Source organism: Carassius carassius, chromosome 43 (assembly GCF_963082965.1).
Source record: "Carassius carassius chromosome 43, fCarCar2.1, whole genome shotgun sequence".
Classification (NCBI taxonomy): domain Eukaryota; kingdom Metazoa; phylum Chordata; class Actinopteri; order Cypriniformes; family Cyprinidae; genus Carassius; species Carassius carassius.
The window spans coordinates 18,349,214-18,493,392 of NC_081797.1; the positions used below are offsets into that span (position 1 = coordinate 18,349,214).

Genomic DNA, 144,179 nt, shown 5'->3' on the forward strand with positions numbered 1-144,179 from the left:
TTCTAATTATATTCGAATTTAAAATGCATAATTGCAGTTAGGGTGAAGAGAAGCTTTTTGCTTCTATCCTGATGCCACAAGAGGGCGCATCGAGCAAAGTATTACTAATGCACGTTTAATAAATGCATTAGAATACATGACTATTAAGTGAATAATATAAAAAAAAATAAAAAAATTATAAACCAATTATAAATAAGTTGCTTAAACAAGTATAAACAAAACAGCATCATGTATATGCATAGTTTAATACAGAGCGCGGAAAGCCAATCACAGAGTCCATTTTACATTTAAAAACATGAGATGCAGTGGGATGGAAAAAAACCACCATAAATTTTTAAAAAGCTAATTTTAATTTTACATGGCTTTGTAAATATCCGGCTCTCTTGTGAGAGACGCGAGTGTGCGAAATGCACTCTATCTTAACAGCTTGATTTAGGTTTTGATGTAAACAACGTCTTCTCCACATTGTTGTTCTTTTTTTTCCGCAATATTTTGAAAGAACGTCGCTGCAGCACTGCATCTAGTGGCTTTAACTGGAAAGGCTAAAAAGAAAATTATAATGCAATGAAACTTAGGCTACATTGTCATCGCATCTCGAGCTGCACTGATAAAGGCCAAAATATACTTCTTGATGTCATTTTCATCATCAAGAGGGCTCGCGGACAGCTGCACACCCTGCCCGCATGCAGGCAATTTATGAGACGTACAACAGTGCATGCACGAGGTGAATGATGAGACAGAAGTGGTACTGCGTGTGGAGCTCATCCGCCTTCGGAAAGCTTGGAATGTGAAGTATACCCGGGCAGGGCCTTAAAGCAGCCTCCTTAACGCACACCTAAAAATGTGGATTTTTATTTAAAATTTGACGAATATTCGAAAAGCTTTTTTTTTTTTTTTTGGACAGCCCTAACCTTAGGCTAGGCATGCCCAGATACTGTTTTTTATGATAAAGTTGTGTAAAATAACTGCTCAGTGCTGCTGCAGCAAACAGCTCTGCTAATGCCAACTTAATTCTATATAAACTACAGTATATAACCGCAAAGGCCTATTAGTTACTAGCCTAAAATGGATGGAGACAAGAAGCGCCCTGTAACTCACTGACCTGCCAGCATTCACAATTCACACGGTTCAGATGGGAGGGAGAACGGCTGACTACACAGTTTATGGGAATAAATTGTGTATTTCCCTCACAATTGTCACAAAAAAAACTAACTAAACTGTCTGTCTGGTCTCTCTGCGAGTTGCTTTGCGAGATCATGCGGCGCAATTTTTTTCCTCACTGCTGCACGAGTCTGCGTGAGAATATGGGGGTGTGGCGTGAGAGCGTGAGAATTGGGTCAATTGAGTGAGTCTCACGCTGAATGCGTGAGAGTTGGCAGCAATGCTAAACTGGATTAAACCAATTGTAATAAGGCTTAGGACTCAGCGAGTCTGGTGTCAAAGCTCCCATTATCATGTAGAATATGAAGATAAGAATGTGACGACTGAAAACACCTCCATCAAAATAAATGGTCTGACTCCTGGAGCACAGAACATATTCAAAGTGTTTGCAGTTGCAGCTGATCATGTGACCTAGGGAAGAGCCAATCAGATTTCAGTGTATACCAGTAAGAGCTCTGATTGAATGTTTAATCTGAGAGAATCTGCTGAAACTTCATCCATTTCATATGTACCTGCATTGAGCAGTAAACTGTACAGCAACTTATTAAGACATCAGACTCGCTGAGTCCTAAGCCTTATTACAATTGTTTTATCTATTAATAATTGCATCATTCATATTTTCTCATATTTACAGTCATACTTCATTTAATTCCCCTTTCATCAACATGTATGAATTGCTCTTCTCTCCCCACACAGAGCCAGGTGTGATCAGGAGTCTCAGAATGATCACATATCTGTTCTCTTCCTCTTTGTGCAAATCTTTTACAAAACTCCCACAGTAACTTTAAATATAATATTGTGACTATCAATGTTACCTCCATCACAAAATTACATAAAACTTGTGTTTTTTTAAGGATAATCTATCGCATCTCAGTATACTAGCATATCATCTTTTTGATTAAGTGATTTGGATAATATAATTATTTAGTTTTATTCTGATAAAAACTTTGAATACATTACTGCTTTTTCTTTATCTGGAATGTGCTTAATAATGTAATAATAACACTTATCAAATTCTCATGTAGATTCCCCTCAGACTGACACTCCAATGATTGTTGGCGTAGTTTTGGGAGTTATCTGTTTTCTCTTCATCATCACTCTCATTCTCTTCTTCTATTCAAGGCGGTGAGTTGCCAGTGTCATCAGAGAAGTACATACTGGATATATTTCAAGATACAAAAGTCTTTCAGATTCATTTTAGTAAAAAATTTTTTATTACTCTCTGTTACAGACAAACCAAAAAACAATGTCCCGACATCCCTATACAAACCATTAGGTAACTTTGATATATTTATAGTGAAATATTTATTTGACAAAACTTAAAATTGTAAATGAATTAATTTTTCCTTCTATTTCCAGAAATAAAGTGTAAGTAACTGTTTTATTATTAATCTATTCATTTTTAATGTTGAAACATGATTCTTTACACATTATTGTATATTTTATACGTTTTTATTATGGTACACAGTAATATTGGTTTGAGGATAGAAGATTATGAAGAGTACTTTAAGCAGAAACACAAGGATTCCAACTGTGGTTTTGCAGAAGAGTATGAGGTACACATAAGAAACACAAATATGTATTTATTTTATTTACACACTTCTTCCAATGACAATATTATCAAATATTTTTACTCTGGACTTGTCACAGAAATTCATTAAGAAATTAGCATTTTCTAAACCTAGATCTAAAGTGTTGCTGTGTTGTTGCAGGAGTTGAAAACTGTTGGAACGGCACAGTCAAAAAACATTGCCCTGGCTGTTGAAAACAAGCCAAAGAACCGTTACAGCAATGTGCTACCTTGTGAGTAAACTGACTGTTGGATGTTGTACTAAAATGTTTGCATGAGTTTTCCCAAATCACAGGCTTCAATCTCTAACGGGATTGTACCCAGACTATTCACACTGAAGTCACATTGCACAAAGTCTGATACATTTTCAGTTCATTTCCTGAGGCGATGAGCCAAAGCACAACTAAAACAATGTTCTCCTGCAAGATGCATAGTTTATTTTGTTAACTGCTAGATAGCCAAAATTTGCATGCTGTAGATTTAAAGAAATACACAAAAATGAAGAATAGAGAATGCTTTTGATGTAGACTCGGGATTATGATTATCTAAACTAGACACAGGTAATAATCATAAATCAATAAAAATAAGAAATGAAAGAACAAGAAATGTATACAGACAATATGTGACAAAAATTATAATGGAACATGATGGGTATTGTAGCCGCACTGGGTTGTACATAATAATTAACTCAAATGATATATAGGGAATTTGGGTAATTAATCAGGAATATGATTAATATATATATATCATATTACAGTTGCATTAAAATTATTGAAGATGAAAAATAGGTCAATTGTATATATTAATAACTCATCACAAGGCACTCATTAATATTTCAATATTCTATTCTTCATATCAATTATTGTGATATCTTTTACTAGAAATTAATGTAAATCAAACGTGGTTCGTCCAGCAAACGGCCGTAAGATTTGTTTTATTAATTCTCAGTAACGCTATCACTTCTTATAATTCCAGGATGAATAGTTTCTGGCCATGAAACCATTCTCCTGTCCTTATAAAATTTATATTAAGTAACAAATGAGCTTTGTAGCTAAGATCAGCATTTCATTGACTTCGTAACATGAGCAACTTAGACAGACAATCTGGAGTATATGGAATTTAATAACTGAACTAATAATACATCAACTACGATTTATACAGAGTAAATACGCGTACGACAATATAGACAGTAAACTTTGTACAAGACATAACGCAATCCAAATGAGGGAGAGGGAGAGAAAGAGAATGAGAGAAAATAAATGAGAGAACACAGTTATGTAAACCAACAGACATTAACCCTTGAGAGACAACATAGAACTCAGATTATAGACAACTTAAGCAGCATTTAAAATCTCCATAATGATACTTGCATGTTCTCTTTGTGTATGCGAAAGCAGCGTGGGCGTGTAGCGTGCGTCAATCTGGGCTTGTCCTCTCTGTGTCCGGGCTGCTGCGGAATCGCACGATGTTTGAAAGTTCGAAGAAAGCAATGTTTCAGAGTTCGTCTTCCTCTTGTGGAGAGGCGAATAGGTGAATAAACTTAGTAAAGAAAATAAACAAAACAACGAAGATGAAAGCTTCCGAAGGAGTCATGAGAATGGCTGTCCTCTCAGCCCCTGTGCTGAGGGGGACGGCGATAGGAGCGCGTACGGGAAGAGCGAGGACCAGAAGAGAGCGCGGACCAGCGAAGAGAGAGAAAGAGACCTTCCGGGGTCAGCTCTTATGGCTTGAAATGGTTCACGCCTCTGTTCGCGTGAACAACCAATGAACGTCCGTGATCTGAAGCGGGAAAAAGTTCCTTTTTCCCTGTGGAAACACCCACCCTAATAAATTAGGGTTTATCAGATTTCAACAGTGATATACTTGCCAGTTCGTAATTCAAGATTAAATACATTTTTCATTAATTTGCTTTAGATAAATGAGTTCGTCAAAGCATGACGATTAAACAGACATCAAGAGTGACATATATAGATGATAAAAACCTGAAGTTATGTTTTAAATGCAGAATTACACACATTTAAAATTTGATTAACACATGATACAATTGCAGATACTCCAATTTGATATGGGGAGACATCTAAGCACAAAAAGCGATATATTTTATACCCTTAAAAAGGTGCTTTTCTCTTTCCTTATAAAAATTCCAGCGAGAGCTGGCTTCCCTGTTTCTCACAGATGCAGTCGTAAAGTTTACGACTCGGAAGGAGTTGGGTTACAGCTCATGATTCTATTTGAGAAAGTTAAAATGAGGAGAAACATTTCCTATTTACAAGTCATACTTATAATCCTCACATCACAGGATTAACCATTTTTATGCAATACACAAACCTATTCAAAATACACATTATTAAGGATTTACATGATGAGTGTAAGATAAAACATTTGTGGGTGTTTGTGTGCGTGGGTGTGTGTGTGTAAGTTGAAAGGAGAGTTAATTTCTCCTTTGAGGTTGCTCACGTGACTTTGGAATGTCTCATCCTGTGTCGTAAATAAGGCTTTTAGTGTAAAAAGCTTTCATTTTATATGCCTAAATTTAAAATCTGAAAGTGTTAGGTTTGCATTGTTTTAGATTCAACGAACCGTGATTCATTAGTTCAGAACCCATGAATCGATGACCTGCATATCCATTACAGCATTGGTTCCCAACCTGGGGTCCGCGCCCCCCTCAGGGGTGCGCCAGAGTTCACAGGGGGGCGCGGGAGCGGATATGCTTTGAGGTGAATAAAGATGAATAAAATGGTCTACTAATAATATTATATAAAAATATTTTTTCAAAGTTTTTAAAAAATCATATGCTAATAATGCCGATTTCAATTACAATTTCGTTATTTCAAATGTAGGCCCGCTGCGCGTGGCAAGCGCGCTCATAATGTAAGAGATGCCGGCGCGACCACAACAGTGCCCAACATCAAATGGCAAACATAATCCTTGTGTGGTTGACGGACCGTTTATCAGTTTGGACCAGTGCAGCGCGAGCCGATCGTTATCATGCGACGCTGTTACTACACAGCGCTAATAAGAGATCCAGTAAAGAAAGCATTTGAATTTGCCACAGAAGTAATAACATCGCTGCGAGATCTAGAGAGAAACATTCACATTTCACAGCGCATGGAAACCAGGAAGAAACATTGTGCCGTGAATGAACTATCCAGTGTCCAGATCTGCAACATTCACCATGGATTTACTGTAGTAACACTAACTGCAACCATGAAAATTTGGCAGGAATAGTAGGCTAGAATACCTTCAAGTAACATTACGTCGGTTTTATTTTGACATTATGAATACAATTGCTGCCCTCAAATGTTAAGCTGAAATAAAATAAACCTTGGTTTATAACTACTACAATATTAAATTTTTTCCAAAAAGCTGTTTGTTTTATATGCTCGTAAGAAGAATCAATTATAGCTCCAGAATTACTCAAAGTAAAAAATATCACACTTTATTATGTTAGTTTTAATATAAAAAAAAAGAAATCAGGGAAATTTCTCTGGCATTTCTTTCTTTTTGCTGTATCAAAAACGTACACAAGTGTATCGTATCGAACCAAACCGTGAATTTTGTGAACCGTTACACCCCTTATATATATATATATATATATATATTGGTGCTGGGAAAAAAAATTATCGCATCCAAAATAAAAGTTTGTGTTTGTATAATATGTGTGAACTGTTTTAATTATTTTGTATATAAATACACGCATATGCATGTATTAATTTAAAATGTTTTGCATGTATATACTGTATATACATTTATACATAATTGATATTATATATAAATATAAATAATTTATATATAAATAAATAAAAATATTAAATATATACATGCATATGTGTGTATTTATATATACAAAATAATTATACACAGTACACACATATATATTATGCAAACACACACTTTTATTTTGGATGCGATTAATTTTTTCCCAGCACTAATATATATATATATATATATATATGGAGGGGGGGGGGTCTCGGATTGTTAAATATGTACATGGGGGGGCCCCAAGGAAAAAGGTTGGGAACCACTGCATTACAGTATGATGGTCAGTGTTGGGAAGGTTATTTTGGAAATGTAATAAATTACAGATTACAATTTACCCTATTTAAAATGTAATAAGTAATAACTATTTCAGTTTACTTTATCTTTATTAAAGTAATGTAACTGATTACATTTGATTACTTTTGAAAATTTCTGTTAACTACTGTTAATCATTTTCAAATATATAAACTAAACAGGAATAACCTACACTAGTACTCAACACTGTCAGACTTTCCAAACACTTCAACACTTAAATTAAAATTATAATAATTAAATTTTAAGCACAGCCACCACAAAATCAGACTTTAACAACTCTTTTCTCTTTGTGATCATTCCACGGTTAAATACAGATTTAAAATCATAACAAGAAATAGTTTAATAGCTATTATATTGTTTTTGAAATCAGATCTTTCCATAGTCATGACAGGAAACACTGGCATCTAACAATGCTTTGGGGGGGCAGTTAATAGGAAATAAAACAGTTATCGAATGAGCATCTGTCGTATTCTGTGTCCTAAACACCTAAAAATATTGTCTCATATTTTAGAGCTGTCGATGTGGCACAAGAAATGTGTGTATGTGAAAAAAAATCAAATGTAACCTCTTTTGTAATTGTTAAAAATTTTCTAAGTAACTGTAATTTAATTACACTTTTTTTTCTCAGTAACTGTAAGTGATTATAATTACATATATTTTGTAATTGTTTAGTTGTCAAATAAGCAGTAAAAATGCTTTTTTTGTAAAATACTTTTCTGAAAAAAATGCATATATGTGTGAAGACTGATATTTGAGAAGATATAAAGCTTTACTATATTCGTCCATTCTTTTATTGTTTCTTTTTTTTCCTATGGTGTGACATAGCAAAAAAATAAAAACAACAACAACAGCAAAAACTCTTAATAATACAAAAATAGCATGAGAGAGATATATTTTCATTGTTAGATGCTTATTTCCATATAGTGCTATTTACTGAATATGAAATTACAATTTCAAGACAAACTGAAAAACAAGATAAACTTTGCTATTATTGTTTAAAACTGCTAAAAATGATACCATTTTAATTTGAGTGATAAACGTATCTCCCCTATTGCAATACTCAACTGTATATTGAGATAAAAAAAAAACAAATCTGTGGTTTCCTATCTGTTGGTCACTACAAGTTATTTCAAATGACATATGGAGTTTCACTTGGGAGGCCAATCATATCTGAGTTTAAGAGAAAACGCCAATGAAAATTTGCTTATAGATTTTGCATGCTGAGCCACTCCCTGTGCCTATGGGTATATAAGGCAACAGAGTGAATCCACTCATTCAGATTTTTGCTTTGGAGCCGAGTGGTTGTATGAAAGCTGATATACTCTACAAAGCCATTCATCAGCTGTGTGTCGGGAAGCTGTTCTGGTTGGCAGTATGGTGCGAATGGCGGTCTCTCTTTCAGCGATTCCCCTGGGCGCTTTAACTAAAAGAGCAGATTTCCTAAAAAAGCAAAAAGACAATTTGCGTCTATTTAAAGATGCAATTTCATCCGTGTCCTGTCGGTTGTGTCCTGTCCTCTGACAATGGCCACAAGGGTTGTCTTTCATGTCTGGGCATTCATCTTGCTGAAGACGCGTCCGTGGATGGTTCAATGCTTGCCCGACCATGGCAACGCTGCGATCGAGTCCAAGCGTGTCTCTTCTTTCTTAAAGGGAAAGGAGCAGACCCCTCTGCCCCTTCCCATTCTAGTTTCTCTGCAACAAGCAGATGACCGCCGGCTAATGCTCTGGGAGATTTGAGGGTGACAGTGAAAGTTTCTCCACCGGGCCATGCCCCACGGACCTCTCACCCCTTCTGCAGCGCTTGTCCTGTGCGGCTGCTGGGTGATTCTGCTGGGCTGTCTTACGGCAGTCCCAGCAGGTCATTTGGTTTGCCGCCGGGGGATCAGATGTCGATTGCAGCATCGGGGGATGGGCTATTGACCTCTATGGATGAGGATTCGGCGGGGCTGCCCTCTCGGGTGTAGTCGCCACTGCCGAATCGGACCCAGAGTTGACAGCCGTGCTTGTCTGGCAGCTTTAACTAAAAGAGCAGATTTCCTAAAAAAGCAAAAGTACGGACAATTCGCGACTTTTTAAAGATGCCGTTTCATCTGTGTCCTTATGGATGCAGTTGTGTCCTGTCTTCTGAAAATGGCCACAAGGGTTGTCTTTCGTGTCTGGGCATTCAGCGTGCTGAAGACGCATCTGTGGATGGTTCATGCCCTCACTGCATGCACGACCATGGCAACACTGTAATCGAGTCCAAGCGTCTCTTTTCTTAAAGGGAAAGGAGCAGACCCCTCTGCCCCTTCCCATTCTGGTTTCTCTGCCACAAGCAGATGACCTCCGGCTAGTGCTCTGGGAGATTTGAGGGTGACAGTGAAAGTTTCTCCGCCGGGCCATCCCCCTCGGACCTCTCAGCCCTTCTGCAGCGTTTGTCCTGTGCGGCTGCTGGGTGATTCTGCTGGGCAGTCTTACGGCAGTCCCAGCAGGTCATTCGGTTTACCGCCGGGGTATCAGATGTCGATTGCAGCATCGGGGGATGGGCTATTGACCTCTATGGATGATGATTCAGCGGGGCTGCCCCCTCGGGTGTAGTCGCCACTGCCGAATCAGACCCAGAGTTGACAGCCGTGCTTGCCTGGGCAGCTGTAAGCATCAGGTTGGAGGTGAATACACAGCCCAGTCCTAAGTGCTCACAGCTGGTCAGTTGGTTCTCGATGTAGAGAGCGGATTCCGAATGTGCATGGGGAAGTGAAGATGCATTAAGAGTTGGCACTAGTGTCAAAAGTATTCACATTCATTACTCAAGTAGAAGTATAGATACTAGGGTTTAAAAATAATTTAGTAGAAGTCGAAGTATCAACACAAACTTTTTACTCAAGTAAAAGTTTAAAAGTACTGTACTGGTTTCAAAACTACTTAAAGTATAAAAGTAAAAGTAATGTAAGGGGAAAAAATGCCATTAAGAACAAAAGCTTAGGCCACGCCACAGGGGCCTATTGTGCACCACCCCACCTCCTCAAAAAATGTTGAAAAATTTGGGATGCACTAGGCTATCTGTTTCAGCCGCATATATGCCTATTGAAAATGAACGCATTTTAGTACAATGCAAATGCATTAAAGAACTAGAGATATGATGACTAGTTGCCTATAGTCACCTTTATTTATATAGCGCTTTAAACAAAATACATGGCGTCAAAGCAACTGAACAATATTCATTAGGAAAAAAGTGTGTCAATAAGTATTACAATAAGTATTGTAATGGTGTAAAAAGTCTTCAGAGTCAAGTCAAGTCACCTTTATTTATATAGCGATTTAAACAAAATACATTGTATCAAAGCAACTGAACAACATTCATTAGGAAAAAAGTGTGTCAATAATGCAAAATGGAAGTTAAAGCCAGTTCATCATTGAGTTCAGGGATGACATCTCTGTTCAGTTTAAATAGTGTCTGTGCATTTATTTGCAATCAAGTCAGTGATATCGCTGTAGATGAAGTGACCCCAACTAAGCAAGCCAGAGGCAACGAGGGCAAGGAAACGAAACTCCCATTGGTGACAGAATGGAGAAAAAACCTTGGGAGAAACCAGGCTCAGTTGGGGGGCCAGTTCTCCTCTGGCCAGACAAAACCAGCAGTTCAATTCCAGGCTGCAGCAAAGTCAGATTGTGCAGAAGAATCATCTGTTTCTTGTGGTCTTGTCCTGGTGGTCGTCTGAGACAAGGTCTTTACAGGGGATCTGTATCTGGGGCTCTAGTTGTCCTGCTGTCCGCTGTCTTTCAGGGGTGTAGAGGTCCTTTCTGTCACGGTTGGTAAACCGTGATCTCTGGGTTTTGCACTTTGTGGTGAAGTCTGTGTGTTCCGCGTCTGCACTGATAAGTTTGTGGGTGTCTCCGTTAATTGTCATTATGCGGTCTTGTGTTTGTGAGATCTTTGTTTAATGTCGTTACCCTGTTTGTTTGGCTTCAGTGTTGTCTGCGTTTTGGATGTTCGTGTTTTCCCGGAACCTCATCCACTCTACGCAGTTCCATTTAGCCACCATTACTTACCTTCGGCTCTATTCCCCGCAGTTCCTGTGCCATCCTCTCCTGCTGCCTTCTCACCGCCATCATCCGGATTCCTCACCACCTCACCACCATCTTGGATTGGCGTCTTCCCAGCATCATTGTCTGTTTCCTATTTGTTTGTTTATTTTCATTAAATCGTCGAATTCGCTATTGTTTCCAGTCCTTCCTTCACCCCACTGACACAGAACGATCTCACCCATATGGAAGCAGCGAGCACCAACACCCTCACGAACTTTATGCACCACAGTGTGAAACGAATGGATCAGCAGCAGGAGAGCATCTCGAACACCGGACGCGCTGTCCAAGCGCTGGTGGCACAGGTGTCCAAGCTCACCCAGCAGATCCATCAGCTCACCTCTCCCACTGCGCACAGGGAGGCCGCTCATCAGCTCTCAGAACTTCGGCAAGGCACATCATCTGTCACGGATTATTCCATAGAGTTCCGCATCCTGGCGGCCACAGTGGGATCGATTCCTGCATGGGTTATCCGACCATGTTAAAAAGGAGATCTACCTCCTCGAGCTGCCCCCCACACTTAACGGATTAATCGACTTGGCCTTACGAGTTGATGCACGGATTAACCGCCTGGGTCGCCAGCCTAGTCCGACGCGTCATACCATCTCTCCAGCTAGGGGGCGCTCGAGTCGAGATAATGCGGTCGGTCCCGTCGACGACCACGAGCCCATGCAGGTGGATAGAGCTCGGCTGACCCAGAGGGAGAGGGAACGGCGGAGATCCCAAGGACTATGTTTATACTGTGGAGGCTCAGAACACCACATCTACTCATGCCCGGTAAAAGAGCCAGCCTGGTAGTAAACTTGAGGCTACTATCGGGTGGGATCTTTCCAGTGAAATCGGGTGGGATCCTTCCAGTGAAACTGCAGTGGAAGAATCACTCTCATGAATGTCACGCCCTTCTGGACTCAGGAGCCGAAGGTAATTTCATTGATTCTTCCCTTCCACATCACCTGAACATTCCTGTCTTACCTGTGTCTCTCCCCATCCATGTCACCGCACTCAACGGCCAGGAACTGACTCATGTCACACATCACACAGAACCCATCACACTACTCACTTCTGGAAATCATCGCGAAACCATATCCTTTTTTCTCATGGACTCCCCTGTTGCTCCCATTGTGTTAGGTCACCCCTGGTTAACTAAACATAATCCACGAGTGGAATGGGGTTCCAACACAGTCACATTGTGGAGTGAAAGTTGTCATGAGTCTTGTCTGGTTTCTGCTTGTCCTGTTGTCCCTGTTTCTGTCTTTCAGAAGGAGAACATGGTTTTGCCAAACGTGCCCAGTATCTGGACCTGAAGGAAGTGTTCAGTAAGTCCTGTGCTGCTTCTCTTCCTCCGCATTGTCCCAACGACTGTGCCATAGATTTAGTGTCAGGTAAGTCTTCGCCTAAGGGCAAGTTATACTCTCTTTCGATTCCTGAGAGGGAGGCCATGGAGAAATACATTTCTGATTCCTTAGCATCTGGGTTCATCCGTCCTTCCTCTTCTCCAACGGGGGCGGGATTCTTTTTTGTGGGTAAAAAGGATGGTTCTCTGCGACCTTGCATTGATTACCAAGAGCTGAACAACATCATGATAAAGAACACCTATCCTTTACCACTCATTTCTTCAGCTTTCGAGAGGTTGCAGGGAGCATCCGTATTCACAAAATTGAATGGAAAACCCGCTTTTAATACCCCTAGAGGGCATTTTGAATACTTGGTGATGCCGTTCGGGCTCTCCAACTCGCCCGGGGTTTTCCAAGCACTCGTTAATGATGTGTTGAGAGATATGGTAGATCAGTTTATTTATGTTTACCTGGATGACATACTGATTTTTTCTTCATCTCTCCAGGAACACGTTCAACATGTCAGACGAGTGCTCCAGAGGTTACTTGAGAATGGGCTTTTTGTCAAGGCGGAGAAATGCGTATTCCATGCACAGTCTGTCCCCTTCCTAGGATATATCGTCTTGTCCGAGGGAATACGTATGGACCCTGACAAGGTTAAGGCTGTGATAGATTGGCCATCTGCAGATTCCCGTAAGGCCCTACAGCGGTTTCTGGGGTTCGCCAATTTCTATCTGCGTTTCATTCGCAATTTCAGCCAACTAGCCTCACCTCTGACAGCCTTGACCTCTCCCAGTACTCCGTTCAGGTGGTCGGACGCAGATGAGGCTGCGTTCACTAACCTCAAAAGCCGCTTCGTTTCGGCTCCCATCCTTGTGGCCCCTGATCTCACACGGCAGTTCGTGGTGGAGGTCAACGCGTCAGAGGTGGGGGTAGGAGCAGTGTTGTCCTAACGTGCTGCTTCGGACTATAAGGTACATCCTTGCGCGTTTTTCTCTCATCGATTATCTCCTGGAGAACGTAATTATGACATTGGCAAAAGAGAGTTGTTGGCCGTCAAATTAGCGTTAGAGGAGTGCCGTCACTGACTGGAAGGTTCAGGGGTACTTTTTATTGTTTGGACCGATCATAAGAATTTAGAGTACATTAGAACTGCCAAAAGACTCAATTCCAGGCAGGCTCGGTGGGCACTTTTTTCGGTCACTTTGAGTTTACTTTATCGTACCGCCCGGGTTCCAAAAATGTCAAATCCGACTCTTTATCAAGTCTTTTTGATCCCTCCGCCCGCCCAGTGACTCCCGAGTGTATTTTACCTGAGAAGTTAGTGGTCTCAGCACTCGTATGGGAGGTCGAGTCGAAGGTCAGGACGGCCTTACAAGGGGTAACGCCTCCGTCCGGTTGTCCACCAAACCATTTCTTTGTGCCAGAGGAGTTAAGGTCCGAGGTTGTCCAGTGGGGTCATTGTTCTAATGTAGCTTGTCACCCAGGGATAAGTAGAACTAATGGGTTGGTTAAACAACGATTCTGGTGGCCACGTATGGCTCGTGACGTCCGCGATTTTGTTTTGGCTTGCTCAGTTTGCGCCAGTGGTAAGTCATCTAACAGGCCTCCTGATGGGCTTCTTCAGCCGCTGTCTGTCCCTTCGAGACCCTGGTCCCACATCGCACTAGATTTTGTTACTTAGATTTTGTGCATGACGGCAGTTTTGACTGTAGTGGACCGATTCTCGAAGGGGGGACATTTCATTCCCTTGCCCAAGTTACCTACAGCCAAGGAGACAGCGGTCACTGTCCTTGATCACCTCTTTCGGCTTCATGGCCTTCCGGTAGACGTGGTTTCTGACAGGGGATCTCAATTCATATCCAAATTTTGGAAAGAGTTTTGTAAATTGCTAGGAGCGTCTGTTAGCTTGTCTTCGGGTTATCATCCCCAAAGTAACGGACAATCTGAGCGAGCCAACCAAGATTTAGAGAGGACGTTGGGATGTTTGGTCTCCAAGAATCCTTCTTCCTGGAATCAACAACTTTCTATGGTGGAGTACGCCCACAATTCGTTGCCAGTGTCAGCTACGGGCCTTTCAGTGCAGTTTAGCTTACCAGACACCAGTTTATCCCAGTTTGGAATCTGAAGTCGCGGTCCCCTCCGCTCACGTGTTTGTCCAGAGGTGCCACCGCACCTGGACAAGAGCCCGCGAGACTCTGCTCCGGGTGAGGGAGCGCACTAAGGCCAAGGCCGATCGCCACTGGTCAAAGCCTCCCGTTTACGTCGTGGGTCAAAAGGTGTGGCTTTCTACCAGTAACATTCCTCTGCGTTCCGTCTCTAATAAATTAGCTCCCAAATTTATTGGCCCGTTTGCTATCACCAAGATCATTAGTCCGGTGACAGTCCGCCTCAAACTACCTCCAGCGTATAGGAGGATACACCCCGCCTTTCAGGTGTCCAAAATTAAACCCGTGATTTATGCACGTATTAATCCGCCTACTCCGGTTCCCCCGCCTGCCGCATCTCGTAGATGAGGAACCGACTTATTCGGTTAATCGTATTCTGGACTCGAGACGGAGGGGATGAGGATTTTGGCTTTTGTCAAGAATACAATGTATACGTGACTAACATAGACTTTAGGCCACTTGGAAGTTGGAATAAAGAAATAAAATAAGTCCTCTGTAACATCGTAACATCTCAGCACTCTAAATAGGCATAGGCTCATTTAGCCTATAAATAGGCCAACGCACAAATAAACCATTTCTTTCTTAACAAATTAAATTAAGATTCTTAATTCTAAATTAAGATGGGTATTTGGCAATAACGAAATTAAGATAAAGGCTCCGCTGGATTTGCTTCGCCACTAGCAGCTGACATAAAAGAATAATGCCAACATTAGCCTACTCTGTCTACATTATGCATTTAAGACTCAATTAATATTTTGTTATGATTTTTAAAACCTTTACTCACCAGATTTGGCTAGGCCTACATGTTTTTGTGGAGGAAAATTACTGCATCCACTGTAGATGGCTTCAGTGCGTTCCTGCCCTTTTATTGAGGTGATGTGGGGAAAATAGCCAACGTGAAGGGTTTCCGGTGCTCAGTGCTCAGCCTTCTCTTCCTCCTTTGGTGCGCAGTGCGGTCTGGGTCCGTGAGGTCCATGAGGTCCGTGTCCTTAGCGGGCTGGCGGTCACACGTTGCTGTCTGGAGGGGAAACACAGAGAATTGTTAGCTGAGTCTTCTGGAGACATCTCTCACCTCTGTGTTCGACGACGCTGCTTATAATGCCCGCTTCTGATGGGCTGCAGGTGTGGCCGCTCAGCCCGTAATGAGCAGGTGCAGGTGTGTCTGCTCTGTTTCCAGGGCGATGCTGATGAGAGCTCGGGCCACGCGTCACAGTATCCACCAGAGGCAAGCCTCCGTTTCACCTACTCCGCATACATTTTCGCATTTGTTTCTTGCGGTAATCGAAACACACCACATGACCGCTTATTTACCAAACCGGAGAACAAGCCAGAGCACGGCCCGAGCCCGTGTAAAATTATATAAATTAAACCCGAACTGGACTGAACTCGTCGGGTCCCTCCAGGTTCGGGCAAAGATCTTCAGCTCTAGTAACGAGTTACAAAGTTGGTATAGCCTACTTATCACAACATTGTCAATCGCGTTGTAAATCGCACTGGATTGAGCGTCTGGATGCAAACTCTTGATGGTTTGGAGGTTCGGTGGTGTAGGAGTGGCGATCACATTCTTCTGGTTTTGAAGAGTGATGAATTCCAAAGGTGTCCTGACTCGATGGTGATTGGGAATTTCTTCCAAGTGGAAAGTGAATAGGACTAAGAGAAACATCAGCTGAGATCCTGAGATTTGGTGAATGCAAAAATCAAGGTGCAAGGCCTGGTCCAGACTTGGGGGTCCAAGAGAGTTCTAGCTCACATACTCTTAGCAGAAGAAAGGGTAGCAGGTTGAAGAGAGGTCAAGAGAGATCAAGAGATAGGGTTGGATCTGGTATGAACCTTTTTAAAGACTAAGACAGTTCACACTTTTTAGGAAGGGCTTGTCCAATGAGAAAGGCTGAAATTCCAAGTGGGAGTTTGGAAATACTGGGGAGTTTTATTTGCATTTTTCTCTTTTTCATTTTTCTGCATTTGCTCTTAACGAAGGCAGTCACATTTTTTCTCCCTCTCCTCTTCCTTACCTTCCCTGCTTTGCTCCTCTCATCTCGTCTATTGTCTTATACTTTGAGAGACTATCTCTGCACTGCTCTCCAAACTAAAAAATAAAAAAAATCATGGATTTGATCAACTGGTCTCTCAACGCAATTGACACCATCTTCTCGACAAGAAGCTTAGGTTCAGGGGAACCTGACTGCCCTGCCGGCACGTTGGCTGCTGGCTACACGATGGACACGTAGGAGAGGTGGCGGGTCATGTGTCTGGCAGCTCTTTCCGTAGAGGACATTGAAGATATCTACCTATTCGGAACCATGATAACAGGTCTTCTGCTGATTGGATTAGGCATTGCCCTGGTTTATCGAGGAATTCAGAAAATGGTAACAGCTTGTCAGGGTGCATGAAGAGAGAGGACTCAAATGCAGAGGATAAGTGCAACAGTTTATTAGGTAAAAGAAAATCCAAAAATAATCCAACGTGGCAATGATTGGCAAACCCCAGAAATCGCTGGACCGCTCTTTGACTATCTGGGGTGGGCCTATCAGCAACTGCTTTTACCTTGGCAGGATCCATTCAGATTCCTTCGGGTGAAAGAATAAATCCCAGGAACGGAACCGACCACGTGTGAAACTCGCACTTTTCCACCTTGGCGAATAAACGAATCTCAAGCAGCCGCTGGAGCACTCGCCTGATGTGTTGGACATGGTCACGCTTGTTCTGGGAGAAGATCAGGATGTCGTCGAGATAAACAAATAAAAACCGGTCGACCATGTCTCTATGCACATCATTGACGAAAAGGGCATGACCAAATACTCAAAGTGCCCCATGGGGGTGTTAAAGGAGGTCTTCCATTCATCCCCCTCCCTAATCCGAACTTGAACCGAAGGTGATAAGCATTGCGAAGGTCCAACTTTGTAAAGATGGTCACCCCCTGCAAGAGCTCGAAGGCCGATGACATCAACGGCAAGGGATAACAATTCTTGACCGTGATGTCATTCAACCCCCGACAATCTATACAGGGATGGAGCGATCCATCCTTCTTCCACACGAGGAAGAATCCCGCCCCAGCCGAGAGAAAGAGGGCCGGATGATGCCAGCTGCCTGAGAATCATTGATGTACTTCTCCATGGCCTCCCTCTCAGTCCCAAAAAGAGAGTAAAGGCGCCCCCTAGGTGAAGAAGTGCCAGGCAACAGATCTATCGCACAGTCGTACGGGTGGTGCGGAGGAAAAGATAAAGCTTGGGACTTACTGAAAACCGCTCTCAAGTCATGGTAAGCCTCCGGTACATTCGCCAGGCTCACCGGCTCCTCCTGTAACACAGAACAAGACATAACAGGGGAAAACGAAGGACCCAAACATTGAGATAAACAAAAGGAGCTCCATGCCAGAACAGAATTAAGACCAGTCAATGTGCAGGTTATGTTTATGTACCCGAGAGGGTGAGAGTAATAAACCTGGTGGAGTGGGTAATTCTGGTGAGATGGGTGCCGCACAGAGTCCTGGTTGAAATGGGCATGACCAGCGGAACTGATGGAACACCTAATCAGGCAGCCAGCTCAGTGTCCATTAAATCACCCTCTGCCCCAGAATCGATCAAAGCTGACACCTGGTGAAGAGTTTTATTAAATTGTAATGAAGCCTGGAGGACGGAACGACCACAAGAGGGCAGCAATGTATTAGTGATGCTCATCGTACGCCCCCACGAGGCCGCCACATGCCCCTTCTAAATCTACGGACAATAAGGGACAGACACAGCAGGGAATATAAGGGAAAATGGGAACAAGCGACAGGTGAGGGCAATCAGCTCGTGATCTGCACACACCAGCACCGATGTATCAGCGCTGATTGCCCAGGTCACGAGCTGCAGACAATGACAGGACACAGACAACAGGGAAGCCGATGAAGCACCCTGAACCATGACACAGCTGTCCAAAGCCTCAGAACGCTGCACGTCAGGATTGAAGCAGTGTGCAGAGTGGTCAGCACTTAGACTGGGACTATTAACCGCAATATGGATAACATCACGGAGAAGCTCACAGCTTTGTGAAAGCAAATGGATCGATTCGGAGACCAGAATGGACTAAGAGAGTAGTCGTGTAAATTGGAATGCAGATACTCGCCCCTAAACCAAACAATCCCGATCTTACCTGCTTTCGGCTCCCCTCAATCAGCACTGACCTCAGCCAAGGCCGCTGTTGGAACAACAACTGGAAGAGCACTGCAGTGAGAAGCTCTTGCATTCCTCCCCCACGTCCACAGACACCTGCAGATTGTTGACTCTGTCTGGGACCTGATCAAGGCTGTCTCCATGGCAACTTTCTGTGTATCGCTATGTCAATCCTGTGAACTACGGGACCTAGATTTGATGCAAGGAGTAGCGACTCTCCAGGCCTACACATACAAGAACTTTTACATATATACAAACACACATACGCACATATATAATAGATATGCATTCACCCCCCGCCCCCATCCCTCACCGCTTTGTACCACCAGTCTGAAAAGCAGGTCTGTGACCAGTGACGAGAATGGCTGCAGGACCAGATGGCTGCTTACCTGTGCTGGGTTACCTCCACCCCCCACTCCCTTCCCCTGTTGCAAGTCATGTAGTTTTTATGCTGTACTGATTATGTGCTTATGTTGCCAAGATGTTTTTTCAAGTTCCCACACTGTACTTCCCACAGGAGCATAGTCTGGTGGTTGTTTTTTTTTTCTCCTCCCCTCCCACATATTATGCTGTATTTCTTCCTTAACCCCCTGTCTTCCTGTCCTGTCTACCCCCTTGTTATATTGTATGTATGGACAGGTTGATGGCTAATTTCGCTGTTACCTGTGACCAGTGATAATAAAGGGCTACTATTACTAATGAAGTTGATATACAAACTAGTAAGGATTCTTAAAACACTACTAGGTTGCATAGGTATAAACATATAATATACACTCTCGTTTAGATCATCAGAAGACGAATTCATAGATACTAAACATGGTAAGATTACATATAGGTAAAATTAAATGAATGAAAAGTTCTATCACAAGCATGCATAAAACAGGATACAAGACAAAAAGATAGTATACAAAAACATTAACAACATACTGTACACAATGACCTAAAGTATATGTATGTCCATTCAAAGAAAGCTTTTTTAAGAATTAATTATAGAAAAGTACATTTTCTATGTTTGTTTTTTGTTATGTATGTTTCCAAAAGAACTCAGCAGGAGCAAGATCCTCTCCACATATTTACAGGTCGTAAACATTTTGCTGAGGGGTTGTGGTTGCCAGGGGTCTGGAGTCATTCGCAGACATCTTGGCACTTAGTATGTTTATTTGCTGAAGGGTCTGTGATCATTTGTTGATCTAATTAATGACCTTTTTCTGTCAATTAATGACCTTGCTTTTCTGAGCTAACCTCTTATTAGCGCTAAGCAAGACACATTTGCATAACTTTTGTGTTAATATATATATTGTATATATATATATATATATATATATATATATATATATATATATATATATATATATATATATATATATACAGTACAGACCAAAAGTTTGGACACATTCAAAGTTTTCTTTATTTTCATGACTATGAAAATTGTAGATTCACACTGAAGGCATCAAAACTATGAATTAACATATGTGGAATTATATATGGAATTATATATATAACAAAAAAGTGTGAAACAACTGAAAATATGTCATATTCTAGGTTCTTCAAAGTAGCCACCTTTTGCTTTGATTACTGCTTTGCACACTCTTGGCATTCTCTTGATGAGCTTCAAGAGGTAGTCACCTGAAATGGTCTTCCAACAGTCTTGAAGGAGTTCCCCGAGAGATGCTTAGCACTTGTTGGCCCTTTTGCCTTCTGTCTGCGGTCCAGCTCACCCCTAAACCATCTCGATTGGGTTCAGGTCCGGTGACTGTGGAGGCCAGGTCATCTGGCGCAGCACCCCATCACTCTCCTTCTTGGTCAAATAGCCCTTGATGCCTTCAGTGTGACTCTACAATATATATATATATATATATATATATATTGTATGTATGTATATATATATATATATATATATATATATATAGAGAGAGAGAGAGAGAGAGAGAGAGAGAGAAGGTATATATATATATATATATATATATACAGACCAAAAGTTTGGAAACATTACTATTTTTAATGTTTTTGAAAGAAGTTTCTTCTGCTCATCAAGCCTGCATTTATTTGATCAAGAATACAGAAAAAAAAATTATATTGTGATATATTATTGCAATTTAGAATAATTGTTTTTTAAATTTATTATACTTTAAATTATCATTTATTTCTGTGATGCAATGCTGAATTTTTAGGATCATTATCACATGATCCTTTAGAAATTTTTCTAATATGATGATTCATTATCAAAGTTGGAAACAGTTCTTCTGCTTAATTTTTTTCAGAACATGTGATACTTTTTTAGGATACTTTGATGAATAAAAAGAAGAAAAAAAAAGGAAGCTATGTTTTTAAAATATAAATATTTTGTAATAACAATATACACTACTGGTCAGTAATTTGGGGTCAGTAATTTTTTTTTCTTTTTTAAAAATAAAATCAATACTTTTATTCAGCAAGGATGTGTTAAATTGATAAAAAGTGATAGTAAAGAAAATATATTATTAGAATATATATTATTAGAATTTTTTTTTTTATATAAATGCAGTTCTTTTTAACCTTTTATTCATCAAATATATTAGACAGCAGAGCTGTTTCCAACACTCATAATAAATCAGAATATTAGAATGATTTCTAAATGATCATGTGACAGACTGGATGTTACATGTGACACTGAAGGCTGGAGTAATGATGCTGAAAATTCAGCTTTGCATCACAGGAATAAATAAATTTTTTTTTAAAGTATATTCAAATAAAAAACTATTATTTTAAGTTGTAATAATATCTCACAATATTACAGTTTTTTCTGTATTTTTGATCAAATAAATGCAGGCTTGATGAGCAGAAGAAACTTCTTTCAAAAACATTAAAAATAGTAATGTTTCCAAACTTTTGGCCTGTACTGTATATATATATATATATATATATATATATATATAGGGGTGTCACACCAAAGGACATCAAAACTTACAATTTTTGTAGTGGTTTCCAAAAAGTTAAATATTTGCACAATGACGAGACAAAAATTTACCATGTGCACATGTCACAGGTTTAAAAACAAAAATTCAGAAATGTATGGATGAAAGAAATTATTGCCGTTTACTAAAATAGACACCTGTACAATTGCGCCAGAGGTATTTATATATATAAAAAACTGCTTTTCTTTTTCATTTATAACAGCTGTAATTTATTGAACCATGCTTGAAACAGTCACACTACAGGGCTGCGTTTCCCAAAAGCATCGTAAGCCTAAATTGATCGTAAAAACGATCGTACGATTGATCTTAACATTACGGTCTGTTTCCCAAAAGCATCGTAGCTTAAGTAGCACTTGAAAATCTTCGTAGATCTACAATTGCTCTGGAGTAATCGTACATCCCCAAGTGCATCGTAAGAAGACAGATTTATGAGGACACCTGCAGGACAACCGGCAGATTACACTTTTATCTAGATTTAACACACTGCAACGCGAGTAATATAATAATATTTTGATTGTACTTTATTGTACACTTTATTGTACTACTCGTTTTTTGTTTACATGAATTTATAAATGAAATAAATAAAAAGGGGAAAACAAGATAAAAAAACATCTAAATTAAATGAATGAACAAAAAAAATCATAAAAGAAGTAATGTGGGAAATTTGCTTCAAAGACTGGGCAAAATAGGAATGAATTAAAAAAATCTGTCAATGACTTGCTGACGTGCACAAAAACCAGCCATGTATTGGGCATTTCTTGGTTGGCCATGTGGTCCCATGCCATCTTCGTCCTCCACATCCTCCTCCTCCTCCACCTCTTCATCTTCCTCCCTGTTAAGTAAGGGCACTCTCATCTGCACTGCAATGTTGTGCAGCATAGCTGTTACTATTATTACTGCACAGCACTTTTGTGGAGCAAACAAAAGACCACCGCTGGACTGGTGAATTGCCCGAAAGCGCATCTTCCACCTCTCTATTGTGCGTTCCACATTACTACGTGCAACACGGTGTGCCTCGTTGAAATTTGTCTCCCTATTATTCATAGGATTAGCCGCAGGCGTGAAGAAATATGGCCTCAGTGGGTAACCACTGTCCCCAAGCAGCCTCCACTGTCCCTGTAAGTTTTGTGCCTCCTGACCAACAGATGAATTGGTGAACATGAAGGAGTCGTGTGTGCTTCTGGGCCACCTTGCCACAATGTCTGTAATCAAACCTGTGACGAGTGGGGCGGGGCCGAGGGACATGGGAGCGAGGCCGGGGGAGTGATTGGAGATGAACTACACCTGTTCGTCCCACCGGTCTCGAGGCCCATGGAGGAGATGGAAGGATATAAACCTTCATATTCATCCGGAAGAAGGAGGCGGGAACCGGCGGACAATCAAAAACATTTTAATAACAAAATAAACACAAAACAGCGCACCAGCCCCTCACGGACGACTGGTGCGCATAAAATAAAAACCAAAACACAACTAAAAGCCCAGGCCTGGTCCTCTCTCGTCCTTCACTGTCGTCGCTCCAGTTTTATATCCTTCCATCTCCTCCATGGGCCTCGAGACCGGTGGGACGAACAGGTGTAGTTCATCTCCAATCACTCCCCCGGCCTCGCTCCCATGTCCCTCGGCCCCGCCCCACTCGTCACAAAACCCTTATGGTCACAGATCACCTGGCAGTTGATAGCTGCATAGCCTTTGCGGCATATATATACATGGCCATCCACAGATGGTGTAAGGATCGGGATCAAGGTACCATCGATCACTCCAATGACCTGTGGAATGTGATGATGTGTTAAAAAATACTGTTGTATTTCTGTGATGTCCTGTCTTGATGCTGGAAATTGAATGTGTTCCACAGCAAGTGGAAGTAATGCATTGGTGACCGCTTGAACAGCTCTTGAAACTGATGCCTTACTTAGTCCAAGCCCATCACCAAGTACCTGGAGAAAACTGCCTGTTGCATAAAATCTCAAGGCTGATAGGAGTTGGATTTCAGGGGACAAGGCAAAATTTCTCCTGGTGGCACGCATCAGCTGAGGTCCAATGCTATTAAGCAATTGGGCTATTTGTCCTCTGGGCAGACGGTATTGCCTTATTATAGCCATGTCATCAAGGATATCCAAGGGGTTTTGATGCTGTCTGATGAAGGCATTTAAAGTCACCAGTCTACTTCATGGTCGTCTCTGTCTTTGTCTTTCTCTGACCCTCAATTGAAGAACACGCTGTAGTGCAGCCATGATTTCCTCTGCAAGTCTAGTGAGGTGTAAACTCTATACTAATCCTAGCTTAATTGAAGAAACCATGTCAAGGTCATCAGGCTGTGATAATGTTCACATATCCCACTGCCTATCATCAATTTCAGTAATGACATTAGGCCCTACCTTGAAGAAAGTGAAGGTGTGGCATGCTTAGAAACTGTATAGATTACATATTATATTCCTTTAATCTATCCTCTGTTCATAATGATGAAAAGTTGTGCTTATTATAAAAATGTATACATAGAACAGTACTGGTAAAAAATGTTGTTGATTTTTTTGTCTATACCTGTAGAAATGTATTGGCTAGATGAAGTACTGTATACATATTTGTGTTATCTGTCATGCCAAATATATGGACTTTATATTAATAATATTGAAACTTAAATGCTTATGTCTGAAAATAATCATCAACCATTAGCCATTTACTTCAGAAACATTTGGAAGAACTCATAACAATTATTATATTATTTCATATGGTCTTAGGCATCGTGTGCATGGTTCAACAAACACATGGACATCAAAAACACTGCATATAGCTTTATTAATAAAAAACATTGCATAGTTTTATTAATTTGGGTTATTCAGTTCCCCACAACCTGAAAAATACATTGTACAGTGAGATGAGTCATAACTACATATAGAAAACATTTCACATTGCACAAATTACTGAAACAATAAATCATATTACCGGTGTCTTCAGGCAAGATAATTGGCACAGAAATTGAGGGCCTTGCAAAACTCATCTCCTCTAGTGCAAGCCCCCTCTCTTCTAAGGCCAGTTTGGCCTTCTTGAGCTCAATGAGCTGCTGTTGGAAGTTGTTGTCTCTCTCGTTGGCTTCTTGAAGGCATTGCCTAATGTCTTTCAAGACATCTAGTTTCTCTCTCTCCAGCTGCACTAGGTCCTGACTACAGCTACAGACATTCTCAAACTGCTGAGTTGTTGTGGCTGCAGTCTGGACCACTGAAGATGGAGGCTGTGGCCTGGGAGGGTTTTTTGGAGGACTAGGAGATGGTAGGTGCTCGGAGATGGCAGATGAAACTGATGGTTCCTCTGAGCATGAAGGACCTGACTCAGGTTCAGGCTCAGGTTCAGGTTGAGTTATCCCTACTCCTCCATGGATGTCAATACCACCACTAATTCCATCTGAAGCACTTGTGCCAAGTATTGACAAGGCCTTTTCTTCCTCGGCTGTAAGAAGGGGGCACTCATTGGTCCCACCACCTGTTTTTTTTAATTGCAGTCCTCTGCAGTGCCCTCTTCCTTTTTGCCAGGCTTGCAAAATCCTGCCACTTCTTGCGGACCTCCTTCCCTGACCTTTGAACACCCCTGGTTGCAGTTAGTTTGGTAGCAATGTCCTCCCACATTTTTTGTTTTGTTTTTCTTTATTAGTATGGTGTCCTTTAAATCTGGTAAAAATCACATCTTTGTTTTTCTCTATCTCCTCTAAGAGGACATTAATTTCATCCTTTTGAAAGGTATCTTTTCTTGTTTTTTTTTTTTGTTCAGCCATTTTGTCAGTGTCTCCGCCTGTATGTAGGTGCTTTATATAGACTTGATTGTCTTGATTGGTAATCCAAAACAGATGACAATTATTAGGTTAAACGTTCAGAATACGATTCCATATAAGGTTAAATTTCAGCCCTTCGCGAATGGACAGCGACTCGTAAGTAGCACGTAGAGCGCGTTCTCGCGCGTTCATGTTAAGTGCATTTTTGGGAAACGCTCGTGGAATTGCTGCGAGCGTTCGTAAGTTTGCACGTAGAAAACGCTCTTAAGAGCCCAGGACAGTTCTGAGATTTTTTTGCTCAAAAATGTAAAAAAAATCTAACACTTTTATGACTACAAGTCCATTTAGGACAAATAAATGTTTATTTATTTATTTATTAATTTTAAATAACGAAAATATTAATTAAATTCATTTTTATCTAGTGGGACAGTGATAATGCCATGTCACGTCTAGAACCCATTTTTGTCATTTATTTGTAACTAGTTACTTCCCAACACTGATGACGCTACAGTGTAACTTTAAACCTTATATAAAATCAGATGCATAATTTTGAGTTCTTAATTAATAACTACTTTCTGATACTAACTGTATGTTTTTTTTTATCAGATGATGCTTCAAGAGTGAAGTTATCAGTGTGTGGCAGTCCCTTTGATGATTACATCAACGCCAACTACATCCCAGTGAGTATATACAGTAAACGGAAGTGAACATTTCTGAAGTGTTTTTTTTTAAGCATGTTTTCACTCTTCTTTCTTTCCTAATTTTTTTTTCTTTGAACAGGGCTATAATTCAAGAAAAGAGTTTATAGCAGCTCAGGGTCCACTGCCCGTAACAGTGAATGAATTCTGGAGAATGGTCTGGGAGAAGAATGTCTTCACCATAGTGATGCTGACCAGATGCAACGAGATGGGACGAGTAAGTTTTGATTTTGAAATATTATTACTTGCCAGGACAGTAGTTAGACAGGACTCGAACTCGGGATGCCCAAAGCACAATGACGCTACATGTCGCTATGCTGCCTATATGAGGCTATGGTCGCCAACGATTGTGACATATTATTAGTCACATTAAAAAGTGTTAAAATGTGAAAATGTAAATTCAGAGTAAAGATACACTAAGTAGACATCCAAAAGGCCCTTTTTACCGCCGACCTTTGACCGCTGAGTGGCGCTTTAACCACAAGTTATCAAACAAGCGCATCAAAACACATTATCGCTAATAGACGTCAGTTTTGCCTCACTGATGTGTTAGATTTGATGGCTTCAGTCAGGGAAAATTAAAGAAAAACACTGTAGTTAAAATATTTAATATTTAATATCCACAGACGAAAGTTTGGTACTTATGAAGTTATGTGCATTTCTTAGAACAAATTCAAGCAGGATAAATGTCAAGCCTGTAGGCTACCTGAACCTGTGATTATATTTTCTCTAATCTACATGGTATTAAACCATATTTTAGATTTGACACATTTAAAAGGTGTGCAGTATTATTTATATTATATTATGCGTTATATTTTTCAAAAGTAATTGTGGTTTACTTTGCATCGGAGCATTAAAAGTGGTAGCCTATTTTAGGGGGGTTGGCTACATGGATTAATATGCAAAATGTCAATATTTTCATATATTATGCCTATATTTTAATTTATATTTTCAATATAAATATATTTTGTTGTTTTCATAAGGATTACTTTATCACAGAATATCTGTTTTCGGAGGCACTTGTTTAGTTTAAAAGTAGACATGTCAAGCTTTCTATAGATATCTCTCTCATGTATTTTCGTTGAGTATTCACGGAGTTACAGTTCATTTTAATGACGTGTTTGTAAATGAAGATCAGCGCAGACAAAGGCTGCAGACAGCACAGCTTGTTTGTTTATTTTTATTTAATAAGTGCACAAAGTTTTGTTGTTATTATGTCTGTATCCAAAAAAAGTAGACCCTTTACAGATTCGATTGATGTATTGCTCTTATCTGTATGATTAAAACTGAAAGTTTAATTTAAGTTCTTTTCGGGGTTATCAGGAGAAAATGACTCATAACGCGTATCCGCGTTAATCGACTCCAGAGGGTTAATAAAACAACATGCATTTTTGTTATTCATTACCTGTCCTTTAACTTATTGGGGAAAAAAACATTTGTCTGTAAACTGATTAAGAAATTGTTGCATGTTTAAACATGAAGCACTGTATAATTTCGTTCCCATTATTTAGGCCTAATTAGCCTAAAACAAGAAACGAATAAAATTAAACCTGCACGATTAAATCTTTGAAAAAAATAAATGGACAGATTAATAAACTGTCCTCACGATTAAACTCAAGTTCTCTCATTATAATCAACAAAATACACACGATGTAAAAAAGAGCTTCATTAACTGACAACACAAGTGATTTAAAGGGAGCATTCTTTACTTGCTTTTAGTGCTGAGCGATAGCATATGGCCTAAAAAAATAAATAAATCCGATTTATGATTTAAATCGATTTTAAAAATCAATATTCAAATGACAAAGAAATTTTTCAAAACAAGTTTTAATATAGTTATAACTTATAACTGAGACAAGATGATAAAACAACTGTGATGTTATTACCTTAATGATGGAAAGACCTTTATTTTATTATTATTATTTATTATATATTATTTTTTTATTATTATTTATTTTTTGTTAATACTAGCCCATCAGCTGTGCAAATTGTGTTTGTGAGGAAAATAACAGTACATTATTGTCAGTTATTTTATCTAAACAGGGGTGCGTTTCCCGAAAGCATCGTTAGCCAACTATGGTCGCATGTTCCGTCGTTACCAACGTAGTTCATCGATTTGGTGTTTCCCGAAACCATAGTTCAAACGAACATTCGCAAATTGCATCACAAACTTGTGTCGTTGGAACGACAGCTCTCCACCTGTGGTTAGAAGCATAGTTCGTCGTAGTTTGCTCTGTCGACGTCGTTGATTGCGCCGCAACTGGGCTATGTTCTATTCAGAGTTATCGACCCTATGCCCTAATTCCTTTAGACGATTTCACCATCCACTTTTAATGATTTAAAAGACTTAAAGTTGTGGTTAAAGTTTATTACCCAATTCGCTTTCTCTATTTTTATTACAAATGCAGTTTGAAACTATATAGCAACGCGGCCCTCGCAATTATTCTCCCTTAGAAGTGCCCTCTGAAAGCATTAATCTTGCCGATTGGAACACAGCCGCATCGTTTCGTTTGTGCGAAGAAACGGTGAGTTTGTCGAGTGAGTTACCTTTGTAAAAACATTCCAAAAGACATATTTGTCATATAACAATATTGGTAAAACAGTGTGTTAGAGGTTTTCACTTATATAAAATGTTAACACTCAAATCAGAAAGTAATTTTATAGTAAATGAATGTACCAAAATAAAGTAACAAAAATGTATAAATATGTGAGAGATTTTGTTGTTTTTACAGAATTATAAAATAGAATACTCTCTACAAATGTGTTTGTGTATGTACGTATATATATATATATATATATATATATATATATATATATATATACACACATACATATATATACATATATATATAGAGAGAGAGAGAGAGAGAGAGACAGACAGACAGACAGACAGACACACAGGATAGACACTGTTTGCAAAATTATTTTTTGTGCGTGTTTTTAAGTGTTCATTTAATGCATATCAGCAAATAAACCACATATTTAACAGATGTTATGTCAGATTAAATAAATGATTTAAACTGCAGTGGTGGCTGGATGCTGCACATGTCACGTACGGTGATACAAGAAACACAGGAGAGATCCAATTGCAGGTGTGAGATTTATTACAAGGGCAAATCCAAAGGGGTAAACAGTCCAGCCAGGGTCAAAACCAGAAAATCCAAAACACATAGAAACAAAACAAGAACACATGGGAAGAGCAGACTCTGGGAAGTATCAGTCATACAACAAGGACTCTGTGACAAAGACTCAGACAGACCAGGTATAAATACACAAAAAGGTTATGGGGAAACAGGAGACAGGTGGGGAACAATCAATTAACTAAACAAGGAGGAAGGTGACCAAATAAGGAAACAGGAAGTGATAATGTGACAGACACCGTGGGAACAGAGGACACCTAGTGGACACCCAGGGAACACAACCCAGACACTGTGACAGAACCCCCCCTCTACGGAGCGGCTTCCAGACGCACCACGATAGACAAAACAGAAATCAGGAGGGAGGTGGACAGGCGGAGGCTCAGGGGGAGGGACGGAGGGTCAGAAAAGAAAAACAAGGGGAACAGGCACCAGAATGTAACACAAAACAGGGAGACCAGGAGGGAGGAGGACCGGAGAAGGAGGTTCAGGGGGAGGGACGGAGGCCCAGACTAACAGAAAGGAACAGGGACAGAAATTAACACAAAAAAGGCAAAAACAACAACATGAAGCCCCCCAGGGCGGAGCAGAAGACCACCACATCCTTGTGGTCGACGCCAGAGTCCTCCAGGGCGGAGCGGAAGACCACCACAACTGTGTAGTCAGGGCAAGCGCCCCCCAGGGTGGAGCAGAAGACCACCATGTCCGTGTGGTCAGAGCGGAAGCCCCCCAGGGCGGAGCAGAAGACCACCACGTCCGTGTGGTCAGAGCGGAAGCCCCCCAGGGCGGAGCAGAAGACCACCACATCCGTGTGGTCAGAGCGGAAGCCCCCCAGGGCGGAGCAGAAGACCACCACGTCCGTGTGGTCAGAGCGGAAGCCCCCCAGGGCGGAGCAGAGGACCACCACGTCCCTGTGGTCGATGCCGGAGTCCAACAGGGCGGAGCAGCAGACCACCCAGTGACTTGACTTGACTCTGAAAGTTCAACGGTGACCCGCCTTGTCTCTGGAAGGTCCCTGGTGACTGGCCCTGACTCTGGCGGGTCAGCGGTGACTGGCCCTGACTCTGGAGGGTCAGCGGTGACTGTCCCCTTACTCGACTCTGGAGGGTCCACTGGGACCTGACTCGACTCTGGAGGGTCACCACCTCGGCCTCCGGAACGGCATTGGGCACCGCCTCGGCCTCCGGAACAGCATCGGTCACCGCCTTGGGGACGGCGACGGCCTGCTCGGGAACGTCCTCCTGGACGGCAGCGGCCCACTCGGGAACGTCCTCCTGGACGGCAGCGGCCCGCTCGGGAACGTTCTCCGGACCTTGAGGAACGGTAGACGCCTGTCTCCTCCTCCTCCTCCTCCTTCGCCCTCTATGGAGACTCAGGTGTGGTTGCTGCATCCCACTTAGCACGATGGCGCAGGTAATGGGTAAACCCCCAAAAGTCCAGGATCTCCAACCCCTTCATCTCCCATTGAGGCAAAGGGTCATCCAGGCAATTATTAAATAAGTCTTTCAGTGCCGCGTCATTATACCCTAATCCGACTGCTGTCCAAAACAATTGTGCCAGGCCACCCACCTCACTCCCCATTTGACGAAGGGTGGTCAAGTTTAGGAATCTGCCCCTCCGTTCCTCCATGGTGGCTGGGGAACAGATTCGAAATCCCACACCGCTGGATCTAGGCATGACGGAGTCCTTCTGTCACGAACGGTGATACAAGAAACACAGGAGTGATCCAATTGCAGGTGTGAGATTTATTACAAGGGCAAATCCAAAGGGTTAAACAGTCCAGGCAGGGTCAAAACCAGAAAATCCAAAACACATAGAAACAAAACAAGAACACATGGGAAGAGCAGACTCTGGGAAGTATCAGTCATACAACAAGGACTCCGTGACAAAGACTCAGACAGACCAGGTATAAATACACAAAAGGATAATGGGGAAACAGGAGACAGGTGGGGAACAATCAGTTAACTAAACAATGAGGAAGGTGACCAAATAAGGAAACAGGAAGTGATAATGTGACAGACACCGTGGGAACAGAGGACACCTAGTGGACACCCAGGGAACACAACCCAGACACTGTGACGGAACAGGTGACAGGAGGTATGGGTGAAGAAGATATCCTCTGTCTCCCAGCAGCCAGCTATCACCAAAGCCATGCATCCTCTTCAGCCACCTGCAAACTGCAGAAGTGGCCCACACAAAAGAGTCATGTGTGCTTCCATCCCCCATCCATCAGGCCATCACCCACCACCTCCAGAAATTTCCAACAGCATAATAATGGAGTGTAGTTAACAACTGAATTTAAAGCAGTGTTTCTTCTTATTGCCCTCTGAAGATATGAAGCCTGATGTTAGAGGACCAGGCAGGAGCAGTGCTGGCCCAAAGGGTTGTGGGGCCCTAGACGAGATAAAAAAAAATTGAGCCCACTGGTGTAAAAACAGTGAGAAGAGAGCACATAATATACAATTTCAATATTTAAATGTACATTTGTATTACCTGTAACAAACTCAACATGTAATACATGTGTAAAAATATTTAGTCAGATTTAAATTTGGAAAGAGGAGGAGACCTTTTTTTAGCATGAATTAGTGGGATGGATAATTAATTGATTACTTAATGAAACATGCTGAATGTGGCCTAATTTCTCTCACATATCACACAAGTATGTCTGTGATCATGGGCATCATCACATTTATTAAATCAAGTATTAATACTACTCTAATAAATAATGTATTATGTTTAGCAAAACATACCTTTACTTTGAGCCTGCTTTTCTCCATCTGCTTTTCTCTTCTTTCTTTTTTCGGCTCCGGAAAGATATTTTGGACGTTTGGATGCCATTTAATTTAAAATTTAAATAGCATCAATGTGCATTGCATAAATTAGAAATATGTCGATCAAAAAAAGCAACCAGACTTATGATGCTATATAACTTTAGACTTATTTAAAACACTTTCTCGAGTATATATCGAAAGGAATTTACAGATATGTGGCTAGTGGAATATGTGGAATCTGTACTAGAAATACGTTATGACATTCTAGTTCACCCAATAGCCTATTGTGGGAGGTGTTATGCTAAATAGTGTGGTGCTGCTGTGTATGTTTCTAATCTTTTTCCCGCTTTTATTTAGACAGTTTATTATTATTATTATTATTATCGTTTTCAGCTATTTGTCATGTATGAATTATTCAGATATATTCTTTTAATAAAATATGTTTTGTATTTTGCTCACCGTCATTGTGAATTGTATCATGTTTAAATTGGTCTGTGCATTAAAAAATCGTTTAAATTGACAAATGACCACCCATTCAATTTGGGCATTTGAAAATATAAAACAAATAAAATGCGTGTCATCATTCGCGGGGCCCTCAAATCATAGAAGGGCCCCAGTCGACTAGTGATGGGAAGTTCGGATTATTTTACCGACTCGGACTTTTGAATTTCGTTCAGCAAAATGATCGAATGTTTTTTCGTGTAATTTCGTTCATTTAAGCAAAATGTAATGAAAATGTTACGTATTACTTCCCCAACACACTGTAAAAACACACTGTAAAAAAAAAATCCCGTTAAAAAACAGTAAAAATTCCGGCAGCTGGGGTGCCGGAAAAATACCGTTAAATAACGGGCACATTAAGTAACGGTAACTTTCCGTAATTCAAAAATAGTTTTTTGCTGTAATTTTACATGAGATTTTCTGTATTTTCTTCAGCTTTTAATGTTTAATAAATTGTTTTACATAAATATTGTGGAAAGTTGAGAAAAAAAACCCATTAAATTATCATAAAGTTTGAACACTTTAACTTCAAATAATCAGCCATGAGTGCGAAAATGTGTTTTAATAATTTATTGACCTAGCTGCAAGAATATACCAATAGTTTGTTCAGGTCTGAAATGTACTAATATTCTTTGTTCAAAACTGCAACAATATACCAGTATAAAGATTATAGCACAACTGCAACAATATTCCAATAATTTGTCCATAACTGCAATAGTATAGAAAATATTATTACAAACGATCATAACTGCAACAATATTCCAGTAAAAAAATAAGCCCAAAGGTTTAATTTACTGTAGATCACAACTGCAACAACATACAAATTCAGTTTGTTCATAACTGCAACAGTATATAAAAAAAAAAATATATATATATATATATATATATATATATATAAAACTGCAACAACACACAATAAAATAATTGTTCAAAACAACAATATAGCAGTTTGGTAAACAAATAAAAATTAATAATTAAATTGTCCTTAAAACTGAACCACCTGTGAACAGATTAATTTATCTTGACAACAGATGATGCATGAAAAAAAATAATTCAACCATGAAAGCAAATAATCAGTAAGTATTTTAAGTCTGTAACACTGTCCAGAATTTCTGCTAGCCAATGTAGGAAGATCTGACACTCAAAGTTTTACTCCATCCTTTCATAGTCCGCAATCTTGTTAATCAGTGAAAGAACGTTTGGACTGACTGACGATTTCTTTCTCGATGTGGTCTTATCCACTTCCGGTCCCTTCTCGGGGTTCATCTTAAAAAGGCATTTGTTGAATGAAAAAAAAATCCTTAGTAATAAAACATGGACTGTAACATATGCTGTGAATATATTTAAAATAAAAGCAGAACAATAAGAACTTGTAAAGGGCATGCTTGTGGTGGATGTTTGCTATAAAGAAGTATGTGAGAGGTTGTTGTTTGTGAGGCAGACTGAGAAGGTTGTGACAATGTAAGAGAGTGCGTTGTGTGAGGATGAGACTGTGCATGTAGGGCTGCACGATTAATCACATGCGGTTGTCAGATGCGTTTGCAGATGAATCGCATTCGATTATGAACAGGATATTGTGTAACTTGTCAGTGAACTACAGCTCTGTGTATTAAATGTTGTTCGATTTGAAAACAGGTGATGAATATTTACTACTAATCACAGGACCGGCTTTACTGACGAGACACGCCTGAAAAACGCATGTGATTAATCATGCAGCCTTAGAAGCGTGTGTGAGGATGCGCGTGAGAGTGTGTTATTGTGTGTGAGGATGCATGTGTGACTGTCTATGTGAGAGTGTGTGTGAGAGTGTGTGTGTGTGTGTGTGTGAGAATGTGTATGTGAGAGTGTGTGAGTGTAAGGATGCATTTGTAAGATTATGTGAAAGTGTGTAACTGTGTGAAGATGTGTGTGTGTGTATGTGTGTGTGTGAGGATGCATTTCTGAGTATGTGTATGTGAGTGTGTGAGTTTGAGTTTGAGGATGTGTGTGTGACAGTGTGTATATGTGAGAGTGTGAGGATGCATGTGTGACTGTGAGTGTGTGTGTGAGAATGCATGTGAGAGAATGTGTATGTGATCGTGTGTGAGTTTGAGGATGCTTTTGTGAGTCTGTCTATGTGAGTGTGAGGATGTGTGTGTGACTGCATGTATGTGAGTGTCTGTGTGTGTGAGAGTGTGTGAGTATGCATGTGTGACTGTGTGTGAGTGTGTGGGTGCGTGTGTGACTGTGTGTGTGAGTGTGTGTTAGAGTGAGTGTATGTAAGGATGCGTAAGTCAGTGTGTGTTGAAAAAAGTGAGTGACTGTGTGTGAGGACACGCGTGTGAGTGTGATATGTGTGAGAGTGAGTTTATGAGTGTGTGTTTTTACCTTTGCACAATCTCTTGCATTTCTCCTTGGTTTCCTGGGTATGAAATGTTCAAGCAGTAGTATGAAGCAAACATCAGCTTCAGAGCGTCGTAGAAGATGGTGATGTGGCCGTTAACTATGACTTGGTCAACAGAAAACATAAAGTTATCTGCAGTCAAAGGGGGAACTTCCTGTTGTCATGCATAAGAAAAAGATGAGATCAGTTACAATGTGATAAACTTACTGCAAATATTAAATTGTTTTCCTTTAAATATATTCAAACATACCACACACAATTATTTTTCTGACAGCTAGTAAATTGACATGAAAAGGTCCCTGCCTGTGACACAGAAGATAACTGCTGATGATTACGGTAAACATGACTTTTAAATTCATCGTAATTTCTGAATCGTAAGTGCAAGCTGCTAGCAACAAGCTAATAGGTAGTGTGCCTCATTTCTGTGTAGCCCTTGATGTTGTGAATTGTGAGTTTTCAAAGAAACACCATAACTATTACAAGTGTAATCTGTGAACATCTTTGCATTGTGTAACTCACCCTTTCATGTTGACTTTGGTTTTAGCCGCTCACAGAACTTATCTGTAAGGAGAAAAAAAAGCATGTAAATGTGAAATTTTAGGAAATCTACAAAAATACAAAGAAATATATTGATAAATGTATTATATCTATAGTTCTGAACCTTATCTGTGTCACCTGTTCATACCCCATGTGATACCCCATCAGTGAGTATCAATAATCCCTACAAGCTTCAATAACAGTCTTTAATTATAGAAGGGTGATTAAAACTGTCATGAAACAGAAGTTGTGAAACTTTTTTCCCTAGGCGTAGATTACAAGATTACAAAGTTATATGAATTCTCAGATGACACACTGCAGACATTGTTTTTTCATTCACAATTTTAACTGGTCAGTGGTTTTAGTCACCAGCTTTTTGAAATACTTTTAATTTGCTTAAACAATAGACAGATATAAAGGGTAACCAACATAAATAATTTATTAAAAAGTGATTAAATACTGACTGTAATGATATTTCAGACCATCAGTGAGACTATATCTGGTATTAAAAGAGTAAAACATGCAGATAAAATAAAGTAACGTTAGAAGAAAATATTTGACACATGACACTGACAATTTAATCAAATACAAAGTTTTTATTCAATTTCCATTTATAAAATGTGTGTGTGTGTGTGTGTTTGAGTGCGAGTGTTTGTGAGAGAGAGAGAGAGAGAGAGAGAGAGATTATGACTGGTGTTGTTTGTTGTAAGTGTTTGTTGCCTTTTTGGACTCCTTTATCATTTGTGGTGTTGGCTCCCATTTGAAACAGTTCGGCTCAAGCCCAGCCATTTTCAGGGCCATGATTGAGGACAATGTCCCGTCCAGAGACAAACTGTTTCGTGTTGAGGTTTTGCTCAAACCAACCATCGAAAATACCCTCTCAGCCTCAGCATTAGAATGTGGAAGCACTAAAACCAAGGCTGCGATCTTTGATAGCCTCCCAAATTGGTTCAAGCCAGTCACCTTTGAAAAAAGGAACCAGGGGCCTCTATTTCTCAAATGTTTTCCCTTCATCGTAATTACTAATGAGCAAGTCATGTTGTGTGCAAAATATTTCTTACCTTGTTCTTTGTTGTGGACATTCTTCCCCAAAACTCCATAACATCAAAGACTGTTGGGTCCTGGGGCAAGGCAATGTCCATGAGTTGGTACTCCATAAACTCCTCACTTACTTGGTCTTGTTCCTTTGGGTCTTGAAATCTTAAAAAGGGCACATGTGTACAAGACTGATTAGAATACAGTGAGAGACAGATTTATTTTATTTTCTTCACGACGGGAAGTCATGGCCTAATGGTTAGAGAGTCGGACTCCCAATCGAAAGGTTGTGAGTTTGAGTCCGGGGCCGGCAGGAATTGTGGGTGGGGGGAGTGCATGTACAGTTCTCTCTCCACCTTCAATACCACGACTTAGGTGCCCTTGAGCAAGGCATTGAACCCCCAACTGCTCCCCGGGCGCCGCAGCATAAATGGCTGCCCACTGCTCTGGGTGTGTGCTCACAGTGTGTGTGTGTGTTCACTGCTCTGTGTGTGTGCACTTCGGATGGGTTAAATGCAGAGCACAAATTCTGAGTATGGGTCACCATACTTGGCTGAATGTCACTTCACTTCATTTTGTGATCATGACCATTAAACTTAAAAATATATAATCAGTATGTAAAAACGTTTTTTTTTTTTTTTAATTATATAATTATAAAATATGACATGATTTTAATAGTGACCTATAACATCGACTATGCAATACACTTTAATTAATTTAGTGCTAATAAAATTATTAAGCCTATTGGAGAGAGATATAATTATAATGTGACAATATGTCAGTCATCGTGTGATAACGAAAATATGACTAGGCCTAGACTAACGTTACTTGTTCTGAGCAGATGTTGTCAGTGAACAGGCTGTAAAACTGTTGGCTAAGTAACAGACACTCATGAAAAACTGATGCTAATTATCTGGGAAACATTCTCTAACAGCAGTCAAGTTGTCATTGTCTGTGTCAAACAAGTTATGAATTTGTTGTAACAGGAGATCATTACTTACTTTGTGCTCAAAGTGATGCTCGGAGCTCCAGTGGTTTCCTCTGTGGGTGAACGAGGAAAATGGTGAACAATTCCAGGATGCTTTTTTTTCATTGGTTGTTGCGTTAAATCTTACCCAGATACAATAGTGCTATTTTCTGATTGGCTATTGTGTAGCCTATTTCTTTTTTTTGATTGGCTGATAAGTGGCAGGCTCGATTAAGAACTCCAGGGGAGACGCGCTTGATTCCTGCCGGTTTCCATAGTGAGAGCGGCGCGACCAGATAACTTTTGGGCGCTGCGGCATATTAAATATATTATAAATAGTTTTTCTGCGTGAGAAATACAATGTGTGGCGGGAGTGCGTGACAAAAGACCGAAATGAGTGACTGTCACGCTCAATGCGTGACACTTGAGAGCCCTGGATTATGTATATCAAAACCGATTAAAAACACTGCATTATGCGTCGAAGTTCGGTAAAGTTGGTAACATATCTAACGTACATATTCGAACTTAACGTTAACTTACCTGTGCTAACTGTTAAATTCATGAGTTCTTAAACCACAAATGATAATAATATTTAATAAAAGTATCGTAGACAACCAGCTAACGACTTTCCTTAAAGTCAGCCTGTTTTTCCCTCAGGGACAAAATAATGTTAGAAGTTAGCCACACTTAACGACTAACGGCACTGGTCAGCGCCGAAGTTTGAAACACTGGTTTAACGATTCAAAAAGGTAAACATTCTAAATGCTGGAACTCAAATATAGTAGAAATAACATATAGTAATGACCAGAATTAGAAATCATGAACTTTACCTGCTTATTTTCGCCTCAAATCGAAGATTGACCGTGAAACTGAAGGTCGAGTGATTCCTTCTGCGCGCGCTGCAGCCCCACTGCGTGCTTGGAGGAGAATGTATCCTTGCGCTAGGGTGGGAATTCCTTCAGTTCGAATATTTAAAATGTTTTTTTTTTTTTTGTAATTTAAATATCAGCATATTATTATAGCATTATATCACATTATGAAACGGTACTATGAGAATAAATGCGTAATAAAACACCAAACTGAGCAGAACTATTTTGACAAGCGGAAGAAGATGAAGATATCAGTTGACAGTACTATGGAAATACGATTCTTTTGCTAGAATTGATTCTTTAGGGAAGGATGTTTCAACAAACCGGTTCAAAAACTGATTCACCTGCTCTTTTATGCAAACACGCAATGTAGGCAACATATACATATTATATCAATAATAATAATAATAATAATAATAATAAAAACAATAATAATAATAATAATAATAATAATGAACGTGAACTTTTGTACAGTTGTTATATTTTTAATCTATTAAAAAAAATGGCATTATATTATTAATGCCACACACACACACACACACACACACACACACACACACATACATACATACATACTGCACATAAACATACATATAGCGCACTGTTTTTGGTGTGTTATGTGAAATAAATCTTCAAAAATATTTTTGTGGCGTTATGCACATTGACATGTTTTTCATGTGATTTTACATAGGATATGTAAATTTACAGTCTATTTCTGTAATTTTACAATTTTAAACTGTATTTCAAAATTACGTGAAAAAAAACTGTAAAATAAAACAGTAAAATTCCGTAAAATAACAGTTTTTTTTTTTACAGTCCACATCTAGTACTTGCGCACACGTTGATCACACAAAAAACAATACAAAATTATAATGCTATAAGATACAGAAAAAAAAATCGTTCTTTACCTGGGTCTTTAGTCTGTGATTAGCTCACCTCACCTCTTATCTGACAAGAAGTCCTCGGGTTTAAGTCATTCCTTAATCACGTGACAGCCCCATACGCAAAACTAACACAGTCTTTAGCTGGAAAGAGAATTGATTAGTTCATCTCATGAGTCTTTCGGGTCTCGGGTCGAGTTTGACTCGTTCCTTAATCACGTGACAGACCCATACGCTATTTCTGACATTTTCTGTCACTGTGTTTTTGTTACTGTTTGTTGAGGATCTGTGGTTTGTAATTTTATTAATAAATAAAACCCTGTTATAAATAAAATATTGATTAATTTGTCTTTTTGACTGTCTATCGGTAAAAAAACACTAGGCTATATAATAATATAATAATCCAAGCATACAAAAAAAGTATTTATAGACTAGTTTGTTAATTTTTACTCCAATTTTGAGTTTGCTGGTATAATAATTGCTTTTCCTAGGCAGACTTGACATATTGGTGTAATACAACCTGAATTCAATTAATAAAATGAAAACTAAAGGAATTTCAAATCACATGAGCCAATATTTTATTCACAATAGAACATAGATAACGTAGCAAATGTTTAAACTGAGAAATTTTACACTTTTATCCACTTAATTAGCTCATTTAAAATTTAATGCCTGCTACAGGTCTCAAAAAAGTTGGCACGGGGGCAACAAATGGCTAAAAAAGCAAGCAGTTTTGAAAAGATTCAGCTGGGAGAATATCTAGTGATTAATTAAGTTAATTGATATCAGGTCTGTAACATGATTAGCTATAAAAGCTTTGTCTTAGAGAAGCAGAGTCTCTCAGAAGTAAAGATGGGCTGAGGCTCTCCAATCTGTGAAAGACTGCGTAAAAAAATTGTGGAAAACTTTAAAAACAATGTTCCTCAACGTCAAATTGCAAAGGCTTTGCAAATCTCATCATCTACAGTGCATAACATCATCAAAAGATTCAGAGAAACTGGAGAAATCTCTGTGCGTAAGGGACAAGGCCGGAGACCTTTATTGGATGCCCGTGGTCTTCGGGCTCTCAGACGACACTGCATCACTCATCGGCATGATTGTGTCAATGACATTACTAAATGGGCCCAGGAATACTTTCAGAAACCACTGTCGGTAAACACAATCCGCCGTGCCATCAGCAGATGCCAACTAAAGCTCTATCATGCAAAAAGGAAGCCATATGTGAACATGGTCCAGAAGCGCCGTCGTGTCCTGTGGGCCAAGGCTCATTTAAAATGGACTATTTCAAAGTGGAATAGTGTTTTATGGTCAGACGAGTCCAAATTTGACATTCTTGTTGGAAATCACGGACGCCGTGTCCTCCGGGCTAAAGAGGAGGGAGACCTTCCAGCATGTTATCAGCGTTCAGTTCAAAAGCCAGCATCTCTGATGGTATGGGGGTGCATAAGTGCATACGGTATGGGCAGCTTGCATGTTTTGGAAGGCTCTGTGAATGCTGAAAGCTATATAAAGGTTTTAGAGCAACATATGCTTCCCTCCAAACAACGTCTATTTCAGGGAAGGCCTTGTTTATTTCAGCAGGACAATGCAAAACCACATACTGCAGCTATAACAACAGCATGGCTTCGTCGTAGAAGAGTCTGGGTGCTAACCTGGCCTGCCTGCAGTCCAGATCTTTCACCTATAGAGAACATTTGGCGCATCATTAAACGAAAAATACGTCAAAGACGACCACGAACTCTTCAGCAGCTGGAAATCTATATAAGGCAAGAATGGGACCAAATTCCAACAGCAAAACTCCAGCAACTCATAGCCTCAATGCCCAGACGTCTTCAAACTGTTTTGAAAAGAAAAGGAGATGCTACACCATGGTAAACATGCCCCGTCCCAACTATTTTGAGACCTGTAGCAGAAATCAAAATTGAAATGAGCTCATTTTGTGCATAAAATTGTAAACTTTCTCAGTTTAAACATTTGCTATGTTATCTATGTTCTATTGTGAATAAAATATTGGCTCATGTGATTTGAAAGTCTTTTAGTTTTCATTTTATTAAAATTTAAAAAACGTCCCAACTTTTCCGGAATTCGGGTTGTATATGTATAAGAAGATTGCTCAAAAAAGGACATAATGACATATACATTAAAAGCAAATAACATTTTGAATTTGAATTATTAATGTTAGTTTAAAACATTAAGGTTATGATAACTTAAGCTTTAACAGTTTTAACCCAGCTCAGAGTGAGGAGGATACTTCAGATCTTGGTGCGACTGCCAGTGCAGGGGCCATGTTTTGGGAAGACTTTGACGAGAGGGTAGCAAGCTTGAGGCCTTCTGCTACCTCTTCTTAGACCTCAGATGCTATAAAGGTGCAGGCCTACCTTGCAGAGCCACTCTTACCCCGCACATCAGACCCTCTGGCCTGGTGTAGGAGATGTTCACCAGTATATAAAAGCCTTTCTGAAGTCACAAAGACAAGACTTCGCATTGTGGCCACATCTGTGCCATCTGAAAGAATTTTTTCTAAAACTGGGCAGATTATCTCAGATAGAAGAAACAGACTCAGCCCATCCAAGGTCAGGGAGCTTGTTTTTTTTTAATGCAAACATGCCTTAAAGCAAGTCCTAAAAATATAGCCACAGTGTGTTATTTATTTTAAAGCTTATTTATTTTTATTTATTTAGAAAAAGACTAGCTTGTTGTGCAATATTTTTGTTGTTGTTGTGATTTTAAAGGTAATTTGTTATTGTTATAAGGCTCCGTAGCTTTAGTATCTCTTAATTTTCATTTATTTTTATTTAAATGGTTTAAAATTATTTGGGGTATATTTATCCTCTTTGATATAAAGTTTTTATTTTGGCACAAAAGTGTTATTTATTTTAAAACGTATTAATTTTAAATAATTATATAAAAAAGAAGCAAAGCTTGTTGTGCAATATTTAGTTTTTCTTTTTTTTTCTTTCTTTTTTTATATTGTACTTTTAAAGTTCATTTGTTAAGGTTATTAGACCCTGTGGCTTTATTATCTTTTAATTTTAATTATTAACTTTTTTATTATTTTGATTTATTTTGGAATAGTTGTCCTCTTTGTTACAAAGCTTTTCTGGCATAAAAATAAACAATAAACAACAATTCAAAAGTATGTACACTGTGTTTTTTAATGTTTATAAAGTGTCATATGTTACAAAAGTATGGTTTATACAGACAATCTGATTTAATAATTACTCTAGCCAATGTTGTCACATCACGGGACAAAAGAACAAACAACCCGAAGAACCGAAAGATGAACTAATCAATTATCTTTCCGGCTCAATACTGCATTTTTTTACTGTCTATGGTTTTAGCGTATGGGTCTGTCACGTGATTGAGGAATGACTCGACCCGAAGACTCATGAGATGAACTAATCAATTCTCTTTCCGGCTCATATTGCATTGGTTTTAGCGTATGTGGCTGTCACGTGATTAAGGAACGAGTCAAAAACCCGATAGACCCGAACTATGAACTAATCAATTCTCTTTCCGGCTCAAGACTGCATTGATTGACAGGTGAATCACTACTACTAGAACAGAACCTATAGAATAATGCGCATCCCCAACAAAGCTGAGACCAAACCTACGCCCATGATAAAGAGTGACGATGGCGAAGAGATTTGCTTAATGTTTTCGTGCACATTTTATCTCACCAAACATTTTGTAATGTGCGATCATATTAAGACATTCGTCTGTGAGATCTGCGATTGATAAAAATAATAAAACCTGTATTTCCCACAAGACTAGTCATGTTTTTGTGTTTTTTTGTGGTATTTTAAACGTGTCTGCTTCTATTTTAGCCAATTTATTTTCAATAAACTAAAACAAAAATAATAATAAAAAAAGGAAAACGAATACAGCTTGTTATCAGACTGTAAAAAAAATACGATGAAAAAGTCATGACAACACATTTTTAAGGTTGGCTACTTTCACTTATAGAAATAATTTAAGCAATTTAATGTGTTTTTATACTAGTTTAAATCAGAATTTTTAATACTATTAAGCTGAATTTAAAATCTCATGGAATTTTAAGTTTAAATGGGTGAAAATGCCACAGTGAATATTAAATATAGCCTATATAACAGAAGACCTTGATTGCATGTTACCATGAAACTAACAGAATAATTCGATTTTTTACAAATTCATGTATAAAATGGGACAGCAACCTTTATATCAAACACTTTTACGTCGTCCACAATTGAGCAACGCGAGAGGAAGGTATTTTGCAAGAGCGCACAAGTGAATGTTGTCTAGAGAATTTTTAGGGGGTAGGAGGATTTTTTTTATTCTTAAATTTTCATATTCAATGAAAAAAAAACAGGGGATAAACATGAAATAAATAAGTAAATAAAATAAATTGATATACAGTATATCCACTTAGCTTAGGCTACCTGGGCCCGGTTCCCCAAAACGTTCTTATCGCTAAGTAGTTCTTAACCTATTCCTTAACCTCTTTCTTAACCTTATGGCACGGTTCCCGACACGTTCGTACGCTAAGTTTATTAGTTTATTTATAAGTCACACTTTTGTAAGGTTGGTCTGGACCATTCGTAGCTCTCTCTTAGCGTTATTTGAGCTCATGACGCTACTGTACAGCTGTCTTTAGAAACCAGCGCAGCGAAGTACAAGCCAAACTATGGTACGTTGACAATGTTGTGGCTCAACAATGATTTTCTGTTATTATTAAAGACTCATAAAAAAATATGTTCGCAATGGATACAGGCCTATTTATGAAGTTGACTTTATGTGGTTACAGAACTAATAAGGTGGTAATTAGCCTAGGCTTTTTCGTAATGTAATTAAAGCGAATTGGCAATCATTTTCTTTTGATAATTAAAATCTGGCAAACAATTTGGCTCTAAATGGCAAAGATCTTTAAATGGGTAAGCACGGTGGTGTCCAGTAAGCGACCAACTATGGCAGCGATCCAACATGTCCTTGTATTGAATCAAAGACGGAGCCGGACTCGGAGCCGTTTAGTCCATGTCAGTTTTTTTATTCAGCAAAACTTAAGCCCTTTTGACATTTTGCCTGACGTGGCTATATTAAAAAAAATCCCCTCCTAAGACAACTCATTGTGGAGCAGTTGGACCTTCCCAGACCTGCGCTGGCCAGGCTAACGCAGCGGAATTCTGCTTTAAGCCCTGAAGCCCAGCGCTACGGTTTTTTTTAAATTATTTATTTATTTATTTATTTATTTTGCTACAGAGAGATTCATCGAGGTCGTGGGAGAGGGCTACGGCCTTATCAAGACCTCGATGTGGAGGTGTGTCCACAGAGTCACCAACGCCCTTCTGCGCCATGCCGGGGATTACATCCTGGTGGATGGCACACTCATCCCTATCGCCAATCCATCAGTGATTGATCGGGAGGAAATATCGCGAAAACGGATACGCGACAATAAACTATGGAATGCCAGAGCTGCCAATTTTAAAAATAAATAAATACATAAATAAATATACAAATAAATGTAAATAAGAATAAATAAATACATAAATATATAAATAAATATACATAGAAAAGCAAAAAAACGAAAATAAATAATTATTTATACATTTATTTCCATATTTATGTATATATTTATTTTTTCCATATTTATTTATTCTTTTATTTATTTATACATTTATCCATTTCTACATTTATTTATTTATACATTTATTTATTTATACATTTATTTATTTCTTCATTTATTTCTTCCTACATTTCTTTCTGCGTAGGGTAATGAGGAGGGCGTGGTTTACCTCAGACATAGCAATCGAGCTCAGAGTAAGCGAAGGCGAAGGGTTGAGGCCACAGTGATGCCTATTGTGTGGCAAAATACAATTAGTATAGCTCACTGACGTTGATACGGTCTGTGACTGCGAGGTATATGGTCAAAATCCTAAATCTTACTGTGTGACATGGATAGGCTACTCTTTATTCCGGACATGGCCGTAGAACATCGTTTGGTCTGGATTTGTAAAATGTCCTGGGCTAACAAACATGAAACAGGGACTCTGCAGTGCTTAATTTGTAAATTGCGAGGTCCCGGAACAAAGCGGGGTAACGGATGCCGGATGCATGTGATTACAGGAGGGAGAGGTGACGGAGCACTCGCGCAATCACATTGGTCAGCAGTTTAAGTGATTGACTGCATGCATCAGTTGCTTTTAGGGTCTGTATGTTCATGAATAACATGGAAATGCCATGCAATTTTAAAACAACAATTTCCAGGCCTAAAAACGTTTTGAAAAAGTTGTGGAATTTTATTTTACAAATCTCTGTATAATAGAGTCCTACATTTCGGTGGGGGACTGTGTAGTTATGCCGCATGGTTTTAAGAATTCTCGCAGCTTTCAAGTTTATAATGAGGAAAATTCCTGCATTTATTCAACATAGCTTGTAGGTTTGAATAATAAAATTAATCCACGCAAAATGTAAGATTAAATAATTCATTCGAAACCAGTCTTCGAATCCATGAACTCTCTCGCACGCTTCTCATCAGCGCATCTCGTCTGCACAGTGACCTGCGGCACGCTGCGACACAAGACTTCACTCGCATCTCAGGGCAGCTGACAGAACAGTCACTTGACTAATCGGGTCATTGTTGCATTGTCACAAAAAATGTATAATTTGCACACATTTTTCAGTATTTTAAGCCATATGGTACTCGCGCGCTCCGAAGGTTGTATTATGTGCCCTCTTAGTCACATCCAAAGTTCACGCGTATAAAGCCGTCTCGCGCGTAGCCTATTATATGAGTTATTTTTCGTAGTTTGTTGAGCTTAAGCAATCAAATACACACAATATGATGTCTGTTGTGGGTGTTGAAAAACAAAACAATTTCATGGCACACTCTATACTTAAACACATGGGGAAAAAAATAAAGAAAAGGGGAAAAAAATCAATAATTAAACAACACTGTGTCGTCAGTGTTGGTATTGTATCGGACACTTGCACTTAACATGAGGCTATATGAAAAACAAGCTCAAATGGAGTAAACAGGTTTTTGCTGGCGAATGAGGAGATCGCATCTGAGGCAAGTGCATCGCATTATACGCTTTCATCAACTCTTACAGGTTATATAACATTTATTGTTGCTGCCATAGTTTGACCAAACTCCCCGCCACAATCATTCCCTTTAAATAGACTCCATAATGGTTTGCCAGCTGATGATGATGATGATAACAATAGCCTAATAATAATAATAATAATAATAATAATAATAATAATAATAATAATAATAATAAAAAGAAAGAATAATAATAATAATACAAATTAAAAAGTTATGTAGGCTACTAGCTATTTTTTAGTTATGTTTTTGGCAGTTTTTGGCCTACAGAAATTTTTACAAAATTTAACAATAAATAGCTTCGATATTTGATCACTATGGTTGGTTACAAAGACTTTACTACTCTGAAAATAATAACGACATACAAACCTGTAAATATTCAATCGACTTTTCTTAAATTCAAAACAAAATATTAATGCATTCGTAATTTCCATTTCTGAATAGTTGCTATATGGTCACGCAGGTTTGCGCATTAAACTCATGTCTCGAAAAATAGTCTATCAACAATTATGTTGTTTCCCTGAACATGACCCCTCTCTGCCACCTTTTTAAACATTTGGTCATTTATTTATTATTATTATTATTATTATTATTATTATTATTATTTAAATAACACATAGGCCTAAATAGAAATGATCACAAACAAATCCAAAGCTGATCCGCTTCAACACGTCGAGTTGTTTTTGATTCGGTGTATTTTAAAGGTGCCATCTGTCATATCTGGCAAAAAAAATCAAGTCATACTCCACATTCCATACCAGATGGGGGCAGTATGCCTCAATAAAGTGAATTGGTCTACTCTAGAGTAACAAACGAGAAACGGCATAGTCTCTATGCTCCGCCCCTACCTTCACAACAACCCTAGAGCATAGCTGAAGCCTATAAGACAGCGGTTCTCAATTGCAGTCCTCGCGCCCCACTGCTCTGCACATTTTGAACGTTTCTCTTAGAGCTTCAGACATTTGTTCTATTCGAACATAAGTGCCCTGCGAAGTGGACATCACAGGATATTCAGCCATGATTCCAGTTCGAAGTGAACGTAGCTATATGTTCCAATCAAAGTGCATTGAAGTGTGCAAGACGTAAATTTAAATTGTATTGATTTACAGAGGTATATGATGTCACAGTTGTCCATGTTTAAAGACGCTGCACAGCACAAATCAGTGAATGAATGTTTCGATGTGAGGTAAACTTCAACAGATTTCCCCTGCTCAGAGAGAAGGGAGCAATGAACATTTGAAAAACAGTTCATAGCGTAGCCTATTATATGAGTTATTTTTCGTAGTTTGTTGAGCAACATGTTTGTTCAACATTTGAAAAACAGTTCATGCACGGAGTTCATTTCTAACGAGCTGATTAACTGAATCAGGTGTGTTAACAAAGAGAAACGTGCAAAATATGCAGAGCAGTCGGGCGCGAGGACTGGAATTGAAAACCGCTGCTATAAGAGGACGTTTTGCCTCCAGAGGAACATTGGGTGATGTCAAGTGATTTTGAAACATGACATCTTCAAGCTACTCCCCTTCACCTTTACCAGTGAATATGTTCATATTCGTTTTGTTCATATTACATTGAGTTGTAAATACACATTATTGGAATTAAATTAATTTGACAGATAGCATTCTGTCAACATCATTGGTCAACATCAGACAGCTGATGTCGACCAAGCTAGCGCCAACCAACGTAACCAGAGCTGCCAACTCTCAAGCATTGACCGTGAGACACACGCAATTGACTCTTTTCACACGCTTTCACGCCACACATCAATTTTCTCACGTACAGAAAAACCACGAAGCAAAGAGGACATGGAGACCAACAGACTAGACAGAGCAGGTTACTTATGATATAAAAAAATGTTATAGCTAGCTAATTATCAAACGCAGCTACGGTTAGCCATCGCTAACATTAGCACGTTTATAGAACAGCCTTCGATACATTTCTGTGTTATAACTTCCCGAAAAAAAAAATACACAAACATTTAAAACAAACTTCTAGCGAAATACTAACAGCATCTAACTTACCAATCCAAAAGAAATGTTGCAAGTTCGGTGTCGGACCTCATTTCTTTCAGGTCCATCAGTTGTCTCCAGCGATTGAAAGCAGTGCCGATGTTTACTCTGGTTCGGCTCCTTTTCTTATCGGATTTGATTTGTGATTCCGAGCGCGGTTGTTTCCCTGTAGCGGGTGGTGGTCTCTTGCCAAGGGCTTAAGTCATCCTACAGCTCTCTTCCCTGAACTGAAATGAAGTAGTGGGCTGTACTTTCCACATGATTGACATCAGGTTAGATTACGCCCACAAGCCGTGCAAGTTATTCGTGTATTGCAGGTTGGCTGGTGGTTATGTTGCCCGCATACCGCCTCCCATGGCCGAAACTGGTATTACGACACCTGTCGGGCCGGGGCTAGTAATGCTAATGCTAATTAAGGTTGATATCTCTGCAGCACTATAACTTTAAATTTTTTAATGACATCATCGCCCTTATTTCTTCTCACACTTTTGATGCGTGTAGGTCATTTTTTGAATATTTTTAGCTCAATTTTAGCACATGGCACCTTTAAGGAATCAAATGAGTGGATTGAACGCACACATTAAGACAGTGTCTTTCTGCCACCTGGTGTCTGTTTTAGTTTCATATTAAACGTAGGTCTATCACTTCATTGATTACATCATGTCATATTTATCTCTTCAAAATGTAAAACACTTCATAATATTTCTATGCACTTGTAGGCTAATTGCTGTGTAAATGCATTAAGATCTCTTCTGTATTGATGGCTCTGATGAAGCTCTGGTTGGATTTTAGTGGTAGGCTAACTGCCCTACAGTCTTATCCTCTAACTGAATTTATCGATGTGGATTAACGTGACGTTCATACATTTAATAAGGTTGCCCCTGGACATGAGTTTATGGAGGTAGGCTAAAGATTACCACCACTTAATAGAATAAAAAAAAATGTTCAAAAGCATTGGTCAGTATGCTTGCGTCGACTTCACTGTAGCCTAAATCTGCCCTGCTTCCTTTCCATGAGTTCTGACCTAAAAATGGAAAATATCAAGCGCTTTAGTCTCAGAGTCCCAGGGCTTAATTTGTGCCGCAACACGCCGGATCCGGAACCTCCGAAATCCGATCCGGCACCTCATTTTGGCGGATCCCCCTCCTCAAGGGGCAGCGTTTCCATATGGCAGACAGAGAATAGCCAGATGTGCCGTGAAAAACTATCCAAAATTCATATCTCTATTATAATTCGTTATTATTATTTATTTTCTTTACTCAAACACTATGTCTGTAAAGGCTAATGTTTTTGTGTGTTTGAAGACTGTTTTTTCGCAAGCCAATATAGCCTACTTTTGTACGTTTTAAATGTCCTATGCATAAGCGCTTAATCGTTTATATCATGAGATTTTGGCCAAGTGAATTAAACAACAAGAAAAACAAATCGCCCATATAGCAACAATAAATGTTATATAACCTGTAAGAGTTGATGAAAGCGTATAATGCGATGCACTTGCCTCAGATGCGATCTCCTCATTCGCCAGCAAAAACCTGTTTACTCCATTTGAGCTTGTTTTTCATATAGCCTCATGTTAAGTGCAAGTGTCCGATACAATACCAACACTGACGACACAGTGTTGTTTAATTATTGATTTTTTCCCCTTTTCTTTATTTTTTCCCCATGTGTTTAAGTAGCCTATAGAGTATGTCATGAAATTGTTTTATTTGTCAACACCCACAGTGAACATTTTTTATTTATTTATTTTTGCTAAGAGCAAACCAGAATGAAAATATTTATTTTTATACATATATATATAGGAACACATACACGGATTGGAACATTTCATATTTTTATTCTGGGTTATATATATATATATATATATATATATATATATATATATATATATTTATATATATAAAGTAATGACTGTTTAATGACATAGCATGCAGTAAGTAAGTATTTGTGTAAAGGTCTTTCTTTTACATTTTTACTGCAGCCTAAAACTATCCCACGTTTTTAAATTAACTCTTACTTTAAATTTTATAATTTTTTTTTAAGGATGTTAAAATGTTATAATATAATGCTATTGATGCTTTACTTGTCCTTTCATCTTCGTTTACAAACCATTTTATTATTACAGTCAGTTCAAAATTCGTCCCTTTGCGCCACGTGGCGGTAGGTAAGCGAATTATTTTAACACGCGACTGAAATCAGTTAATGTATTCGCCTAAAGTACGCGTGGCGGTAATGCCCAAATAGGCTGTCAACCTACTGTAACCAGCACTCTGTCATTTTCTCCAGGTGAAATGTGAAAAGTACTGGCCATCTGGGACTAATCATTATCAAAACATCTCTGTGACAACCACCTCAGAGATAGACCTGGAGAGCTGGACCATAAGAGACTTCAGAATCAAAAATGTAAAGCATCATTTCATGCACCCGATATCTCCATTTATTTCTTGAGTAGTATACCGGAGTGGAAATTTTTTGTTGTTGTTATAAATCAGTTATGTTTTATAATAACATGACTGATAATTCTGTAGGTGAAAACAGCAGAAACTCGCTACGTACGTCATTTTCACTTCAAGGCGTGGCCGGATCATGGAGTTCCACAGACTACTGAAGTCCTCATTGACTTCAGACACCTGGTCAGAGAACACATGAACCAGTACTCTCGCCACTCTCCAACTGTGGTACATTGCAGGTAAATGAGGTTCCTATTGACAAGTGTTTATAAATTTATATGATAAACATCAAATATCAACTTTGCCATCCTTTAGATTAAACTTACATCTTATTATTTGACCCTCACATTTTTAGTGCCGGTGTGGGAAGAACGGGTACCTTTATTGCCATTGACCACCTGATTTTCCAGATTGAAAGAGACAGCATGGTGGACATATACAGAATCGTTAATGATATGCGCATGCACAGGCCTCTTATGGTGCAGACTGAGGTAAGGGACTGTGGAGTAATTTTCAGAAGGTTCAGTGCAAGTTAAGCTTGTATATCCTCTAAAATTTTAAAAAGTTACAGTGAGGCACCTACATCGGTAGTAAATGCAAACAGTTTTAGAGCATAAACATGAGATTTACAATTTTGTAAAAGCACTTTTATGTAACAAAGCAGACTGAGCCAGGTGACTTTTAAACCCAAGTGCTTGGATACTTTATTGAACCCATGGGTGAACAGCAGATGGAGCAGAAATGGTGGTAGAAATCTGACATGGATGTAGAAGATGATACACTGATTATGTTGTTGGTAATGATGGTACACAAAGAGGAACCATGAGAGAGTCATGAAGAGAGCACTACTGAAGGGTAGTGCAGTCAAAAAGTCCTCTATAAAAGACTAGACATTGAGGGTGAGGATGTGATGATTACAGTATATATGGAGGCCTTGATAAGCAGAGTGGAGAATGGGCCCTCTGGTTAGCCACATCCCTGAGGAGCTGGATGGTTGTGATAATTGCAGTGGAACACAGTGAATTGGAGTTGTCCTGACTTGGAAGTCCGGGATGGTCCACGGGAATAGGCCAATGTACTGAGGAAATTACTTTCTGCATGGAAAACAGAGTTATAGTTTATTTGAAGATAAACCAGGCATTCTGTCTGGACTGGTAGGAAGAGGTGTCTGATCAATGGGCATCAGAATGGCCTTTCTGATGCCAGACAGCACACTGGCGGAGACAGTTTTGAGCATATTCAGCTCAGGGAAGGAAGTGACTATTACTGCTGATGTTCATGGCTTAATGTTTTAAAGGAATTGGGAGACTGGGCATGATAGCCTGGAAAAAGCTTGGCAGTAACTCCCAGCAACTTGAAGAAAGCTTCTGGAATTGCCATATGAATTGTGCCATCAGGATACAGGTTTGACTACTGAGAGAGGATGGGTGGTCATGAAGTCCACATCTAGATGTGACCATAGATGGAAGGAGCTTTTCAGTTGGAAGGTTGAGAGGGTCTTTGGACATGGTACTACTTGGTCAAGGGATTTATGTTGTCCCTTGATGCCCAGAGCCCAGAAAGGAGTACAAGGTGTCCAGGAGTTAGTTCCACAGGGCGACGAACATATAGTTTTCGTTTTGGTTTTTGTTCACCCAGGCTCCACTGGATGGGGCTAATAGCAGAAAAAGGAAGAACAAATTCTTGAAGAATAGATTCTGTGCAGAGGTTGGAGAATCAGTGGAATGGAGGTATGAAAATGTTCGTGTTAGTATTTTTGAAGCCCATACAATACATGAAAGAAGGCCTGGTGAGGGTTCAGGGATTCAAAGTTGTAATGTGATGACCTGGAACAAATGGTTTGAACCCCCAAATCACTGGTGGCACTCCTTAAATGCTTGCTTAACTAACTCCCAGTTGCTAATGTCGTGCTTCTGCTTGGAGAAAATGGTGTGTCGATGGGTGTTGAGGTGAATGCCTCCTGGAAGGCTTGAGCCACTTCATATGGTATGGGCAATGACAAGGAAGTTTTACAATAGGCAACTTTAAAGTTTGAGAAGCTAAGGAACCATTATTTATTGACGGATGGGGGGGTGGTTGGATAGCTAGGACCCTTTTTTATGGACCAATAATGTATCCAAAGCCCAAATTATTCTGTTGAAAAGCATGTATTGTTTTAACTGTAAAGCTGTTAAAATAATCTCTGTAGGATGACGAGCTGTCACAATGAAGTTGTAAAATTGGTTGCACAGAAAAGCAGTAATAAGCTATTTATCTCATATATGTATGCATGTTAACGGTAAGCGTGTTTTCACCAAGTACAACATGTTCCTGGATCAACATCCTTGTTGATCCTGGAAAAACATTCCAATCAACCAATCAGAGTAGACATATAACTTTTCAGGAAATATCTTTTTTAGGCTTACAATTAGGGTTAGGTGCTTCTTCACCCTTGTAAATAATTTCCCACTGGTTTTAGGAATAAATCTATATTTTGGACAATAATGTTGATCCAGGATGATCAAAAGATGTTGATCCAAGAACATTTCACGGCGACCGCATGTTAACATGTTAATTGTTTAGATATTCTACTTAACTATACTACTCAACTAAACACTGCAACCTTTCATTTATTAAAAAAAAAGAAGTGACAAGTGGAAATTATTTTTGTAGTCATCAACATTACGTAAATATTTTATCAATTAAGCTTAATTTGTATTGAACCAAAAATATTCCTTTAAGGTGACATTTACAAAGAATTAGTAAAAATAATATTTGTTGTACTTATACAAAGGAACTGCCACTTATAATAAAGAAGGCTCATATTTTTACACTGTTTTCTTTTCTTCTTTTTTTCTATAACAGGAGCAATATGTTTTCGTCCACCAGTGTGCACATGACATAATTCGATCAAATACAGGAACCAACATCGACTTAACTTACCAGAACTCAGAAGCTCTCAGTATCTATGAGAATGTAAAATATCAAAAATAGTAAATGCAGATGGCCTTAAGATAGCCCTTGTCCAACAATCAGAGAATTTTAAGACGGCATAAAGCACATTTTAATTTTCACATATAAATATGTCCTTGTAATTGTAATTTATTTCTTGTACAATACTATAAACTTTTGGTAATATTTTAATTTGAACAAATACATTAAAAAAATTACACTGTAAAAATGCAGACATTTTCTATGATAACAATTTAAAATAAACAGAAAGAATATGTATTTATGGTAATTCAATCAAGAGGTCTTTATTTCAGAATGTCCAAAAGAGATATTTGTATAATTTGGCATTATATACTTACTGCAATATCACAAATCTGACAATTTTACTACTGATATGATTGTATATGGAATCCCACCTTTTATAACATTGTTTATATATTCAAAGTTATTTAGAAGAATATTGCCACACACACACATTCTTTGCACCATTTCCCTTAGTTGTCATGGTTGTTAATTGATTTGTCATTTAGTTCAGCTGTGTTCACCTCATTATCACCAGTACTTGTTCTCTTTGTTTCTGTTCAGTTTGTCCTGCCTTGTCAATGTTAACCTGTGTTTCTGTTGCCTGACACTTATATTAAAAGACTTTATTGATCCTTTTCTTTGTCATCTTTGTGTGCATGTTTAATACAAACCATAACAGAAGGCAGAGTTTTTTTTTCTGTTTTCCCTTTATCATGGACATTCTTGCAGTCTGCCTGTTGTGCGGGGAAATCGTTCCCTCAAGGAACACCTAGAAGAATTCCTCGACCTCACATATCAAACTACCTTCCCGGACAACAGTTTATATTAATTTCTGTATGTCGGCCTGAACACCCCCACTAAGTTGTCCGGGGAGGGTCCTCGATGGAGCTTTGTCGATTTTTTTTGGAGTGGGTGCTGGTGTCCTGTTTATCACCGCTCACTGTCAGACCTATCAACGATGCCAGACACAATCCAGAGCTCAGCCAGAATCTCTCCAATTGCAAGGAATGGCAGGAGCAACCAATCATTGCATACTCACGCAATGGAGCGTGAATGGAGTCTTTCTGACCAGGTGTGCGAGCCGGCTGTCCTGGGCATCGCTGAACATATGTGCATGGAGTTTGAGGTTTAGATTGAAAACCTAGCCACCTGCCCATCACTGAGAGTGAGTTTCTGGATGTGGATAACCCTTACCATGCCTATTTTGTTGTGACTCAATGATCACGCCGTACCAACATCTTCCACCACATCTATGCTCTCCTGAGTTTGTGTCTTCCTAGTTTTTCTGTTCCTCATCAGTCAGTTACCTAGCCCTCAACTACGCCTGCTGCCCAGTCCTCCCTGTCTCCCACCAGTCCCTCTCAGTGGCGTGGTTACACCGTGGGCCTGCTGTGAGCCACTTCCTCCTGGATGTGGGGATCATGAGGCTCCACCTCCAGACTCGGATCTTTCCATTTCTACTGTACCTCGGTTTGTCGCCCTAATTCCTAAACCTGCACTCCTTGTAATAAAGTAGCAGTGGTAGCAGACAGATTTTAAGTATCAATTCTGCTTAAAAATGTACTAATCATGATCAAAACTAATCATGTTTACATTAAATAAACAGCTCCCAAACAGGTTTAAGCTTACAGACCTGTTGCTATGACAGCAACTCCGGGATGAGCTTCGAAGAACCAAATAAATAATCCAAGATCCGAGCCCGACGGGCCCCGACTTATTTACGCCCCTAGGGCCGGGCTTCGGGCCAATTTTCACGTCATAGTTCACCTGCGGGCCGGGCATCGGGCCTTTTTTGGGTTATCCTTCTTTTTATATTTTTAGACATTAATAAAAAAAATGAGAAATTGACGTCGATGATAGAAAAACAAACATAGAAAGACATTTCATAACCTCATAACTTTTATAATGTGATAATTACACTGACATGTGACTGACATGACAGTCTCATGCACGCACACACACAGAAGGTGTTCCATCAGCGCGACCCACGATTCACCTCGTGCAAATAATGGAGAATATTAAGAGAAAAATTGCAGATGGCCAACTTAAAACGGTAAAAAACACCAGAGGAAAGGCAAACATCTGGGCTGTTTTTCAAATCGTTACAACCTTAAATGATGAGTCAACTGGTTATGCACAATGTACAATTTGCAAGGCTGTGCTAAGCTACGATAGTAAGAAGGCGGGATCATCTCATTTACAAAGACATTTTGAGCGTGGTGGTTGTATCGGTAGCGGACCAACCAGCAGCAGCAAACAAATGAGTGTGAGTGATTTCCTTGCCAAACCAACTCCTAGAGTGAAATCACTTATCACAGATAAATGTGTGAATTTCTGTTGTAAGGACCTTCGGTCATTTGAAACAGTAGCAGGGAACGGTTTCATCCAGTTAGCGCAAGAGCTAATAAATGTAGGTGCAGCGCATGGACGTCTGTCAGCAACAAGTTTACTCCCTGACTCCACCACAATCTCTGGAAAGTGCAAAGAACTGGCAACTGCTAAGAGAGGGGACATGGTTGAAGAAATCAAGGGTGTCATGTCGTTGATAAATGTGGGCATGACAACTGACATGTGGACGGATGATCACCGTAAAATAAGCTACATGTCAATCACATGTCACTATGTCACACCACAATATGACATGAAGAGCAGGGTACTCACTACAACAAGCTTCCCAAACGAGGCCAAAACAGCAGACAATATTCGAAAAGAGTTGCAGCAGCAATTAGTCTCAGTTCTTGGATTTGATGCCTCGGTGATGAATTGCGTTGTCTGGGTAACCGATCAGGGCGCTAATTATGTTGCCGCTCTACGCCTATACCGGCGCCTGGACTGTCAAGACCACCTGTACAACACAGTCCTCCGGCATGCCTTGAACCCAGATGAGCTTTCAGAAACAGTCCCAGAAGTAGCAGAGACCCTTCAGGCCGCCAAGGCTTTAGTCCGATATATAAAGCAGTCAGGTCTGACAAGCCGGTTGTCAAAAACTGTCAAACAGATGGCAGAAACTAGATTTAGCACCGTATTTCTCACCCTGGAGTCAATTGAGTCAGTCTACGCAGAGTTACAGGAGATACTTCAGAGCCGTGGTGAGAGCCAGCGACTACACGATGTGTCTCCTGATGTGCTGGCTTTCCTGGTGCAATTTCTGCGCCCATTCTACGATGCACAAAGGGAGTTGGAGGGGGATAAATACCCAACACTGAACCTCGTCGTACCCTGGCTTCACAAGCTGAAACACCATTGCCAGCCAGATGTGTCGGACACTCCTTCCCACGCAATTATCCGCCAACGACACCATGTAATGCATATCCAGCCACTTCACAAACTGGCCATATTCTTATGGCCAAAGTTCAGTCAGTTAAGGATGTTTACCAACGCCGAGAGGGATGACATCTTTCAGCTGGCCAGACGTCAGATAGCCCGCTTCAGAGCGGAGGGGACGGCAGTGCAAGGGGCGGATCAAGCAGCTGGTGAGATTTTCTTTTAAGTGTGTATTATTATTATTATTATTATTATTATTATTATTATCAGGCCTGTTATTATTATTATTATTTCACTTTATTTGCACCTGCAACCATACCAAGTCACTTATTATAGTAGTAGCTATTATAGGCCTCTAAATAAATGTATAATCATAGCCTACTTGGCCAACTAATAATTATAAAATAATGATGATTCATGCAGCGGCGAGCATTTCTGTGTCTGGACCTGTTGCTGCGGGCCACGCAGCAAAGAAGAGAGCGCTGGCCGAGTTTGAGGAAGAGTGGGTAAACATTGTGGAGCAGGGCGAGGATGACAACGATGAAGTAAAGCAATACATGCGCCTCAGTCACAACATGGAAGGTGATGGACGAGATGTGCTGCTATGGTGGAAACAGCACGAGACCCTGCTACCGCAGCTGTCAAGACTGGCTCGCTCTGTGTTTAGTGTCCCCGCCAGCAGCAGCAGCAGCGAACGTGTCTTCAGCGCAGCGGGAAGAGTGATAGAAGAGAGGAGGACTGGGTTAAAACCTTCCACTGTGGATGCTATTCTTTTTCTCCATGATGCTCTGTTCTAACTTTTAGTTTGATTGGTCTTTATTTTCGTTTAACTGTTGGAAAACTACTGATGTTTTTAGTTTGATTGGACTTTATTTTCGTTTAACTGTTGGAAACTAATAGAAAAAATGGCCATGTTCTGTGGTGCATTTTTAAGGTATGATAACCTGCCAGTTTGTTTTTAATTTATTTAATTGAATTTGTTTAGATTGTAGGCTATTGCTCATTTCGTTTGCGCGTGCTGTTGCGAGCAGCCTGAGCCTGCCTCAGTATTTCAGAAAATGTTGTTTTAGTTACTTACTGTGGTTTAATAAGTAAACATTTATTAAACTAACTGTCTGTGTGATATGCTTGAAGTGTTTTATATCTATTGATTTTATTGTTGCCAAGTAAATTATTAGCGTTGATTTGAGAGGCTAAATTGATCAAACTACTCGCTGTCGGCTCGGCTGCTTAATCGTCATTAAAAAAAATGCTCCAAACATTTATCTAAATTAGCTAACTTAATTAAGAAATGAAAAAATGAAAGAAATGAAAAGAAACATAACAAAAAAACCTGACTTATTTAATGGCTGCAAATAGGGCAGGCTGCCCCTGTGTAATGAAAAACAAAAACGGGCTCGTGTCGGACTCGGGCTGATAATTCTGATGAGCTGTCGGACACGGGTCGGGCTAGGGCCTCAGCATCTCGGGCCAGGGCCGGGCTCGGGCCTAGATTTGAGGCCCGTGCAGGGCTCTAACGTGAGTCCACCAAAGAAATTTAGCCAGCTGAAAAAAGGCACTCTTCTTAAAACGACCAGCTGGTGGCGCTTGAAAACATTTTAGTGGCACAGCATTTTTCAAGCTGAGGCGCTTTGCTTGCTATGATTTGGAATATCCGTGGCAGCAACGTATTACTGGTATCTCATTTTAAAGAATTGTAGTATATATAAAACAGCAGTGACTGACCAGTAATATTGACTCCTCCAATGTTGTAGGCAGTCATTTGTCCCGCCCTCCTCTATTTATGGCTGGTTAACGACAGCATTTTACAGTTATCAACTCATCTACAAAAAAACAAAAAAAAATCCCACTAATATAAATGGCAAGTACCCACATATCACTCGTTTCTTTTTAACTCCTAAATTAATTTTAAAATATTGGTGTTTTTGTTTCAAATACATGAATGTTTTTCAATCATCACTTATATACATATTGTGAACATATTACTGTTCATACCGAAAAAAAATTCTTGTTTCACTAGAGGTCGCCAAAGCACTTTCACAGTCTTTCCACATCATAAGGGTAATCAGAAATACCAAGTGGGGATACTTCACACTGGGTTTTATAGCCAGTTCAGGAAAATCAGTCCACCCTTTTCCTGCTGAATTTTCCTTTTCTAAAAATATTGATACCTTTGAATTAATTTATATAAATTGAAAACGAGTGATTAGTGCTGATAACTAAACTACTGATTTAGTTCCAGAGGTGAAAACAACAACAACAAACGGACAGAAGTGTTTTCATAAGCCATTAGGGAATCATGTCAGTTCTTTAAGAATGTTTTATTCTGCTTTTTATTATTATTATTATTTATTTATTTATTTATTTTTTATGCACGCCATTACAATTAGTAAATCACTATAAAAAATGCTGGGTTATTTCAACCCAACTTTGGGTCAAATATGGACTAACCCAACCGTTGGTTTAAATTTTTACATTAAATTTTTAACCCCAAAGTTGGGTTAGTCCAGATTTGACCCAAAGTTGGGTTAAAATAACCCAGCATTTCTAAATAATTAACAAAATAATGGACTGTTTAAAATAAGCTATCTAACAAATCAAAAAAATAAATAAACACATGTATTCAAAACCCTTGTGTAAACTGTGTCCATTCTTTGGCATTCACTTTGTTTTATGTACTCTGAAACAATTTACATATTTGTATAACCAACACAAGCAAAACAAACAACTAATTAACTAAGCTAACTAATTAACTAAGTGTCTTCATAACCCTTTATCAGATCGTGGAAAAAAGCAACGCTTTGTCTATAAATAATAAAGACAACAGAATATTCATTCAGAATAATGTTGGCTGCATGTCCAAAGAAATACATGCAATAATGAATGTCATGAAACAAACATAACCCTTCTTTATTGTTCAGTAAAACAAAACTTATACTATCTGGTGTATTTCCATGCCCCATTTTTACATTCTGTTACATTGTGTCATAGGCTATTAAGTTTATGATTGTATACAATGTGGATGAAAGAGCATTGATGAAACGTTTGATTTCTGTATGAACCTCAATAGAACCGGTCTTAAAATGCAATAATATTAGAGACTAAAGAATGAAGTCTAAGAGTTGTGCTGTCCAGCATGACGTCAGGCTGTATGAGGTTAAATCCAGCGCACGCGTCTCCTCTCGGACTGGTTAAGCGCCTCCTCTCCTCCAAAGGCATTTCCTGCCGTCCGCGCTCCAGAATACACAGCTGCACGCCAGCGGTTATGGCATGCTATGGACCGCTATTCATCTCTCCATCATTTTCCATCTCTTGAGGATGCAGGTGTGCGCGGTTAACTTCCAACTGTATCGTGTTTGGAAAGCGGCGTTTTGAGCGGCCTTTCCACATCTCGAGACGGCAAGGCTCGAGCGTTAGGCTACTTTGTTTCGGGACAAACGGGAGCGTCGCACAGTTCCATTCCATTTAATACGTGACTTACGGTTCTTGAGGTGTGATCTGAACCCCGTCAAACCCAAACAGAGCCGTTCTAGATCTGACATGAAGTCGTTCGGATACGTGTAGGTCTCCTGCCACGTTTCGCTCTTCGAGGGCTGCTGAACTTGCGTCTGCAACAGAGGTAAGACAAAATCAGCGATAGAAATATGATAATATGACTTTGTATTGTATATGTATTACAGCTGCTGTGCTTTGAATCGGGCTGCAAATAACCACAACGAGCAGCATTGATTATTTGCATTTGGCTGTGACTGTGATTATTGAATTTCCTCTCCGGCATCCATCCATCCATTCCTAACCAGCACGAAACGTTAGAGCGCTGCATTGTTCCGTTATAATATTCATATCTGCAGTTGATGTCACCCACTTTCATATAAAGTCGCCTACTATTCGCCCCCTCCCTTATTTTAAACATTATTGAAACGAATCCTGTTGGCACAAAGCCCTGCAGCTGTCAGACATTCAAAGTACAGACTTGCAAATAATACGTTGTATTAGGCTACATTAAACACTGATGCGTTAATACTGTTATTGTAAAACAATATTTTAAGTTAGCCATTTAAATATTAGAAAACAGACATTTGTTTATTTTAATATAAAAGTAAGTACAGTAATATTATACCAATTGGCATAGTGTCCTTCTCGAGCTTGGTTCAATTTACAAGAGATATTTAGTGAACATACATTCAATGTGCAATTAATAATACCTATACACGTAATATATAATAGTTTATGTATTTTTTTAAAATGAATTAAGCAGTTAAGTATGAAAGGGCTTCATTATTGTTTATTTAGCCGTGCTTTATTGACCAATCGGCATCCAAAGGTTTAATAATAATATTTGCATAATATTATGTTAAGATTTTATTCATTACAGTAGCATATATTAAAGGAATAGTTCACCAAAAAAAAAATTAAAAAAATGATTTTTTTGCTGTCCATCTTCGATGTAGATGAGTTTGTTTCTTCATCAGAACAGATTTGAAAAATTTAGCATTACATCGCTAGCTCATCCTTTGCAGTGAATGGGTGCCGTCAGAATGAGAGTCCAAACAGTTGATAAAAACATCACAATAATCCATAAATAAGTCCTTCAATTAACATCCTGTGGAGTGAAAAGCTGTGTTTTTGTATGAAACAAAACTAATATTAAGACTTTTTTTTTAACCACAAACTGCTTTCGGCTATATGTATATCCATAATAAAGCTTTCTCCATCAAAAATCTCCAAACTGGGATTGATAAAGAAACAAACTCATCTAAATCTCGGATCCCCTGAGGGTGAGCAATTTCTCACCAAATGTTATTTTATGGGTGAATTGCTTTAACGTTATTTCAGTTTCCATATCTGATGCTGAGGATAGCATAACTCTTGTTTGTTATGTCATGACCCTGCTGACATCAGCCAAAGTCATTGCATTCCCACCAGCAGTAGGGTGTAAATAGTGTCAACCTAATGTGAGTTTGCTTGTTTGTTTCTCTTTTAGTATAAGAAAAGAAATATATCTTGAGATATGCAATGATAGTTCAACCCTGCTCATTTAAACGTTCGACCGCTAGTTCACATTCAGATAGCTTCAGACAGAAGTCTCCAGTGACATGCTGGAAAGAGCAAACCAGGAATCAAGCTGCCCTAACAACCCAGTGTTTGTTCCTTAATTTATTCGTATCGTCCCGTTCCAACTGTGTCTGTTTTCTCGCTGATAGCTCTTTGTGCGAACACAAGACAGTTGAATTCTTTTTTAAGGGGTCATTGGCTGGTCAGTCTGCACTTCCTGTCTGTGCAGCTGAGCTCTTTACCACGGTTTCTGATGTCTAATGCTACAGAGCTGTTGTTAGATTTTAAAGAAACAACTTACTGAAAGCTTAAATAAGCCATTTGTTAGTCAATTCCCATGAAGAGAGTAAACACTGTAGCTTTCTTTCTTTTTTGGTGTGCAACTTTGGCTCAGCCAATAGTGTCAGTTTGGGGCGGGGCTATTTGCTATTTTGACCAATGGCAGTTGGATGGTGTGCTCCACATGCATTTAAGTTCTTGGTGGATTAACTAAAAAAATCTAAATGATAAACGTTGTTTGTCAATGAATGCATAGATTCCCTTGGAAATATATCATGTTGTGAAGATGGAACTCTTTTGGAATGCTGTCTCAGACTGACTTAAAAGTAACAAGATTGAAGCTTTTGTTTTAGCATTAAGGCAACATTTTCAGCAGAGCTCTGTGTTATTTGCTTGGAGCTGCTACATTCCAGTGGTGCCATACTCTTCATATTTAGCCTCTCATCCATAAGTACCACGGTCCAATAGGAACTGCTGATTACTCATGCTTGGCTCATGCTTGAAAGCTTGAAATATGACCAGGTTGTTTCTAGCAATACATTTGCATACGAGTGGGCTTTATTTATTTATTTATTTTTTATTTTTTCATGTAAAAAAAAGTTGTTTTCTCTTTTTATAAACCATTACTGTTGCTCTTAGGGATGCATTTATGTAGAAATGTATACACTCTGGCTGGCAAATATTAAGAGATAATTATTTTCACATTATGGCCAATGTTAATAATATGTTATTTTATCCGTTATAAAAAAAAAACACATTATAAAGCTGTAAAAACTAAAAAAAAAGAAATATTAGACCTGTTTTCAGCTTCTAATATTGACCAATGGCACAAAATGAAAGAAAATGAATAATAATTGGAAAAAAAAGAAAGAAAATGGCTAATAATGAGTGCTTTTGCATGCAAATGCTAACTGTTATTATGATTAAGCCAACAGCCTGCAGGGTTGTGTAAAACTGAATGCTATTTTATTTCTCAAGTCATGAAAGGTCTGTTACAACATTTTGACATCAAGCACAAAAAAAAACAAAAAAAAAAAACATTTGCTTTGTCAGTTTATTAATTTGCATGGTTTTTTTTAATGAAAATTTGGGTTTCTAAATCACCTCCACATGACTAGAACTTTTTCTCCAATATTGTGTATTCAAACACATTCATTGACCAACATCATCACAGATGTATTATGTCTAAGCGGTGTCTAAAGATCTGTGAAGATGTTTGTTGTGGAACCGCCTGCCTTAATTCATTAAAAGCATCCTGGTTAATACCTTTACTCCTAATCCAATATGTTAAGACCTGACTGTCTGCTTTGTCTGCAATACAAAGAGCATTGCATGGGAATATGGAGGATGAGAATGTCTTTGTTTAAATATATCAGTCACTTATACAAATAGTTCACACAGTATATCAGTTGTTCAATATTTACAGTCCCCTGAAAGTACACTATACTGATACTTAGGCTATATCATGGTCGTCTGCTGGTTAGCATCCAACAGTATGATCGGAAGAATTAGCATGTTCAGATGAATGTTCATATTGATTGTGCAGTAATATTGCATTACTTTAGACTGGATGAAGTTTGTGAGATCACCTTACTGTGGGCAGATGTGAACACGACTTCTCTCCCACCCTGGAATTCAAACATAATAGTTTTCTGCCTCTGTCATCCTTGATTCATCTCAAACTAAACCCGTAGAAATTACGCAGTTTTTTAGCTTCCCTGCTGAAAAAGAAATCCACTCAATACCAGCATGATATGTTTAAAAAGAAAATGCAGCAACTGTTTTTCATTCGTCCTGTTTTATACATTTATGCATTTGTACATAAATGTAATAAACATATGTTGTGAATTTTAAAAGTGTGCTAATCTTTGGCTTTAGGACTTAAAATATCAGTCATGCTGTATTTGTTTTCCATCGAGTAAAGTAACTCATGGCATGTTTGCGCTGCTAAGCGTATGTGCACACACACAAATAAACTTGCTAGTTTTTTCCTCTACAGTTCATGATTTTTTTTTTTTTTTGTTTTTATTTTTTTTTAATCTGCCATCTTTGCTCATGTGAAAACTGAAAACATAATTTTGTCAATGGAAAAATATACTTTTTGGGCCTAAAACAGTGTAGTTTTGACATTTACCAGAATGTGCTAACCGTTAGTGCTAACCGCTAATGCTAACCAGCCAAACACTGGTACATCCCTTATGAAAGTTAACCATGGTTTTATTATATTTTATTAAGTATAGTTACCATGGCTTTTTGGTGTATTGATTTGTATTCCATTTGTATTCCACAGTTTAACAATCTCGGTTAAACTGGGGTTTAGTGAAGCAACCCGATGGTTGTGGTTACCATGGTTTAGTTTTGGTTTTATTTGTGGTAAAAAAAATTGTTAATTTTTATAAGAAATAAATGTGGTAAACCATCACCTAGCATTCACTTGTTTGCAGCCACAAATGGTCTGGCAGGAGGATGTTTTTTTCTTTCTGTATATTTTCTAAACCACTTGACTTATCCATTTTACCTTATTTAGAAAGCCATGATTGACATGGTCTATAATTTACAGTGGAAGCTTCTAGATTTCTCCTCCTTCCCACATCAAGTCTATATGGCATCAGAAGCTTCAGGCTGCTGTTCAAGTTCTCCTAGCCTTGATTGGAGCATGGTAGACATCCTGCCCTACTTTCCCTCCTCTTAGGTGCAGTGCGACTATGTTAAAAGAGTGCATGCTATTCTTCACACACTCACAGGGGGCTTGTTACAGAATGACACAGCCAAGTAAAGAGAAAGACGGGGAAAAATATATAGGATGTTTAAGATGGTGGAAAGAGAATGGGAAATAAAACAAGTAGAACTGGAAAAGGGAAGCAAAAACAGAAAAAAAGATTGATTCAAGTTCTTACTGCTGAAAAAACACTGCAACTTGTGCTAACTGCTAATCTATTAAATTAATGTCCAATACATATTTTACTAAGGTAAACAAATGTTTCATGCTAGTGGTTTGTGTTAGCTAGCTGTATTAGGTTCTGTATAGGTTCTCCATGTACCTGGTCACAAAACTACACTTGATAAAAGCTAATTTAGCTAGTGAAACTGTTAAACTGAAGACCCATGTGCTACGGCTAGCTATATGTTTTCTAGCATGTGTGTTATGCTAACATTTATGTACACAACATATTCATAAAAATATGTAAACGCAAACTTTTTATGCTAGGATGTAGGGATGGGACGATAACCGGTTTTATTGATAACCGTGATAAAATGTGCTGAAGGTTAGTAATATCGTTTAAAAATGAATTATCATTAAAACCGTGTTTGATTATCGCGGTTTTAATAACTCACTATTAAATCATGTCCAGCCAGCAACAGTCTGACGCAAGCGCAGCGCACAATGTTTTTTTTGTTTTTTTTCGAGAAGGAATGGCGAAAGTCAGTGACTTTTCTATGCTTTTCTATGCTTCTACACTTTTCATTGTAAGGAAGGAAATGCCACAGAATTTAATCTTTCTTTAAATTAAGTGCATAGAGTTGCTTGTTTTATTAGTTGTTTGTTGATTATTAAATATAAAACTTGCTGAAATGTTTTCAGTGTGAGCATCAACTATTTTTGAACACTTTCATCTCGTTTCAACAAAACCGTGATAATATTGATAATCGTGATAATTTTAGTCACTATAATCGTGATATTAAATTTTCATACCGTCCCATCCCTAGGATGTTATGCTACCTTGCTGTTTTAGGCTTTTTACCGGTTTGTACAATTGCAAATATTACAGTGTTTATTGGCTAATTTGGCAAGTAAAATAAAAATTTAAATTAGACCCAATTAAAACAGACCCAATAAGTGTTACTGTTCAATCTTTTTTAACATACGTGTCAAATGCAGGTCCATTATGTTAATACCACAAGATATTTTACGTGAACACAAGTTTGTAAACATCTATGTTTCAAGCTGCTGTTTTATGCTAGCTAGTTGTTTTGTTTGTGCAGACAACCTAGTTGTGATTTCCAAAGATAATTTTGCAAGTGAAGTGGCTATGTAAGATCCAATAAGAAATCTGAACGTTTCAATAGCATACAGCATAAATAATAGTAAAATGTATGCTCATGGCATATTTTTGCAACTGCTTTACGTTAGCTAGCTGTTTAAAAAAAAAAAAATCTGACTGTCTGCACTACCTATTTTTGCAGGATTTCCATGACTAAAACGTAAACCACTCAACATTATATGTTAGCTAGCTTGGTGTCTAAAAATAGTTACAAAGATTAAATAATTAGACCCAATGAGTGCTGTGAATCAGCTAGTTTTTCAGATTAGCGGTTAACTTGAAATGCCTTATGCTAGTTTATAGTTCTGATTCTGCCAATACAAGCTAGTCATAATGATTTCTGTCGCTAGAAACTGTTTAATAAATGAAATTGTTCAGTTAGGCTCAATGAGTGCTACAGCTCAACGTTTTGGATTAGCTGGTGATGCTTACTACATTACGGTAACATATTTTGTGCCAGTAAAACGTTTCATGCTAGTGCTTTGTTAACTAGCTATTTTAGACTTTGGGACAGATTTACTATCAGCTTGCACAAACTCTCCTTTGGCATTAAAAAAATACTGTCAGGATTTACTAAAGACACAATCTAGTCGTAAAGTTTTCCATGACTCTTATTTAGCAAGGGTAATTGAGCATTAGTGTGAACCAGAATTGGTCACTGATTCAAAGAAATTAAACCGATCACAGTGTTCCCTTCATGTTATGCCATCTGGAAATAGAGATCCCCGTGCCATCCTGAGCTGTAATTGGCCCCACTAGATATTCTAAGGTACATAAACACTCACATCAAGTCTGTACTTAACGCCTGACTGTGCTTCATGAAGGGTAAACAAGTCTGTTCTCTCCTCATGTCGGAAAAAAGCAAAGGGAAGAAAGAAAATATAAACATACAAGAGGTGAATTGTGAGGAGGAAGAAATCCAGCCAGTTGTGCCAAGTTCTGGCCAGCTAATATTCAAAGAGCCTGTACGCAACTTAGCAACAGCGCTAAGAAATACGATTAAAAACCATCAAATAAGGAAATAGATTGTCTGAAAATGTATATTCTGTCATTATTTACTCACTTTCATGTTGGTCCAATGTTGTTTTTCATGTTGTTTTAGTTTATTTCTTCTGTTGAACACAAAAAACGATGTTTTGAAGAATTCTGGTAATCAAACAGTTGTCGGTAGCCATTGACTCACATAGTATAGAAATACATTAAACTCTTTGGTTACCAAAATTGTTCAAAACACTCTCTTTTGAAACTCACACAGGTTTGGAACAACTTGAGGGTGAGTACATGGCAGGATTAAGATTTTTTTGGTGAACTATGTCTTAAAGATTTACAAAAGAGCTTATAATCAAAGCCTCCTCATTGACAGTAACTGTACTCCATACAGTGATCTCCTGTGGCATTGCGCACATGCAGAGGGGCAAGGGACAGGTTTGACACACCCCTGTGCCAGAGGTGCTGCTGCTCACCAGCCCTCACTGCTTATGTTTACCTTGGCAACCAGCGCGGAGTGCAAACAAACACGCCAGAGGCGCACCTCAGCAGCACGGGTGTGTGTGTGTGGTTGGTAGGAGCTGAGGATAGTAACGTCCCGAGGGGAGTTGATGTGCAGAGGGAGGTCAGCTCTGCTTTCCCACAAATCGTCATTTCAGCAGAGAACGCCGATTGCTGTAATGGGCAACCTGGTTTAAACTGCAGTCTACAGTCTGTTCCATCTACTTTGAGTTATTGGAGTTAAATTGATACTTTATTGTATTCCATTGTATTATTATATAAAAGTATTTTTTGAGTGTTTAAATGAAAGTAATTTACAGCATGTTTCAGCAAAAAAACTTTTTCCTAGAGAAAGATTTTAGGTTTAGCAATTGGGTGTTTGTTTTTTTTTGCGAACACCTGGCAACCCTGGTCACAGCACACATCGCTTTGCATTAAAAAGTGCAAAGCACAAAGGGAAGAAAAATTGATGCGTAGTGTATTATATCTGTGCTACAGTTATTAAGCCTTTCTTTTAACAGTTTTAAATTTCAGTCACCGTGCACGTTCAAAACTATTTATAGTTTTTTCTAAGCCCGTGTTTTGTTCTCATAGACACCCGGTAGCAAGTAACAAAACAACAGTAAACTCCAGCAAGAAGATAAAGTCTTTTTTGCGAAATCATAGACATTTATTTAGAAATAAAGTATAACAATGGGAACACAGAATGATCTCGGAAAGAGCTTTACTGAGCTGACTGTCGTAAACGAACATGACCAGGTTTAAAGGCTGAAAGAATGACTGACAGCCACAGCAGAGAAAAGGGTTTGTGTGAACTTTAATGTAAGGACTCCAATATTCATATGTAGCTCACATTAAGCTATCGTATTGCTTCAGAAGTAACACAAAAAAATATGCACAATCTCAGATTTCTACTTTTGCGCTGACTGAATGAGAAATATCACCAGACGTCATTTCAGCCTATCAGAGGAATAAGAGGGGGCTCGGCAGCTGCGTTTCCCCTCAGTGTTTTTGCATACGACTCTACGATTTTTTCTCTGCAGCTTATTTTATCTTTTTAACTTGTTTCAAAATTAAACTTATCGCAACCTTCGCTTTTCGCTGCTACTGTTTGCACACAAACTCATTTTAAAAGGAATTCACGAGGGGAAACAATGTCAGGAACAATGAATGAGCTGAATCAGTCCCAGCGTAGTTGTAACTTCAACGCATTTTGAATCCAGATTCCTCCAGGAATTACTGTCAGCTGTTACTGTATGTTTTGGTTTGTTGGAGGTGTGTATAATCCGGACATCTAATCATTGACAGAGCAAATGTGATTTGTGTTATGTTTGCAAAGTTGTATAGTACTTGCTGAAGGTTTCATGGATTTGACCTTGATAGACCTAGAATAAGTGTGTGATAGGTTAGTAGACGTGGCCACTGACTTGTAAATTTTAGCAGTCGCTTAATTCACTCTCATGTCAATACAGACCTGTTTGACTTTTTCCTGTGGAACACAAATGAATATATTTTGAAAAATGTCCATGGAAATTGTCAGTGTCAGGAGCCCACTGACTTTCACTGTATGAAAAAAGTGGTTGAATTTGTGTTCCTAAGATGAAAAACGGGTTTGCAATGACATGTGCGTGAATAAATCTCAGGAGTAAATATCCATTTAAATAAAAGTAGGTTTGTAGGTCTCTTTTAATGTCCCAGATTTCCAAACTGATATTCTTAGATCTTTTTTTTTTTATGAAGATTGTCTTTTGCATCATAAGAATCTCTAATTGAAACATTACATCTAGCAGCCCACCAAAAACTCCCTTACACAGGGTTAAATCGGTTAATGATGGTATAGTAAGCTATCATTTAACAAACTATCACTTTGTAATGCTTTAATAACAGTATTTAGGTGGTTTTTTTATAATAGGAAATGGGGGAAAACACCGCCATGTTATCATCAGCATTGTTGTTATCAAGCAGTTTTGGCTTCTAACTAGCTTGAGTTTGCGAACCAAAAATGACTCCGTGCTGATGTAACTGATTGTTAGATCATTAAACCCCTGATGTCAACTATCTGTTTGACCTTATTTTGAGTTAAAGGTATAGTTCACTCAAAATGAAAATGCATTTAGGCCTACACATCTACATATATTGTCCAAAATCAATATGATTGACTTTCTTCTGAGGAACACAAAAAATTATATTTCGTAGAATGTTTGATCAAACTGTTTTTTAAACACTGAAAAAAATTACTGTAGCAATTTTCAAAGTAGCAAATAAAACAAAGATTAGTGGAGTATGTTTTATAAGAAAATGTTGTTTCAGCCTGCATTCATTAAAATTTGGTGATCTTGATTCAATAAGCTTGGATAAAAATGATGTCTAGCAATCAAAATAGAGTAAATAAAGTTATTTAAAAAAGATTGTATCTATTAAATAGTTTTGCAAGTATGTGTTGACAAGATTCTTAAAAAAAAGCAAAACATAGGAATGAAGCAAGTGAAGTCTTTATGAGCGAGTCACTGAATCATTGTGTTAAGAGATTACCGTATTTTTCGGACTATAAGTCTCACCTGAGTATAAGTCGCATCAGTCCAAAAATACGTGATGATAAATCTTTATTTTTTATTTTGTTTATTATTATTTTTTTAACGCAGGTTATTCAGTAATGAATGGGGAAGTCGTGGCCTAGTGGTTAGAGAGTTTGACTCCTAACCCTAGGGTTGTGGGTTTGAGTCTCGGGCTGGCAATACCACGACTTAAGTGCCCTTGAGCAAGGCACTGAACACCCAACTGCTCCCCAGGCACCGCAGCATAAGTGGCTGCCCACTGCTCCGGGTGTGTGTTCACAGTGTGTGTGTGTGTGTGTTCACTGCTGTGTGTGTGTGCACTTTGGATGGGTTATGCAGAGCATGAATTCTGAGTATGGGTCACCATACTTGGCTGTATGAAAAAAAAAAAGAATCAAGTGATGTGTCCAAAATTGCATACTATCTTGAGTACATACTTTTTTGAAGAAGTAATTACTTTGCAACTGCAAAAAGAGCAATTCTATCTAAAATCAACGTGTAGCATGAATGTAATCTGGATATACTATACTACATTTGCCATGTTTTTTGCCATTGTCACTAGGGCTGGACCAGAATATTAAATTATTTGAATATTCGGTCAGTGAGTTGGCCTTCATTTTAAATTTTGAGATTCGAATATTCTTCATTTTTTTATGAACGTCATGATTCAGTTCATCTGGAAGAAAAGAAAAATGCCAAAGACCTCAGCTGTGTGGGAGACACATTGGATGAGGACAAGAAAAGGCAGTATGCCAAATATGAAACTGGCCTACCTACTAGTAGTACGCCTATATAGTATATTGTTGGTGCAAAAGAAAAAAAAACATGCTGCTTTTGTCTTGCATATTTATCAGTAATTTGATAAAAACATGCACTTAATTTGCTTGAGGAAAAAAAAAAAACACACCACATGTGAAGTTGATTGAATGAATGGTTCTCGACATGATAAAAATGCAAACAGACAGACAGACACACAGAGATTCCTGCCTTTATTACACCGTGTTATTTACAATGGACGGGACAGTTGTCGTGTCACGTAGCACCACAACAGCTAAAGTCTGTTTACACTGGACACCATAGAAAATAATTGGAAATTTGTGTCAGTACGTCATAAATAGAATCCAGCAGTAGTTTACTGTCAGGAATTTGTCACGCCACGTCACATCCAGTGTAGACGGCATAATAGATTCTCTTGTATTTTGCCGTGCTACTTGCATCTGGTGTAGACACGGCGTTAGAGAGAAGAATATGTTCACCCCACTCCTTCTGAAGCTTCAAAAATTCGGTGTTGATTACTGCCAAAGATTTAAAAAAATGGTATTCGTACCAGCCCTGTTTATCACGTGATTTACCAGCATCAGTTGTGTTGCAACACTGCAATTAAAAATTCATTGTATCCACACTTTAGAATCATGCTGGAACTAGTAGGTCATTCAAGTACTTTTTTCCTACCCTTTTATGAGTTCTATGAATTTGGCCATACTCAGCTTGCCACATACAGCTTTCACCTGCTATATAGTAGGGAAGTATGTGATTTCATATGCACCCAAAGACTTGATTCATTGAGTCATTGAATCATTATTTCAAGAGGTTTGTTTAAATGCTGATTCATCCAGTGATGAAACAAAATATGTCTTTGAGTGAGTCACTGGATCATTCTTTGGAGATTCATTGAAAAACGATGATTCATCCAGTAACGAAAAAATTGAAATCTTTATGAGTGAGTCATTGAATCATTTACTCAATTATTATTATTTTTTTAATAGACTGTAGAAATTAACATTGTGTCAGAACCTTTAATAAATTACATGATGTTTTGTTCAGGTGTGTATTCATAATTCATGTATTCACATTTGGGAGAAATGCAATTTCTATTTTAAACAACAAAATCACCATTCTTAATTTTTCCTGAATCTTGCAGCTCTATTGACAAGTTGATGTAACATTCTAAAAAGTATAAAAGAATCAATAGAAGTACATTTGAAGTAGTCAATATAAATTGCATGCTGCATTAAAGGTACTTTCATAGTGCTTTTTCAGTCCTTCTTTAGCTTGACCTCCTATATATTTATATTGTATAGAAAAAAGCAGTGTGGACATTAAACCTTTTGTTGTTTGTATTTTGTTTTGTAACTGTTTCTTTAAAAATTGCATTGTGATTACTTTAGATGGAGTCCCAGTGAAGAATCAGTTTTAAACAATGTCAAACCACACAATGGAGACCAGAGCAGGTGATCACTCAGAGAGGAACAAGATGTTTATAGCTCATAATTCCACCTCCACTAATGTTTTAATTGAGTGTTCGCCCACATGCATTTACTCTTATCTACACTTAGAGATGCATTAGCATTCTCCTAAACCAAATGACCTTGTGTTAATTTTTGCAGCCCAGAGTTGGTCTGTATTGACCATCCTTCAGTCAATAACCTCTGAGGACATCATGACAGAAATAGATATATGCCACTCTGGGAAAAGGAAGCTAAAGGTCAATATCTTGATGTTTTTTCCATCATGTTGAAGACAACCATCAGTGATCATGTCCATTAGCATTTGTCCTCTTTCGGGACGGATTATAAACCATCACATTTGGGTAATCCATCCTTTGCTTTAACACTTTGAGCTGGTATTTGGAGGATTACTCTATCAGAACTTGCACATGTGCAAAACTCATATTAATCTAATGCTGCAGAAAGACTGTCCTTTTTCTCTAGGAAAATCTGGAATTTGGTGTCAGTGCTGTGCTCCCTCTGATTTTATTAGAAGAGCAGAACATCTTTCTTTTGGCATTTTCACGTCTTAGTGAACCTATTAGTGTCAACAAAAAGTTAAGAAACAGATGCTGTTGAGAAATTCTTTCCTATTAAGGCATATTTGAAAACTGTTGGAGAATATTCAAGCATTCGTCAAGGTCTTAGTTTGCCTTTTCCAACACCGAAAGAAAGAATAATTTAATTTAATTTAATTTAATTTAATTTAATTTAATTTAATTTAATTTAATTTAATTTAATTTAATTTAATTTTAAGTTTAAGTTTAAGTTCTTAAACTAAAAACGTAAAAGCATATTTTTATATATTTTAAGCATTGTCTCGGACATTATTTTTCTCTAAGCACAATTCTCATTACTGTTAAATGAAAAAAAAAAAACAGGCTTTGTTGGTATATATTTCATGATATTATGATATGACATTATGACATTATTTTATTATTTTTATTATTTTAAATGATTACTGTTAAGGCCAATTATCATTCGCTACTATGTGAAAAAAATTAATAAACATTTAAATTAATTATAAATGCAAAAATGCATTTATAGATGGCAATTTTGAGAAGCTGTGTTAATTTGTCAATAAATTGTCTGTCACAACAGGAAAAAAAAATCTTAAAGGTTTTGCATGCAGGATTTTGCAATTGCATGCAACATTATTATTATACTGAACAAATTTGGCAACCACCAAAACTGTTTCCCGTGAATTGAATGTTCAGTTCTCTACCATATGCCATCTCCGAAGGCGTTTCAAAGAATTGCAACCACAGACCATGTGGAACCACACCAGCCCAGGACCACCACATGCAGCATCTTTACCTCCAAGATCATCTGAGACCAGCCACTTGGACAACTGCTGCTACAATCGGTTTGCATAACCAAAGAATTTCTGCACAAACTGTCAGAAACCGTCTCAGGGAAGCTCATCTGCATGCTTTTCGTCCTCATCGGGGTCTTGACCTGACTGAAGTTCGTCGTCATAACTGACTTGAGTGGGCAAATGCTCACATTCGATGGCGTCTGGCACTTTGGAGAGTTGTTCTCTTCACAGATGAATCCCGGTTTTCACTGTACAGGGCAGATGGCAGACAGCGTGTATGGCTTAGTGTTGGTGAGCGGTTTGCTGATGTCAACGTTGTGGATTGAGTGGCCCATGGTGGCGGTGGGGTTATTGTATTGGCAGGTGTATATTATGGACAATGAAAATAGGTGCATTTTTGTGATGCTCTGGATCGGTGTATATGGCAGCTTGTTCCAGTTCCTGCCAATATCCAGCAACTTTGCAAAGCCATTGAAGAGGAGTGGACCAAAATTCCACAGGCCACAATCAACAACCTGATCAACTCTATGCGAAGGAGATGTGTTGCACTGTGTGAGGCAAATGGTGGTCACACCAGATACTGACTGGTTTTCTGACCCCCCCGGACCCCCCAATACAGTAAAAATGCACATTTTAGAGTGTGGCCTTTTACTGTGGCCAGCCTAAGGCACACCTGTGCAATAATCATGCTGTCTATTCAGCATCTTGATATGCCACACCTGTGAGGTGGATGGATTATCTCGGCATAGGAGAAGTGCTTTTATTTTAGAGTGAAACCTAGGCTGTTTACATGGCTATGAAAACATAATCTTATAGTTTCACATTTTACTCCTGTGGTGCATGTTCTCCAATAATTAGTAATAATAGTAATGTAATAATATAATCGTACAGTAATTAAGTAATCATTTCTAAGCAAAGTAGTATCAGTGTAATAAAGGCTGTTGTAATTAGCAGTCATATTGTTTAATGATTTTATTTTATTTGCATCTTATCAGTAGAATGTCTGGATTGCACTGATAAAATTCCGGATGTATCCTGATAACTAAAGGTTGATGAGGTTGAACGGGAAATGGAGTGAATGAACTAAAACACTCTAGACTGTACTGGATGTTTTAAGGGTATTTGTCTCTATAATCCAGATAGTGTAATCAGATGTTGATTATGTGGAGCACTGCCCTTGATTGCAATTAATGCTGATGGGGAAGATAAAAAAAAAGCAAGGTGTAATTTCAGAAACCTCACGAAACTGCAGAAATAAGGCTGTGTGGGGCTGTGGGAGAGGGAGGGCGATCTTTTACGGAAGTCTTTAAACTCACGTTCATCTGTTTTGACCTACATAAGAAACATTAAAGTCTGTGTTAAATGGAGTGTGTGATGTGATGTTGGGTTATGATGGAAAGACACAACTGCTGTAACCTGCTGGAAATAGCACTGAGGTACAGACGTGCCACCATTAGCTGGTCTCTAATGCATCACAATCCGATAAATAAATAAAACTCATATAAAAGCTCTACCTCAGCAGTGGCCACAGTAGGCCTAGTTACAAAACAGCCTGCGCTTACAAAATTACTTCAATCTTGAGTTGTTTAGTTTTTCTCAATATTGTATAAAGAATAGTTCACCCCCCAATTTTTTTTTTTTTATTATTTACTGTTTACTGTTGTGTCATTCAAAACTTGTTTCTTCAAGCTTTCTTCAATCTGTCGGTCGCACAAGTAGAAATGTTGAGGAACGTATACTAAAGGTGTAAACTTTCAAAGATTCTATATTTTCAGTAACTTGTTTTAATTGTGAAATGTACTGGCAATTTCAGAGTGAAAATTTTTCTAATTTTTTTTTTTCGTTCATGCAGTAAAAATAAAAAGTGACTACCAGCTAACATTCTCACAACTTTCACTAACATCTTTTATAAAACACAGAGCCCCGCACATGGCATGCAGGGGAAAATACAGTAGACTAAATTGCACAATTGACTAATTAGTTCCCTCGATTTGCTAAATCATGCACGCAATTTATAAATCAAGAGAAGAAATTAGTAAATTGTGTGCACGATTTAGCAAATTGAGGTAACAAAATAGTTATCGTGTACACATTTTAGTGCATCGATTAATCATGTGCATGATTTATTTATTTTTTCTTGCATTTCTTGTGTGGGGCTCCGTAATATAAATTGTAAGACAAAACATTCTTAAAGTAATGTTTATGAAACGTTTGAACAACATTCTTGCAACATCCTTATAATGTTATTTGTACTTGTTGAATGTTCTAAATAACCTTTCTGTAACCTTTAAATAATGTTATTATCATAACATATTTATAACGGATATTTTAACACTCTTAGAATATTAATATGAAACATTCAAATAATGTAATATATAGTTAGTAGAAGAATGTAAGAAATGTTTCAATAACCTTTAAATAACGTTATAACCACGGCAATAAAACGTCTCTGATTACGTTTCTAACTATCGTTCCCTGAGAAGGGAACAAGACACTGAATCCTCTAGAGGTCGCTATGGGGAACTCCTTCAGAGTGACCGGTGTCTGAAGCATACATCTAAACTCAACATTAACATTATCCGGCAACAGCATGTGACGTCATCACCAGGTGCCTTCACAGTATAAAAGAGTGCCGGGAGAACATGTCTATAACAACTGGTCAGAGATGTTCAGATCCATGTGCAGTACCTTATTATCAAGAATGGTCAAACAGGCAGAGATTAGAGAACATCGTCAGGTCTGTTAGGGGATATCCAAAATCAGAAACCGAAACAAGCAGAGGTCGGGACAGGCAGCAGAGAATCACAGTCGGTATGAACAATCCAAGATCAAACACAGAAGGAACAAACACAGGGAAAATGCTCAGAAATGTCAGACTAGGCTAAACAAGACTTTGCAAAGACTGAGGGGGCTTTCACACTGGCAGTTTAGTGCGGAACGGGGCATGGTTAGCATGAAAAATTGCTAATGTGAATGCTGTCATCGGACCCTGGTGCGCACTGGGGTACCGAACCCGAGACTACCTGGAGAAGGTGGTCTGAGTTCGGTTCCTCAACACACGTGAGAGCCGAGGTTGATTCCACACACTCCTAAATGTCCAAATTAAATTAATTAAAATTAAATAATTAAAATAATAAAAATTAAATATTATACTGTGCATAATAGCACCAAAATAAAAAAAATACCAACTATGCTCAGTCGCGTTGTGTTCTCCATGCGTTTTCCGTGTGCGTTTGCGATGACGTAAGGTGAATGCAAACGCACCTGGGTTTGATACAACTATTGAGTGTGAAAGCAGACCAATGTTGCGGGCGGCACCGTGAACAATCGCACTCGGGCTCGGACCGCAGCAAACGAGCCCAGTGTAAAAGCCCTCTGAGAGTCAAAACACAGTTTATATAGGGGAGTGGTAATGGGGAACACCTGGTTGTGATTTGCCCTAAGAACGGGACACCAAATACAAAAGTCCAGAGTGAAGTGCCCTCTACTGGAGTTCATGGGCACTCCAGCTGATGATCGTGACAATGTCATCTGCTTCTTCCTCTGATGCTTTTTTCTCAGTGAACCATTGTTACATATGTAACCTGAGACATTCCATTCCGAGGGAACAGGTTCCAGGTTTCCAGGTTCAAACTGCGTCACTATGGGTAATGGTACACCCATGCCGCCATGCTGAGGGGAGTGCATGCCAGAAACCATGACGAGCACTATGACTTAGCCATGGAATTTCCCCTAAGGACGTCTTGATAGCTGTCAGTGAAATCATCCCCTTTGGCCAAAGGCCTGAGCTGCATACCCTTAAAGAATTTAACTGTGAAGGGCTGGGCAAGGAAGCCGAAGAATTGGGCAGAGCTCAAAGCTTGGATTCAGAAGAAAGAGATTCCCTTAATGGAATACGACAAGGTGTCTAAAAACCAAACCAGACCCTGGCCTGCCAACCAGAGGGGAACCACCGGTTCTGAATAAACCTGCTCAAAGAACTGACTCGACAGATCTTTGGTAGCAACACCCTGCTCAGAAAAGTTGAGTGGACCGGGGCCTAAACCAACTCAGAAAAGGGAAACAAGGCTGATAGCGTCTAACCCTTACCATACAGGATTTTAGAAAGTGTGCAGAATGCTCTGCGTGCTCACTTACCACAATATGGATTTTTGCTATCCGGAGCTCAAAAGAGAGAAGGCCTAACTTCAAAAATAGAACGTAAACTTGCATGCTCCGATCAAGAGGGGCGTGTTTATATGAAACCACCAAGAGCACTGCTAAGGTCTACCAACAAGGAGAGCAGCTCAACAGGGAGGTGGAGAGAGGCCTAATAACCTGAGGCTGCTACTTACTGGAGCTCAAACAAGTGGAGGACTTGATGAGAGAAGTCCACAGACACTCAGTCGGGAGCAGCAGGCTAAGAGAAAATCCTCCGAGGTGAGGGGAGCACTGCCTGGCTTGACCTAAAAAGAGGCAGCTTATCAGGAAAGCAGCAAGAGGCCCAACTACCTTATGTCACTGCTACGTAACTCAAGAGCAGAGGGTTCAGAAATGGGATAGATGACAGATAGATCACAAATGGGAAATCAGAAATTAGATCCTGCTAGAAGGGGATCACACATTTCTACAGGGAACAACAGGGTCCCAAAATAAAGGTAACTGACCAAGGAGGCAACACTCAGTTCGTTGTAAAGTTTAAAAAAAAAAAACTTTGGAGCAGTGCTCTCGGCTATCAAGCTAAGGCAGGCCATTACAGCAGTTTAGGCCCCGGGGAAGTTATGGCCTTTGGGGAAGTTTTGGCCTCATGGTTAGAGAGTTTGACTCCTAACCCTAGGGTTGTGGGTTCGAGTCTTGGGCCGGCAATACCACGACTTAGATGCCCTTGAGCAAGGCACTGAACCCCCAACTGCTCCCCGGGAGCCGCAGCATAAATGGCTTTCCACAGCTCCGGGTGTGTGTTCACGGTGTGTGTGTGTGTGTGTTCAGTGCTGTGTATGTAAACTTTGGATGGGTTAAATGCAGAGCACAAATTCTGTATGGGTCACCATACTTGGCTGTATGTCACGTCACTTTCACTTTTTTTTTCTTTCACATACTAAGAGCGACTCACAGCTAACCCTCACAGTGAGGAGAGAACTTCTCAACTTGACGAGAAGGAGGCGTTAGATTAGAAGGGGTAACCCAGCAGGGCCCAATAAGAGACAGTCCACTGGTGCAGCTGGACACAGTCTCATGCTCTCTGTCTCGATTGAGAGCATGGATCCCATATAACCAGACCCGAAAGAATTTGTAAACATTGCCTGATCCAACAACCATTCATGCGTACAGAGCTTACTTCTCCTCAAAGCAGAAGCATACAATAGGGGTTTCTGCAGAAATACAAAGCCCTCTTACCTCAGGGAACACTGTGTACGCAAGCCCACTCCGCATAGGGGTGACTACTGGTTCAACCATAAGAACAGTGTGACAGGGAGGACCTGTGGGCCTGACTGTCTATTTAGTGTTGAGCTCTTCAACGCCTCAGCAAGAGGAGCTCTAGCTAAGAAAGCATGAATTATGGTTAAGGAAAGACTTAAATCTCAGGAGACCCCTCAAGGTGAGAGATGAGTAGCACACCCTGGCCAGAGGATAGAGAGTTTTTCACAAAACATGTACGCAGAATAGTACAAGCCCATGAGAAGGACCCGCAAGTCGTGAGGTTGCAGCGTTATTCTGGGGACCTGATGCTGGGAGGATTCCACAGAAGCCTAGTACCGATGAGTGAATCAATCACTAAAATCAGTCAACAGCAGGAGGTCCTGACTTAGCAGGTGTGTCAAACCTAAAAAGTCCGAAAATAGAACAGGTCCGAGTAGCGCTGCAGAAAAAGTCTAGTATCAAATTCACAAAAACTAGCAATAGAGTAGATGATACTCACCAACCATGGTTCCCACACGTGACATAGGCTGGAGGCGAAGTCAATGAGCACTGGGGTCCAGGACATCAGTTGGTAGTTCTGTGAGACATAGAATCTAGCCAAAACATAATAGGTCCAGCATAAGATACTGCAATGCAAGCGCAGGAGGCTCCTACTTAACCTCAGTCAGGAGGAAAGCTTTTTAGGGGAACTAAAAGACCCAATATACAAACCCAATTCCAAAAAAGCTGGGACACTATACATATTGTGAGTTAAAAAGGAATGGAATAATTTACAAATCTCATAAAAATATTTTATCCACAATAGAATATAGATAACATATCAAATGTTGAAAGTGAGACATTTTGAAATTTCATGAGAGCTACACATCCCAAAACAGTTGAGACAGGTAGCAATAAGAGGCCGGAAAAGTTAAATGTACATATAAGGAACAGTTGGAGGACCAATTTGCAAGTTATTAGGTCAATTGGCAACATGATTGGGTATAAAAAGAGCCTCTCAGAGTGACAGTGTCTCTCTGAATTCAAGATGGGCAGAGGATCACCAAGTCCCCCAATGTTGCAGTGTAAAATAGTGGAGCAATATCAGAAAGGAGTTTCTCAGAGACAAATTGCAAAGAGTTTGAAGTTATCATCATCTACAGTGCATAATATCATCCAAAGATTCAGAGAATCTAGAACAATCTCTGTGCGTAAGGGTCAAGGCCGGAAAACCATACTGGATGCCTGTGATCTTCGGGCCCTTAGACGGCACTACATCACATACAGGATTGCTACTGTAATGGAAATCACAACATGGGCTTAGAAATACTTCCAGAAAACATTGTCGGTGAACACAAACCACCATGCCATTAACCATTGCCAGCTAAAACTTTATAGGTCAAAAATATAAATATCTCATTTAAAATGGACTGTGGCAAAGTGGAAAACTGTTCTGTGGTCAGACGAATCAAAATTTTAAGTTCTTTTTGGAAAACTGGGATGCCATGTCATCCGGACTAAAGAGGTCGAGGACAATCCAAGTTGTTATCGGCGCTCACTTCAGAAGCCTGCATCTCTGATGGTATGGGGTTGCATGAGTGCGTGTGGCATGGGCAGCTTACACATCTGGAAAGGCACCATCAATTCTGAAAGGTATATCCAAGTTCTAGAATATCATATGCTCCCATCCAGATGTCGTCTCTTTCAGGGAAGACCTTGCATTTTCCAACATGACAATGCCAGACCACATACTGCATCATGCACATTATAACATCATGGCTGCGTAGAAGAAGGATACGGGTACTGAAATGGCCAGACTGCACTCCAGATCTTTCACCCATAGAAAACATTTGGTGCATCATAAAGAGGAAGATGCAACAAAGAAGACCTAAGACAGTTGAGCAACTAGAAGCCTGTATTAGACAAGAATGGGATAACATTCCCATTCCTAAACTTGAGCAACTTGTCTCCTCAGTCCCCAGACATTTGCAGACTGTTATAAAAAGAAGAGGGGATGCCACACAGTGGTAAACATGGCCTTGTCACAACTTTTTTGAGATGTGTTGATGCCATGAAATTTAAAATCAACTTATTTTTCCCTTAAAATGATACATTTTCTCAGTTTAAACATTTGTTGTATTCAGAATAAAATATTGAAATTTGAAATTTCCACATCATTGCATTCTGTTTTTATTCACAATTTGTACAGTGTCCCAACTTTTTTGGAAACAGGTTTGTACTTCAAACAAACACAAACTGATATGATGCCATTTCAAACAAAATCAGGCAGAAACAAAGTTAGTTTTGAGTTTATTTCGGCAGTTTGAAACAGCTGACCAAAGTGAACTTTCTGGGTGAGTTTGTTTTGGCTCCTAAACACATTTGAACTTCCATTGGTCCATGGCAGTTATGCAGTCGCTGGGTTTGTTCTGGAATTCCACCTTCTATGATGTGCAATTTGATTATTTATTTATTTTTGGTTTGTTTCTCATTCAATGGAGGTCAGGCAAAAGCAAAATATCTCCGGCCTAGTCACTAGCAACATGAATTCACTGGAGTGCCAAATAACTGAGCTGACACAAATATATCCACATCTGTACGATCACTGGTGGACAGACTTTAAAGATTCAGAGAAAGCATTTAATTCCAAGAAAGAAATTGCAACGAAGCTTTGTGTCGACGACCCGGAGTTATGCAAAAAGCGATGCAGAGAAACATCCGAGACAAGTTTTCCAATGCCATGAAAAGAATGAAAGGAAAGAGTAAAGATATAAGGTAGCAAGTACCAAATACATGTATTTCAAATAAAAGTTACACCATACTGCTGCTGCTACTTTTGTTGTTTTTGTTCTTTCAATAAGCAAATTTAAAAGATATACAATAACTGAAATGACAAAAGAACATAGAATTATAAGCTTTTGTTTTTATCAAATCATAACACCACATAAAATATAAAAAGGTGTAATAATTTATCCAGTTTAATAAAACGAATGAACACTGATAGAATAAAGTAATAAACAGGTTTGTGTTACTGAGATGACTCCAAGATATGTAACACATCATGCTAAAGTTTTCAGACTATGAGACATTCACACTTCCCATAAAGGACTGATTATGGAAATGGAATGGTTATTTTGTATTGTAAACATGATACTTGACTTTGAACTGCTGCGAATCATTATTCTTTTGTCTATAATATTCTGACCACTGGTGCCCATCTCACACTTATATTGCCAACACTAATTTCATCGTTGGTGTGTTTAGGGCATAAGCGTGAGCATAGCTACGTTTACATTAATCGACACCTTGCCTCTAGCAGTGTGGGGGTGTTGAAAAGCTTCGAAACGGTATACCATCGCACAGCCTTTTTTAAACTTATTTTTGCCCCCAAACAAAGAACGAAAAAGAACTTCAGTTGAAGTATACTGGAGCCTTAAAGCTAGGAAGATAAGAGCAGATGTAATACTCTCAGAGGGAGGTGAGTAGATGGCTCAGGTTTTTCTCTGGTTCAGACGAGATAATTGAGAACACCTAGTCTGGATCACCTCCCTCAAATCTTGCCTGTCACCTTTAGACCCACACCACACTAGTCACCACTAGTCTTCTGAGCCCACTTTGATCTTTAGATCAAGACGGGCCAGGAGTCCTTTGTTGTTTGGCCTCAGACCTGGACCTTTGTGGAATGAAGGATTTAATGGCAGCCCAGCACGTCTTGGCCTTCTTAATCTTCTCGACCACAGTCTCGACAGAAGTGCTAAAAAGCTCAGAATGAGAAACTGGTGCTTCAAGAAGAAAGCCCTTCTCTTTCGACCTGATATCCTGATTTACCCACAGATGTCTCTCCATAACCATCATGGCCAACATGGATCTGCCAATGGCAGTAGCGGCCAACTTAGTGGCATGGAGAGCAAGATCTGTGGTGCGACACAACTCAGCCACCTCATCAGGGCCTAGACCCTGACCTTTATTCAGGTCTTTCAGCAGATAAGCCTGAAGCACCGCTCGCCGGCCAATGTTATTGGCATGTTTAGATGTATGCTTCAGACACCAGTCACGCTGAAGGCATTCACCGTAGCAACCTCTAGAGAATGCAGTCCGAAATTCCCTCGGAAGGGACGTGGACATTTCAACATTATGGGAACATTTCAAAACAATGTTTTTATAAACTAAATTTGTTACCTGTGATTCAAAAACAACACAAAAGTATCTCTAAAGTACTTAATGTGACCATGTTTCATATTTCAAGTCTTCTTAAACTGAAAGATATGTTTGTGTGAGAAAAGACAGAAATTTAAAGGGATAGTTCACCCAAAAAATTTAATTGTCATTACATCATTTACTTCTGCTGTTATCATTTGCTGTTCCAAACATGTATGAGTTTCTTCTGTTAAAAAGATTAAGATTATTTCCATACTATGGAAGTCGGTGGCTACCAGCAACTGTTTGGTTACCAGCATTCTTCACAATATATTTTGTGTTCAACAGTAGAAAGGAACTCATACAAGTTCGTTTGGAACAACTTGAGGATGAGGAAAGATCACAAAAATTTATTTTTTGGATGAGCTATCGCTTTAAGTCATTATTGAAAATCTTAAGTTAATTAGGCTGATACAATTCTAAAGTCCACTTGATTAAAATAAAAATAATTATGATACGGTTTGGAACTGAAGGGTAAGTAATGACAGACTTTGAGGAATGCACCTTTATAAGTCAGCTATTCTTTTAATAATTTTCAAACCTGACTTTGTTTCCAGACTTCTTAAGGATATTTTTTTCCAGACCCCTTGGCAGTTTAGTCACATTATTCAATGGTTGCCTTGACATCAAAAACAACATTTGCTCAGTCTTGTGGTGTGCAATACAACGATTTTTGATCGTGGATGATAAAAATGTCTCCACAATCTACTTTTGAAGAAATATCGTAGTATCGTGCAACAACCCACATTCTATCCAGGTCTGGTGCCTCCATCTCAATATACTGTACAGTGTGACACATAGGCATGCTACGAAGCCTGTCAACAGTGCCTTATTTATAACTGGACTAAGTTATTTTTTGCGCTAATACTGTCAAAACACACAAGGTTAACATATAGATAAAGTTGGTTATGTCTAAAATTAAAGTAAACTGTTGAGAGAAAAACGGATGGTGCCTGTATGTTAGATGCGTGCAGGTCTTAAAGGGACCGAACTAAACATGCTGCCAACAATCTTTAAAGGCATAGTTCACCCTAAAATTTAATTTGTCATTATTTACTCACTTATTTTGTCCCGAAGCTGTATTAGTTTATTTCTTGTCATGAACACAATAGAGGGTATTTTAAAGAATGCGGGTAACTAAACAGTTGCTGGTCTCCACTGACTGTGATAGTTGGAAAAATATTAAGTCACTGGGAACCAGCAACTGTTTGGTAACACACATTTTTCAAAATAGCATCTATGTTCAGCAGAAGAATTGATAGTGAGTAAATTACGGTATGTATGCTAGAGCTAACAGACAGATGACAGTATTTAAGTTTTGGGGTAAACTATTTCTTTAATTAAAAAAGAAATAATGAGTACCCACCGGTACTCAGTACTGCCACTTCTAAATATAGCTCTTGAGCGTACCGCCACCTCTCCGTGCGCCCAGAACGTGCTTTTAGCGCACCGGTACGCTCATTTGGACATCTGTTTTAAATAGAGGTTTTAATCCTTTGCCGGTGCTGCTGCTTTTCAGAGCGCCCTTCACAATGCACGCTTCCTAATTCGTCCCACTGCGAGTAGAGACTACATTACCCATACACTCTTGAGTTTTATAAATGAAAAGCGCATGCGTCGCTTTTGCCGTTGTCAGTATCATTAACTCAAAGTGTCCAGAGAGATTGTGTGAAATGTGCACACTCGTCTCGATAAAATTTTATTACAGTGAACAACACTTAATGTGCTCTACTGGTTTCAGACTCTGAGTACTATAACAATATGGTCAGAATTAGATGACACGCTGGCTGATACCTTACCAAGCCTGATTGATATTGCTGCAGGTCAGACGCAAACTAATGAAGTAATGCAGTAGCTCTTTCAGGTAGGGTGACCAGACGTCCCGAAAAATTCAAGACAGTCCCGAAATCTAAACTGTTGTCCCGAATCCCTAATCTGGCCCTAATTGTCCCGAAAATTATACTAAAGCAAAATCCTGAGTAGTTATTTTCTGATAAACATTAAAAACTGTCTGCGGAGGTTGAGTCGTCCTGCAACCAGCCCCCGCCGGCTGCTCATTGGCTGCAGCATCTTTTTTCTAAGTTCTAAAAAACATACCGTAGGCTACTAGGCACGAATTTAGATATTCATTTATTTAATTAATCTATATGCACACAGACAATATGACCTTTTTGTCCTCTTTTTGTTTTAAAGCTTGATGATGAAGAGAGCGCAAGTTTCTGCAGCTGCAAGGAGGACAGTCATGCAGGCGTACAGGAGTGATTGACAGTTCGCGGCACTGTGTACAAAAAATACTCCGCTACACAATTATTTCGTTATTTTCGTTTAAGCTTATTAGCATTAGCGTTACAGAAAGGTCTGATTTACGCACTGTTACAAGTCAATGTTTTTTTTTTTTTTTTACAATGACATTTGAGTTCATGATTTTAATGTTGTTTCTTGTGGCAGACTAAAGAGTAATGACAGACGGTTGATCTTTGAATAAAAATGTGTTTAGTTAAGGTTTGAAAATTCATTATCTTTTATTATAGGCTACGAAGTCATAAGCCCCCCAACAACAAAATACAACAAGAAAAATCACCAACTATTGACTGAAAAACTTTAATACAGTTGCTTTAATAGGAATCAAACTATATAGTGTTTTATTTTTAGATTTGTTCATTCCATTTTTTGAATGCTCCTGCTAAATACACCTACTGTACCTGAAAACAAAGCACTGTTTCTTTTATTTGCATATGATGTGTATTTGTAATGTGTATCTTTGTTCTTATTTTTGAATAACAAAGATAAATTCTATTCAGTGTCCCTGAATAGCACCCAATCAAGCCTCTCAAGGAACTGTAATTGCTGCTTCTCAGACAAGAAAGTAGGACTGAGCACTGTCAGCCCCCAGGATGAAGGTACAAGCTAGCCCTCAATGACCTTGTTATTGGTCACAGTCGCCATGAGGTAGAACACATCATTAGAAGAGCTGAGAGAGCAGAGGCCATGCTGTCAGTCTATTTAAAGAGACTCCTCAGTGGGAAGCCAATGTTTTTAGAGTTTCCCCATGTGAGGAGCTGAAAATACCATCCTGATCTCCTTTTAGCACACTTGAGAACCTTTGGATTCAAACTTCAGTCAGACTTAACCACTTATATGAAGGTGTCGCCTTTATTTTTGCCTTGAACTGGAGCATTGTCAGGTCTGAAGCCAGTTTAACCCGTTTAAAATCATGATGGGTTGGGATTTTGAGTTTTTGTTGTTTTTCCATAAGAAACCCAACACCTTTGACCTGATTGTTTGGAACAGTTTACAATCCAACAAAAAGGCAATGTTATTTTTGACCAGGTCAGCATGAAACTAGGGTGACAACTTGTGGTTAATTTGATTGATTGTTTAATCGAATTTTTCTTTATAAATCCTTGTTTTGTGCTTCTAATTTGTGTCCAGCATTTTGTTTTGTTCTCTCTCTGTGCTCGTCCCTAACCATGCAGCGCTGATGTACTACGTAATCCGTCTGCATGTCTTCCAGTTCCCAAAAGTGAGAAAAAAGTGTTTATTACATTTGAAATCTGGATTTTACTCTAACAAAAACACATGGATTAACTACAAGAGACCTTTATTCACCCTCGGGAGCTATGTGAGGGACATTTTATTAAACATGCTCACCCCCATTGAAAGGCTTGGAAGAGCAAGGACGATTTTTAATACAACTTCAATTGAATTATTCTGAAAGAGGAAAGTGACATACACCTAGGATGCTCTGAGGGTGAGTAGAAGATGGACGAATTTTCATTCTCGAGTGAACTAACCCTTTAACAGCAGTTTTGATTTCATGTTAACTTTACTGTAAGATGTAGCATTGACAGTCCATTATATAACCAACACTAAATCCATTTGTACACCTCAGAGTCTCCATCCTTTATTTATGTTTCTTCCCGTTCCATGTGTTTCTTTCTGCTTGAATGGCTGCTTCGGTTGCATCTCATGCAGTCCTTTATAATGGAAATGAGGTCACCACGCAATGTATGTCAGAGACCTTGTCTCGTGAGATACTCCATGCTCTGTCTGCTGTTGTGCTGCCAACCTTAGTAAATAAGTCATTTGGCCAGGCCTTAAATTCAGTGCTAAGAGTTGATGGATGCAGATTAGCTAGACGCTGCAGGTGTGAAGTCCATTCGGACACCGGTGGTCCATTGATCCACAGACAGACGTTCACTCAGCTGTCAAAAAAGATCATATCACAAAGTTAATAGATATTGAATAGGTGAAAACATGGGGTTTGCTTAAGGCTAATGCTGAGGCAGCTAACTGTGAGGAATGTTAGCTACTGTTGTTAGCTAGTAGCTACAGATGCTGCATCCATTGTGTCTGCCTTGTTTTCTCACTGACATGATCCCAGTCCACTAAAAATGACTTAAATAATATATATTTTTGTTCATATCTTATGTTCATGCAAGTAGGCCAATTTCACACAAGAGTTTAAGAGCAGTAAGACATTTGTTAGCAGTTGGATTATCAGATATCTTGATAGTGTCTGTGATTTAGAAGAAAATGAAAATAAAGTTGTAAAGTTCTATTAATTTCTACAAATTAGATTAATTTGAATTGTGTGTTTCAGTTAATCAGTTCAAAACACTGATTCAGTGATTTGTTTACATCATAACCCAGACATGTTATTCTGTTTTAGTAAAATATTTGAAGATAAACATGGCTGTATTATATACATTTGTTAAAATGCATTTTTTTATTAATGAAAATAAATATCGTAACAGTCTTCAAAATGAATGATCATTCTTCATTTGTAAGAATGATTAAAATGATGGTTCCTCTAAAGAAAAAAAATAATAATTACATTACAATACAATAATAACATTTTGAAAATCAGACTGAAAAATATTAATTTAAATGAAAATATGACATTTTGACATTGATACAATTCCCAGCCTTAGATTTTAGGATTTAACCTCCTTGGTTGAAAATATTTTACTAACCCACTGACCGCAAAAAAAAAATTGTATTAGTGCAAAAGTTTTTACACCCCCAAGTATCTAACTACACTAGTACTTTTACACAGAGATCCATTCAGTTGTCATAGCTGTGCAAGCTACGTCAACCTCTCTCGGGATTTTATTCTCTTTGCTGGCTTTGTTAAGAAGTGATTAAAGATGTCAGCTGCCAGGCTGAAGGGTTGTTTTCTTCTGAAGTCTCAGTAGGGACTGTTTTCAAGTTGCAGTGGAGTGCCAGACCTTAAAACATAGTTGCCGGGTCACAGGAGGACACTTGTTAGACGGTGGCTTGGCATCGCTCTTGTGGTTCTGCTCAGTTCTTCTACCATTCATTTACTAAGCTCTGTCTAAAGATTACTGGAGTAGATCATAGAGCGGGCATGCAGGGTCAAAACCCTCATCAACATCACAATGGTTGCCAGTTATGAATGGTAACATATAAACAATGGCTGTATGTTATTTGCATGAATCAGGAGCATACATAACAAGCCTTTTTTTATTTTTATTTTTACAGTTTTGGTCTGTACAAATGGAGCCTCCAAGAATGAATGGCTTGTCTGTAAAACGTCAGGCAGTTTTTGTGTGAATAATGGCAGCGTATTATTTTCCTGGCACTTTTATTGCAAACCACCATTGGATCTCTCATACATCAGATTCTAATAATGCACTTGCTCGACTCAATCTAAAATTGAGTGTGGCATTTTTTTTTAAATTTAGAATTGCAATCATTATTGTAGGAATGTATGTAGGAAGTGTCACATCAATAAATGAGCTTTTGAAACGCTTAATAAGACCATGAAATGCCACATGCTCCATCAGCCTGGTCTTTATGCCGCACACAAAGACAGTCACAAAGTTTTCATTTAACATTAGAAACATGCTTGTTTGTTTTGTACTCATGTTAATTTCATATGGTTTTGATTGAAGCACAATTAATGACTCTACAAATGTCATGGTGTTACCATGAGGCAAAATATTTAAACTTGTAATACATTTGAGTGTACAAGTGTAGAAACTAACTTAATCATTATTTTCCAAAATGTTATTCAATAATATTTTCAAAAAAGGATAATACAGTTTTATGCAAATATAATGAATGATTAGCTCATAAATATTATTGTTTTTTGGGAGTTGCACCACATAACATTTTACAATCTGAACTGTCCTAAAATGTCAAATAATGTGATATTTTGAGACTGATCTTGACACATGACATTGTCTTTTATAATATATATACCACGTGACTGTTTTTTCACACAAATATTAACAAACACTTTTATTAGGGAAAAATATATATTTTTCATATTTTATTTTATTTTTAATCCTTAAATGTTACAAAAATATTTTTAAAGCTAAATCCTAAAAGTTTAAATGATCTGATATTTAAGATATATACTTTTTTTGTTCCATCCATCCATCTGTCCCCCAAAATCTTTGTGCTTATTGGGTCAACAAGTTGACTTTGGTCTCACCAAAGTCCTATTTAAAAGAACAATTTTATTGGAATATATGATCATCATAGAAAATGTTTACTTGAAGTCATTGTACAATATGCGTGAGCTGCAGTAGAACAGTCAGACTGCGTAGAAAACATTGTGTTCTATGGAAGAAAGAAAGTTAGTCAAATTAATTATTTAACACTGAAAAAAAATCTCCCATTTCTCCTTGAAAGAGAATATTGTAATATTGTAATATTCTTAGTTTTTCTTTTCTCATTCTTCTTGCAGGTGTTATTTTTGTTTAGTCTATTCAGGATGTGTTTTCGTCTCTCTGCCACTCGTAGTCTTGTAAACAGAGCAAATTGAACTGCAGCCAGATGTACTGGCCAATTGAATCCACCTGCCCTGCCCTCCAGCTGTGGCTCTGAGCTGTGATTGGTGGAGCTGACTGTCTGGCCACATGTAGGGTGGGGTTCATTACCCTGCAGAGCTCTAGTGAGAGAAAGAGAGGTAGAGTGGGGTTTGTAACTGTGCACCTTATAGACGGAGGCTCCAGCACCCCCCTCAGACCCACACTGCAGCAGAAAGACTTTTTTTAGATCCTCTTCATGAGAAGGAATGATGCTGGGAACTTGATTTTGACGCTCTGTCTCAACTAAAGGCCCATGTTGCTTAGTTTTGCTTCTTTGATAACTGTAGTCTTATGTAACAGGAAACCTTTCATTGTGCAACACTACTTATCAAACCAGAATATCTAGAGAATGCATCTGGATAATGCAGTGAATAGGTAAATTTATAGATATAGGTAGTTTTTAAGGTTGAAATATTTAAATATACAGAGACACAACTGATGGGTTGATTCCCCCCAAAATTATATATATATAATGTATATATTATATGGATGGATGGATGGATAGTGGTTTAGGTTGTTGATGGACGGATGGATGGATGGATGGCGGGTTAGATCATTGGATGGATGGATAGATAGCGGACTGAATGGATGGATGAATGGACAGATGGGTGGATGGGTGAAAGGATAGATGGTCAGATTTCAGTAATGATTCAGTTGAATGATTCATTAAAAAAATAGGCTTGTACAATAAGAGTCATTTTCTAGGAACATATAATAGATGGATGGATAGTGGGTTAGATCGTTGGATGCATAGATTTAGTTTATATATACAATTGATGGAGGTTTTTCAATGAAAGACTGATTCAGAAGTTCATGAGTCTTTTTGAACAATTTATTACAAAAATAGGCTTCTAAAAGACATGCTAAGAAAACATGAATTTGTCATATTTTGTCATTTTGCTATATTTCGTGGTTGGTTGCATTTTTGTATCTTTAGAATCAGTTCAGTCTACAAACTCACATTAACAGACTTTGGCTTTAAAATATTGATATTCTGTCAGCTCATTTAGCATCAATTTTTTATGTTGCATAAGCTTTCTGCTAGCATTTTCTCCCAAGTTGCTGCAGACACGTACATTCGCTCACACACACCCACTTTGCTTTGCTGATTATCTGTTACTTCTGTAAAGACAAGGACTGCATAACACTGCTGCATTAATGTTACTCTGTGTGTTTGTTTTTGTGTGTGTGTGTGTGATGATCCATTAGTATTTTAAGCGCATTATGCTGCTTCAAACTGTACTGACATTTCTCCCTTCTCTCTTCGAGGTGGACAGACTGGCCGGCACAATGAAGGAGGAGAACTTGTTCCGCAGACGGTTCTCTCTCTGTCCCACAGCCACCTCGCCTCCCAAGATCGACCCACGTTTGCTGACCCGCAACCTGTCCTATGGAGGAGACAATGAACTGTACCCACTCAGCCCAGGTATCCATTCAATTCCTGAATGTGTGGAAGCACCACATCCTTCAAGCACAAGAGACGCATGCAGGAGCTCACTGCTTCTGAGTCACTACGGTCATAGAAAATATCTAAAGTTAAAGGATGTGACTGACTGTGGTGATTGATGTTAACGCTGTGTTTGTGTGCTGGTGTGGGTGTGTGTGCGCGCGCGTGCTCATGTGTGTGTTCTGCAGGGAATGAATCGGAAAGGAACGGTTTGCCCTTACTGAGGGACGAGGTCAGCCCGGTCAGCTCACCCAGCAGCACGGTGCGTTCAGCCTCCTTGTAACTGCACGCATGAAATATGCAGACGGGAAAGAAAACGGCTATAACAAATTTATAACTTCAGCTACCAGCGCTAACTATCGCTGCTAGTTAACCTCTCACCAGAGTGTTTTTTTTTCTGAATGCTGCTAAATAAAAAAAGATTAAAGGATTCCCTAGACCTCTGCTAATGTAAAGGAAGTGAAATGACCTGCAATTAGCGCATTTCAAAACAGCCAATCACAGCCTCCCGTCTGCATTTCACTCCCAGACAGTTTTCTGTGGGCTAAAAGCTTTTAGTAAGTCGGAGCTCACATCTCAGGCACATGTAAAGTGCATCTGTCCGTATCATGTGGTTTAAATGGGTGAATATACAGTAAAAGCCTTTCATTCATTCACCATATGAGACATTTAACTGTAATACACAAAGATGTAATGCAACATTAATGTGTGTCATCTACGAAAAAACGGAAAAAGAAGCTTTTAGCATCAGCTGCATTTAACAACTATTATACTAATTGATCTGTCAGTAATTTAATTAAATATATAGATATTCTGGTAATATTTTGATTGTTCTGTTCTTACCTTCTTACCTTTTTTCTCTTCTCACCCTCAAACTATGTGGATATCTATATATATATATATATATATATATATATATATATATATATATATAGATAGATAGATAGATAGATATAGTTTAGTTATTTAAATGTAATAATGTCACTCAAGTCACTTTATAGACAAATTATATATGTGACATTATCACATTTAACAATGACATTTAAATAGATTTAATTGAAATGATGCTTACATTATATAAAAATATAGTACAAATAATTTTATTTGATAGAAATGCATTTTTCTGTATTTTAATTTGGCAACACCAGTGTATTTTTTTTTCTGTACCTTTATCAAAGACTCTGATAACTGATCATGAAATTTAAAGCAGATGATCTCCTTTATCGATTTTATTGATTGTTTAATTCAGCAAAATAGCGTTACTGTTGTTTTTCTGGACTCCACTGTTTGTGTGAACTGCTTTAGAGGTTCATTTGGGTCTAAGGCGAAAAATGTCTCCATATTTAGGTGTTATCTTCAACTGACACCCACAGCTGACCAAACAGACCTGCTGCATTTAGCCTGCTGCCTTTCGCTCTAAGTGTCAAAGAGTTGTGTCTTTGTTTATTTCACAATTACTATAATAATATAGTTATACTAACATAAAATAATTATTATTATTATGGTAGGACTTTCTAAAGTCAACCCATTTGCCGTAACATGAAACAGAATATTGTGAAATGTCATATTTAGCCCAGGATCAAGTATTATGAAAGCAAACAGGGTCAATTTTGAGCTTATGTTGACTTCAAAATGAAAGTTAAATGGATTTTTCTTGGATTTTTTCCTTTTTTGGCTTCAGTCCGAATCCAGGATATTTATCGGTTTGGAGAAGGAGTCTTCCTCGCCCACGGAGAAGTTGGCAAGGAAAGAATCGCTTAAGGTACGATGTTCCTCCCACTCCAGGCAGAGTTCCTGACCCAGTTTGTCCAAACAGCAGCTTGTTCATGGTGTCAGTCAACAGGTGGATGGCATTGAACCTGCGTACAGGCATTTCCTGTACTAGAGAAAATACTGAGAAATATTTATTCAGATATTTAATCCAGCCTTTCATCTGGTCTCTTTTTCTCCTTACTTTGAACAGCTACAAATTTTATTAAACCAGTTTGCATGCATGAAAGGTCTGTGACTAATAGCGTTCTGTGTCATTTTTGGACTATCATATGGCTTCTTACAAATAGCGGTTAAATTTGCCAAATTCAAAACATCAGCCATGTTCATTCCTTGTTCGTGCTAGAGAATTAAATTTGCACAGAAATATCCCACTCTTCTTTGGAAACACATTTATTTCAGACGCCCATACGTTCTTTCATAAAAATGAGTTTTGTTTTGCTTTTTGTTTTAATTTATTATTGTATTTTAGTTTTAGTTTTAAAATACTGAATCTAATGAACCACTCATCAAGTGTCGCCAACCAAAACTATAAAAAAAGTTAACTGAAATTATAAATATTAAATGAACAACTTAATTTTTATTTCAGTTAGAATTTCTAATTTGTTATGTTCATTTAAGTTCTGAATTTACTAACTCTAAAACTGAAATGAAATTAAATACTGCTACATTTATAATAGGTAAAACTATAAAAATGACATAAGCATGTAACAAAATGCTACTAAAATGAAATAAAACTGAAATTAGAATTGAAAATGTAAAAAGTTACGTCAAAGTAATAATAACTTTATTATTATTTTTTATTAATCATTTATCAATATAAATACAGTTTCTAAATGCAAAATTTAAACAGGTTTGAATTGTTGTGAATCCAGCTTTAGATGAGTGATGTCTGCATTGTCCAATCAGAGTTCTTCTCCACAATCTAAAATAAAATCACAAAGTTTAGATTTAACAGTAGTGAATAAGTGCATTGACATTGTATATGCTGCACTCTAGTGTTCAACAAGGTTTTTAGATATTTTATGTCTTGCAGACCACTTGCGCCCCCTAGCTAATACTCGAGCAATACATTAAACCTTGACCTTTCATACGATAGGTTCAGAAGAAGAACTATCGACAGGAGAAGAAGAGGGTCGCCAAAGAACTGTCCAGTGCACTTAAGGATCCAAGTGTGGTTATTATGTCCAACTGGCTAAAGGTTGGTAAACTTCATCGGTTTTCACTTTAACATTGAATAATTTGGTAGTTTCTTTAAGATGCACTTGTTGGATGCATCAGATTCGAGGCACACTGAAGAGTTGGACAAAATTATGGTGCATCCTTAAGCCCGGCATTCTCCTGATATACAAGACGCCCGGTTCAGATCACTGGGTGGGAACGATTCTTCTCAACGCCTGCAAGCTCATCGAAAGACCCTCAAAGAAGGACGGATTCTGCTTCAAACTCTACCATCCACTGGACAAGTCCATATGGGCCATGAAGGTTAGACACAAGCTTCTCTGAGTCTGAAATGTGACGTTTGACTTTAACTCATCATTGGGATTGATTGGTATCTGTGTTTTTTCAGGGTCCTGAAGGAGAATCTGTGGGCTCCATCACTCAACCCTTGCCTAGTAATTACCTGATCTTCAGAGCGGCATCCGAATCTGATGGTGAGTTTTGGTGTTTGTCCTCTGTGAAACTGTCTTCTCAATATGGAGTCCATTTGAGGATCACAGCCTGTGGTTTGCTCCAGGACGCTGTTGGATGGATGCTCTGGAGCTGGCTCTCAGCTGCTCCAGCCTGTCGAAGATGAGCGCGAAGACCGGCAGGGATGGAGATCTGAGCGGCTCCTCCGAGTCCTCACACATACTGCAGCTGCTGCAGAGCTCGGTTCTCAATGACCAGGACCTGCTGCAGTGAGTCTGATCTCTCTACATCAACACACTGTTGAGCGTGTTCACATCAGATACACTGCAGTTAACTGACATATTTGTACATGAATGTAATGAAATATTCACAGAAATCATTTGGTTAGAACAGTTCACATTAAAATCTATGCAATGAATTTACATGAAAGTATAAATTCTACAGATTTTTTGGTGTAAACAATATGACTTAATTAAAAGTGTGAAGTTTTCAAAGAATTATTGGTCAAATTGTTGTTGTTCTCTGGTAAAAAGAGCATTTAAGAAAATGATGTGACTAAATGACATGGTGTATAAACTTATAAATTCGTTTTGGAGAATAGCTTTTACCGCAAATATATGCGCAAACTAAGTATGACCAGAGACAATTTATAAAAGACATGCCACTTCTTCAATCCTCAATACAACTATATAAGGAAAACCCGTAACGGCAAAGATGGTGGTTGTATGCACATGTCCCGCCCCTCCCGCTGGAAAGCCAATCATCTGCTTTTAACAGTCAAGCCGGGAAACATTTAAGCCTATCGTCAGGTTCCACTGACGCATGCGCACAGTTGAGGTTTTGCGACAGCGGAGACGATTTGGTGATAGCGAGTTGTGGTGTGTGCAAGATCATATGTAATTCACATTGAAGAGGGTGATAACAACGCGAAGGCAACGGACTACCAGTTAAGCATTTTATATTGTGACATTGAGCATTTGTTTAAGTGCTTGGCATAGCACCGGCAGTCTGGATAGAGACGTAAATGAAGTTGTTGTCATGAATCCTTGCGCATGCATAGTAAAAGTATAACCTGTGGGGAAAAAGGCGTTTTAAACCTTATTTTGGGGCAAAGTCATCTAACTTTTTCAGCGATTTTGATCATATTTTACTGCTGTTTCTATACTTGCAGTTTTAATGTCCCGGTGACCAATGAAAGTGAAGTTCTGACTCTCTGCCCATTCATTTACATAGGAGCCTGGTCTTGTTAGTCCGAAATAGCTGCCCGGAGCCGTTGCCAAGATGGCGGCCGTGTGGCACAACTTGCCTAAAAGGACTTTGGTATGACTAAATTAAAAAGTGTGAAATATTCTCAGACACATTTGAACAATTTTTTTTTTTTATTTAAAAAAGAGAGAGAGAAATAAAGCTAAACTAGATAAAAATAGCTTGGCACCAAAACCATTTGCATTAAGTACTATTCACTGTTCACAACTAATTGAAACCAAAGTAGTAAAATATTCAACGTTTTTTTTTTTTCAAAACTGTTCACATCAGATACAGTGCGACATGAAAATATAAAATATTCAGATAAAAGGATATGATTAAATTGAGACAAACGTGAAATATTATTTTATAAATTATAATATAATATTTATAAAATATTATATAATAAAAATATAATATTTTTGTACAATTTTTTGTTAAGCCCCGTTCACACCAAGAACGATAACTATAAAGAAAAATATATAATTAATTATAAGTGGTAGATGAGCGTGCGCTTAGAATAAACAGATGATATCATCCGATGGTAAGCGCACGCTCATCTACCACTTATAATTCTCGAGCTCATTATAGCAGGATTGATTCTGATTGGGTGTCAATGTTTGTATCATTCATCGTATGGAAACATTTTTTTGAAAGTGATTCCAACGATATCGCTTCTCTGTGCCTTTATCATTATAGTTGTTGTGTGAACTCTGCTATTCTTTAATATTGAGAACGATTTTTAGAACTTTATTTTTATCATTATCTTTATCGTTATCGTCCTTGGTATGAACGAACGGACCTTTATTCTTAAAAAAAATTACGCTGCAATTGAACATATATAAAAAAAATATTTCCTGTAACGAAGTAGAATGAATGAATGAATGAATGAATTAAATGAATGAATGAAATATTTTGGATTTGTGAAGTAGTTCATATAGCTTCTCATGTATGTTGCTGCCATTGGATCCCAATTTCCATAGCCTTGGTGACTATGTGGGATAACTGGGTTTGAATCTAGCTCGTATCATTTCCAGATCCAAGCTTTTCAACAATTATTATAATCAGCCACCTTCAGAGTGTGTCATCGTTAAATGACCTATTTCTGTTCTTACGAAACCTTTAATGCATTAAATGGGTGCTTAATGACTTGACGAACATTAAACAACACCCCCAAAATCAATATTAAATGCTTCATTGCCTCTCTACATGTACAAAATTCTAAACTCAATTTGTACACCTGGTTACAGTTAATACCGTTTCACCTTTCATGATCTGCTAAAAAAATCTAAGGTTTCAGTTGTAAACAGAAGCTGAAACTTTTAGCATATTGCTATTCAGTGGCTTGACAATCCTCTAAAACACACAGATGTTCATTATTATTATTGCTTCTTATTATATTATTATATTTTTATTATTCCATATAATTTAATATAAATGCTAAATACTTAAATACAAAATAAATCAATAAATATATTTAGTATTAAGAAAAACTATGCTAATACTGTGAGACCTACAATAGCATCAATCAAAATCAACAGCTAAAATTACAGGCGTATGACCATGACATCAAATTTTGATTAACCGCCAAACATTAATAGCAGATCTACATTATAATCAAATTATATTCCAGTGGGATTCAAAGTGTATTTAAATTACAGTTTATCTGTACCTGAGAGGAAGTGAAATAGTTGATGTTGTTTGCCAGTGATATCCTTCAGCTGTCAATCATTTATATATCCTAAACCCCGCCTCTTTCTAGCCACTTTGAAGCTCTCGTCCAATCAGCTGCATCCTACAGGTTTACGTGACAGGCAGAGGAGCAGGAAGAGATGAGGAGAATGTAAACCAAACACCACCATCAGCACACACACACACACATACAAGAGCGTCAGACAAGCTGTGAAGCAGGAAAAACAGCTTTGGAAAACACGTTACTGCAGAGCTTTCCTGTGCAAACACCAATACAGACAGGAACTAGAGAGGGAAATCACTGTGTTTCGACTGTAAACAAAGAATTTTTCTGAGGTTCTCTCATTTTTTGTTTACCAATCTTTGGATTTTCGGTAATAATATATTCTTGGCAAGGTAAGGACTTGTTTTTTCGCTTGTCTCGCCGGTCATTCTTGCTGACAGCTGGTGACGCAGGACAGAAGCTGGTTTTCCTGTGATCTCTGTGTGTGGTGGACACAAAGAAATGATTTAATGTCATGCTCATGCTCAGATTATTAAGCTAAGACTCTTTTACCAGCCAAATGATTCATATTTCTCTGTAGAGATTCATTGCCTATTGCAGAAATTTTGAAAATAACATTCACACTAATATAATGAACCTCTTGTGACCATGGTGACTGCCCTGTCATTCAAATTACTCGAGAAGATGAACATCATGTGGTTTGTTGCTTTGGCAACTGATCAGGATGGGCTTTGAACGTGAACATAATAATAAATCTCATTGAGATAAAGCAGAACAAACAATTAATGTTAAAGAAAATCTTTTTTTTTTTTTTATAACAATTAAAGAATAAATAATACAAATTGTATGTGTTTGTGTGATTTTGTTAAAGTTTGAATAATTCCATGTTGGAAAACCATATGGAGAATGACGCAAACTCAGACAAATCAGAGAGGGAGGCACATGAAGACTCGGACAATGCGGCAAATGAGAATGGAGGCAGACTGACGGAGGAGAGCGATATGGACCAATCGGATGACATGTGCCCGCAGGCCACGGTGTTTGTTGAAGAAGCCCATGAAGAGATGGGAGAGGTGAGAAGTTTATCACAGTGTCTGTTTGGTCTAAATGAACTGCTTTGTATAAGCAGAACTAGTTAATTATGTTTTGGTTATGCAGTGATGTGTTAAAAGTGTCATGTTGAAGACATTTCAAGATTAATCGACTGAATTGAAATCATGAAGACAATTTTGTGTTTAATGTTCACTCAGTGCTATTTTTCACTTAAAATGTTTAAAACCTAAAGAAATGAACAAGACTTATGAGTCGGCATGAAACAACACAACAATTCGATGATGTGTTTTTATTCAGCAAAAATTGAGTGGGTCATGAAAAATGGGTGCAAATTATTGTCTGATTGAAACTTTGTTTGAGAAAAAATTATTTGCATAAATTACAATATGACTAAATTAAAAGCATGAAATATTGGTCAAAATTTTTGTTGTCCTGTAAAAAATAACAGTTGAGCATTCGTAAAGCATTAAACCATTCATATCTGGTACTATGCGCCTATATGAAATGAACGCATGAATTATTTGCAAACAATTTCTGTCACAAAAACGTCTCTGTTACAAACGTAACCCTCATTCCCTGATGGAGGGAACAGAGATGTTATGTCTTGACAACATAGGGGTTTACTTGAGAAACCCAGTCTGCTCTGACTTTCAGAGAAAATGCCAATGGATTTTGCATACCCCATGCATACAGGTATAAACAGGCAACAGGTGCATTCACTCATCAGGTTTCACAATGAGGAGCAGAGAATGTGTTCCTGGCAACCAGCGATACATAACATCACCATTTTCTCAATCAGGGAACAAGGGTTACATACATAACCGAGACATTCCCTATCTGTCGAGTGTCGTTGATTAACATAAGGGGTCCATGGAAAGCACCACAACCTGAACCCTGTCACAACCCTGTAGCTCTGCAAATGTTGAAAAGTATGGAATGGGTCTCTTAGGCAGGTCCTACCTAGGAGTAGGGAGGAACGGCTCAACGCGGAGGTTAGGTGTCACCCAGCCCGCAGCTCAACAGATTTCTGCCAGAGAGGCGCCAGTGCCCAGGAGGAGGCAACATTCAGAGTGGAGTGGGCTCTCAGCCCCAGGGGTCATGGCTTGCATTGGGATTGGTATGTCAAGGCGATGACATCCACTATCCAGTGGACCAACCTCTGCTTGGAGACAGCCTTCCCTTTCTGCTAACCTTCAAAACAGACAAGGAGCTGCTTAGAGCTTCTGAAGCTCTAGGAGCAGTCCACATATATGCATAACGCTCTTACAAGACACAGCAATACCAAGGCTGGATCTGCCTCTTCCGGGGGCAGTGCTTACAGGTTCACCACCTTATCTTGGAAGGGGGTAGTGGGAACCTTGGGCACCTATCCAGGCCGGGGTCTCGGGACAATGTGAGAATAGGCTGGACCAAACACAAAGCACTCTTCACTTACCGATAATGGAAGTGAGCGTGTTCAGGAGCACTGTCTTAAGAGACAGGAACTTATGCTCAACTTAATCGAGCATCTCAAAGGGACCCCTCTGAAGTCCAGCCAGGACAACAGAGAGATCCCAAGAGGGTATCAGAGGTGTCCTAGGAGGATTTAACCTTCTGGCACCCCCCAGGAACCAACCTGTCCTCCAACCAATACACTTGTATAGGTCGTTTGTCTATATCCCTGAAATACGACCCATCAGAGCGTATACTACAATTGCGCCCCTATCGGCAAAAGGTTGTTTTCATATTAATGTTTTGTACTCTTTTATTTGCCCTCTGGTTTGCATTTTGTGTAGCTCAGTTAGTAGATTATTGCGTTAAACCTTGATATGTAATCATGCTATCATGGGTTCGATCCCAGGGAATGGACGTGCACGAAAATGTATATGCTCAATAAATCATAATTTAGCATGATTTCTGTGAGGGTTAAGTTTAGGGGTGGGGTTAGGTGTGGTCATTCGAACGAATAAGCCACCTAGTAAAATATGTAGGAAATACTGTGAGATTGGTGTAAAACGCCCACACATTGCATTTAAATAAACGTGCCTTTTGATTGGTAATGACGTTATACGTCAATTCATGATGACAGACGCAACGCGATACTGTCATTATATTCATGCCCGCTAGAGGGCGCTTAACTTTAAAACGTAAATATAGGTCGTAATGAATGCTTGCACAAACGACCTATATGGTCGTTTTTTGTTGGAGGACAGGCTCCCAGAAACCTAACGATCAGGTCAGGGAGTAATACAGCTGTCAGAGGGAGGACTCTTGGGAAGCAAACAGGTCTACCTGGGCTTCACCGAATTGACTCCAGATCATCTGGATTGTCTTGGAGTGGAGTCTACAATCTCCAAGGAACGTGAGCTGTCATGAGAGCGCATCAGCTGCACGATTGAGCTCCCCCGGTACACAGCAACTTGAGCCACGTCTGACTTCAGAGGAGGAGATCATGGGCAAACTGTGACATGCAATGTGATTGCGACCACCCTTGGTAAATGGATGGTAAATGGACTGCATTTATATAGCGCTTTCAACAGACCACATGGCCATCCAAAGCGCTTTACAATTTGCCTCACATTCACCCATTCACACACCGACTGCGGTGTCAGCCATTCAAGGCGCCATCCAGCTCGTCGGGAGCAGCTGGGGTTAGGTGTCTTGCTCAAGGACACCTCGACACTTGGTCAGGTGGAGCCGGGGATCGAACCACCAACCTTCCGGTTTGTAGACAACCTACATGAACCACTGAGCCACTTCCGACCCTTCTGGTTGATGTATGAGACATCTGCAGTGTTTTCTGTGTGGACCAACATGTGCTTGTCTTGCAGCAATGTCCGAAACTGCCACAAAGCCAGATGCACTGCCAACAGCTCTAAGCAATTGATGTGCCAAAGCAGTTGTGGCTCTGTCCCCGAGCCCTGAAGCTGCCTGTCCATGGCATGTAGCACTCCAACCCGTACTGGAGGCATCTGTCGTAACAACGACATGCCAAGGCACTTGTTCTAAGGGCACCCTAGCCAATAGTGAGAAACACTGTTATACTAAGAGTCTAACTCCATACCGAACAAGCAATATCCAAACAAGATATTCTGCACAGGGAAGAGTTTGCTCTTTTCCCAGTTAACCCAAAGCCCCAACTGGCTGAGGTGCCGGAGCAACAGGTCCCTGTGATTAAACAACTGCTCTTGGGCCATGATGAGCCAGTCGTCGAGGTAGTTGAGGATCCTGATGCCCAATTCCCATAATGGGGAAGTGGGCATCAACATCTCTAATGGGAGCTTGCGAAGGGCCAGATTCAAGACTTGCGGATCCAGGATTGCCAGAAGGTCACCACCTTTCTTTGGCACTATGAAGTAAGGGCAGTAAAATCCTGACTTTTATCTCGGCTGCACAGCAATCTGGTAGTGCAGAACAGGGGCATCTTGAGCTGCCACCAAAGTCTTGAGAATGCCGCTGAACCTGGGGGTCAACTGGTGAACTGAATCGCATAGCCGAGTCAAGATGTCTGAATGAGCTTCTAAGCTTTGTGCAAGTGGCACCAAAGGAACAATTGACTGCACAAGTTGGTTCAGCAGTGGGAAGTCTGGATAAACATGAAATATCCTCAAACATTTGTATTATTCTCTATATTAAAAAAAGGATACTAAAATTCAACATTTAATATAGTCTCCAAATAAAACAAACAGTTATTGAGGTTTAATATTTTTGAAAAATGGGTGCAAATTATTGTCTGATATAGAAAGTTTTTTGAGATTTTATTTTTAAAAAACAACAACCAGAGATTCACAAAATTCTGATATATTTCTGATATTTTAGGCTACGAACCATTTATAAAACATCCATCCATATGTATAATTTTTTTTCCCCCTAAATGAATCCGACTTTTTTTCAGGGTATAATATATATTTTCACACTGTAAATATACTGTACATATATACACATATATACATATAGTTATTCTATGTATGTATGTACATGCATATTGTGATTTTCTATTTATCTGTACATATTAATAAACAACATTGGATAATTAGGGTTATAAGATTATTATTATTATTTTAATTACTGGTATATATGAGATAAATATATAGCTATATATGACATAAAAATATTTTCATGTCTGTTTTTGCCTTTAAATCCTGATTTGTCACTTTTGACCTAGGAGGAAAACAATTAAATTTAAGATCAAATCCAATCAAATGTGTGTTTTATAAATGAGTCCCCTGGTATAGAAATAGGGGTGTTATTCTACATAGGGTGGTCCGCTTCATGGTGGCAGCCATTTAAGATCACTTGACCAGCCAAATACTACTTACTATATTTTACTAAGCCCCAAATATAGAACACTTCTAGTTGCAGAATAGGTTAATCATGCCTGTGAATATCGCATTTCCATGACTGCATTGATAACAAAACTGATTCTACATCAACACCAATAGGGGTCAGTATAAAGTCAAAGAGTTGCACAGTATTGGCCAATGAAATGGATGAACAATTGGTTGGTGCACCTTTAAATCAGTCAACAACACCAGCAACTTTTATTTAGAAGAACATGAATGATAATAGGTACATTTGCCTTTATGCATTTAGCAGATGCTTTTTATTTAAAATGACTTGCATTGCATTCAAGGTGTATTAAGGTATATTTTCTGTTGTGATCACAGGCTGGCGAGGCGTCGCAGGTGGAGACAGTCTCTGAGGAGAATAAGGGTTTGATCTGGACTCTCCTGAAGCAGCTGAGGCCAGGAATGGACTTGTCTAAAGTGGTTTTGCCGACATTTATCCTGGAGCCACGTTCATTTCTGGACAAGCTGTCGGATTACTACTATCATGCTGACCTGCTGTCCCAGTGAGCACCTCATGAGCACCACTACTGCAACTAGACATTCTTTACTGAGACTAGCAGGTTTAGCTTTCATTGGGTTTGTTGGAGAAGAGATAAAAGTATATATTTGTGTCTCAGGGCTGTGATGGAGGAGAGCCCGTACAGCAGGATGAAGCAGGTCTTGCGCTGGTATCTTTCAGGCTTCTACAAGAAACCAAAGGTGATGTGGGTGAAGTGCTCTTTTTAGATTGAGAATCATGAGCCAATTCATATAGTAGCCAAGTTTCCATACATGCTTTTTATACATATTTTGGCATATCACATAAAAAAACTGAACAAAAACACTAACATTTACAACTGTTGACAAGTTTTTAAATGTTTTTAATGTATTCTCTTAATTTTACCAAGGTGAAATATAAAAATGTTGAAAAATTGGAAACACCAAAATATGTTGTTTAAAAGTTTGGGGTTGGTAAAATGTATTTAATGTGTTTGAAAGAAGTCTCTTCTGCGCATCAAAAATACAGTACAATAGTATAATTATTACAGTTTAAAATAACTGTTTTATATTTTTAATATATATTAAAATGCAATTTATTCCTGTGATTTTCAGGTCTGAATTTTCAGCATCATTATTCCAGTCTTCAGTGTCACAAGATCCTTCAGAAATCATTCTAATATGCTGATCTGGTGCTAAATAAACATGTATTATTATAATTATCGATGTTAAAAAAATATATATATATTTTAATTAAAGCTTAATAATTTTTCTGGAAGCTGTGACAAATTTGTGATGGAATTTTGATGAACAAAGTTCATAAGAACATTTATTTGTTCTTCTGATATATTATTATTATTATTGTTTTTATTTTGTAACATTGTAAATGTCATTACTTTCCCTTCAATGCATCATTGCTGCATAGATCATTAATTACTTAAAAAAACAAAAAAAAACTGAACAGTAGTGTATACTTCTGAAGACATGTATTTATCACTAGGGTGTGCATATGGTTTATATTTACACTAATTGTGTTTCTCCAATGTCTTTCAGGGGCTAAAGAAACCATACAACCCTATTCTAGGAGAGATGTTTCGATGCTGCTGGCTGCATCCACAAACAGACAGCTGTACATTCTACATCGCAGAACAGGTGAGACTTTACGATTACAATTAAAGTAGCTTTCATTGCGTTGAATAAAAAAGAAACAAACCCAGCAGCATTTTAAAACTATATACTGATATTCCGTTTTTGGACAGTTTGTGGTTTGGCTAAATGTCTGCAGTGTGAAGTGGTTAGTCTGTCTTCCTCTGCATACAATTAAACATGACAGCAGTCTCTTACCGTGGTAACGATGGAAACCGATAAGCTCGTGTGATAAGGGGTGGACTTTTGTACTTTCAGGTTTCTCATCACCCTCCTGTTTCAGCTTTTTACATCAGCAATAGGAAGGACGGATTCTGCATTACTGGAAGCATTCTGGCCAAATCCAAGTTTTATGGTATATAACGCTCATGCTGCAGTGCAAATACACAGTAAATGTGCTTTTGTTGTGATGTTGGTTGTAAGTTCAGTGTGATTTCTTAAAGGGAACTCGCTGTCTGCTATACTCGATGGAAAGGCCAGACTCTTATTTCTCACCCGAGATGAAGAGTATATCATCACGATGCCGTACGCTCACTGTAAAGGTGATGGACCCTTCATTTTTATAATTAAATAATGTGCTGAATTTTTTATTATGCCTTATATATAGTATATAGTAAGAAATACTACACCCACAAATAATAATTAAACAATGTATTTATTCTTTAACATTAGAAAACAAATGCTACATTTTGTTATTATTAACTCACTCTCTTTTAATTCCAAAAACATATGCTATTATTTGTATTATTTGCAATGAAATTAGGTAAACAATAAGAAACTTCTGAAAGAAAACAAACCATTATAAAATAAAACAAAAATTCTAATTTATTCAAAAATGTAATATATTAAAAAAAATAATTGCTGTATTAATTTAGGTTGTTTTTTAGTAATAATATTAATAAACAGTATTATACAATAAAACAACAATTATAATTTATTGGAAAATTTAATATATTACTTTTTTTTAATTGCTGTATTTGTATAGTTTGGTTTATGATTAATATTACTAAATTCTTTGTTTAAATTGTTTTAAACACATACACAAATAAAAAAATAAATGTCAATGTTAATGTTTTCATGAAACATTGTATTGTGTCTTTCTTACAGGGATTCTGTATGGTACAATGACATTAGAACTTGGCGGGAAAATCACCATTGAGTGTGAAAAAACACAATGTTACACTGAACTTGAATATAAATTGAAGGTGAGTCCCAAACCTAATTATGCGACTAATTTATTTTTTTTAAATTATAATCTTACAACTGTTGTCTTTTTCTCTGTTCCAGCCTTTTCTTGGTGGCTCTTGCAACGTTAACCAGATTTCTGGAAAGATCCGTATGGGGGAAGACGTTCTGGCTACAGTAGACGGGCACTGGGTAAGAATCATTTCAGACACTTGCATAGAAGAACAGACATTTCTTACTCCATAATTAAGTCAAAGTAAATCATAATTATAAAAGCAATTATATAATCATAATTGAATCTAAAATAAAAGAAATAATACTGGATGTTTATTCTGTTTGCAAAATGTCAGTATTTTAAGTATTTTGTATTTGTGGCTTGTTTCATCAGTAGCTTACAGGAATATGTGGCAAACGTAATCCTTCAAGTGTCTCTTCAAAGATAAGACACAATAAGACAGATCTTTCTTGATTCCTATGGGGGAAATGTAGGCCAGACTTAAGCGCACAAGTTCCGAGATTGCTTATCTGAGCGGCTGACAGCACATGATCTCACAGACGTCTTTCTGCAGGACAGTAAAGTGCACCTGACTGAGAAGAGGACGGGCCAGCAGGAGGTGCTGTGGAACCCCGGTCCAGACATACGTAGACAGCGGCTGAAGAGACAGGTGGTGCAGGTGGACCAGCAGGAGGCGTTCGAGTCTGAGAGGTGCACAAACACATTCAGAAGCGGGAGGGTTAAAGACCACAGGGAAAGTGAGGGCTGCAAAATATAGTGGAGCACAAAAAGTTCATCAGAGTTGTCCTAAGACAAGAACACATTTTGGTTTCAGAATTTAGAACAACTCTTATAAAAGGTTTTGATCCACTTCAAATGTTGACTACTGTAGATTATCCATATGCAAGTTGATTTGTGATTTAACATACATTTTTATTTATGTTTTGTTTATTTAAATTATTGTTCCACACTTATTATACCCGCTGTATGTATGTGTGTATATATATATATATATATATATATATATATATATATATATATATACACTGCATACAGATTTATTATTTCATGTGGTGTTTGTATTTTTTAATATACCTTTCATTCTTAAAATTTATAAATCATTACTTTTTATGACTAAGTAGGAATGTAACGATTAACCACGAGCCAGTTGAAAATCGATTCAAATGTGACGATTCAAATCGGTTGAGATGCTAAACAAATTGTTATTCAGTTAGCGGTAGGAGTTTATATGAATGCATGTCTGAGGGGAACTTACTGTCTTTAGAAAAGTTTAGATGGTATTTTTTTCTTTTCATCTTGCCTCTGTATAATGTATATTAAAGTTCATAAGTGCAGCGCTGCTTTGTTCACAGCAGTAACCAAGGAAACGCTTTAAACGCCACCTGCTGGCAGAGAGTGGATCTGCGTCTCGTTCAGCTCGTCTGATGTTTCTGATTCATGCAGATATTTATATGTATAGTTTCACAAAACTGAAGTCAAACCATTCTGTTTTTGCTTCAGATTTCAAAATGATACAGTTAATTTTGATTAAAACCTGCTCATGTTGCATGTATGCAGCTTCTTTGTTTGGATCATGATTAAAATGCAGTGGTTGCCTCTCATTTTAAATGGAAAGAGCACAGACAAAGCCTTATTTTGTTTATAAGAAGAGATTTCTTTCATTTGTGTTACTTGTTTATTTGATTTGGGGCTTGTTTTAAACTTTCTTATTAGTTTTATTATTTACATTATATTTAAATTTGGTTATTCAGCAGATGCTTTTATCCAAAGCAACTTAATTATGAGGACAATAGAAGCAATCAAAACCAACAAAAGATCGATAATATGCAAATGCTATATTAGTATATTATTATAGTGTTATATTTCAATTTCACGAAGAAACATGCAGCATTTTTGTCCAAGCAATAATAAAAAGAAACATTTTATTTATAATTTGTCTTAAATCTCATTTTAAATATATAAATATATAAAAAAATAATCAATTCTGAATCGAATTGTGAGTTGAGTGAATCGTTACATCCCTATTTCTAAGCTATTTTTGTTCAAAATAAAAGCCAGAAATTTATTTAACTTCTGGGGCTCTTTAAAAAAAATAAAAAAAACTCAAGACCTGGTAAAACATGTTCAATAATAAATGTAAGCATAAATTCTGCATGCTGAAGAGATTACACATGACTGGAGAGTGGAGAAGGATGTTTTTTGGTGTAGTTATAGGATTTACCAGCAGGTTTGAGCTTCTAACGCTAACTAGTCAAACATTGTTGAAGACTACAAATCACTCTTCGATCTCTGGAATCTTGACCTCTAAATCAACTTTTCAAAGCATCAATATGCATAAATATGACCTTAATGTTCTGGGCCCGGTTCCCCGATAACGTTCACTCTTAGTGCTAAGAAGACATCGTAAGATATATCTTACCAAAGTTGTTGATGTTTCTAAGTGTGTTCCCCGAAGTGTCCCTTAGGAAGCTTCTTAGCACGCTGCCTCTTACGTCCGACGTTACAAGAGCGCTGTCCAAAGTCAGGGTGCTGAATTAGTTGGCATCGATTGCTCATGAATCGATTTTCCACTTTACGCGAAGGTGCAATACAGCGTTAAGAAAGACTACACATTCTATGCAAATGAAACATTCCTCAAATTATTACAGTAACATTTATTTTAACATAGTCTAAGTTATCAGTAAAATATAGACTATAAATTAAATTATCAAAGGGTCAGTAATGTTCACACGATATGTTGTGACGATAAGACAAACCGGGTATCCCTCGCTAATCATCCACCCTCCTTATCCCGTTGTGCCACTTGTGCCGCTTCTTGACATGGGTTTAACGACTTATAAAAATTATATAATACACTTTTATATTAATGGCAAGGTACTTTACAATTAGAATTGATTGGCAACATGGGCGGATCTACAGGGGGGCAAGGGGGGGCAGGTGCCCCCCCCACTCTAGAGCCTTGCCCCCCCCAGCTGCCCCCCTAACTTTAATGATCCAAAAACTGCACTTACAAAAACAACCCACCACTATGTCCAATACATTTACCAAAAGTGAACAATTTAATTTTTAATTTTAAATGTATTATTCGCCCTTCCCCCTGCCCCTCTAATACTTAGTTACGTCCCTGATTCAAACGTGCAGAGCGGCGTTCGCTCAGTCTGGCTCATACACACAGCGAGTCTGCTTCGGTGCGGTGGCCCTGCAACCAGAGACTGAGCTGCCCCGGTCAGATCCTCTGAAGGTGAAGTGAGTTTTCCCAGGTGTAGTTTAAACACACGTTTAACTTAAAGTTACATTTGTAATGAATGTATTGTATGCTAAAGACGATTCAGCATCAGCAAAAACAGCGAGTCTATTACGTTAGGCAAAATCAGCGGTCAAATCGCTCCCTCGTGATTTGTAAGAGCACTCTTCTCTTTGATTAGCCTGATTTTGATTTTAGTAAAGACAAGAACAGCTTAATAAAAAATATAAAATATTGAGGGGCAGCGCTAGGGCTGGGCTAATGGGGCTTAAGCCCCGAAAGTTTTTAGTAAAGCCCCGAATATTTTGTTAAATTTCTTTCTCACAGAGCAAAACAATTCATCAGAAAAACAAATGTGAATAAGATTACAACAGCCGCGATTAACTAATCATGAACAGTGCATATTACATTTTTATTTATATTTTCCCCTTTGCATTAAAGGTACTTTTGACGTGCTTTTGCAACGTTGAGCATTGTAGCCAATCACAGACATGTCTGTTGATCACATCGGCCAATCAGAGGCGTTTAAATGAGTCGCTGTGCTGAAGATGTGTTTTGCGCGAGCTCACCGAGTTCACGTTCGCAAACCTGTCATTATTATTGGCAATAAACTTAAGATGCAGATAAGAGATTCACTTGATATTATTATTGATGCTGCTCTGATGCACTACATTACGCAATGCTCTGTTTGTTGTTAGGAAGACTAAAAGTTCAGCGGTCTAGCTCATCAATGTCAAAATTATTAAATAAGTTAACAAATGCCTGGTAAAATGTAAGTAGATCATTTAATATTTGACTGTTTTACAATAGAAAAGTTCAACTTTTTTTATTTATTTATTAAATTTTGCCTTTTTGAATTGAAAATATGCTATAATTTCCTTGATTCATTTATGTAAATTAAAAATAAAATAATAGTTGCAAATAGTTACAATTATTTCACTAATACAACAAGCCTTTCTTTTTCTTTATTCCCTTAAATCGCTTTAATAATTAATTAATTACTTTAAATAAAAATAGCCAATTTTAGTTTCGGCTGTTATGTTACAACACACAATACAGTGCCAGTTAGGAGATCGATCATTTGATTAGCTAAGCCTAAGCAGTCCTATTAAATCCAATTCCTCTCAGATATCACAGCAATGAAACCAGTTTACAACTGGGGAAATAACAAATACAATAGAATTAAGTAGCCTAAACATAACTTGTGTGTGTGTTGTGAATTAAAAAACGTTGTAGTGTGTAAGGGCATGATTAAACAATAATTACTGTAGTTTAAAAGTGTTTTTGTGTTTTTTTTTTTAAAGCAATTCATATATAGGGATTCCATGTACCCCTGCCACCCTGCCAAGACCTCTTGCCACCCCTTTGCCCCCCCATGCAAAATTTTCTAGATCCGCCACTGATTGGCAAGCAGCTGCAGTTACTTTTGTTTAATGCGGTATTGATTGCAAATGGTTTATGTTTTTAATAAAAAGCAACCTATCTACAATGAACAGAGAGAGAGAGAGAGAGAGAGAGAGAGTTAGATACAAAATATGCTGGGGAAGCAACGTAAAAAAGGGCACCAAGCCTCTCGTCAGAGGAAGTGTTGCTGGACCTTGCCACCAGGTCAGAGATCACACCTCTATGGTCCACTATAACCTGCACATTTATGGCCGCGTCTTCCTTTCGCGATAAGTAGCCTACGCCTGATCAATCACTGATAGATTGGCGATAGGGATGAGTGCCATCCACCAGGATGCAATCCCCAGCATGGCGCAGAAGGGCGTTGGTGACAGTGTGGACGCACTTCCACACAGAGGTCTTGATTAGGCTGTAGCCCTCTCCCACGACCTCGATGAATCTCTCTGTAGCAAAAAAAAAAAAAAAAAAGACAAAAAAAAAAAACCGTAGCGCTGGGCTTCAGGGCTTAAAGCAGAATTCCGCTGCGTTAGCCTGGCCAGCGCAGGTCTGGGAAGGTCCAACTGCTCCACAATGAGTTGTCTTGAGAGGGGATTTTTTTTTAATATAGCCACGTCAGGCAAAATGTCAAAAGGGCTTAAGTTTTGCCGAATAAAAAAACTGACATGGACTAAACGGCTCCGAGTCCGGCTCCGTCTTTGATTCAATACAAGAACACGTTGGATCGCTGCCATAGTTGGTCGCTTACTGGACACCACCGTGCTTACCCATTTAAAGATCTTTGCCATTTAGAGCCAAATTGTTTGCCAGATTTTAATTATCAAAAAAATGATTGCCAATTCGCTTTAATTACATTACGAAAAAGCCTAGGCTAATTACCACCTTTTTAGTTCTGTAACCACATAAAGTCAACTTCATAAATAGGCCTGTATCCATTGCGAACATAATTTATTATGAGTCTTAAAAAATAACAGAAAATCATTGTTGAGCCACAAAATTGTCAACGTACCATAGTTTGACTTGTACTTCGCTGCGCTGGTTTCTAAAGACTGCTGTACAGTAGCGTCATGAGCTCAAATAACGCTAAGAGAGAGAGCTACGAATGGTCCAGACCAACCTTACGAAAGTGTGACTTACAGAAGATATACTTAGCGTACGAACGTGTCGGGAACCGTGCCATAAGGTTAAGAGAGAGGTTAAGGAATAGGTTAAGAACTACTTAGCGATAAGAACGTTTTGGGGAACCGGGCCCTGGTTGATATTCTAGCACATCAGAGAGCTGTGAGATGAGCTGTGACTGAGCAGTGATGGTGGTTTGGTGTGTTTTCCTGCAGGCTGTGGCAGCATGTGACCAGAGCGATTAACGATAAAGACCAGATGAGAGCCACGCAGGAGAAGTTTGTGCTGGAAGAGGCTCAGCGGCAGGAGGCCCGAGAGCGAGCCGAGCAGCCCTGGAACCCACGACTCTTCACCTTCAACACCGACACCAATGAGTGGCACTACAAATACGCCGAGTACGTCCACAAAACCTACTTTTCAGATCTGTATATGCTCTTATTACAAGTAATTATGTAATATTATAGAACATGGTGTATATTTTATTTATTTTTACAAATTAATTTTAATAAATCCACATTAATAAGTGAATTACGTTTTTTTTCATTTATTATTTTTTAATATTTTGATCTTAGACTCCTGATGAAGGTCGTGTGACCGAAACGTTGTGTGATTTAGATAGTGTGTGAGAGTTCCTTATATGTTGAAACGACCTATCTGGTCTTAATTTTCTACGCACCTATCACTTACAGGTGTGAGATGGAGTTCGTTCACTAATATTTTGATCTTAAAATCATTGCTTTTTTCCAAGCATGTTTAATTGCTAAATTAGGCCGTGTTCCAGGAACTAATAATCTCCTGGTCCCGACTCTGTTCTCAGCACTAAGCCTTGGGATCCGGAGCGCTGTCTGCTGCAGTTTGAGAGAGATGGCATCATCCAGACAAAAGAGAAATCCCGGCGCAGAAGCTTCTCCTACAGCCAGAACTGGGCTGCACAGCAGAAGGTGAGTCCCACAGGTTCCTAGTGTTGATGTATGTGACCTGCAGGCCCTTCAGGGTGTGTTTGGTTGACACACGTGTGTGTTTGTCAGGTGCGGGTGAACGGCAAACACAGGAAGTCGAGCAGCCAGCCGTCCAGCTGCAGTCAGAACACAGAGAGCAGCAGCAGCACACCAGAACCCAACCACGAGTCATCCGACAACGAAGGCCAGTCATCAAGCCATACACAAACACAGCTCCATTCTAAGAGCTGAATAAATAGCTCTTCCGGCAATTAAAAAAGTTAATCAGTCAGACAGTAGACTGTTACAAAAGCTTCAGATGTGACTAATTCAATCAGATTTTCAAACTTCAGCTATCCGCTTTGTGCTTTGTGTCTCAGATCCTCTTGACTGTAACAGATTAAAATAAATTGACTTTACGCTGTATATTACAGTAAACTAGCTGCACCTATACAAACAATTTGGACTTTTAAGTACCTATAGAAAAGTTCTTAAAAATCGGGTGATTGTCTAATCAGCCACATATGCATATGCTGTTAAAACAGAGTAAATAAATATATATAATAAATTAAAATAAAATAATTTATTCTAAAAATAAAACAATTCTAAAATGAAACAATTTGTTTAAAAAAAAAAAAAAAATATATATATATATATATATATATATATAATTCTTAAGCAATCAGTTTATTCTAATATAAAAAAATGTTAGTGTATTTTTAAATAAAATAAAATAAAACTAAACAGTTTTGAAAAGATGTATTATAAAAGATATAAAAATATTATGATAATGAAATGCAAAGATAAAAAAGATTTAAAGACATTTTATAATAAAATAATCAATTATGAAATAAATTAATGTATTTTCAAATAAGAAATTAAAGTATGAATTCTAAAGACCAAAAAAACATTTTTTTCTAAAATAATTATATTTATTCTAAAACAAAACAAAATGTATGTTATAAAATAAAAGTATGTATTCAAAAACTAAATATATATACAATCAAAAATAAATATTGATCCAGATTCCAAAACAGTTAAAATCTTTAGATTTTTATATACAGTATCTCAATTTGACTTCCTCAGGCTTTATGAAGCAGTGTGCAAGATGCACTAAAGAAGTGAAGGACATCGCCCTCATAGAGGCCTCGGTAGCAGCTATACAGGAAACACAGCATGACATCCAGAGGCAAGTACAGCCGAGACATACTGTACTTTTCATTACTGATGGCATAATAACTTCATGTTTCTCTGCTGTTCAGTATTGTATTTTAATCACACTGATCCCTTTATCTTCAGAAACCTGAGTGCACTGGGACGCCAGATTGCGCGGCACAAGACCGCAGAGGAGAGCAAGTCCTTGAGCGGCCGCCACTGTCTCATCCTCTGCATGCTGTTGCTCTTCCAGCTACTCATCAACTACGTCTTCACTTGAGATGCTGTCACCTAGAGACCATCGCCTAGCAATAAACACAGCCAAACTATCACCGTCACACAGCCCCTTGAATGCACCGTCATGTTGCTACCATCCGTAGCCACACCATCAAGCACTAAGCACTTCAATTAGAGAGAAAGAGACTCTTGTTTTAATGAATATGACCGATAATCATTTTAGAGTGGATGTAAAACACTGTACTGCCACTCTCGGTAACTGACGTGTTCCCTCTTTCCTACATACTTCCCTTTCTCTGCAATATAGGTCATTTATTTGTGGCATATTTGAATGCAGTTGAATGGGTTTGTGTGTCTGTGTGCATTTCCCACAAACTCCTCTTCCATTTATACACCGGCCTTAAAACTGATGCCAAAAAGGGGGAAAAAAGAACTGAAAAGGCAGTGAAGTCCACCAGTGCAGTTGTATTATGCTTACAAGTGAACGTCTGACCACACATATTTGCTCATTTTATTATTTAACCAAAACAGTGTTTCTGTATAGAACAATACAAAGAAGAGTAAATGTTTACAAACTTGATTGTACACAAAGGAAACAATGCTCGGACACCAAATGCGTTGTGTAAATGTAGATGAAGTTAACAGAATTGGCGAAAGCACTACGACAACAGAATGAACAATCAGCCATAAGACTATGGCAACCCAATTTAACATTTAATCCTTAACACATACTAGTATCCAGTTTTATACTACTAGTATTTTTTTGCTACTAGTATTTATGCCATTAAATACTAGTTCTTATTATCTTACTAGTAACATTTGGTATAAGTACTAGAATATAATAAATGTGTACTAGTATGTGTTGTATAAATACTAGTATCTAACGAATAAGTACTGGATCTGTTTAATAGGCTCAAGTGTCTAATGAATAAGTACTAGTAGCTAAACAATAAGTACTAGTAGCTAATGAATAAGTACTAGAAATGTAATGATAGGTACTACTGTCTAAAAAAATAGTTCAATAAGTACTAGTACTAGTACTAGAAAAGTACTAGAAACAATTCTTATCTTGCAAGTCACAACTCCTTTTCACTCTAGTTGTGGCCACTGTAGAGTTCAATAAAAAAATGAGCATGAGAATTTAGAATGAGTACTAGCATCTAATAAATGTGTACTAGTATCTGTTGAATAATAACGAGTAGTTAATCAGTAAATTATATTAGGTAATAAGTTGTATCTAATGAAAAGTGCTAGTATCTATTTAATTGGTACTAGTAGTATGCTAATAAATACTAGTATGTTGTAAGGATTAAATGTTAAAACGGCTTGCCATAATAATAATATTGATATTCATGACTGTTTGCTGAGCATTGGGTAGGTCAGTCACAATAGTGACATGTGAGGCCTTCTGGGAAGTTCAAGTTCAGTGAAGTTGCTTGGATCAAGTGCGATATGTTCAATAACGAATGTGTGACTGATTAATCGAAAGTGTATATACATGTATTTGTTTGAAACAATTGAATTTGAGAGTGTATTTATTTGATCATTTCACATGATTTGTTTTATATGTAATCGTACTGTTTTTAAGATCACATTCATACAGGTTTTCTGGGAGCAAGTACAGTTGAGCATCAGATTGCTTTCTCTTTCTGACATTTTTTGTTGTGAAGTTCGAGTGACTCTTGAGGGGAAATATTATGGTCAAAGTACAAAACTTCCAATGCAGGATTCAAATAGGAAAGTTGTGCTTGAATGATGCTTTTGCCCTGGAGCCATACTATAGTTCAACCCATTGGAATTTCAAATTATTTTTATTTTCCTTCTTTCCTTTTTTACAGAGCGCAGTATGTTATCTTGTCTGTCAACTGAATTGAATGAGATGTCAATGGCTCACTGTTTGTTAATGATTGTTGCAACTACAGCACCACGGTAAAGTTTTACATTTCAACATTTTGCTTTGTCATTTTTGAAACATTCAAATATAAAATAAACCCATTTAGATCACTTTTACAAAGATTGTTCACCATTTTGCCAGTATTTGCAAGCCATACATTTCCTAATAAGTAGTGATATATTGTGTTATGATCATAATTTGAACGTAATTTGGCAGTTATCCTAACTTTATTTACAATTTGAAATAAAGTTTTTGTTTCAAGAATTCATAAGTAAGAAAGGAAACCAAGAAAAAAAAACAGTTAAGAACAAACACCTTAGCAACTGCGTTGTAATACCATGGAAACACCCTAGATATGCTAGCGGTAGCAACCACTTAGAACACCTCAGAAATATGTTAAGTTGCACTCAAAACACCTCAGCAACATGCTAGCCACTCAAAACACATTAGCAACATGTTAGCAGTAGAAGTCACTTAAGGTGACTAAAGATCCAAAATCGTTTACTGAGTTGATAATACATTTTCTTAGGTATAAACTTATTGTGTTAAAAGTATGTTCTATATAGTATGAATGAAATATGAATGCATTACATTCACCATGTTGCTATTGTCATGTGAACGATGTGTGCCATCAATATCACAGGCATTCAGCTCCTCTCCTGATGCCTCATGGGATGGTAAAGAATCAAATAGAAAGTCATCTGTAGATTCACCTAGTGCTTTATGGATACTGTGAATCTGGACATAGAATCTGTATCATATATTGTTTTTTGGTTACTATATACTGTAGTAGGGAAGAAGAAGTTATAACACCTTAACAGCATGCTAAACCACTTAGAACACCTTAGCAGCTTATTTTCAATATACTAGCACCTAAGCAATCATCTGTCAACTACCCACAATCCCTTGCAATGTGATGGTGTGTTTTGTGTATAAGAGATGGGCAAAAAAGTTCAGTTTCTGGTTCAAAGTCCTTTGTTGGAGTTTTCGTTTTCTTGTCACAGCAGGGCTTGTCGGGACGTGGTAAAAAGTGTAGTACTGTTTGAAAACCCCCTTCCTTCCTCCACTTCCTTGTATAAATGCAGGCCTGTTGAATGAAAGTGGAATATTTGCGGTCTGCTGTCTGAGCTGGTCAAAGGAAAATATAAATAAGAGACAACCTGCCTCAATCCACCTACGGGTATCTAGTTGATTTTCATGGAAACTATGACTGTAGAAAAAGCCTCCAGGCGAAGGTTGGGTGTGGTTTTTCGGGAGCGTCTGAGTCAGGGATCCACTTCCAAGCCATACAGCCGTAGGTTAGAAGACGAGTGCTATTTTAGTTCAACATCTCTTTCATGATCCCTTGGTGTCAGGATGTTATGTTGCACAGTCATGTTAATGCAGTCTCTAGGGATACCAATACAGAAACATGAAGATTAGCATTTTCAGCCTTGAGTCATCTGATAAGTTTACTTGGTAACTGTTTGTTTATTTGTCTTCATGGTGATCATTCAGTTCATTATCCTGTACCATCGGCTCATCACACTGATGGACAAGTCTAGAAAGGACAACTACACTTAGGCCTTCAGGCCACATATCTGCAATGGGGCATACACTGGACCTTTGTGTTCGGATACATGTGGGGGAAGATGGAAACACTCAGAAAATGCAAGGCCTAATTAGGTCACATATTTGCTGGACTCTACACAAAAGAATTCCTTCCTCCTACAGTAGTGTAATGTGCTTTCTTGGACAACAAAACATGCACATAAGATTTGATGCCTGAGGACAACTGATCTATCAAATGATGAAACCTCAATAGATCATTTTAGGTGGAAGTGACCCATGCATGACTGACAGAAGAGTGGGTGTGGGTGTTCTAACAGCGTACATCTGTAAGTTAAGACACTCGGAGGAATGGCGGATCACTTGGGTTCTTACTGTCATACCTTTGTTTGTTAGCGGTTTCTGGACGCTTTTGGCGTGGCTCCAGTCCCGAGGCCTGCAAACAGTCTTTGTTCAACTGTAATGTCTCCAGTGCAGTCATACATTTGGAGATTTGCTCTTTAGGAATGTGTCTTTAAACAAGGTGGTCTCTGTTGTCTTCCTCATGTTGCTAGGCATGTACATATTAGGTACACAGTGTCCCATTTAAAATTGAGGTGCGAGTCTTTCTCCAGACAGTCAGTAAGACCATATTTAGTGTTGGGCGATTGTGTTAACCTGTGAGATTGCGATACACTATAATATCATGTTAATTTTCTTAATTGTTTCCTTTTATAGCCAGAGAGTAAACCAGCTTAACCAGGGTAAGGCTAAAAGCAGCCTAATGTTACCAAATATATAAAACATTTTCAAAGAATGAGCAAAGAATATTCACTTTATCAAAGAAAATCATCACTGACTTCAGTCTAGCATGAGTTTATTCATTCCAGTGTAGCTGTCTACTCTATATGATGAATAAATCTCTTATACTTGCATTGTACATACATCTGCACTTTGTTGTTTATGATGAGAGAATTTTCAAGATAATTCAGTCGGCAAGCGTGCACACTCAACAACAAAACTCAGCTGTTTTGAATGCCTCTGATTGGCCACTGCATTTAAAAAGTCAACAGAATCATGTATAATTGGTTATAATGAACAAAACACTGTAAAAACTGAAAAATATAGAATACTAATTAGATAGTATTTCTAGCTTGTTGATAATAGTAATAGTCACAGGTGATATCTCAGACTATCGATACTATTGCCTATCGACACAACTAGTGTTGCTATGCTTATGTAAAATGAAAAGGTAGTGTGGCTTAGTGTCTGGTAGATCTGGGAACCAGAATGTTAATGGTTGAAGTTCTGCAATTTGCGACCTTAAGGTATCATATGTGGGTCCTTAAACAGTATGTCCAACCTACATCATTTCATAAATGACTTGTCACTAGGTTATATGAACAACTAGTCAGTCTTAAGGAATGCACAATGCCAAGGCCTTGCTTAGTCCACTTAGTGTGCATAAACACTAGCTACAATTGTCAAAATCTGTTAGTCCAACTTTGTGGTTCAGTGATAGATCTGTTGCTTCACATCAAGAAGTTCTCCAGTTTGAGTCAGTGGGGCTCTCTGTGTGGAGTTTGCGTGTTCTTTCCAAGTTTCTGTGAGTTTCTTCTGGGTGCTCTGATTTCCCCTCAAGCAAAAACATGCAGGATAGGTGACTTGGAAACTAAATTGTCTGTAGGTGAGTGTGTGTCATGTGATGGACTGGCCATCTGTCCAGAGTATTTTCTTGCCTACAGCTTGAGATGCTGGTAATGGCTCCAGCATCCCTGTGACCCAAAATAGGACAAGCAGTTTGGAAAATTGATGGATGGCTGTTAGTCCCAAAAAATGGCCGGTAATATGTCAGTCAGATATTACAACAAGTGACGCTTCTACTTCCAGTTAAACTTTTAAAGTGGATGTAAACGTACAAAAGTTACTGTTAGCATGCTAGCCAGCTAAAACCCTCTCTTAGAAGTTGTTTCTGGAAAATCACAGACACTTAAAAATATTAAAGTTACAAAGGGAAAATGTAGAACTGTCTTAAGCCCCTTTCACACTGTGATTCCGGATAATACACGGCTAATGTATCCCGGCAATTGTTCCCGGGTATCTAGATTTCGCTTCTTTCACACTGCCAGTGATTTCCCGGAGTATGTGCGTGCGTTCACACACAACCCGTAAAGGTCCCGTAATGACACGTGACATCAGGATGTGACGTGTAATGTACAAGTCGAAAACGCTAGGTACGTTAACTTTCACTTAAGCTGGCAAACGATCTCAGCTTCAGCGCAAATAGTGAAGAGCTAACTAATCTCTGCTTCATTACAGTTTGCACATATATTTCTGTCGCAAACGTTAATCAGCCTTCAAAACACCCGGTAAAAGAGGCGCACGATGACGTGCGTAATTACGACACACCCTTTACGGCATTAGTTCTGGCTTTTGTTCATACAGAGCTCATTCCGGCAATGTTACTAGGTCACCAACCCGGGATCGATCCTGGAATCAATCTCGGGACGTGTTTGCGTTCACACAGAAGGCGACCGGGCAATATTCCAGGACCAATGTGCAGTGTGAAAGGTACATAAGTCAGCCTCACTGATGGACCAGTTAAATGTTGGACAGCTGATCACTACACTGGACTTCTGGTCACTCTAGATAAAAAACATCCGCTACATTGTTGGAGCGCTGACCTAGCAGTTAGTGCACATGTTCTGACATGTTGAGCCACGGTGTTGCTTATGCAAGTAATGTGAGTTTGAACCTGATTCTGTCCATTCCCTACTTTTCTCACCAGTGTTGAGAAAGTCTTGTTAAAAAGAAAGTCTGCTGTCTTTTGTTTAATAGAAAGTGTCAAACTTTTAACCACTTATTATTTATGATGTACCACAACCAATGCTGATAAGGTGAGAGGTGGGAAGGCAGAACACTAATGCTAGACTTGTGTGTTTGTTGGGAGGACAAGGTATTGACTAGTTTGGGTAGTTCTTGTCGATGTTTGCCCAGTAATTACCACTCCTGAGCTTCCCCTGAGACATCTCAGATTACAGAGCACAGGGAGGTATCAGAGTCATGCCTTGACATGTTCACTGGGTCAGATCAAGGATCATTTGCATACAGAAACACACACAACCATGCTCAGCTATGAGTCACAATTTCAGACACATTCATTATATTTTCAGACACAATCATTATATTTTAGTTTACAGAAGCAACCAAAAAATTGGTTTGTTTTGAATAGGGACATATTTAACCACAAGGTACAAGTGAGATTGTATCTTCTGTGCAGTATAATTAGGCATACAAACATTATTATAATATTTTGGTTTAGGATTTGATCAAATCCTTAACCTTTAGTATTCAACTTGTCCTGCACTGTTTGGGTTACTTCACACAGATATTTTATTTATGCTTTTTCTTTTGAGGAATATTAAGTCAGTATCAAATCAACACTAAATACTGAATCGAAGTTTAAACAATGCTCAATCAACCGTTAAACAATGCTGATTCAGTGAATCGATGCAAATCAATCAACATTAGAACCACACAGACTTTAAATGCAGAATCAACACTGAAATAGACATGAAATTGATCATTAACTCTAGAACATTAGGTTTGCATGTTAAAAACAGAGGAGATATTATTTTGTGCATGTTGAAGTGACATGCCTAGAATCCAACAGGGTTCACTGTCATATCATCAGTCTTTGAAATGCCATTTTGCCAATCAAATGTAAGGTTTAAGGAGCAGAACTAACTGTTTTATAATAAAGAATTACAGTGCATGTCTTAAGATTATCCAGTCTAATTATTTTGGATGAGTTAAACCTAAACTTTGATTTTTATTTGAGGACTGCCAAAAATAATGTTTGTCTCTTATTTGTAACTTATAAAACATTACATTCTTCTTGTAAACTTCATATACTGTATAGGGAACAATTCTCACCATTAGCTGAGCTGCTTATTAGCGTGCCTATTATTAACATATTGGCTGTTTATTATGTGTTTATAAATTATATATTCTGCAAAACCATGACTAATTTAATTCCAATACCTAAGCTTAACAACTACCTTACTAACTATTAATAACCAGCATATTAGCAGTTTTTGAGGCAAAAGTCATAGTTAATGGTTTGTTAATAACGAGAATTGGACACAGAGGTGGGTAGAGTACCCAAAAACTGTACTCAAGTAAAAGTAAAAGTACTTCCAGAAATATTTACTCAAGTAAAAGTAAAAGTACTAGTCTTGAATAGTTACTTGAGTAAGAGTAAAAGAGTATCGGATAAAAAATCTACTCAAGTAGTTAGTTACTAGTTACTTTGGGTCATATATACTGAGCTTATTTTTATTTAGATATATAGATAAAATGTATGTAATGTATGTATGTGTGTATAAATGTATATATTTCATCAGCCTTTACTCCAATTTATGTAATTTATTATAAAACCCTGTCTGTTTACTTAAGTAACAGATATAGGTGTCATGCCATAACATTTTTAATACGACTGACTTTATATTAAATGTGAATTTAACATTGAAAGTTAATGTGATATAAATATTACTACTAATCTTTCATTGTTCAGAAAGAGAGCAAATAACATTTACATTATTAAAGATCATTTTCACTGACAGTCTAGATTTCAATCACTCTCAGAAACTCCCATTAAAATCACTGAAACTGTTAACACTGTGAAATCAATATCTTAATTAAAGATTCGTACACACATCTGCACTTTGTTGTTTCTGACAAGAGAATTCGCCAGAAAGAGGTATTCAGTCAGTGAGCGAGTGAAGGAAGCACCGGCATTTTAGCGATAACTCATCTGAACGCCTCTGATTGGCCAATGCTTTAATAAGCTCAACAGAATCGTGTGTGATTGGTTATAATGCGCAGTGCTGTAAAAACGCATCTGTCTCTGGCTCAGCGCCAGCAAGCAATCACAGATCTGAATTTAGCAGCTGATAATATGACTCGCTGAACGTACTCGCACCAGTGAGATTGTATTAAAATTAATAAAATCTTAATCGGCTATTTTTTGTCTTTTAGAAGCTGCATTCAACTTGACTCCCCTCTGTTATAAGCCACACACGTACATCAAACTAATGTCACAGTGGTATCGTGTACTGTAATCGAATGTAGCCCAAGTTATTACCTGTTAAACAGTAGACAGCACACGCGGTGTTCATCTAATAAGGATCTCCATCGCTAGCAAATAATAGCCTTTGCAGATCTGCTTTCAATTCGGTGCAGTTCCATATCCAACTCCGTGTGAACCACTTCAGACGCTCAGCACGTGCGGCAGGGAACTGAACGACTCATTCAAACTGATTCATGAACCAATTCACTCGTTTGCCAATTGGTTTGATCAAGCCTTTGAACAGAATTGACTCAAAAGAATGAATCATTCGTGAATGGGCATTGCTCATTGCCCAGAGAAAAGTAGACGGCGCGTTTGGAATAAACTGAAGCATTATAACATTTATTGCATAAAGATAAAGTAACGAGAGGAGCGTCGCCCACAGTAACGAAGTAAAAGTACAGATTTTCCCCCCAAAATTTACTCAAGTAAGAGTATAAAGTACCCATCTTTAAATATACTCCGAAAAGTATTGGTTACCCCAAAAAATTACTCAAGTAAATGTAACGAAGTAAATGTAACTCGTTACTACCCACCTCTGCCTTAACATAATGTGTTACCAAAATTTTCTTCAAATGAATGCATATTTTCAAGCAGCTTTGATGCCTAATTTATGGTTAAAATTACTTTTTATTATAAAAAATTACCTGTGTGACACAGGAAATGATTCATTAGCAGTTCAGAGTTTAAACTTTTCAGTTTGAAGGTGTTGTGGAGCTGTTATTTTATTTATTTTATTATCTCTTTACTGTCTTGTATTCTAGTACACATATCTAAAAATCCATAAAATATAAAGAATTCTTTTCACAGCTATTATGTCCAAAATTAAGTCAATTTTCTTAGTAATCACAAAGTGAATGCCTGCCTTGCTCAGCTGGGAATTGAACTGGGGACCATCTTGCTATGAGGCATTGAAAATGTTTAATTTGTAAAATGTTTTTGGTTTAACATTTATAGATTTTTTCTCGAGTGTTCCACCAAATGTTCCACCAAATCCTCATGCCTTCTTCTACCATGATGCCCTGCCTGTCTGCTTCCGACAGACTGTTGTGACCTTTTTTGAAAGAAAAATCCACCCTCCTTTAACAGGGTGGGTCATGACTGTCTGGAGTGAACTTGTCAGGTCTTGTTCCAGAACAAGTGACTTCAAATGCAGAGCGACCTGCTGCGATGCCTGCAAGGAAAAATACACGATCGACAGATACACAGTCATGCTAGCACACCCACAACAAAAAAACGACAGTACAACCTTTCTCTGTTGTGTTCAAGTATTTAAAAGGATAAAGTGTACTTTATCAGTTGTTGTGAATCATATTTTGACAGGGTTCTGAGAAAAGGATATATATATATATATATATATATATATATATATATATATATATACATACATATATACAATTACCTAAACTTCAACAAAAATGTAAAAAAATATATGAAAATAATTCTAACGATAATATCTTAACGATAGTAAACTAACACTGGTCTGTCACAAAAGCATACAATTTGATGATCTATTTTTGCAATAGAGGCCTATTCAGGGTCAATGTCCCGTACTGAAAGAGACATCAAAGAACCTCAGAAGAATCTGTGGAGGACTTGAAAGGGCTTCTTAGCACTTGGTCTTTGATAAGTTGACAGGATGATTTACAAATGGACGAAATTCAATACTGTCACTACTCTTAGGTCTTCTACATAGACCAGTTCAAGGACATGCCACAGAGTCTTCAAAGAATCAGATTGTTACCTATACCTATATTGGATATATCATATACACACAGTTATTTAAAACCCAAAGCACTTCTTTCATTAGCTCCTATACTGTATACATTACTGTACAAGACTGAAAGTAATTGGAGGAGAGATGTTGAAAATGTATGGTAAACACGACAGCAAGATTGAAACTGTACTTTTTTTACTGTAAGCATTTGTGGTTGTGTATTACACATTAAGAAAGAAAAAACATACATCAACCATGTTTAGTTGTGTGTTGATGTGTATTTATAGGCCTGTTCTAAAGCCATGATTGGTTGGTGTTTAGCAAAGCAGTGAGTGTTTGCACATAGGAGGAGTGTGGCATTTTGATCAGATGTGTTTGAAAAAGAAAATCAAGATACTTCCTGTTAGATTTTTGTGTGTTATATAGAGAATTGTGTGTTGTATTTTCCAAAAAGTGTTTTATGAAATTGAAAAGTCAAAGGCAGATAATTAGTGTATGGTTTTGCATGTTTGGTGTGTGGTTCTGGTGTGTGAGTGTCAAGTTTCCGAAATTGTGTGATTTTGTGTCTAAGCAGTTGAAAAGAAAATCAATTCAGCATGTTCTTATAGCTCCAATAGAAGTGCATGATGTTAGCAACATTAAGGTTGAGGGTTTGATTGACATGTAGTTCATGAATAGATAAAAAAGATCTCTTGTAAACATTGCATGTTGATTTGGTTAGAAACATGCTCTAAGAATTGCATATCAACAGCAAAACCACTCTAATCCCAGTTGTAATGATGTATAATGTGGAGGAACTTCTGCCCAAAGCAGCTTATAGTGCACTTATTTTAGGGACAATCCAACTGGAGTAACTTGAGTGCCTTACTCAAGGGAACAGTGCTGATAGCTCAAGGATTGCATCTTGCAGGAACCTTCAACCCTTTGTTGATAGTCCAGAACTGACCTCACTACACCAGGAAATGTTATGTTGTGGGACTGTGGGACTGAGGTATGATTTCCTGGGTGTATCTCAATGCAGCATGTCAGGACAGGCCTGTGAACTCAACATGCAAGTGAAATTAAGTTATGCAACATAAGTGATTAAAATAACATGGTGATCTAATCAACAAATGGCATTATTTTTGGTATGGATCAGTGTAGTCAATCTGTTGGGATTGAGTCTGTGTGTGTTCTTGTGGGGCAATTAGCTAAACAACGCTGCCATGATTAGCTCCACACTGATTAATCACATATTTATGACTCACCATTGACTATGGTTCTGCATCCAAATTCACATATTGGTATGCATCGCATTTGATGAAGAACTTGCTTTGTGGACATACTACATCTTCCACATTGGCATTGTCATGTTATCTACAAAATCATCTGTCACTGTTCCATGGTATTTATGAATATGACAACTATGGCTTCATGTCTGGATATGCACTTCAGAATATTGGGAGATGTAGTTGGTTATCCAGGAGTGTGTGTGTGTGTGTGTACTGTTTTTTGAATGCTGGCACTTGCTATGTTTCAATCACCCTGAGTGTTTTGAAATGCCGAATATTGAAATTCACAAAAAAGTTTTTACACTCACTTTTTTTTTGTCTTGTGCGAAAAAGGGTTCATACCAATAATGGGAGATGGCAATGCATTTGGCAAATAAATTCCTCCATGCGCATCAAAAGGTCATGTGAATTTGCGCAATGGGACAGCGATGGAAATAGTGATTATTCACAAATGTTTTATGCGACATTCTAATAAAAAAAGTAAATTTCGCAACTTTGAAAGAAAACTTGGCTACTGACATGAAAGGAAATTGTAACCTCTGGGTTTCAGTCCACCATCTCAGATTCTCTTTTGTTGGTGTTGACGTGTTTTGAGAAACCCTTTCTGATCCTCTTGACTAATGGGGGGAATAAATCTTTTTCTTGTTTTGTGATCTAATGCATGGTAAGGTTGTCGAATTTTTCGAATCCATTAGTGAGAATAAAGGAACTAGTTTTCACCCTTTCATCTTGCTTCCGTCACATTTCCTCCTTCTTGCTGCTTCTTGTCTTCTGTTTAATCCTCCGCTTGCAGTTGGCGTCATGGACAGCTGCATTGGGTATGATAAACAAGACCCTGCCACCTCGGTCACAGCTGTGGTGGTGTAGTATGTACAAAAATGTATGTGCTGGGGGTGGGGATGGTGGACTGAACTTGTATGTGTTTGTAATACAATCTTACACTTTTTCCAAGACCTGAGACATGAGCGGTAGCAGCAGATAGGTGTTAGAAAGGCAAGACTGACCCTGACATTGCCCAGCCTGTTTTAGTTCATCCCCAATCCTCTTCTGGTTCCTTTCAGAGCTTCTCTTGGCTCATTAACACTGTCTTTCAAATGAGGTAGAATATTTGACTTGATCAGACTTGATTGAGTCAACGTGCCACCAAGTAGAGGTCTATCCATATTGCATACCACTGGGGAAATAACTAATGTAGACCCCAGATGGTTGTGACTCATCTAGAACTGACATTGGCTATCAACATATATGAGTATGAAAGTGCGCTTTGATGTAATACTTAATGTACTTTCAATAGAGGCCAACTAGTAATAGTTATGCAAGTAAACCTCAAGATGCTAATGCTAGAGTCTGCCATCTTTTGCATTCTTATAAGCACCCACCTCCCATGCTGGCTGTCACTAGTTTGAGTGAAACACAGGTTGCATTGGTGCCATGACCCAGATGGTTGTGAGTATAATGAAGGCTAGCAGGTAAGAGCTGTGCAGGTAAAACCTCACTCCCCTGGCCTCAAGAGGTGCACTAGCAACTGTCGCTAGAGGCTTCTGTCGTTAAGCATCCTTGCTAGCGCTTACCTCCTATACCGGCTGTCACTGGTTTGAGTGGAACTGCTTGCAATGGTGCCATGACCCAGATGGGGGTGAGTGTAATGGAGGCTGACTTACAAGATTGTATATTGAGATTATAATGGCAAGGCAAGGCAAGGCAATTTATTTCTAAAGCACGATTAAAAACAACAAGTTGACAAATGTGTAATACAGATTCTAAAAACATAAATAAGCAAACAACATATACAAAAAAATAAAAATAAATAATAATAATAATAATAAAAACATTTCCCAAATAACAACATTTCACTGAATAGCAGATGAGTTTTTTAAAGGGGAAGGATTTGGAGGATATAGAGGATTTGGCTTTTCCAATTAATGTATTAAATAGGGCTGGTAATTTAACGCATTAATTAGATTAATTAATTATGTAGAAAAATAACGTGTTAAAAAATGTATGCATTTAACGCACTTGCCCTGCCCAGACCAATGTGGATCATCTGCTATTTCATACAGTCGACTGATGACTAATATGAAGCAGAGCAACAACTTACTGCGTGATGGAGCCTAGAGAATATCCCTTAAATTCAAGATATGGGGCAAAATGCCCGTTTAAAAATTTGTCTCATATTTATATCACATAGTTAAGAAATATCACACGAGCTGTAGGCTAAGTGCAATATCACACGAGCACAAATATGATACTCATCTTTTACAATAGTTCATTAAGAAGTTAATATTGTGTTATTTTAGACACAATGTTGCATGTTTTGCTTAATTTTGCCAACCAGAAGATAAAGACAAAGCAGAATTGTTCATCTCCAAGCAACCCACATAGGCATTTCATTTCTTAATCCACATTTTGAATGAATTTGGTGAACCATTTGGCGCATTGAACCATCGGCCATAGTCGCGTTGGCTGAATGAATCAGCCATTAGAACGAATCAAACGAATGTATAAATGACTCGATGACTTAATTATTGCGACATTTACCACCACCTACTGCCAGTTTTCATTTATTATTAAGAGTATCATTTCATTAAATAAATAATTTAATATTTTCATAGTAATAATAATAAAATTAAGAAAATAAAATATTAAAGTTATAGTTCACCCAACCAAAAATGACAATTCTGTCATCATTTACTCACATGGTCCAAAAAAGTATATGCAATAAATTTTATCAAACAAAATATGTCTTGCTGAACTTACTTTTTGTAATCTCTGTCTTTATGACTTTAAATGGTCTTTCCAGAGTAATTTCTCCAAATTTGATGTGCGATTAATTAATCACCACTTTGAACTTTTAAAAAGCTTGATTTTTCCGGTTTGATTTTACTGTTGACCATGGGAAGGATACCATTTCTGTTTCCCATGCAGACTCTTATATCAAATAACAGTCTGTTCTTAAAAACTCTCCCATAAGAGTTATTTCATTGTCTGTACACTACAGTGATTGTAGCAACAGAACTGCGCCAAACATCCCATTACACTCTCTTTGGGGAGGTTCAAGTGGAAAGGAGATTTAGTATAATCCCAAACTTCCATCAGAACTGTATTTAATAGCTCTTGAGGTCATATGTATTGAATTTACAGGATCACTTGGCATTTCGATTTAACAACCTGCCCAGACCTTCATTCATTTTCATTCACAATCATCCCGCCGAAGAATAGACAGGCTATTGTATCTCGGATACAATGGAGCACATCCTCTGCAGCCGGACCCCTAATGTGCAAATTCCTCCCACGCTTTCACTGTTACAGTCCAGCCGAGCCCAATTTAAACAGTGGCAACATAAATCATGAATTCATAAGAAAAGGCACAGCTGCTCCTAGCACAGGTGCATGACATTCCCAACCACAGGACAGGATAAAGTGTCGGAAGAGGAAATGAGGTAGTGGCTTGCTTGCTGATTGCATGTGGGTGCGAGCACATGTGCATTCATCTGTGAAATAGACAATTACTGCCCCAGGTAATAATACATCACCAAAGTCTGGGCACGACCGACCTATTTTCTGCAATATCATTGCGTTTTCTCTGGGGGGACAAGACTAGAATCATCAGTCAACAATTTGATCAGGGGGTTTCCGTGACTAGGTAACACTCAAAGACGCCCCGGTTAAAGTTTGCATTACTTATTCCTGGAAACCAGGACACTGAACTGCTGAGCAATAAGAAGTCAAACATACTGAAAAAAGCTTGTGCCAGGGACTTTCCAGCCAGAGTCGTAATGCTTTTTTCAACGAACTTGAGCTAGACTGTAAAAGTGCAAATGATTGTAATTTTACCTCAGAGAGATTTTGTTTTACTTTCTCATTCTCGTTCTCTCTCTCTCTCTGGCTTTCTGTAATTTTTTTTAACAGGTGTTATTAAAAATTACCACATTTTGGGAAACAGGATAGAGTCACTCAATATATTTGGAAACTTAAGCTGTATGTACACGGTTTGAAATACAATATAAATATATAATTAAATCTAAAATTAAGATTACGTTTTGCAGAAACTGAAACATGAAAATTAAATATATAAAAATTCTGAAAAAAAAAAGACTCAAGCTGACCATATATATATATATATATATATTTAGAAAATCTAAATGGAAAAATCTCTAAAACGGGTATTAAACACAATAAAATACTTAAATAAATAAAATAAGAAATAATAATAATAAAAGATTAATGGATTTAAAATGGACTTAAAATGTGTATCCTCAGTATTTTTTACTAAATAAATTGTATTAAATACTTTTTAAAACAAACTTGTGTCCTAATTTTCATAAATATACTAAACAAAATGTTTCCTAGAAAAAATAACTGTAAAAATGTGTCCACTTTTTATTAAATAAGCTAAGTAAAATGCATAATTAATGAATAAAACCACATGTAATTTTGCGCACTGAACATTTTTTTTATAAATAATCCCAAAAAAATTCTTACGAAAAAAATGAACTCGAAAAATTGACCAAAATTGGTATTGTTTACTAAATACACAAAAACACTGCAATAGTACCTCGTGCCTAAATATCTTTTAATAACTAAATACGTAAAAAATAAAAATCCAGATTTCCTTGAAATTTGATCTCACAGGAAGGAACTTGTCAAGTCTTTGTCAACTGATTTTAAATATCAGGCGGCATCTGCGTGGCTTTGAATGTTTCAGATGCCTGAAGCCAAACATTCAGGTTATTTATGCACAGACCAAAAAGAATTGGAGCCCTGCTAAAAAAAAAAAAAAAAAAATGGACAGGGCGCATTACAACTAAAAGGACACAATACCTCTCTATACACACAAACATTTGACTTCTACAACAGACGACTGACTCCTGTTGCGAGCGCATTTGCATGCCACTCTGGAGTCACATTCTTTCACCGGGTCTCTTGATTGGCTGTTTTTAACTCGTCCGGTCACAGGTGAATAATGAGAGGCAGGACTCAAGTGAGGGCTCACCTGACTGTGAGGGCAAATTCCCAAAAAATGATCAAATATGGTAAATACTGACAGTCGCATTCCAAGTGGGCTCCTAAATGAAAAGACGTTGCCATAAAAATGGTGTATTTATTTTAATCTAACTGAAGAATGAATTGATTCATGCTGTGATGACAGTTGTAAAGATAATGCCATAATTTTATAGAAAAAAAATTTAAATTAAAGACTCGCACGTACAAGATGGTGCACTTGTGTTAAAACCTTCTACTGACCATCTCTGATTAATTTCAAAGGGAAAATATTGGTTTGGACTAAATTAAAGGGAGGTAAAGTTTTCTCAAGAATCAGCGAGTCGTCATATGATTGAGCACGAAACAAGGACTTGGGACTGCAGTGATGATTCATAAGGATATGTTAGTTTTAAGATCAAACAAGCGACTGGTGGGTGCAGCTTATCTTTTAGATATGGGACGAAAGATACATATCCGCTGTAAACCCAACCCTAAGTATACAACACTCTCCGGTTCCACCTGCATGACTGTGAAGTTTGATGTTCAAGAGTGTTTGTTGGAGACACGGACCATTGTGTCTCTGTATAATGCCAATAGTAACAAGAATTATTTGTACAATGTCATATGACATTGTCCAAATAATTCTTGTTACTACTGGCATTATACAGTGACACGGTGGAGGAACTATATATATATATATATATATATATATATATATATATATATTATTTAATACATAAAGTTAACAAAATTGTATTCTGAATATTTTTCATTAAATTATCTTACATCTTATTTTAAAAGATCTATTTGAAATATTCTCCAAAATGTTTATTTTGTATTTAACACAATTAAATGTTTCACACATATTATTATTATTATTATTGATAATAACAAAAATTTTAATGGATTTATAATTTGTGTCCTAAATATTTCTTTACTAAACACACTTCAATAAATACTTCATAAAATAAATATGTGTTCTAATTTTCCTAAATATACTAAATACAATGCTTCATAGAAAAAAAATTACTGAAAAAGCTGTCCACTTTTTATTTAATAAACTAAATAAAATGCATAATAAATAAGTAAAAACAAGTCATTTGTGCTCTCAATATTTTTAAATTAAATAATAATAATATTAATACTTGATAATAATAATATGAAAGATTGTCCAAATGTTTAGTTTTTTATTAACACACAAAAACACTTCAATTGAAATGTGTGCCCTTAAATATATAAATAATGAATAAATACACTTAATGAAATACTTCAAATCTTAAATATGCTAAATCACATGCTTATTGAAAAGCAAACATGTCTAGTTTTATTTCAATGTCTCATAAAAACATTTGAATCCCCTAAATAGTAAAAGCAAGTACTCGAGGCCGAGCTGTATTTTGAATGTGATTGTAGCTTAACGCTGTTTAGATGTGATGATATTCATAATATATCACCTATTTGTACATTTTCAACCTCAAAAATGATAAATGGGCCTAGTCTAGAAGTGATTTAGCCTCATATCTCAGGTGTTGGATCCAAAAATCATAGACGTGCCAATGTCATATCTTACTCACAGTTTTTATCTGACACGAGTCATAACAATAAAACTCAATAAGGACCTTAAATAGCGATGACATAAGCCGGGTTTATGGTCCCGGGTTATAAATGTCATGACAGAATACCTGCATTATCAGTTATTTTGAGCCTTCAATGCATCAGATCTAATAAGAAACATCATTTGGATATAGAAAAATAGGTTTTATAAGAGTTATAATGCTGTTGGACACACATTTATAACATAATGATGAGCTGTTTCCTGAAATGGCATGACTCATTGGATCTCAGCTTGATAAGACAGCGGTGATTATTCTAGTTTGGGTGGATCACACATCTTATAATCTACGCCTCCACCGGTTCATAAGGGCAGATGTGAAGATTACAGCTGCAATAAAGCTTCAAAAGGAGCCGAAGGAACACCCTCCTGCTCTTGTGACCCAATTGAAGGATTTTTTATGGAAATGTAAGCGTGTAATAAACGTTGTCAGCGGGTGCGGCTCACAACACTATGCTATTCAACAAGTCCATTGAGATATTCATCTGACGCACAATTACGCCACATTTCTGAATGAACAAATCACTTCCACTACAAGCCACTCTCCACTCCCTAAAAACTAACAAAACCACAAAATACCACTGCAAAGCCAAGTCTTCCAGAAATGCTATACATTTTTCGTATTATATACGTTTTAACTTTTAACTATTGCATAAGGACTACAGGTTTAGTGCATAGCCACATTATGACATGAAAATGTAAAATATTGTATGAATTAAAATAATAAATCATGAGTGAATTGTAACTTGTCACTTTCACCTCAAGACAGAGGTTTCTCTTCAGAAATAACTGAAGATGCTCCGGCGAAAGCCACGCATGCTTTCGTAAACTCGTTACTTCTAAATAAATGAAGTCCAAACACAAACTCTGTTTTATGCAAATTTATTAAAATAAATACATACATAGATCGTGAAATAACTTAGTACAACATTGGTATTTGCAGCATTCATTTGTAAAAAATAAATAGATACATTTCCATGTGGATATCCGCAGCCTTACGGAGGCGTTTGAGAACGTTCAAGGTTCAGTCTTGAGTGTTTTTAAGGGTTCTGCTCTTTGAAATCACCGCAGGTTTGATCCGAAGACCTTCACGGAGCAGCTCCAGACTCGGAGCACACAGGCTCCTTTCAGACATCGCTTTGGTCCAAGCTTCGAGATTCAGTTCATTGGATCTCTAAATGAATCAAAAAAGGAGGAGAATTCAGTCATTCAGGTTTTCCTCTGGAAAACAATTGCTAGCTTGAATACAAGTCTAAACCATATACTGATTATGTCAAACAAGTACTCGAAAACCATCTTTGTTCAATAAACATCCACATTTCAATGGTACACCCTTACAAATAAAGTGGTTTTCACCAGTTTTGGTTCTCCGAAGAACCTTTCAGTGAGCAGAACATTTCAAGAACATTTGAATAATCTAAAGAACCTTTTGCGGAATGAAAAGGTTCCACGGATCTTTGTGGAACAACCGCTGATGCCAGTAAATAACCTTTATTTCTAGAGTGTTTGCAGTTGATTTCTCACCATGTTGGGCTTGGACTGGAAACATCTCAAGGTGCTCTAGCTTTGCACCTCTCCTGCTGTCCCAGAGACGTGTTCTCCGATTCCTGTCGTGTTTTAAAGTCCTGAATGGCTTTTCTGTTCTGAAAGTCAATCAGAGCCATTGTGATGACTGCATTCCAGCAGTTCTCCTCGCCTGGGCACCTGAAGTCGATCTCTTTGTTGTCTGTGGTCACGATGGTGAAGTACACAAACTTCCCGGTGCGCTCCACACAGTCCACCTTCTTGATGGCCTGCAGCTTGAGCTCTTTGCTCTTGTTCTTCTTCTGGTTGTCCGTGTAGATGTTCAGGCTGTCCGTGGTGAGGACGCAGGTCTTCCTCTTCCAGAGCTGGAGGAGGTTGTCGCTCCTCTTCTCCAGCTCGCCCTGCTTCAGGATCTGGGAGATCTCGGGGCCCGTCATGGCGGCGCTTTTGGTGATGCTCGGGTTCTGAACGAGGAGGCAGGAGTACGAGTGTCCCAGAGCCGCGTATCTCCGCTGAAGCCGCCTGCCGACGCTGTGCTTCTTCATGCGTGCGTAAAATCCAGGCAGACGCGAATGAGATGCGGCGGAGACCGGCTCCGGCTTTAAAGACCGCGTTCACCCTGCCCGCCCCTAGCGAGTGACGTCATCACAGCTGTCGGCGGGGCATGAATGGAAGCGCGTGGGCGATGAAAACTTCACAGCTCTAACCTATGGCTCTAACATGTCCGAGCTTAGATTCTCGTGTAATTCAAGTGATTTATATAGAATCTGAATCGATCACAAAAACGTCATTATTCTAGAATAATATATAGGCCAATGTAATATAATAACATGCATTTGCGTAATTAATAATTATTTAATTATTATTATTTATTTGTAATTATTTATTATGTAGTAATAAAATTGTACATATATTTAAATATAGAATACATTATTTTATTTTATTTTATTAGCAAACAAGTGTCTTGCTTTTCTTCTTCTTCTGAAATTACAGAAGGTATTGTGTCAAAACCACAAAATATCTTCAATATAACACTTTTCTAAACATTTAAATGCTCAAATGCTATATTAATTTTAAATTACAACCAACTGTTTAAGAAAAGTGCACAACCAAACTGTGATATAAAGAACAGTGTGGAATGTAAATTAATTTATTTTTGTGCTATTTGTCTTTATTTGTAGAATAAATAGTAAATATGCTTTTTTTATTTATAATTTAAAAAAAGATAGATTATAAAATAGACATCATCACATTAATTAAATGTTAAGATTTGCATATAACAAATGATTTTCTGATTTTCTGTAATATAAATATTAATATTCAATTTGGTCATAAGTGTTATAAAGATGTGGAATAGGAGCTTATGTATGGAGAGGATTTATGGGTGTGATACATTATGAACTTTTACAACTGTTTTTCATACTCAGACTTGAGTAACTTATTAATGAAGTAATATGAAGTTAGTTTCTTCCTATACATCTGGTCTTTGAAAGCAGCAGTCAGTAGTGTAATGAACTGAGAGGATCGTAAATGCTATCAAACATCCTTTGATGAACCATCTTACCCTTTCAATTCCACTCCTCGTCAGTGGGCTGTATTATGGTTACAGCCGTGTGTGTGTGTGTGTGTGTGTGTGTGTGAGCATCATCATGAAGAGACAAGGCATGTTTGCCGGGTGACTCACATCAGTCCCGTTGATTCCTGTGGGAGGAGTCCTTCCAAACAAGGAGCGCTGGGATTTTGCCGGCTCATTCTAGCTCTGGCCACTTCTGGGTCACTTCTGATCCCATCTCATATAGCCATATCCTAGTATGATCAATCATAACTCGTTTAGGATCAGAGGACAGCGTATTCTTTAAGGAGGAGAACTTGTTTCTTCTGGTCTGTTGTCTAACCTCACATTCCCATAAAGGCGTTTTGTCTCTAGGCCCAGTATGGGTGCCGGTGGGTGTATTTTGATTCCAGGCAGTGAGCTCATTATCTGTGGGAAGTCGTAGGCCATATCAAGGTTTTGGGACATCGGTGGGATCTGAGAAAGGAAGTTTAGACTGGTTTGGGAGAAATATGTTTCAGCAAGCTGGATTTTTCAGGTAATTTCCAAACGAATGTGCGAGGGACTTTTGTTTTGTGGCCTTGTAGAATTATTTGGACTTTATACAGAATCTGCTTGAACTAATCAAGTCTGTTCAAGCCCAGTTCATGGCTGCCCTGTTTATGAATAACTACAATGATGTGATTCATACTGTACTCCACCTTCACTCCACAAAAAGCTTCTCGAGTTTAATAGATCAAGTTGCATAACTGTGTCACTGAATGTATAGTGTGAAAAAAAAGAATCTACGGAATATGACATTTTAGAAATTAGTTAGGAAAAAGGTAATTTTGTTGGATTAAAATGTAATATTTCTTCATGGAAATAAAATTTTACTTTACATATAACTCAATATAATTAAAAAATATATATATATCAAATAATTGTTATATATATATATATATATATATATAACAATTATTTGATATATTTAAAAAGTTAAATATATAAACACAATTTACAATATTTATGTATTCAAACATATTACAGTACACTGGAAAAAATGACTGTGATTTTAACGGTAAAAAACTGCTATAGTACAAACCTGTTAAATTTCCAAGTTTCCAGTATTCTCTGCATTGCATTTCACATTTTGTTTGAATTTGATGTTTTTTTCTTTGAAATAACTATGTTTCTTCTTTTTTTCTTATCTGTTATGTTTATTAGGGTTGTATGTTGTTAAATTAATGTTTATTGCATATTTCAGTTTAATGAGTCTCATTATGATGGTGTTTAGTGTCAGTGTGAATGAAACTGTTCTATCATAAAATATTTTTATACAGATAGTATGTTTTTTAATGGCCAATTCTGAGATGGTATTATTTCTAATGAAAGCAGGCGACAGTGAAAGAGAGGCCTGAAACACTGCAGCTGTTACCTGACGCTTCTCAAGCCTGTCAAAGCCCCGTCTCTGTCAAGAGCGCTCCTCTCCAATTGTTTGGGACAACTATTTTTGGCATCTTGATCTCCAAGCTTGATCTCTCACAAAATAAAAGCTTCAGCTCTTTCCTCACACTCATAAACGTATGCAGGCCTCTTGGGCAGAACGTACAGTGCTGAGTCCTGTAGTTATTTGAAGCATTGTTCAGATAAGCCAGGTCTGACGAAGCCAGAGCAAGTGCAACTGTATCGTGGGAAAAAGAACAAATGGTGCGAACCTCCGAGAGGCATGAGAAACTATTGTGAAACAATGCACAGGGATGAGAAGTGCTGACACATAACGAGTCAAGAAGCCAAGTGCCACAACAAAGCTTGATATCTCTTGATATAAACCTAATGCCATACAGGACTCCATAAACAAGTCAATGGGTGACCAGGAAAATGCCTGAATAAATGATAATAGCATTTTTAACAAAGCTGTACATTGTTAAGGAGTATTTCATTGGTTGGACTAACTGAACGAATACGAACTTTAATGAACAAAGTGCTAATTTGTGAATGAACTCAATAATAAGTGAGGCATCTTATTCATGAACAAGAATCTACTGGTCGACGTGTTGTCTCACTTTAAAATTATGTAAGAATATATATTTTTTAATTGGTTAATAACTCACACTTTTTTTCTTTATTTTTGGTTGATAAACTTATGCTGAGTAGTATATCTGCTTTGTAAGGAAAACGTTTATGATGTTAAACACTATTACTGACGTTTTTTTAACACTTGTTAATGTTGTGAATGACACATTGTGAGTTGACTCACTTGTCGCTACAAATCTTTTCGGTGAATGGTTCAGTGAGTCGCTTGTCGCCACCTACTGGCCAACTATGATTTAACTAGCAATGGATGAATCTGTGAACAAATCTTTTTGGTGAACAGTTCAGTGATTCAATGACTCCCTCAAAAAATACTTAATTTTAGGCCACCTACTGGCCAGTTACAATTTAACCTGCATAGAGAATCACTGAATGAATAACATTTTTTGTGAATGGATTCAGATTTTGCTAGATTTAATTAAAAATCTCCACAAATGTAACTCATGGAACAGCATATTAGCAATCACTGTCAATATTGTAGCAATGTCTGCAGCATGTCTCTAAATCAGATTTGAAAGATTTCAGATGCTAAAGATAAAGGTGCATTAACTGGTTATTAAAAGGCACTTAGTTCGGAGTCTAAAACTTGCTGCTTAACATACTTTTATTATACATGGATATTCATAAGACTGATTCATTGAAACTGTAATATTTTAAATGTGAATTTTAAAACATAGTCTCTTCACCTTTTACCTGAGTAAAAGAAAAAGAAGACTTTTACAGTACTTGTCAATCTGGATCTGTAATCCACTACACTAATACCATTCCAAACTTGGATCTATACATGCATTGTTATTGCAAAACCAGTTCAATAAGAAACATTATTTTTCTTAAAATGCAAGAGGAAAATGCAGTTGCAACTAAGCGTTAACATACTTAACCTGCTTAAAGACTACTCAGATAAAGTCTGCTACACCCTTCACACAAACCTCATTCATTTCATTCACACTCACTGTAAGGCTCAGAAAGATTTAAGTGGGTGCGTCTCAGTGTCCTGAGAATAATATGACTATAATATACCTTGCAAAGTCTGTAAAATCAACGTTAGCAGATATAAGATTCAATCTGACCAAGTTGTGTGCAGCAGTATTAACAGTTCTCACTGACAACATACAATGTTTAGGTGCATATATGTTCCTTTTCATCTCTCTCAATCTCAGTTTTACTTTTTCACAATACAAACAAGCTTTGCATACTACGCATCTCACACAGCGAAGAGCAATGACATTGCAGAATGGTTAAACAAACAGTCATTGGTAAAAAGAGGATCTAAACTGGTGGCCATTTTCATTTCATTCAGGCTAGAGTGATTTATGAAGTAGACTGTGGAAGACACTTAATCACTGGTTAAGCCTAGAAGGCCTGTTCCTCGAGTTTTGTTGTAAGTTTCTTTGTATAGGGCATGTCAAGCCAGTAATACTTCACTAATGTTTTAAAGGGGTCATATGACGTTGCTAAAAAGAACATTATTTTGTGTATTTGGTGTAATGAAATGTGTTTATGCGGTTTAAGGTTCAAAAACATTATTTTCCATAGACTTTACATTATTGTTTCTCCTCTATGCCCTGCCTTCTGAAACACGTTGATTTTTACAAAGGTCTCATCGGTCTGAAAAACGAGGTGTGCTCTGTGACATCATAAACTTCTGTAAATAAATAACATTTAAATTCACATCTTGCACACTTTAATGCACAATTTGAATGGAACATACACTCGTTTTGAACTGGAATCATGACGGAACATCCTGTGAACAGCGAGAATAAAAGTTACGCCTTCTTTCTTTGCGTGAACATTTGGGCGGTGTTATGCAAATCTTCCCACATAGTGACATAGACATGTGGGGGCGTGTTTAAATGAGGCGTTTTAGGGGGGCGTGGACAAGTCTTAACTTTGATAAAGAATATCTCTTTGGATTTGAGAATTTAGTCTTTGCAACTTTACAGATCTTATTATTTATGCATCAAGAGCTTGTAACACTCCAAAGAGAAAGGAAAAATTGGAATCGCATCATATGACCCCTTTAATATGAATTTTCATACATTAACATTATCAACTGACTCAACATTTTCACACAGAGGTTTGCTGTGTTTAAATCTGTGGGAGCATACTGTACACCGTAGTAATGTATTTTTATACTGTGATGGTAACTGTCAGCAGAGATAAAACAGCATCATAATTTTCCTTAACAGAGATCTTAATAGCACTTCTTCATTCCTTTCTGTATTACAGTGCAGTCATTTAAAGCAGTTGGAGTTATGGTGCCTCCTTGCATTAACATACATCTACATGTTACAAAATAATGCATCTATTTTAAAGCCGCCCATCTAAGCGGTCGTTTGTTTCCATTGCGGGACATTAAATGACCTCACTTAAATGTTTCTGTGGTTCAAGTGAGGGCTGGTCAAGCAAACCGGGCATAAAAGCCAAAGGCAGTAGGCTGCAAGGGCAGCTGGGGAGGAATGTAAGGTCACTGTCAAGTGTGACTTAAGGGAAGATTTTAGGACTTGAAGGTTTGAGTTTTGATGTGAAGTGGTGTTAATCCACTGAGGACAAACATAAAATTCAAAGACAGCCAGAAGGCATTCTGGGTCTTGATAATGAAAAGGGTTCAACTTTTCATGAACAGGGCACACACTGGAGATCCATTACTTTAAAGCAACACAAAAACACAGATCAGTGCAATTTAAAATGCGAAGCATTACATGTAAAATAATACTGTGATCTAACATTAAACATTATGTAAAATAATCATATAAAAAAATCTACCTTAGAGATGACTTTCTCCCTTAAAAAAAAAAAGAAAATTCCATAAAATTGATAAATATGTTCCATTAAATTACTAGAAGCAACATAATTTGTATAAACCATTTAAGTGGCGACAATAATATAATAGTATTAAACCTTATCAAACCTGTTGCCACCCCCCATATTTACATAGCATCTAAAAGGTGGAAACAATAATATAACGGTTTAAATCAACCCTGTTACCCTGTGAATTTTCATATTTCCAGAACATTTGTCACCCAGACGATAATATAATTTGGATAAAAATCTAACCTAAAATGTACGTAGCATGTAAAGTGGCTGCAATAATATAACCATATAACCAACAATGTTGCCATATTATCTGCCCTTCTGAAGCCCCCTCCTTGTACTGACAGAAGCTTAAAAGATATACCCTCTGTTTTGTACCCTATTTGTGGAAAGTGCCAGTGCAGAGAAAGCGACATTATAATTTGAGAGAAATTGAGAGGGTGAGAAAGAAAGAGTGTTTACATGTATGCGACGAGAGGGAGCCGAGACCACAATGGACGTGACATTTGAAACTGTGGGGGTGTTAGACCATTCTCCAACACATTGGATAACAGATTCTTTGTTCTGTCTTAATATGAAGTTGTTAACGCTGTTATGGTTTGTAGCTAAAAATGGATGGTCCATTTAGTGTAATGCAAAGTACTACTTCATTTAGTTTTTGCTGTTGTGAGTTAAACATTACCCCAATAAAAGTGTAATATGCAACTGTTATTGTTTTGGACTTTTTACTGACACCTATTGGTGCATAGGAAAAATCACAAAAAAACGAATGTCCTTATGAATATTGCATTATTATGCAGTACTTTAATTAAAAAAACAAACATTTCTAAAAATAGGAGTGTCAGAAGAGATAAAAATGAATAGTATTTGGCTGATCATGTGATCCCAACATGGCCGCCACCATGAGGGTGGACCACCCTTATGTAACATAAAACAGCTTGTATCTTTCTGAAAGGACTTAAATCTTCATCAAATGTGGATTTGCATAAATACATTTGTTAATATATATATTTAGATGTAGTGCATATTTAATCAGAGACATTCTGATGTTTGCATATCACACCGTGAGACATTTTTCAAAACGCTTTCATGCCTTTAAGCATCACAAAACTAGAATGACAATAATGTCATTCCAACCGTGCCATGATGATAAAAATGCAGGAGACAAATTCTGCTCATTCCACTCTGAAGTATAACAAGAATTCAAGATGATTCTGAACAACATCCTCAAACTCGCGAAAGAAACCTGAGCGGGACGTGCGAAAGTGGGAATGATCCCACACAGAACCGATCCGGCTTTCTGGAATCTAACCCAGCGGATTACACACTTGAGAAAGTACTAAGAGAATGCCAGCAAGTATTTCACACAAAGCCACCTCACATTGGTGAAGCTGTCTAAGTGTTGAGATTCCTCACATAGCTGATGCTCTAATTTCCACCTAATTACGCTCGCAGAATAATTATAGCCTTCCACGGTCATTTAAAGCATTATATTTCTCTTAAACAGGACAGAATATGGTGTAAATCGATCTGGAGGGTTGTAGGTTTTTGTCAAAGCATTGATATTTGGATGCTAGGGTGTTCTCAGTGATTGCTTACTGACAGCCTACCTGCAGGTTTCTGTGATATTCTGTTCCTTATAAATGGCTCAGTTCTTCCAGCTTTATCCACCAGGTAAGAACTGTCAGATTTCAGTTATGCAACAAAACAAACAAACCAAAAAAAAAAAAAAAAAGAGCAAGACTTTGCGGCATCATGTCGCACAACATTTAATAGAATCTTTTTGTCTATTTTGTACAAAATGGAAACAATGCTGCATTACAAATTCCAGATAAGGCTACTGCTCGCACACAGTTCAAATGGAGAGTAAACCTGCAATGGCTTTAAGATCTGCTCGTTAACATTCCCAATACTGATGCAACTCTGTGCATGAATGCAAGCAACTTAATAAAATACAAATGAAATCCCATGTCAACATGCATGGCATGGATATGCTTTATGTCACGCAGGGACTGGGAATTTGATGACACCCAACCCTGGAGATGAATCAGAAATATTCTATTACCTCAATCCACATCGTTCGGCTACCACTGAGCAGGACGATCCACATCAAAACACTTTCTCAACTACATTGTAACAGCTATATCGGAAATTTAAGTTATGTCAGATTCGTGAAGACAGCAGGTTCATTTTGTTGGCAAAAGAAACCCTGAGTAATGCTACACTGGACGATGCCTGAGAGCACATATCATCTGGGGAGTGTCCAAAAACCTGCTATGTTGCAAAAATGGCCATGGTTGCATATGGACGTTAGGAATTCAAAACATGTGGCATCTTTGCTTGACCCTCTTGCACACCAGCTCTAACATTTCGAATACAGAAAATAAAAGAAATCATACGTCTTTAAACATGATCCATTTTGAGGGTTACATTTTGAAGTGCGAAATTACACAACTTACAAATGAGAAGGTCATCTGAGGTCATCTCTGTAAAAGTAAACGGTAGAGAAATAAACAAACAAACAAACATGCATTTCCTAAACAGCGTTTGGTTTCCTATTGCATTAGTGTGGCGAGTCCACAAGGAAATGAGGCCTGCGTCCACATCATCTAATTGTCTGACGGACAGCCGAGTTGTGCAGTGGCTGTTCACCAGTCTTACTGCTGTTTGCACTCTGCAGGAGGAGGGTCTTTCTGTAGGAACAACGAGACAGAGATAAAAGATAGAAGGAGAATCATGAATATTATTTCAGGCACTACGCAACAGAAATTAATGATTTGCCCAATGATGGTTTGGTTTATAAATACATGCTTTGTTTGGTAAAAGTGAAGTGTGTAATTTCTGCACCAGTAGTTGCATCAACCGTAATAGCAAAACTAATGTTTTTGAACAGGTTTTGGCTCCGCCCCCATCTGCCATTGGTTGCAAATTGGCCTCGCCCCAAAATTACACTATAGAGTGTATAAGTGCCTGCCCACTTTTTCAGTGGTGCTGATTTCGGAAGGTTTTTTTTTTTTTTTTTCCTGTGTTAAAGCATTATAAGCCATGAAAACCAACCAGCTACAAGCTACTTAAAGAAACTTATATTTGAAGCAAAAAAATATTTGAAAATCCAACAAAAAGACAAAGGTACAAGACTAGTTTAATGAGGGGGAAAAACTACAATTCCAAGAAGCATTGTGAATAACAATTAAAAACAATAGAGAAATACAGAACTATGTATTTAAAGGGATAGTTCACCCCAAAATGAAAACTCTGCCATTAATTACTCACCCTCATGTCGTTCCAAACTTTTAAGACCTTCGTTTATCTTCAGAACACAAATCAAGATATTTTTGATGGAATCTGAGAGCTCTCTGACCCTCCATACACAGCAAGGATACAAACACGATCAACACACAGAAACGTAGTATGGACATCGGTAAAATAGTCCATGTGACATCACGGGTTCAACCCCAGAACGTAATCAACATAATCAGTGTTGTTTACGTTCAGCGTGCACATGCATTCTACTGAACGTAAACAACAACGATTATGTTAATTACGTTTTGGGGTACTCTCCAAAATAGCAGAAGACATTAACTCGGGTCGAAGAATTGTTGAATAAATTATGTTATTATAGTTTTCTTTGTGCACAAAAAGTAGTCTCACAGCTTTGTAAACTTACGAACTCCTGATGTCACATGGACTATTTTACTGATGTCCTTGCTACGTTACTGTGCCTTGATCGTGTTTGTATCCTTGCTGTCTATAGAGAGTCAGAGAGCTTTCGGATTTCATCAAAAATAACTGAATTTG

At 38.0% G+C, this 144,179-nt stretch overlaps 4 protein-coding genes across 6 annotated transcripts in view; 2 read left to right on the plus strand and 2 right to left on the minus strand.

Moving 5' to 3' along the window:
* The first annotated feature begins 2,563 nt into the window (after nucleotides 1-2,563).
* LOC132124594 (receptor-type tyrosine-protein phosphatase eta-like) lies at nucleotides 2,564-54,106 on the plus strand. Its single transcript, XM_059535679.1, has 8 exons — nucleotides 2,564-2,717; nucleotides 2,874-2,964; nucleotides 25,846-25,919; nucleotides 26,020-26,154; nucleotides 50,389-50,505; nucleotides 50,631-50,791; nucleotides 50,908-51,043; nucleotides 53,397-54,106. Exons 1-8 carry the CDS (start codon nucleotides 2,577-2,579, stop codon nucleotides 53,523-53,525), a joined length of 984 nt encoding a protein of 327 aa, XP_059391662.1. The 5' UTR covers nucleotides 2,564-2,576; the 3' UTR covers nucleotides 53,526-54,106.
* A 5,824-nt stretch (nucleotides 54,107-59,930) lies between these two features.
* Nucleotides 59,931-114,362, plus strand: LOC132124624 (oxysterol-binding protein-related protein 5-like). The gene is made up of 22 exons (XM_059535724.1): nucleotides 59,931-60,390; nucleotides 91,464-91,620; nucleotides 91,830-91,903; nucleotides 93,323-93,403; nucleotides 94,511-94,612; nucleotides 94,693-94,896; nucleotides 94,982-95,066; nucleotides 95,150-95,312; nucleotides 98,856-99,057; nucleotides 103,684-103,868; nucleotides 103,983-104,064; nucleotides 104,896-104,994; nucleotides 105,247-105,343; nucleotides 105,432-105,530; nucleotides 106,096-106,193; nucleotides 106,276-106,365; nucleotides 106,743-106,879; nucleotides 112,169-112,348; nucleotides 112,771-112,894; nucleotides 112,982-113,096; nucleotides 113,978-114,080; nucleotides 114,191-114,362. The coding sequence occupies exons 2-22, from the start codon at nucleotides 91,485-91,487 to the stop codon at nucleotides 114,324-114,326; spliced, it is 2,592 nt and encodes an 863-aa protein (XP_059391707.1). The 5' UTR covers nucleotides 59,931-60,390; nucleotides 91,464-91,484; the 3' UTR covers nucleotides 114,327-114,362.
* An 18,922-nt stretch (nucleotides 114,363-133,284) lies between these two features.
* Nucleotides 133,285-134,578, minus strand: LOC132124565 (pleckstrin homology-like domain family A member 2). The gene is made up of 2 exons (XM_059535631.1): nucleotides 133,943-134,578; nucleotides 133,285-133,592 (listed from the first exon to the last, which is right to left on the minus strand). Exon 1 carries the CDS (start codon nucleotides 134,485-134,487, stop codon nucleotides 133,969-133,971), a length of 519 nt encoding a protein of 172 aa, XP_059391614.1. The 5' UTR covers nucleotides 134,488-134,578; the 3' UTR covers nucleotides 133,285-133,592; nucleotides 133,943-133,968.
* A 7,556-nt stretch (nucleotides 134,579-142,134) lies between these two features.
* Nucleotides 142,135-144,179, minus strand: part of LOC132124567 (nucleosome assembly protein 1-like 4) — a 16,832-nt gene continuing 14,787 nt past the window's right edge. For all 3 annotated transcript variants that reach the window (XM_059535635.1, XM_059535634.1, XM_059535636.1), the window contains one exon: nucleotides 142,135-143,074. In XM_059535635.1, the coding sequence (XP_059391618.1) occupies nucleotides 143,039-143,074 (36 nt within the window). In that variant the 3' untranslated portion in view covers nucleotides 142,135-143,038. The remainder of the gene's footprint in view (nucleotides 143,075-144,179) is intronic.

What these genes read in the sequence shown, in the direction of transcription:
- LOC132124594 (XM_059535679.1), top strand. Translation starts at nt 2,577, where the DNA reads ATGATTCTTTACACATTATTGTATATTTTATACGTTTTTATTATGGTA. An exon ending in GTTTTGCAGAAGAGTATGAG is followed by an intron (nt 2,718 to 2,873) that starts GTACACATAAGA and finishes GTGTTGTTGCAG; the next exon opens with GAGTTGAAAACTGTTGGAAC. An exon ending in CTCTTATGGTGCAGACTGAG is followed by an intron (nt 51,044 to 53,396) that starts GTAAGGGACTGT and finishes TTTCTATAACAG; the next exon opens with GAGCAATATGTTTTCGTCCA.
- LOC132124624 (XM_059535724.1), top strand. Translation starts at nt 91,485, where the DNA reads ATGAAGGAGGAGAACTTGTTCCGCAGACGGTTCTCTCTCTGTCCCACA. An exon ending in CCCATGAAGAGATGGGAGAG is followed by an intron (nt 99,058 to 103,683) that starts GTGAGAAGTTTA and finishes TTGTGATCACAG; the next exon opens with GCTGGCGAGGCGTCGCAGGT. An exon ending in CTACAGTAGACGGGCACTGG is followed by an intron (nt 106,366 to 106,742) that starts GTAAGAATCATT and finishes GTCTTTCTGCAG; the next exon opens with GACAGTAAAGTGCACCTGAC.
- LOC132124565 (XM_059535631.1), bottom strand. Translation starts at nt 134,487, where the DNA reads ATGAAGAAGCACAGCGTCGGCAGGCGGCTTCAGCGGAGATACGCGGCT.